The sequence below is a fragment of the Brachycentrus maculatus genome, unplaced genomic scaffold, assembly GCF_059751285.1.
Source record: "Brachycentrus maculatus isolate JH-2025_06_01 unplaced genomic scaffold, ASM5975128v1 h1tg000144l, whole genome shotgun sequence".
Classification (NCBI taxonomy): domain Eukaryota; kingdom Metazoa; phylum Arthropoda; class Insecta; order Trichoptera; family Brachycentridae; genus Brachycentrus; species Brachycentrus maculatus.
Window position 1 is genome coordinate 3,198,079 of NW_028280897.1, and position 144,179 is coordinate 3,342,257.

The following is a 144,179-nucleotide window of genomic DNA, read 5'->3' on the forward strand; positions in this document are numbered from 1 at the left end:
TATATATATATATATATATATATATATATATATATATATATATATATATATATATATATATATATATATATATATATATATATATATATATTATATATATATGTAGTCTTCCGAGGTATATCGTCACATTTTTATCTTCTTTTGTAATGATATTTAGTCATGTTTTTCGTCGTGAAGTCTTGCATATAATACAATATCTTACGTTTTACATCTTTTCTCAAATCGTTTTATTTGACATCAAATTCAAACATTTATATTGGGGCAGAACGGGGTGGGGTGGAATAGGAATATCCTGTTGTGCCTCAGAATTGTTTATAATTTCTGATCAAGATATATGAGACTTTATAACAATTTATTGTTTAAATTGTTTATAGATGTAATGCGGCGTTGCGTAAATTTTAGTACGTTTGGAATATTGCGACGTGGTGCAGTGCAGCACTGATTTTTACTAAACGTTATGAGTTGCGGCCGGCAAGTAAGTGATAAAATACAATTGTCTTGCACCACCCCACTGCAGATGAGAGCTTTTTCCCGTTCCGGGTTCCCCTATGTTAAATCGGATATTCCGAAAGCGGAACACCCATTTGCAGGGAGGCTAAATATGTTGTAATTTATAAACTTTGTTAACGTCAATCTGCAGGAAATGTGCTTTGAATCTGTGTCTTTGGTTACTTGAATTGAATATAATCTTTGCTTGAATTGCTTGAATTTAAAAATGTTTGATTTTCAATTGCCTCCGAGAGGTTAGTATGTAGTTGCTTGCTTTTTTTATGTCGTTTCAGCATTTGGCGCGTTCGCGTGTCACGGGTACTCTGTCAGCACTATTAATTTATTAATAACACGTCGAGTATGATTGAGGTAGTGAGTATTTTTGTGCAAACTTTCATCTGTTTTGCTCTGTGAATTATATTTCTCGAAAAACGGCGCGTTATTCTAACAAACATTTTTTACATGTCTTATATAAAAACTCGTCTTTTTGGTAACTGATCGTTTTGTTTATTAATAAAGTTGTTAGATACTCATTAAAGCTTTTTTTACGACGACAATAATTTATTATCGTTTGAATTTACACGTTACGAGATTACAATACACTGGAAATGGAAGAAATAAATGTGAGTTTCGAGTGACCCCTGTTGGATTGGACAAAAAATGGGGTTCCTTAAATTTATATTTTTGTCTTCTTGCAAATTTGTGGCGTGGCCGAGAAATCAAATAAAAACGAGGAATTTTTTAAAAAGTGTTACAAATCCTCTTCATATGAACTTTAAACAGCCTCTTTTTTTGTCCCATCCAATTGTTGTAGAATCCAATGTTTTAAACCTCGTTTTGAATGAAATTACTATGAAGTCAGGGCTTCCGATCGTCATTAGGTGGTTGAAATGATCACTTTATATACTGTGTAACGGTCACATTGACACTTTGTACCTAATACAGATATATATTCAACTTCATGCAAAAAGTCATAAACTAACATTTTTTATACATATACTTTGATGACACATGCACATGCATTATTATTATTATATATATATATATATATATATATATATATATATATATATATATATATATATATATATATATATATATATATATATATATATATATATAAATATTTTTTACTTGCCTAGAAAAAATCTCCCTGCATGCTATACACAAGGATTTATAACGTATTCTGTTAATATACCTTAAAATAAAGAATGTGTATAGCATAGTAAATAATAAGTGAATGAGGTAGATCCCTACAAACAATATAAGATACAATGGATTAAATATTTTGTATCAATCAGGGTTTGTCACATAGTTCATTTATTTGTTTTATTTATTTATTTAACTAAAAAGAAAAATATTTGTGTTTTTTTTAAATTTTGTCAACACAAATATTTCAATTTCATACTATTTCTGTGAGCCTAAGCGGCTCATTATAAGAAATAGGGATCAAATTGTGGTAGAGTGGGTTCGAACCGAGAAACTCAGACTTAAGAGTCTGCGACACTAACCACGGGACCACAACTTGAATTTTTTTTTAAATAAGACACCGCTTAACTTGATAGATCTTTATGCCCTATCGCCTCATCAATTTTTGTCAACTGCATACCTTCTTTCACACATTCAGTACCAATTGAAATCTTTCTTTAAAAAAGAAATGAAGATCATGTTAATTAATCCAGTTAGGATCTTGCATATTTCGCTCACTCCTTTCAAGAACGTCATAAATCAAAATACTTGATTTTTCAGGAGAACGTTTTTAAAGTTTAAAAATATAATACAATGTATTAAAAATAAACATCAAGCCACTTATTGAACTTTTTACTGTGCAACAGATCTTTTTAGGTAAAACCTGAAGGTTCTTATCCAATCTGAAAAATATTTATAATATTTAAAAAATAATTAAACAATACCTTTTCTTCAAACTGCAAAAACAACACTTTCTGCCCTGTAGCGGGTAAATATTAAGTTAAAAATATGCCACTTTTGCTGTAATATAGTACATTTTCTGGGCATTCCGAAAATATGCACAGCTGAAAATTGACGATTTTTGATTTATGACGTTCTTGAAAGGAGTGAGCGATATGTCAATAAAAGGGTCTGCTAAATAAAAGTTTTTTAAACCAACCATAATGGCTCCTGTGAACTTAAACATGAGATTTATGATACATGTACGAGTTCCAAAAGTTTGAGAAGGGTGGTTGTCAATCATGGGTGAATGTAACATGGTGTGACGTGATCACTAAACCAGCCTATGACAGGTCATAAGCCCTGTAAATACCCAAACTTCAATATTCTTCTTCATCTATGTCAAAATGTAAATATTAACTTTTCAAAATGACAAACAAGATGAAAATGCTTTATGTTACAGATGAGACATTTTTACCTCCCTGTTATTTTGCATATACTTATAACATTTTCGAAATACATAATTTCAATGATGTTTAATGCTGCCGCGTTCTGCCTACACATTCTGTGGATGCTCCGCATCCCTTGTTTTTGTATGTGCAATATATATCTAATTCAATTATTTGCCCTGCATGTTTACTTATATTTTTAGAATTACAGTAAAACCTCAATATAACGGGCCTCTATTTAACAAACTTCGGATATAGAGGACATAAAATCCGGTCAAATGTAAAAAAAGTCCTATTAATATTATACATGCTTAAATTCAAGTGTCGCCACATTTAAACAATTTTTAACGGCCACGAAAATCACGTCATACGTCTATCACTACAATTTGAGACATAATGCCGTCCTGTGGGTAGACTGCACCTAGCCAGACCAACAAAAATACTGCCAAAAACTAAGTTATCAGTGGTAAAATCACATCTCGACGATCTAACAACATTTATCGACTATTCGTCAAATAGTGAAGTTCAACTATATTATACACATTTTTATAATTTTAGAGAGTTGTTTGCAAAAACGTATCGCCCTTCAAGGAAACCCTGAAGGACGCAGACCCCCAGGCAGACCTCCAAAAAGGTGGAAAGACAGCTGGGAGTCAACATCCCAAGGCACAAACAGATCCTTGGAATCTAGAAAAATTAGAAGAAGAAGAAAAAGATTGCAAAAAAACAATAGCAAAGTTTAAAAGTGCAAACAAAACTTGATTAGTTTTTTAAAGCTGGATTTTTCAAAAACAAGCGCGTCGATACAAATAGCAATGTCACTTCACGATGAGTGTCCAAAGAAAGTAAATAAAATTTTGTTTGTGTTTTGTATTGGTTATTTTTATACAGTGTTCATATTTCAAAAAAAAAGTTTTTTGATTGAAATTAAACCTATTTTTATGTAACGAACTTTTGTTTTTAACGGACACCCCCTCCCCGCAATCAATCCGTTATATCGAGGTTTTACTCTATGAATATCTGAATAGGGGTAAAATAAAATGGTCGTGTCGGGTTGTGGTTCCGTGGTTAGTGTCGCAGACTTGTGAGCCAGAGTTTCTCAGTTCGAACCCACTCTACCACAATTTGAAACCTATTTCTAATAATGAGCCGCTTAAGCTCACAGAAATAGTATAAAATTGAAGTATTTTTGTAAATAATCAAAACACATATATTTCTCTTTTTTCATTTTTTTTTTTTTAATAAAAAATGGGCCTTTTCGGATTTGCCCGTACCTGGTACGGGCACCCTGACGAAAAAATAGCTCAAACTAATTTTCCCATACTATTTTATAAGGTACTTGAATGTATTCTCTCACAGGTTAGCTCTATGTGTATGGAGTGTAATGGACTCTATTGCCCAATGTCGGTATTATTTCCTATGTTTCCAACATATCTTTATATATATACAGTGAAACCTCTATCTATCGTTTTTAAAGGGACCTATTAAAATAAACTATGAATGCGGGAAAACAATGAATGCGGGATTAAGAGGTCAATACGCAAATAGATATGACCGAATTAAGATACCGTCCTCCCAATCTGCATAACCATTCGTAGGCTAAAATTCTAAGAAGAATACATGTTTCAGATGCAAATGTATTTATTAAAAAAAAAAATACAAACCAGAATAGAATTTTCAAAAATACTTTTGTTTTTTAACTGTTTTATTTTCGTAAGTCAATAGTATAAATTTGGCTTTGCAAATAGTATTTTTTTCAGCATCGGTTTTCGAATGTGCGTTGTAGAAAGTTTTCTTTCAAAGAGTGTGCACGCTTCTGGAAATGCGGGTACAGGCAGCGGGTCCTTTTCATCAATATCGACCTCTCCTGCTATCGGTAACATAAGCTTCGATAGTTTCTATCCCATACATTGCCGTTGTAAGAAAATTGGAAATAATGTAAAAAAACAGCCAAAATGTATCAAATATGCAGCTTAATTCGAACGATAAATGCGGTAAATGGAGATAGAGAAACGATTGATGTGGTTTAGTTTAGTATGAAATTAAGTCGGGATAGAAGAAATAAACGACACATCCGGGAAAACGATTATTCGAGGAACGATAGATAGAGGTTTCACTGTATTTGAAATAACAAACTGACCCTTTTCCCAAATAAAATCTCCATTAAAACTGAACGTTTTAAAAGTACAATTTTGCTATTTGCGGTATATGGAAAACATGTCGCGGGCCGCACAAATTGAAGTTGCCACCCGCGGGCCGTGCTTTGGACAGCCCTGCCTTAGCTTGCTAACCTCTCAGGTGGACTCTGTCGTTAGAATAGAATCCCATTTTCAACAAAAGCTACCTTACCTACAAAAATGGCTCTAATAAGTAAATAATAAAAATGAGTCCAAAACAAGTGAACATTGTAGCTTATCAACCACAAAGGATGACTAAATGTTTATCTTCATGGTCACTTGATACATTTTAAATATTAAGGTAGTCAATACTGCTGTTGAGTTTATAATATGTACTTTGTTTTCTACCATTGAAAACCTCTTAAATGAAACATGCTAAAAAAAAATACTAAGCATTTTTTTCTTAAAACAGTCACTGCATGCCCCTGGTGGTAGGTCCTCCATTTTCACTCTCATTGTTTTAATTAGTAATTAATTGAAAGTCAAAGATATAGATTTTAAAGATTGTGATATTGATCTTATATATGTACAATCAGCAAACGCTGATTATTTCTATTGTATAAATAATCAACACTTGAGATTTCAACCTACGTCCTTCAGACCGCCAATTGTAAACTGTATAATATATATTTTTTTATAATCAGTCTCGAGGAAGCAGTTACCTGCTACGAAACCTGTCAACATTATAATTAAATTATCATAACACATATCCTGATTTAAAACAGTTAAAAGTCATTTAAGTTTTAAAATGGACAGTCACAAAGTTAGTTCTACAGATATCCGATATATTTTTATTTAAGTACAGTAGAATTCCAACTATCCAAACTTTGACTGTCCGAATCGCTGATTATCCGAAGCAATTCCATAATTTCAGAAAAAAAAATTAGGGCGGAAACGTTTTGTGATTCCTAAAATCAAGCAAAAAAGTCAACGGTCAAACAGCTTACTTTAACCGAAGTGCTCAGTAAGCAATGACTTGTATTCACAGTGCGGTACATCCATACTGCACAGCACTTGTAACTACGCTTAACATGAAAAAGTGTTGCCTTATCATTTAATAAATTAAAAGCTCTTTTTCACCAAAAATAGTTTTTCTCCTGTTTTCAACACACATACGAGGTCTTAATTTTTATTGGCAAAACACTTTGAGGGTAGACCTTAGATGACCGTTTGTAGGTATACCTAGTGCTCTTGCTCAATTTTTTTCACGACCACAGCACCACTCAGCCGCTGCCACGCCGTTGAAGAGTGAGCGTGTGTACGCTATTGTCATTGGATTTTTAAAATGACAGAAAAAGTTAAACAACGTTACTGCATCAAATTTTGTTTAAAGTTTGGGAATTCTTAAGTGGAAACTATCCGTAAAATTCAAAAAAGTGTTTGGGGACGAAGCAAAGATCACCACACAGATAAAGGAGTGATATAACCGCTTCAAAGATGTCCGATCCCCAGTGGAGAGTGAAATACTATCCGTTAGGCCCTCAACATCCAAAAATGATGTCATTGATCAAGTAAAGGCCCCGGTCATGAAAAATCGTCGAATAACGATCAGAGAACTTGCTGATGAAGCGAGCATTGGTGTTGGATCCATTCATTCCATTTTGACTGAAGATTTGGCCCTCAGAAGGGTCTCAGCAAAATTTGTGCTAAAGTTGCTGACAATTGAACAGAAGCAACTTCGTGTGGAGATCGCACAGGAAATGCTGGAGACTGTGATCAATGATCCTAACTTTTTCGATACGCTCCCTGTGATTATTGCCTTTTCCCCTAGCTAAAAATGCATTTGAAAGGAACCAGATTTCAGACCATGGAAGACATCGTGAACATTGTTACGGACCACCTGCGCACCATACCAAACGAGTCTTTCCACCATTGCTTCCGGTAGTTGCAGAACCGTTGGGAGAAGTGTGTAGCAGATCAAGGGGACTACTTCGAAGGGGATAAGTGTCATTTAATTGCATCTTGATAAATTTTAACAGACCTCGTATATGTATTAATTAAAATAAACTCCTTTTTCGGAAAAAAATCCAACAGTCTGGATGAGGTTCGGTTTTAATTGATTTGGATAGTTGGAATTCTACTGTACTACAAATATGTAAAATAATTTTGAGTAGTTTACAATATCCCATTTAAAAAAAATTTGACATCTCATCAAAGATGAAGATGAATATGAAAGTCTGGGCATTTACGGGGCTGACAACCGTCATAGGCTGGTATAAGTGATCACTGTACACATGTGTAAAGTTCACCAATTGTACCCATTATTGACAACCATACTACTCAAATTCTTGGAAGTTCTGTATATAGTTAGGAAGTTCTGTATATAGGGTAGAATTGGTGAACGTTACACATGTAACTTCACTATCACATCTATTGGTGAGATGAAAACCAGCCTATGGTGGTCGTCAGTCCCGTAAATGCCCAGACTTCCATATTCTTCTTCATCTTTGATGAGATGAAAAAAATAATAAGTAGAACTTCAATTAAAATGGAGAAATATTACCACAAAGTGCGGATTCAATTAATGAAACAGTTTTTTAATGGTTGGAATAAATATATAAATGTATGCTAAAACTGCTGAAGACTTATTTGCAAAAATGGTACATTTTAATTTTAGCAGACATTTTAAGGGCGAAAACAATAGGTTTTCACAAAAAAAGTATTTCTCTTTTTCACTAAAATCCATTAAATTGATTTATTTTTAAATATTATTAACTAATGGGAACTCTAGAAATGTGAAAGCTGAGATACGACTTCCTAGCACTGTCACCATCGTCAGCATATCGACCAGCGCAATTTTGTCAAAGTATACCAGAGTCGATATATCGATTCTCAGTACTCTAACGGTTAATAGTTAAATAAGTAAAGGGGCTAAGGATGAATGTTGTATGGGAAAAGATGTGAAGAATTTTTATTACCAGACTAACTTTATTAAATGCTAAAATTTCAGACGAACCAGCCAATCAAGAAGCCATGGTTTTATTTAATAACTGTGGAGCCAGTGATGTTTTTTTACATGTTTGCTTTTATGACTACGTCAGTCGTTGAGCAAGCATTCTTTGTCAACAAGGCGTGTTTAGTAAATCATGGCCTGTCTGCAGATATCTGCAATAATCTTAATGCAACAAATAACACAGATTTCAACAACCAAGTGCAGGTATATCATTTATTCATTTTGTTTCTGTTATGAATGGTGGGCGTCCACAATCCAAATTAGGTCAAAATGTCAGACGGTTATGTTTACGCAAAAATACTTAATTAATATCTTCATTGCAAATATTCAAAAGACTCATATTACATTTTGGCATCTCAGCATAGATGAAGAGGAATATGGAAGTCTGGGTATTTACAGGGCTTACGACCCATCATAGGCTGGTTTAAGTGATCACTGCCGCGAACTCGCACATGAAGTGATGTGTTAATTGAATGATATCGCGGGTAGAATGGTGGATCTTACATGTGTATAAAGTGATCACTTAAAACCATCCTATGACGGGTCGTAAGATTTGTAAATACCCAGACTTTCATGTTCTTCTTCATCTATATGTTGAGATGTCAAATTGGTATCGTATAAATTTTGACTGTCAATAATCAGATTACGTAATTTGAGTTTCAAACCTGTTTCAGTTTTGCGATTCCACTATTTGTATTATGGATAATTTATTATAGAATTAAAGCGTGTTTATATCTTTAAAGCTGTAATTACATAATATTTTTCTGCAATATTAACCTTATTAACAAAGGTTATCTTATTTACGTTATTATATTGTTATCAATATAGAACTGATGGACTTGGAATCCTATTTTTACATACATCCAGTAACATTTGTTTGCATTTTTAATAATATATCACCCGAGTGCTATCTTGTTGTTATGACCAAGTAACAGTTTTGTGATAAACGCATTCAGTGTTTGAATTCTAGTTTATTTTAATTTTATATCATTATAACTATATTATAACTAATCATAGAAGGCAAATAGAGGGTCTACAAAGTGCGAGCAGAAGTCGGATCTCCTGGCTCCGGAATATACGTGATTGGACAGGGATTAGAATATTTGTGGTGCCGTTTAGAGCTGCCCGAGACATGGACACAAACTCTCAAATGATAGTCCATTAGGGAAGAACTGACAAGATACATAAAGAAAAAGATTCATATAAGATCAAATTAAATTGATAGTACACACACATTTGAATTTACGTAAAGTAGAATAAATTTCCGTAAATTCAAATGTGTGTGTACTACGTAGTATGTGTGTAATAAGTAGAACGTCCGCCTCCGTAGTGTAATGGTCAGCACGCTCGGCTACTGTTCTGGAGGTCCCGGGTTCGATTCCCAAGGGGGGTCAAAAAAATTTAAGTGATTTTTTCACTCTTATATTTATTTAATATTACCCTGGACTGGTACCTGAAGTGGAGGGCTGATCACCTTTCCGTCATGTGTTAAGATCAAGATAACACTCCGTTTATATGATGCAGTGCCCTATGCTCTATTGGGGTGTGGATAAGGGGTTTGAATGAATGAAAGTAGAACTTTGCACAGGTGAAACTAAGCTAAATACAATTTTTTTAATTTTACCTGGTAAATACCACTATTTCCTAAAACCTATTGTGATACCGTATTTTCAAATACCGTAACGTACAGTGTTTAAAAATTTTGCAAAATGCATGTGTCACAATAGAATTTTAAGAAATGGTGGCATTTGCCAAATAAACTTAAATTAAAAATTGATAGATTTTACCACAAAGTGACTGCCGAATTGATTAATAAAATTAAATACACCAACTTAGGTCTAAGTATTTACGAAGTTTTATTAGCATAAGTCTAAAATGTAAATTTTTACCTTAGGACAGTAAAGTATTAAGTTGACCATTAATTAATGTATTAATAGGTATTTTTACTTGAGTGTCAATTGATTTGCTGCATTTTTATGAAGTCATAAACATGTATTACTGTGAGCAACACTATGAGAGGTGATAAAACTAAATCCTAACCTTGTCGCATTTTTCTTGATTTAGAAAACGGTTTCTACATTTCACATGTGGAATGGAATTTCTGGGCATGTGGTTCCGATAGTACTGGCCTTTTTCCTCGGGTCATGGAGTGATAAACGGGGAAGAAAAGCCATATTATTGGCCGGGTTGATTGGAAAATTGATATATAGTTGCATGGTGATTCTTATTTCCGTACAAGGTAATTATTTTGATTATCTTTAATAATTTATATTATACTTGTGAAATTTCTCCATAAACGTTTGTTATCTTTAATATTTTAATTCGTGACAAGTTAATACTTGTATTCTGTGGTTTTAACCAGGGGGGGGGTCTTGATAAATATTTAATACGTACATGTAAAAATATTCCTTTTTAGGTAATTGAGTACTCAATGTTACTCAGTAAATCAGGCTATCATTAAACACCGCTGTAAATTCTTGTAAAACTGTATAATTCAAATAGTATAAGATATAACAATATCGATTCAATAAATTTTGTCGATTCTGTTTTTTTTTATAAGCTGTTTTATAAACTGCTATACAGCAGCATGTCTGATGCTGAATTGGGATCACCTGCTCGTTCCCACAACTCCTTAACACTTTAATTCTCGCACAGATTCATTCTAATATGCTTCAATATTGTTACGATGGCGTTCTCTGCAAATTGTTGATAACTCTAATTACTCTTTTTCAGACACGTGGCCCCTCCAATATGTAATATTCTTTGCGACCGTGCCTAGCGCACTTACTGGAGCGGATGTGGCCATATTTGCCGCTTGCTTTTCCTACATATCCGATGTTTCATCGTCACTCAACAGAACGATGCGAGTTGGGATATTGGATGTGTGCTACTTGAGTACTATGCCGACCGGCGTAGCGCTTGGTAAATCCAAAGTCTTCATTATTTGGTCACACCCATTGAAATGTCTGACTTCGAAGGTTGTAATAAAAATGTAACATTGTGATGAATAATATTTTATTTTTTCGAAATATGCACTATTCTTACTTTAAACGCTATCTAACGTTTAGTGTTACATTAGCTAAAAACTGCTAAAGTGACTGGCGTATATTTCAGTTGAATTAAATTATTGTTTATTCATTGATTCACCTTTGTGGTAATATCTCTTCATTTTTTAATGTTTTACTACAGTAGAGTCTCGATTATCCGACCTAAACCGGCCGCGGCAAGGTCGGATAAGCGAAAAGGTTGGATAACACATCATATTATTCATCTTGGGCAATCCACTCATTCACATCCTCTTTGTTGCGTCTGCCCAACCCGGCACTTGTTAACAAAGTGGTAGAAACAAAACAAGGAAACAATGCGCAAGACATTGACTCAGCAAAAGAGCTACGCAAGCACTGAGAACTGTCACCTGGCGCGCGAATATAATGCGTGCAGTCGGGTACAGGAAAGGGTCAAATAATTCGGAAGTTCGGATAACTAAGACCCTACTGTATTAGTAGTTTTACATATGTAATAGTATCTACCAAGTAAAACATTCATAAATAAAAAAATCTCTTGCAGTGTTCTGTTTTTATAATTTGAAGTAATACAAGCAAGTATGTACATACATATATTCAAGTGTTTGTAGTACATATCTTCAACTCTTTTGTTGCTATTTATATGAAACATTTGCTTATGTTTATATGTTGCGATTTTCTCACAGCGATAAAAAGTTTTAATGTTGCATAAATTATGGTAGCGAAACAACTTTCACTAATAATTTATACCGTATAAAAATAGTTTCCTGTAAATATACCAGTAGATACGATGCTCTTTTATGAAAAAGCAGTCTTGGTGGTAACCTCTGGGGATAAATCCAGTATTTATGGACAAAGTGTTATCAAAAACATACTTACACCATTTGAAATCTGTTGTTTCAGGCTCCTACCTCTTCGGTCAGGTTTTTGACAAGTCTTACACGATTCTGTTTAGCATCAACGCGTCAATGCTGGTGTTGGCCATATTGATAGCACTTTTCAATCTAAGATGGCAAACTTCCGAGAAGCAGCAGTCAATGGCTGAAGCTGGAGTTACAAACTTTTTCTGTGATTTTTTCGATAAAAAGCACGCGGTTGATTCCGTCAAGGTTCTTTTTAAGAAGAGACCCGGTCATAGGAGACTTTATTTATTGATTTTAATGATCAGTATGGCTCTATACACATTCCAAAGAGGTGAGTGCTTTAATTTCAACTTTTTACCCTTTGGGCTGATAAGTTTTAATGAAGAAAAGGACATTTATTTTTATTTATTTCAAATATCTATATGATATCAAGATATGTTGGAAACATAGAAAATCGATAAAATAGGAAAAGATATGTTGGAACACCGACTTTGGGCGATAGAGTCCTCTACAGTCCATACACAGAGCCATCCTGCGAGGATACATTAAAAAAAAGTATCGTGGTGTACGCGATTTTCCTCTATATTATCGCCCGAATGTAACAAGCCCAATTCCATACGTTCAGGTACAAAAAAGTACTCGCAACCACTGAAACACTCGTGATATCGCTCACTCCTTTTAGCAACGTCATATATCAAAAAACTTTTTAGGAAATCGTTTTTAAAGTTTAAGAATATAATCAAATGTATTAAAAATAAATATTAAACCACTTATTGAACTTTTTACTGTGCAGCAAATCTTTTTAGGTAAAACCTGAAATCAAATCGATAAATAAAATAGTGTTCTTGAATATTTTTTTTAAAAACTGAGTACACTAAAAAAAACTGTCAAATTAGTTGTAAAAACGCATATTGTCAAAAAATTGTGTTTGAAACGGGAAAGCTACATTGCATATTTTGATTATGTGTTTCAGATGAAAAGCCAATGCTGTATCTTTATACTATCAAAGTGTTTGGATGGGATACGGTCACATATTCCAATTTCAAGACATTCCAAAGTTCAGGATATGTAGTCATGATGCTGTTTGGCATCCCCTTGATGTCCAAGATCTGCAAATGGAGAGATACGGTAATACATGCTGTTATCATACACACTCATTTTTCATAGCTACAAAACTGTTTAATTCATTCCACAAAGACTACATGTTATACATTAACCGGATCCACGCGGCTCGCATAACCGTATGTGTTTTAACAAAACATGCCCCATACGCGGCTGACATAAGCGTTTGTGTTTTCACTTTGCTCCAAGTTTCGAACCTCAGTTCAACTAGGAGGGATTTTTTCATGGTGTGGAACTTTGGATAAAATAATACGTCAATCCTTGGCCTTATGACATCTGTTGAAATATCTGACTAATAATTTGTAACATCACAAGGATAAATAAAATAACAGATCCCTGATTTTTCTTGCGGTCGGTAATTAGTCCGCGCCATAATCATGCCCTATATCTGTCTCACTCTCGACGCTACGCATCGCCAGTGGGTAAGAGTGACACACGATGCGTGCTTTGATTTATTTATGTTATGATCTTATTTGTTTATATTACGATATATTTCAAGAATAATGTGACACACGTGTATTATAGAGTACCAAAAAGGCACAATGAATCCCATTGAACGTTTTTGTTTAGGAAAATAAATCGTTTCATAACTAAATACATGATGAAAGTAATCATGTAGAGAACAAAGTTAACGCGGTTAAAAGGTTAATTGATGAATGTTAGTAAATCCATAGTTATGGTTTTTGAAAGAGAAGAATGTAGAGTGTGAAATATTGGTAAACGGAGAAATTTCGGAACAGGCAGATGATTTTGTGTATTTGGGTAGTATGTTTTCTAGGGATGGAAAGATTGATAAAGACATAGAAAGGATAGTGAATGCTGGGAACAAAGTGAATGGTGCACTGAAATCAGTTATAGCAAATAAAAACCTATCAGCGGAAGCTAAACTGGCAGTGCACAACGGAGTCCTGGTTCCACCTCTAATGTATGGAAGTGAAATATGGAGTTGGCAAAAGAAGGATGAAAGTAGACTGAGTGCAGTCGAAATGCGATCTCTCAGAAGAATGTGCGACAAAACGATGTATGATAGATGTTCGAATAGTGAAATAAGGAAGGAATGCAAAGCTGAGGTAAGCATTATCGATAAAATTAAGAAAGGTGTGTTGAGATGGTTTGGACATGTAGAACGAATGAGTGAGGAAAGAACGGTAAAACAAATTTATGAGGCGAATGTAATTGGGAAAAGAAGCAGAGGAAGACCGAGAAAAACATGGCACGATCGGGTATGCCAAATACTTGAAAGTGGTCAGGTTAGGAGTCGTAACAATCGGCGGGTATGTATGAGGAGATGCACGAACGTGGAAGAGGCGAAGAATGTTTGCAAAGACAGAGTGGTGTGGCGTTCTATTCTCTCTGCCTACCCCTGCGGAGAAGCGGCGTGATGGTTAGTTAGTTAGTTTAAGACTACATGTTATACATTAATTACCTAAGTTTGTTTCGATTTAAAACTTCGACTTAAATTATTTATTAAAAAAACAGCTCTATTCTACTTTTAAACGTATAACTCATATGCATATATAGTACATATTTGCAATTTTTTTTCATTTTCATCTTTTAGATTTTCTGTTTTCTGTTCAAATCAAATATTTGTAGTTTACATTAGCACTTTTGATTATTTAATCGACTTGGAACCTCCGAGATGAAGACTCTCCGATCCATAACCGGAAACACATTGCGAGACCGAGTAAGAAATAGCGACATCCGGAGCATGCGTAAGACGGAGGATATCGTGAAGGGGGGACGATAACGAAGGCGATACTGGAATGTACATATAAACAGAATGTTAGAAGACAGACTTCCACGTATCCCCCTTCACGGTAACCCTGAAACACGCAGACTCACAGGCAGACATCCGAAAAGATGGAGAGACAGCTGGGAGTCAACATCCCAAGAGCGACATGCGGAGGCACAAACAGATCCCTAGGATCTACAAAAAGAAGAAGACTTTTAATCTTATTTTATTTCTGATAATATCTATTATATTCTTGCCAGTGCCCTTTATTATAACCTAAAATATAATTTATATTCACACACAGGCCATGCCTTTGTGGGATCTTTTTTTTGTATTAATATTTTATACTTTTTTGTAACAATGATTAAAGAAAACACTTCGTTTTTTACCACTTGAGTTTTATTATAGACTACATGTTTCAGAAGTTAAACTTCCATCATTCAGGTCTGTATAATAACTTATTATACAGACCTGAATGATGGAAGTTTAACTTCTGAAACATGCAGTCTATAATAAAACTCAAGTGGTAAAAAACGAAGTGTTTTCTTTAATCATTGTAACATGTCTTACCACAAAGTTAATGCCGAAACAATAAATAAAATATACATTTTTGTACTTGTAATTATAATATACATATTGTGAAATGTAAAAGAATTTAAAATAAAGAATAAAGAATAAAATAATCATAAATTTCTCCATGCGTACCACCATAACTGGACATATACCGGACTATCGAGCCATGTATCATACGACCTCTAGGTTGAGGATAAACTCCTCCGCATTCATTAAGGTTGTTGAATTGAAACACTAAAGATGGGTGTTTTTTACGCCTGCAGACCGCTTGCGATGGGATTTGATAATTATGTAATATAACTAAGACATAAATAGAGATTGGTACATAATATTCATATAAAAACATTAAATATGTAATTCCTTCTTTTCTGACTTTGAAATGAGGCCAGCGCAGAAGGTAAAAATACCCTTCTCGAACGGGTAGAAATAGTTTTCCCGCCCTTAGTGTATTAGTATTAAAGTATATTTAATTTTTTTATTTATTCAATTTAGAGTAATTGTGATATTTTTAATTAATTTATTCAATGTAACACATGGAAGCGAAGCGTGGAATCGGCAAAAGAAGGATGAAAGTAGACGAAAGAATGAATATGGAATTGTAATATTGTACACTTTGATCAAAACTGTATCAACTCAAAAATTATTTAGATAATCACTTATTCGGATTCTACAAACAAAGACGCATATAATATAAATTTATCTGATTTATCAATATCTTCAATATTCTTCAAAATATAGCACTATATGTTCCTTTTGGTGAATAAAAGAGCCTACCCCTTCGGAGAAGCGGCGTGATGGTTAGTTAGTTAGTTAGTATGAAATGTTTTAATGTAAATATTCTTTAATATGCAATGACCATTCATAAAAGAAAACAGGAGAGTTGTATTATATAAGGCGACATTACATCACTATACGTTTTCGTCTCTCCTGAAAAAACAGTTTTTTTGAGTTGATACTCTTTTGATCTTGGGGTGCGATATGTCGATATACATATATGCATACTTTCTTGAATTCAGTCCAAGACCGGAAATAATCAACATTTAGAAGTATGTATATATATATTCACTTCTTCACTTCAAACTCTTATACGCACCCTAATGGTGCATAGGGACTGCAGCATATAAACGCAGTGTTATCTTAATCGTTAACATATGAAGGAAAGGTGATTAGCCCTCCGCTTGAGGGTAATATTGAATAAATATAATAGTGAAAAAAGGACGTTCAGTATGGTAGCCGAGCGTGCTGACCATTACGCTACGGAAGCGGGGGTTAGATAATATAAGTACTAAATAATACACAGTATGTACATAGAAATGAGAACATAAAACTTAAATGTAATCATTTTATAAATATTTGCAAAAAAATCTCAATATTGTAATCAGCATTAAAAGTACAGCCAAACATGGATATAAGAGGAACCCCTATAAAGAGAGATGGCTTAAAGTTCCGTTATTTTCGTTATTTTATTTATATATATAAAAATATATATATATATCTATATCTATATATATATATATATATATATATATATATATATATATATAAATAATGATAAATTTAAATTTGCAGGTTATCGTGATGGTGGGTGCCTTATGTCACGCCCTCGGCCATGTATTCTTTGTGGCTGCCAAGGTGCCGTCGATATTCTACGTCGGAGCTGGCGTAGCCTGGCTGGGCCCGTGCGTAGCACCCTTGATCCGGTCCATCACTTCCAAAACTGTTCTCGTCCAAGAGAGAGGTAAGATAAGCTGAATTAATATATCCTAGTCATACATGAGAAAGTGACCAAGTGCATTTTTTACAAAAACGTGATCATTGACTATTTGATATCTTACTAGCTTAAAATTGCCATGAAAAAAATCCCAAAGGATTTTAAACTTGCAAGTATTATATATTGACTCCAAGAGAGAGGTAAGATAAGCTGAATTAATATATCCTAGTCATACAGAAGAAAGTGACCAAGTGCATTTTTTACAAAAACATGATCATTGACTATTTGATATCTTACTAGCTTAAAATTGCCCTGAAAAAAATCCCAAAGGATTTTAAACTTGGAAGTATTATATATTGACTCCAAGAGAGAGGTAAGATAAGCTGAATTAATATATCCTAGTCATACAGAAGAAAGTGACCAAGTGCATTTTTTACAAAAACGTGATCATTGACTATTTGATATCTTACTAGCTTAAAATTGCCCTGAAAAAATCCCAAAGGATTTTAAACTTGGAAGTATTATATATTGACTCCAAGAGAGAGGTAAGATAAGCTGAATTAATATATCATAGTCATACAGAAGAAAGTGACCAAGTGCATTTTTTACAAAAACGTGATCATCGACTATTTGATATCTTACTAGCTTAAAATTGCCCTGAAAAAAATCCCAAAGGATTTTAAACTTGGAAGTATAATATATTGACTTGTTTATTTTCTTGCCAAGCAAAAATGACTTAAATGACCCCCGTGAACATTTTACGTTTTGTTAGTTGGTTGGCTTTATCCTGTACGACTACAATATTTTTACATTATTTTTGACTTCTCAACATAGATGAAGACAAATATGGAAGTCTGGGCATTACTGGGCTTATGACCGTCATTAAGTGATCACTTTACACTCGTGTAACATTCACCAATTGATTGACAACCACACTACTCAAATTGTTGAAACTTCTAGATATATTGATCAAACTTAAAACAAATTCTTCTTTTTGGATTTTTAAGTATTTATTTGAATACAAGCTTATTCTAAGCTCTTAAAGAGACTTGTCAGTAAGAAGAAATGTTAGTACAAAACATAAATTTTAATTATTTTTGGTTTGTTTTTATAAAACCTCTTTTGGTAATGATGAAAAAAAAAATATATATATATATATATATAAATAAACATATTCCAGGTAAAGTGTTTGCCTTCTTGTCGGTGTGTGATAATGCAGTCACGTTGTTCTCGGCTACTCTCTACTCCCAACTGTACAACGCCACCGTGAACACTCACCACCCTACAGCCATCTTCTACCTGACCATGGTGACGCAGGTCACCGTCTTCTTTCTAGCTTTGTAAGTAAACAACTGGTTTCTTTTTATATCTTCAAATCTACTGCAATTGGTCCCTTAGTGTTTATAATTATTTGTGTTTTTGCGTACATAAGTCAATCTACAAGGTGGCGCAAAATCACCCTATTGGAAGATGTTATAATTTTTGCAAATGGCATTGTACGTCAATCATATTTGACATTTGTAAACTAGACAGCTGCAGTATACGAACAAATTGATAAAATGGGCACAAATGTGTATCAACACTGGCGGCAGCCACATGAGGGATATCATCTTTTCAACTTAACAGAAAAAAATTGTGTAGGTCCAAATAAAGATTTCCATCACACAAAATCCTTTTTTTTTATTCGGTAAAAAAGTTATTAAAAAACAAAATTGGATAATTAATTTAGCACCACTTTAAATTTTTTTGTATACTGCAGCAGTCTAGTGCTCAAATGTCAAATATGATAGACGTACGACGCCGTTTGCAAGAATTAAACATCTTTCAAAACGGTGATTAATTTTGCGCCACCTTGTATTATAGAAGTGTGGTTAGAATATTAAGTAAAAAACTGGGTGAATATTTTTTTGCCTCATTGGTATCTTCCTGTTGGGTGAATCAGCATTTTATACATCTCGCTCACTCCTTTCAAGAACGTCATAAATCAAAAATCGTCAATGTTTAGTTGGGCATGTTTTCGGAATGCCCAGAAAATGTACTATATCCCAGCAAAAGAGGCATATTTTTAACTTAATATTTACCCGCTACAGGTAGAAGATTTTGTTTTTGCATTTTGAAGAAAAGGTATTGTGTAATTATTTTTTAAATTAAACTTAATATTTCTCAAATGGAGAAAAAACCTTAAGGTTTTACCTTAAAAGATCTGTTGCAAAGTAAAAAGATCAATCAGTGGCTTGATATTTATTTTTAATACATTGTGTTATATTTTTAAACTTTAAAAACGTTCTCCTGAAAAATCAAGTTTCTTTATTTATGACGTTCTTGAAAGGAGTGAGCGATATGTATTAATAACATCCGGTTCAGAAATTTTGTCGTCTCTACTTATAATATTATAAAATATGATAATACTATAAAATATAGTATGGCACAAGATTTATCGAGAAGTTTTCAGTATTGTTATTCATGGATTTTGAATAACAATACCCAATAGTAAAGGTATAGGAATAATTTTTTACAAGTATATACATATATTGAAGTGAATAATTTTGAATACGTTTTGCTTCAAGCTTCTACATAAATTTAATTTGAATATTTTTACAATAACACTTTATTTACCAATGAATTTTTGAAAGACTTACCAAGCAAATTTGTACTATGTAATAGCAAAAAATACAAGCAATTAACAAATACATTCATAATTTCCGCAACAATCGTTTGATTATTATGATTTTTAGTATATTAACCACCAAAAGCCGACTACTGCTTTACATCCACGTGTGTCGGGCACTGTTGCTGCCCAATTGGCTCACGGACGCTTCTCGTCTCTGAGTGTCACTCACTGTTGTTGCCTAAGGGGCTCAGGGACTTATGCCAAGTCCTGTGATCAGGTTAAATAAAGTTTTACAAAATGATGTCCCTCTTGTTACAGGTGCATCCACATATCTCTCGGTGGTGAACCAATGCAACAAGAGGAAGAGGATGACGAGGAGAGAAAAATCTCCAGAATCGAGACTGATATCATCGAATGACATCATTACCTCAATTTTTTTTGTACAAAAGACTGTTTTTTACAATTGTTATTAAATTACTATAAAACATTTGTTTAAATCTTTTCTTACATTCACTCTACCTATGAAAGATAATTCAATAGCTTGTTAGGGCCCTTTACTTCTAGCAAACAAAAATAATAATGTATCACTTACTTACTTATAACCCTTATCCGCACCCAATGGTGCATAGGGTACTGCATCGAATTGACGCAGTGTTATCTTAATCATTATTTATAGAAGGCAAGTTGATCACTCTTGCGCTTCGGGAACCAGTCCAGGGTAATATTAAATAAATATTGCAATGTAAAATCACCAATATTTATTTCACCCCCCCTGGGAATTGAACCCGGGACCTCCAGCATGGTAGCTAAACACGCTGACCATTACAACACGGAGGCGGACGAATATTGACATGGTATACGGAATAATGTATACCATATCGATAATTTTAGTAAATTTGAAAAAAAAAATTTTTTAAACAAAATATTTATTTTATTTTATTAGATACTATTTAAATTTACGGAAATTCCGGAGCAAGTCGGTCCAAATTAAGACAAGAGATTTCGTAAGGTGTGGACGACAACGGAGGCGATACTGGAATGAGCACGTAAACAAAATGTCAGAAGACAGACTCCACGTATCGACCTTCGAGGAAACCCTGAAGGACATAGAGACCCCAGGTAGACTCCCGAAAAGGTGGAGAGATAGCTGGCAGTCGATATCCCATGAGCAACTAATGGCGGTCCAGATAGGTCTCCAATATCTATAGAAAGATAAGAGAGGAAAAAGGAAATTACGAAACACAATTTTCAACTTCAAATTTCATTTGTTATTGAACAGTTTTATTGCGCTTTTTTCGTGATGATTTCTTTTTCTTTTTTAACGCTTATCTGCACCCAATAGGGCATAGGATACTGCATCGCATATGAGTAGTGTTATCTTGATTGCTAAATACATGAAGGAAAGGTGAACAGCCCTGCGCTTCAGGTCCAGGATAATATTAAATGATAATAATTATCATTTAATGATAATATTAAATGCATTTTGATTCGAACCCGGAACCTTTCAGTACGGTAGCCGATGCGCTGACCACTACACTATGGAGGGGGAGGGGACAAAATTGTGCAAAATTTCTCCTTTTAAAACCCATATTTTAGTAATAATGCGTCATAACGCATAACTTCTGATCGGAGTGTTTGAAAAATAGATTGAGGGCTACCCAGTTAAGTGGAGTATGTAGTACATGGACTTCAAGTTCCAAATTAACTTCTAATAATTAGGATATTAATGCAAATAAAATGTAATGAGATTAATAATAATTCTTATTTTGGATAACTTTTATAGCGCTTTTTCGTGAAATACTACCTCAGTTCAAGTTTATCTTTACATCTCCCTCATTTTTTTAGAGACTTCAATAAGAATAGTACAATTTTTTGGTAATATTCTACATTATTATCAATGAATTATGTCAATCTACACGTTCAGTTAGATTGATCTGATATGCTTTTTTTAAGATAAAAATTGCATACGGTAATCATTTTGTTTATTTTCTCATCTGATAAAAAAAATCACTCAGAAAATCTTGATAGCATCGTAATTATAAATGATATCTGATTGCATGTGAAACTAAGATTAGAATCTTTCTTACTGTCCTCACAAGGAGTGTAGCACCAAAAAATATGTATATCGGAATTTTCTATTATTTATATGCGAATAACAATGCAGTATGTATCAATTAGCATTCGAACATAGAAATTCTATTCTATGTATACACACATATATATATATATATATACATATATATATGTGTGTGTATGTGTGTAAATGTAATATAACAGATGGCTTATGCTGGTGAAATGCCCTCCCCATGCGAAATACGAAAATCATTATATGTATGACAGAATTAAAAACGAAGATATAAGAAAGGAATGTAAGGCTGACCAAGGGATAATTGAAAAGATTAGGAAGAGTTCTTTAAGGTGGTATGGACATGTGGTCGAATGGATAATGAGAGAATGACTATGAAAATATATGTGGCGAACGCGAGCGGGAGAACAGCACGAGGACAGGTGGTGTCAAAAATCTGGTTAATGGGAGGATATGTATGACTAGATGTATGGATGTGAAGGAGGTGAGGAGTGTATGTCAGGACAGAAGAGTGTGGCGTTCCATCCCCTCTGCCTACCCCTGCAGAGAAACAAAGTGATGGTAGTAGTAGTAGTAGCGCACTCCATAACTTTAAATATGTATCATTTATGTTTTGCACCTTTGTAAGTTTGTCGATGGATGGACCTGGTTTCTTGGTGAAAAATCTGTGTTAGAATATTATGCAGAACATGCCATTCCCCCACAGTCGGTACTTGGTTAGGCAGTGCGGTCCCAAAATTCAAACCTCAATTTGGTCTGTCTGTTATTGTTATCATTTTCTGCTTAAAACACTTGGCTAGTTATTTGTAGTACTGAAATTTGTGAAAATATTTTCAATAATATCGTTTTCATTTATATTACTACTTATTGGGAAACACTGCTCTAGGGCCTTCATCACCAGGATAATTATCATGGTGGACAGTGAATCATCTTGTTTCCTCCTTATTCAGTTTGTACACTGTTAGCTCATTCTGGATATTCACAAATAATTATTTCAAAATCATAAAATAATGATTTGAAATACGTGATAATTTGGAAAGGTTAATTATTTTACCACTTCCTCGAGACCTGCATTCTGCCACCTTTTAAGGTTTTGGCGATTCATCTCTCCAATCCGTCAATTTTAACAATATTATCTGCCTATCCCTCTGGTTCATGGTGTTCATCCCATTGTTCCGTTTACGTAACAAAAATTGAATTAATATTTGCCTCCTTATAAGTACGAAGTCACTTACGTAGGTACTTCGGGCATTTAGTCACTCTAGCGGAAATAAACAATGAACCGATCGTTGTATGGCAACACATGTTAAATTAATGACTCATTATCATTTTCTGCTCATGACAATATTAAGGAGCGCTTCCACTCGATATTTAATTTTATACATGCCTCATGTGCAGTATGTAACTAACCTAAAAATATGACGTATGCCAACACAATAAAAAAATATCGACGTGTAACCACGAAATCATTATTAGTGGTACTTATTTTGAAAGAAACATTAATGAGGTTTGTATTTTAGGCGTGCGGTGGTTTAACTTTGTGAGGAAATACAGAAAACCCATGGTCACAACTGTCGCTTAAAAAAGGCGATTCAGTTGGCTCAGCTAGGCTAGGCTAGGTTTGGCTTTCAAGAGCTTGCCTCTTTTACACGGCATCAGGTTCCTGTGAACCAGGACGTCCACTGCACAATTCGTGGCCAGTTTTTTTGGCCAGAGATTTTGGTGGAAGCGTTTTTCAAGATTGCCATGACGTATGTCAATATCACTCGTAATCGTAGTTTCAGATTGCATTTCTGTTAACTTCGTTAGGACAAAATGAATGCTGCAATATTAGCAAAAAGTACTAATATCTAAAGTTATTAAAAAAAACATTTATTACCCATAATCTGTAATGTACAAATTAACATACAAATTAAAAGCTTTAATATGCAAATTAGAACGGACGAAAACCCAGCGAACGAGGATTTTTCTCAAAAATATACCAAATTAATATATTTTCAAATTAAATTAGAAAACAGACCATTTTCGTATCAAATTTAGTGGTCATATTTTGTATGATACAAAATATGATAATATTTTGTATTAAAAAAATATTTTCCTTTTTCTACAAAGATATCGATAAACGGTAAAAAAAAACATACGTTTCAGTTTTACGAGTAAAATTGTCATCCAATTTTAAACCACCAGAAGTGGTTATAAATTTTAACGGTTGAAAATAAAGAAAAACGATTTTATACCACGTAGTGGAAAATAACTTAAACCGGATTTGGAACTACACTAACTACATACGGCATAATAATCGAAAAAACGCACTTAGTATTTGAAAGATTGTAAAAATCCAACAATTTGAAAGGCGATACTAGGAAGTCGTTTTCTGACGTTCGTAAAAATTAGCCTAATATTTTGAAAAATAATCGTTCTTTTGACTACCTATTTCATAACAATGTCAGTCTAAGCGTACTTTATGCACAATTTATTGCGCTTGGCAAGTGCTTTTGAAAAACACTCACATATGCTATTTAAACGATCGATCATTTAGTTGGGAAGAGAAAACGGGCGATGGAAAAAGAATACAATCTTTTACATTTGAGCGATTTTGTAAAATAGAATTATCATATTTTTTTCCGATTTGATCATTTTCATTAGGAAGGTTGAGGGTTAAAAATCTTTTTCAGAGGCATGTCTGCAGGTAGGACGGAAAAACCACAAAAAATAAATCACGTATGGACTTAAAAAACATATTTTTTTCTTGAATTTATTTTTCAATTGGTAATAATCGAGCTCGCCATTTATCCTACTACGTCTCTTTTAATTTAAGTTTGATTTTATTTTTACAGCCGATATATATTTTTTCCATGATCTTTATTTTAGTAGGTGGCATTGCACAAAAATATTAAAAATATTTCATTTATTCGCCAATCGAATAATCGAGAGACCGCGATAATCATGAGTCCACTCGTGACGGGGCGTAGTGTGTTAGCGCCTTTATTTTTGCATTTCAAATTCTGTTGAGCTCCGCCGTAAGTCTAAACTGATGTTAAGTTTGTTTTGTGTTTTCGTTCGGTGAAGACCTCTTTTTCCAAGCGAGCTTCTACAACTTTACTGTGGTATAATAAACTCACTTCTCGAAGACACATTTGTGTAAGTGTTAATAAAGTTATATAAACAATGTTGGTGAATAATCAATCATAATATTTCAAAACACAAACTCTTCGCATTTGTGAACTTAAAAAAACACAATTTTTTTATTGCACATTATTATGTTGATGTTTTTTTAAATTTGTTTGTAATCTACCAGTCGCATTTAAATCTAATCTGTATGCTGACAAGCGCGTTTTTATTATGGATATGAACAATTAAATTACTTTCACAATGGAAAAAAGCAATGTCCCCAAACCGCTTCCCCGCAAGAGTTTAGCAGCGGGGAATGCGGGAAATTCAGAAGCCAACAAGAAACCAGAGCCCTTACCTCGATCTACCCACGCACGCACTCCGCCGGGAGCGGTTGCCTCGCATCACGTAGTAGAAGAGGTTCGCGAAGGAGAGACCGAAGGTGAGGCCGATAACGCGGGTGCACTGCATCGCAGGAGAAAATGTCCCGACCTCCGCCCGTGTCCTGAGAACTGCCTTCCTTCTCTGCGCACGTACGACCGTCGCCGCCTGAGTCCCAGCGAGACTCACCCCATGTACCCCTTCGATGTAGAGAAAGCGGCCACCGGGGAATATCCGTACGTCAGTGCGCCCACGGATCGGAGTCCGTGTACGAATGACTACGAAATAATGAACGATTTTCGAAGGGTCGACTCTCCAGTTTTAGAAGCTCCTAATCGAAGTTCGTCGAACCGGCCCTCTACCGCAAATTCGATTTTGATCGGGGGTCGAGACAGCCCGAGCGCAGACGATAGCGATTACGTATTGCTCATTCCCGAAGTTGATATGCGGAACCGCAACTTGTACACCAACTGGGATTCCCGGAGGGACGGGGCTGGTGAAAATTCGGGCGCTGCCAGACCTAGTCAGAGCGTCATGTTGCAGTTTGATCCCCTGACGGGCAACACTGTGAGACTCAGCAGCCCCGCCAGGATCACGAGGCTGAGCCCTCACCCGGAGGAGCATTATTCGGACGGGTCCGAGTGCGAGTATTGGGGCAACGGCGTGTTGTACTTGGCTCCGCCCACTCCGCCGGAGAGAGTGGATTCGTTGCCGGAAGAGTATCCCGCAACGCCGAGAGTTCCTCAGTCTGGCGGATCGAAGCGTAGATCCGAGTGGTACCTGGAACCGACTACCAAAGCGCCCGCCGATCGACCGAGTGCGCAGAGCTCACCCAAGAGTATGTCCTTTATGGCCAGATTTTCCAACCTTTGGAAAATGGTCCCCGATTCGGCATCATACTTGAGGAAGAAGATGGATCCCAGTGTTATTCCGAGTAAGCTGACCTTGCCCGCGAGAATGGTTCACCATCGTGGCTTCATGGTGCGCATCTTGGCAGGAGGCATCGGAGAGTTGTTCAAAAAGTTTCCGTTGCGACCGTGCTTTCTTTCCGAGCATAAGCTCACCTTCTACCAGGATAACTCATCTTCTAAGGAAATCTACAATTTTAAAAACTTTCTCTCGATTCAAGTTATTCTGTCTCACAATTTCAGGTAAGTGAAGTGCTCTTGTTTATTACCTCTTTTCCTTCACCTAAATAATTTGTCACGCCTGGTACACATGTACCTGTGCGTGATCTGCAGTGGCCGCATATTTCTATGTAGTCATTTGAAGTTTTGTTATTATTTGTGTTCTGGCTTGATGTCCCAGTGTCAGTACAGATATTTGTTTAGGATTCTGTTGTTACAGGATTTTGTTTTCACTGGGAATCAATAATAAACCAAATGGCCCGCCATCAATTGAGAATACCCAAATGGATCGTTTAATCAATATTTTCACATAATCATTTTTAGATTTATACTAGTTTTCATATTTGAGAAGCCAATCTCAAAAATAGTTGATTCTGATGTTGATGTTAGCTTCTAATACACTGTTTTGTGGACTACAAAAAGGCGTTTGATAGTCCGCACAGGCCTACACTCTGGAAAGTACTGGTAGCTTATGGGGTGCCTGCGAAATAAGTGTAACTAATTAAGTCCCTTCACCTTAATAGTATTCCGTATGAGAGTTGACGATGTTGTCACGGATTGGTTTGGGGTCTCTACCGGAGTCAGACAAGGCTGCGTCCTTGCGCCGTTTCTCTTTATCTGACCGAGTGTAATCATGTCATTACCATCTGACCGAGGTATAACCATCTCCCTCTCCCGGAAACTCTGCGACCTAGAGTACGCTGATGATGCTGTTGTAATTGATGACTGCTGACAATTTGTCGACAGTTCTCGTCTGAACTTCAGGACGCGGACCTGACTTAGGAGGATGCAAGAGAAGTGGTAGCCGACAGAAAAGCCTGGAGACAGTGTGTGAACTCCATATGCTGAACATAGGGAGCATTATGGTTTAACTAACTAATAGATTTATATTATCCACTGACACTTCGTGATGGAATTGCATTTTTAATATATGTTATTAGATTAAAACCAATATTTTTAGCTTTTCCACTTTTTTTATTTGACCAGCGACCGGGTTTCGTCGTTACCGACATCATCAGACTGATCCAGTCTGATGATGTCGGTAACGACGAAACCCGGTCGCTGGTCAAATAAAAAAAGTGGAAAAGCTAAAAATATTGGTTTAAATCTAATAATATATTATTAACTAATACACTATTTCCTAATACGTCTTTCTCCTTTACCCAGTGGTGCATAAGGCACTAAACTATCAGATATGCAGTGATATCATGTAATTTCCATGACAAAAAGGTGATATTCTTATTCGTGTTTTTACCTTTATCCGCACCTAATGGTGCACAAGGCACTGCGTTGTGTGAAATAAGGAAAGAATGCAAAGCTGAGATAAGTATTATCCATCAAATTAAGAAAATTGTGATGAGATGGTTCAGACATGGTGGAATGAATGAGGGAGGAACTAATGGTAAGACAAATTTTTGAGGCAAATGCTGTTGGAAAAAGAATCAGAGGAATACTGAGAAAAAATTGGCATGATCAGGTATTCAAATACTTGAAAGCATTTAGGTCAGAAGTAGAAATAATCCGCTGGCATGTATGAGGAGATGCGAGGAGACTAAGAATGTTTGCAAACAGAGCTCTCTTTGCCCACCCCTGCGGAGAACCGATGCGATGGTTAGTTAGTTAGATTTATATTAGCTGATATGACATCGCAGCCATGTCCATCGGCAAGTCACAAACCTTAAATTAGGCCACGCTGTTCAATGTTTGAAAACTGATAGAATCTAGGTGTTAAATTAATTGGGAGTGTGTTTTGCAACATACAAACTTTTAAGTGTGTCATGAACGCGAAACTTATGGTAGTTATCATTAATATTTTATGGCTAATGAATCAATAACAAAAATAAGGACTCTACCCTTCGCACATCTGCTTATCTGGGTTAAATATACAAAGCATTGGTCACCGATTGATCTCAAGAGATAAGAGTATGAACTACGTTGCTAGAACTGAAATAACATTGTGGCTCTTCTCACAAAGTGTTGCTCAGACTGAGCTATATGCTTAGCGACTTTCAAAGCATGTAATAAAACAACATAAACATAACTAACTAACTAACTAACCATCACGCCGCTTCTCCGCAGGGGTAGGCAGAGAGAATAGAACACCACACCACTCTGTCTTTGCAAACATTCTTCGTCTCTTCCACGTTCATGCATCTCCTCATACATACCCGCCGATTGTTACGACTCCTAACCTGACCACTTTCAAGTATTTGGCATACCCGATCGTGCCATGTTTTTCTCGGTCTTCCTCTGCTCCTTTTTCCACTTACATTCGCCTCATGAATTTGTTTTACCGTTCTTTCTTCACTCATTCGTTCTACATGTCCAAACCATCTCAAAACACCTTTCTTAATTTTTATCGATAATTCTTATCTCAGCTTTGCATTTTTTCCTTATTACACTATTCGCACATCTATCATACATCGTTTTGTCGCACATTCTTCTGAGAGATCGCATTTCGACTGCATTCAGTCTACTCTCATCCTTCTTTTGCCAACTCTATGTAACGACGAAACCCAGTCACTGGTTAAATAAAACAAAAGTGGAATAAATTATACAGTTTTAAATTAATAGAATAAATTATACAGCACAAAACTTAAATCTAATTTTAGCAAACGATTGAATTAACATCGCATCAATTTGATGCAATGCCCTATGTACAACTGTTTGCGGATAGTCAGTAGTAGTATGTGTGTGTATATTTAAAAAATACCCACAATTTAGATGTTTTTGCTTCATCTACAAGTTCTATCGAGTATCTATTCAATAGGATATTTGAATTATGAAATTGTTAAAATTTTAATTTGAAAAATGTCATTCACTATTATACTATTTGTGAATAAAAAACCAAAACCAGTTTTTCCACAATTCAAGCGTTGTGGATGTGTCAGCGTTTGATATGTAAGGACACATGTATTGTTTATCGAGTTAATATTTAAATCTACCGAGTGCCGCCAGATATCCATCTCAAATATATGTAAAAAAGTAATGTACCCAATAAAAATATGTAAAGCATGTTGGCAATTCGTCGCCCAAGCCACGAACAATGATATATCAATGTCAACTCACTTGAATCTAAATCTGATCAATTCTCGAATAAGGTAACATTATTCATGAATTTTTGAATTTCAATTGACAGTTTGTTTTGTACGAAATTGGTCATTTTGAATTTCGGTCGTTTGCTACATGTATTTATGTACCCGGGATGCAGACTGAATAATCTGAATAATTTGGGCACGGGTGACGCCATACGTATCCACAATTCTGATTATTATTTAAGGCATGTTCTTGGCAGTGGGCTATTAATATACGTATACAAAGGACCCTACCCTAACAAGGCCCCTTTTTGAGGCATTTCAAGCCGTCTTTTGAGGTTTTATTCAATACCTATTTGTATTGGACATGTCGCTCACTCAACGTCATATACTCGTATAAAAAAGCTTGATTTTTCAGGAGATCGTTTTTATAGTTTAAAGATATGATAAAATTTATTAAAAATAAATATCAAGCCACTGATCTTTTTAGGTAAAACCTGAATGTTTTTTCTCCATTTGAAAAATATTTAGAATATTTAAAAAATAATTAAATAAAACATTTTCTTCAAAATGCAAAAACAACACTTTCTGCCCTGTAGCGGGTAAATATTAAGTTAAAAATATGCCGCTTTTGCTGGGATTTAGTACATTTTCTGGACATTCCGAAAACATGCACAACTGAAAATTGACGATTTATGATATATGACGTTGTTGAAAGGAATGAGCTATGTGACATTCTCAGACATTTTTTTTTTTTAGTTTTCTCTTCGAATAAGTAGCATCTTATTTACACTAGCTAGAATGCCCTAGTCACATTGATGCATGATGCATAGAGCACCGCATCACATCAACGCAGTGTTGTCTTGCGTGTCAATTACACAAGGACGAGGTGGTCAGCCTTGAACAAGAATTACATATAATTAATCTTACGGGTAAAAACTCATAAACGCCCATGACGGTGCTTCTCCGCGGGGGTACACAGAGAGAATAGAACGCCACACCAATGTGTTTTTAGAAACACTCTTCGCCTCTCCACCATTCATGCATCTCCTCGTTATATACCCGCTGATTATTCTTCTGACCTGACCACGCACAAGTATTTGAAATACTTAATCCTGCCAAGTTTTTCTCGGTGAATATAATGTATTGTTGTAAGGCTATGCCGGACTGATGTAGTATTAGCAGTATCAGGGCATTGTATGTTTCAGCTTTACATAAAGTGTTTATTTATGAAAATATGGCGTTCCATATCTTTGTTAGTAATACTTCATTTCAAATTCACGATACATGTTTCTTTAAATAACTGTTAAATATATATATATTCTTCTTCTTCTAACCCTTATCCGCACCCAATGGTGAATAAGGCACTGCATCGTATTGACGCATTGTTATCTTGATTGTTACTTACACGAAGGCAAGGTGATCACTCCTGCGCTTCGGGGACCAGTCCAGGCTTATATTAAATAAATGTAAGAATGTAAATTTATCAATATTTATTTTCACCCCCCCCCTGGGAATCGAACCCAAGACCTCCAGCACGGTAGCTAAACGCGCCAACCATTACACTACAAAGGCGGACAAAAAAATTAAAAATAAAAATATTCTCTTAAGTGGTCAGGTTAGGAGTCGTAATAATCGGCGGGTATGTATGAGGAGATGCATGTACGTGGAAGAGGCGAAGAATGTTTGCAAAGACAGAGTGGTGTGGTGATCTATTCTCTCTGCCTACCCCTGCGGGGAAGCGACGTGATGGTTAGTTAGTTTTTTTTTATTTATATCTCTTATTTTTTATCCTCTCTTTTTTATAATTAAACAACAACTGTTTAATATTTCCACTTTTATTTTATTTAACCAGTGACCGGGTTTCGTCGTTACAGATGTCATCAGACTGGTGGTCCAAACAAAAAATAACAACTATATAATTTTTTCCAATTTTATTTCATTTGACCAGTGACTAGGTTTTGATGATATGGACATCATCAGACTGGTGGCAACGAACAATCTGATGATGTCAGTAACATGTAAGCAATATATTTATATTAATTGACTTATAGAAAGTCTTAAACAATATCTTATATTAACATATAAAGTCCTTATTTCATCTTTTCTATCAATATAAAATATAAAATCTAATTATAACACGCACAGGTAGTATTGTTCCAATGTCGACCTGACTGTCGTCCGACCGAGTCCCGGTACTCGGAATATTTTATAAACTTTGACGCTATCACCTATACCGTATACTGCAGCTGTCTAGTTCACAAATCGCTCACTCCTTTCAACAACGTCATAAATCAAAAATCGTCAATTTTCAGTTGTGCATGTTTTCGGAATGCCCAGAAAATGTACTATATCCCAGCAAAAGCGGCATATTTTTAACTTAATATTTACCCGCTACAGGGCAGAAAGTGTTGTTTTTGCATTTTGAAGAAAATGTATTGTTAATTTTTTATTATTTTTAAATACTAAATATTTTTCAAATGGAAAAAAAACGTTTTTACCTAAAAAGATCTGTTGCACAGTAAAAGTTCAATAAGTGGCTTGATATTTACTTTTAATTAATTTTATTATATTTTTAAACTTTCGAAACGATCTCGTGAAAAATCAAGTTTTACAAAAACGTGATCATTGACTATTTGATATCTTACTAGCTTAATATTGCCCTGAAAAAATCCCAAAGGATTGGGAAAACTTGGAAGTATAATATATTGACTTGGTTAAAATGACTAGCTGCATTGGTGTTTATTTTGTTGCCAAGCAAAAATGACTTAAATGGCCCTCCCGAACATTTTACGTTTTGTTAGTTGGTCACTTTCTCCTGTACGACTACGACATGACGTTGAAAGGAGTGAGCGAAATGTGAAATATTATTGACGCACGACGCCATTTGTACATGAGTAACTCAACTACACCCGAAATGTCCATATTTCTTTCTTATTATTTTAATTTTTAGATGAACATCGTATGAGTAAGTTTTCGCGACATTATCGTGTTGCATATCAGAGTGCCATGTACCGCCACAATCCTGACCACAATTTATTGGATCGCATGACACTTAAAGTCATCACGCAGATTATGGACAAAACAAATGACTCAGATTATTTTAATTACGCTTTTATTCATTTGAGAGTTCAATTTATTTAAATTAATTTTAAAACTTATGTGCATATAAAGTTGTTGGCCATGATCGGATTCGAAATAAATTAATCTATTATTCTAAATCAGGGATGGCGAACCTATGACACGCGAGAAGATGAACAAAATAAAAGTGATTATCCAAAAAAAAAAAAAAAATCTATTTTTTATTACAATTTACAATTTTTGACATTTTACAATTTTTTCGTCAACTATTATTTTCTTCACAACATTTTGAGTGTGTTCAAATACTTGTTCACAAAATTTGGATTTTCATCTCACCAATAGAGATGTCTCTGGTGAAGTTCTAGTGATTCAAGAACAATGTTTCAAAATTGGTTAGTATATATATATGGAACTTCCAAGAATTTGTGTAGTGTTGTTGTCAATAATGGGTAGAATTGGTGAATGTTACACGTGTGTAAAGTGATCACTTAAACCAGCCTATGACGGTTGTCAGCCGGTAAATGACCAGACTTACATATTCTTCTTCATCTTTGATGAGATGTCAAAAAATTATATTATATTCTTCAATGAACTTTATTAAATCAGACATAAGAAGTAGACTTACAGACGAAAATAGTTTATTTTTCTTCAAACCTTCATCTGCACCAGATGGTGCATAGGGCACTGCATCATATAAACGCAGTGTTATCTTGATCGTAAACACACGAAGGAAAGGTGAGCAGCCCTCCGCTTCAGGTACCAGTCCAGGGGATAGTCGAATAAATGTTAGAGTGAAAAATCACTGATATTTATTTGATCCTCCTGGGAATCGAACCTGGGACTCCGGTACGGTAGACGAGCGTGTTGACCATTACACTACGGAGGCAGACAAACGTAAAAACTACTATGTACTTGTATTCTATTAAAAGCTACCAGCTGTGAACCCGAAATAAAAAATGGCGTCTAGCATCCAACAACAAAAACCTCACTAATAATGAAGTTTTAAAGGTTCATAGGGTTTTTTGATTCAGTTTTTTTGTTGCTATTAAATAAGTACTTAGTTATTTTTTCGATGTATCAATGCTTTGTTTATATTTAAAATCTGAAGTTACACAAGCATTTGATGCATTTTTATTTTCACGTGTGGCACGCGACATATTATTATATTGAAAAAATATTTTTTTGGTTCAAAAGGTTCACCATCCCTGTTCGATCTTGTAGAATTTCAGCTTATGTTTGGCATGTATTTAACCGGGCATTGCCATTTAGTTTTTCTTCTTCTCCTTCCCTTTTTGCTTATTTTCGAAATAACACGGTGAACAAAAAATAAAAGCCCACACTAAGTTTTTATCTCATCCGGACCAAAATGACGCATATGGCACCTCATATGATGCGCTCTAGATTATCAATTCTTCTTCTTCATCCAACGACTATCCGCGCATAGGACACTGCATCGTATTGACGCAGTGTTTTTTTCATTAGACTAAGGTATGCACTGTTTATGTGCCTATATGAAATGCACGCCACTGCTTGATCGTTACTTGCATGAAGGTAAGGGGATCACTCGTGCGCTTTGGGGACCAGACCAGGGTAATATTAAATACATATTATAGTGTAAAATCACCAATATTTATTTTCACCCCTCTCCCCCTTGGGAATCGAACACGGGATCACTAGCTAAATACATTAACCATTACACCACGGAGGCGCACTATAAGAGTAGAATATACTGAAGGAGTATATATATATAGACGTTCCAAGAATTTGAGTAGTTTGGTTGTCAATCATGGGTAGAATTAGTGAACGTTACACATGTGTAAAGTGATCACTTATACCAGCCTATGACGGCAGTAACCCCTGTAAATGCCCAGACTTCCACATTCTTCTTCATCTATGTTGAGATGTCAAAAAATAATATGATAAATAAGTCCTTTAATTGGAGATAATCCAGATTTGTGAACGAATATTCGGACACAATATACTTAAATGTTTTAATTTTTTTTTTTAAAAAAACTTGAGGAAAAAATGATAGTCCTTGAACTTAAAACAACAACAAAAAAACCACAGGCTTATTTATGGAGCGTAATTAAACTGCCCCGATCCGTTGGAATGTCCTAACGCCGAGCCGGCGAGTTAGCGTAAAAAAAATACATAAATTATTGAATTCCAAATGTTGATTCTCTGGGTTTGCACTCAGCTACAAGGCTAACATTTTTTAGGCGCCGGCATGTATCAACATGTCCGCCTCCGCGGCGTAATGGTCAGCACGCTCGGCTACCGTGCTGGAGGTCCCGGGTTCGATTCCCAGCGGGGGTCAAATAAATATCAGCGATTTTTCACTGTAACATTTATTCGATTATCCCCTGGACTGGTACCTGAAGCGGAGGGCTGCTCACCTTTCCTTCGTGTGTTGACGATCAAGATAACACTGCGTTTATATGATGCAGTGCCCTATGCACCATCTGGTGCAGATGAAGGTTTGAAGAAAAATAAACTATCTTCGTCTGTAAGTCTTTTGTTTTTCGTTGTTTTGAATATTGAAAGCATTAACTTTGTGGATCATATTGATATATTATTTCGAGAAATAAAAATACTTTGTGTTCTGATCCACTCACATTTTTATTAACCAACTAGTTTCGTCAACCCTCTTGGTGCCGAAACTAATTGGTTAATTTATGAGTCATAAATTAAACCCTGAAGAGGGCAACACGTTGTTGCCGAAACTAGTTGGTTAATAAAAATGTGAGTGGAATAAAACACAAAGTATTTTTATTTCTCGAAATAATATAAGAGGGATTTATTCACTCTTATAAAGATTTGATATCACCCTGGACTGGTGCCTGAAGCGGAGGGCTGATCACCTTTCCTTCATGTGTTTAAGATCAAGATAACACTGCGTTTATGTGATGCAGTGCCCTGTGCACCATCTGGTGCGGATGAGGGTTCGAAGAAGATGTATTAACACATTTCGGACGGGTATTTTTACGCCCGCCGACTGCTGGCGATGGGATTTGATAAATATGTAACTAAATAGTTATTTTTTTTTATCTATGGAATCCATCGTCACATGTAAAAAATTAATGAACTAAATACGTTTTATTATTAAAATACGTAAATTAAGGAAAGTTTTTAAAATTTGTCAAATTTTAGTGTTGCCGTTTAACGTTCTTAACAAAGAGATTGATTAAGCATCGATCAATCGAACGGGTTGTAATTAAGTACTTAGTGTGTTAACGTCAAATTTCTACATAATTTGTCCTTGACTTGAGCTTTGATTTTTCCCCTTTTCCTCCCTCCCGTCCCTCTTCCAGGTATTTATGTTTTTTTTTAATTGCCTAACGTCCAAGTGACTCTAATATCTAGCTATGGCTTATGCAACACCGCTTATCGTGACCCTACTTAGGCTTCAACTTTTTAAGTTTTATGGTCTAAGCCTACTCTTGAGTGGATGTACTCTTTATGTTAAAAGTTAGGTACTAAAATTTCACGAGTGAAAATTTTGTCAAAAACACTCGCTATCTCGCTAGAGGCATGAAAAATTACATAATGTTACAAATATCTGTTTTTTGTTACTCATAAATGTAAAGGTATTTATGTAACTGTTCTGTAAATTAATTAAACCATGGAGTCCACAAACTGTCTTCAGGCTTTTCTGTCGGCTGCCAGCTCCTTTTCATCCTCTCAAGTCAGATCCGCGTCCCAAAGTTCTGACGAGAACTGCCGACGAATCGCCAGCAGTGGTCGTCCTGGGCGGCGTGAACCTGATGCCTTGTAAAAGAGGCATGCGTGCAGTATATGGCCAAGCCAACTGAACTGCCTTTTCTTGGCGACAGTTGTGTCGTACGCCTTATCTCTTCATTCCTCACAAAGTCGAACCACCGCACGCCTAAAATTCTCCGCAGACACCTATTTTCAAAGCTCAGAACACGGCTGCTCTGGGCCCTTGTAAGGTGCCATGTTTCACGGCCGTATAAGAGAACAGGAGCAATGCACGGCTGTCCAAACTCAAAACACAGTAAGGGAAATTTTTGTGTAGTCCGTTTTTTTTTTCATTTTTGGACTAAGTACATTCTACTTAGTCCAAAAGTGCAAAAATATGTACTACAAAAAAATGTCCCTTACTGTGTTTTACACACTATCTGCGGGCGGATTCGCGTTCATAATAGAGATAAACATCTCTGTAAAGAAGTGATAACATTTAACCATACTGTATACATCGATATGAGATCAAAAGATGCCGCAAAAGTAACGCAATTTACGCAATTAGTCGAGTGAAAAGGTAAAATTACCCTTCCCGCTGAACAGCACCAGTCGAGTGAAGTGGTAAAATTACCCTTCCGGCAGATAGTGTGTTTTAAGTTTGGACAGCCGTGCGGCATTGTACAGGCGTCATTTGGTCTTCACCGAGTATAAATAAAATAAATAAAAACACACAGCCGACAATTGGAGGCTCCATCTGCCGACTGCTTTCAGCTTCGACGGCGAGCTGTACTGCTTCCAAACCAATCTGTGGAGCTCGGGCGCCCTGGGAGCGAACCGCGGCTCCGTGGTGTTCGGCTGCACCAGCGAGGAGGAGCGCGACCTGTGGATGAAGCGCATCGTCGAGATGTTCTCGGACGTCTTCCCCACGCGCTGCATCGCGGAGATCAACAGATTCGGCTGGTGCTACCTGAAGGTCATATCTCTCTCTCTCTCTCTTTATTTCAACCAATAATAGGTACGCATGCAAATGAATTCCTGTTTAATATGCACGCAATGTTTTTAAACTTTAATGTATCTATCTATATATAAGTAAATATATACCAACACAGTGAGTGTACGCGCCTGTTTGTTCTTGCGTGTGTGTGGGCCAGTGTATGCGTGCGAGTGTGTGCGCGAGTGTGTGCGCGTGTGTGCGCATGTTTGTTCTAGCGCGAGTGTGCGCATGTTAGTTCTAGCGCGAGAGTGTGCGCATGTTTGTTTTAGAGCGCGTGTGTGCGCGGGTGTATGTGCGTTTGTGTGCGCGAGTGTATGTGCGAGTGAGTGCGCGAATGTAATCGCTAAATTGTGCGCGATTGTGTGCGTGTGTGTATGCGCGTATGTGTTCGCGTGTGAATGCATGCATGCTGATGTGTGTGGGTACTAGCGGGCGTGCGTACGAAAAATATTAATTCTACTGGTATTTATTCTATATATTTATTCTATATGGATTTTATTAATTAAAGAAAAAAACATTGTTTTTTTTTATAAATTACATCACTTTGGTCTTTTTATTATTTAAAATTCTAATAATAAAAAAATAAACAATTGAATTTATTTTAGGAGGGAATCACTGCACCTTGGGATGCTGCTTGGCTCCTGGTCAAAGGAAGATCGCTCCTTTATTACAACTCCCAGGATACGAACATTCGAGTCATGGACCTGAGGAAGGCTCGATGTGTTGGTATGTCTCTTACAAAAATATTCCATCATCACTATTTGTGTTGTATGTTTACACACACACACACACACACACACACACGTCGCAAGCAGCGTCAAAATGTATAACTCTCTTTCTCTCTACGTTATATCTTCCTTCTGTCTTATGTAACTAAATGTGCCTAATAAACGTGACGCTTCCTTCAAATTTCACTCTTAATTCTTGTCTTAATTATAGATGATTATCGATTCGCTGCCTAAGAAGCTTCACAATCCTTCATTTCTGTTAAGATAAGAATAAATAAATACTTTGATGTATTTCTGCCGCATATAAAATAAGTACTTTGGAACAATTTATTTCAAATGGTCATTAGAAGCAGCGATAATTTTTGCCACTGCTTAATATAGAGACAACGTATATTGTATATTGATTTTCAATACAATTAAAGGGATCTTAGGTAGATTCTACATGCATAAAATGCTTATGAAATGGGAGCATTTGCAAGATCACCTTTTGTTATCTGTTACACTGCAATAATGAGTAATGATTTTTCTTCAAATGCAATTGAAATGAGTTAAATGTATCACAAGATAATCTAGACGGACATTTCGCTCACTCCTTTCAAGAACGTCATAAATCAAAAATCGTCAATTTTCAGTTGTGCATATTTTCGGAATACCCAGAAAATGTACTATATCCCAGAAAAAGAGGCATATTTTTAGCTTAATATTTACCCGCTACAGGACAGAAAGTGTTGTTTTTGCATTTTGAAGAAAAGGTATTGTTTAATTATTTTTTTAAATAAACTAAATATTTCTCAAATGGAGAAAAAACCTTCAGGTTTTACTTTAAAAGATCTGTTGCACAGTAAAAAGTTCAATATGTGGCTTGATATTTATTTTGAATACATTGTATTAAATTTTTAAACTTTAAAAACGTTCTCCTGACAAATCAAGTTTTTTGATTTATGACGTTCTTGAAAGGAGTAAACGATTTGTTATTATTAAATACTACTTAGTGGAACAAGTGAAAAAGTTCAAATATCTGGGTATGGACCTGTGTGTTCAAATGGATCTACCATGTGAAGTGATGGGGCAAGTAAACAAGGCTGTGGTCATCTCAGGATGTCTGAAAAAATCTATATGGAAAAATCCTGACGTTAAATTGGCAGGAAAATTAAAATATATAAAACTTTTGTGCGACCCATCGTGACATACGTGAACACAACAATAACAAACGCGCTAAGAGTGTCAGAAATGAAGACTCCAAGTAGCGTATCTAGCAAGAGTCATAAAATAAGGAACACCAGGATACGAGAAATATGCGAGATCGAAAATATCGTTAGGTGGGGAAAGCAGCGAAGAACACAATGGTATGCGCATACGAGGAACCATCCAAACTCCCCCGCATCACATTGCGCACGGCCAACAACAAACACGGTAGACAACTCCCAGGCAAACCACCAAAGAGATGGATTGACAGCTGGAAATCGACATCGCAGAATGCTAATCCCTCTTAAAAACAAGCCACAAGGCCTACACCAAGAGGAAGAAGAAATATGCATTGTTGGAAAAAGATGAAAAGAGAGCACACTTTTCTAAATTGTTTAATTTCACAATGCTTGTGGGTATACACTATTTTAGCAGCTGTTAAGAAACATGCTGACCCCCATGAGAAATTTTTAGTATGTATCACTGTTGCGTTCAATAAATGGCGCTGCCATTTCCCTCAAAAAACAGTTTTTTATTATTACAAAAAACGTGATATTTTTCTTGCCACAGGTAAAAACATCTGCTGTAGGAGATTTAAGATTTTGAACTAACAAATAGATTAAAAAAAAAAATTCATGTATAAAAACACGCACATATTCCAATAAACGCCGTGTCAAAATTTCAAAGCGTAAAGTGAATACTTTTAAAAGATTAAATTGACATCAACATTTTTACTAATGTAGATATTTTTATTATTTTAAATATACTTAAAGACGCATAGTATTTCTTTTCGTGCAGCAACAGTACTTATCAATAAAAATATATTAACTTAATTCTTGGCTACATTCTTGGCCAAATTCAATATGGAAGGCATCAATATATGTATTTCTCTCAATGCTATTTGTGATAAACGTAAAAAGTCACAAAAATGTCAACCTTTAGTCGCTTATCAGCTCTTACGTGCACTGTTCTCTGTGTTATTTGAAGATGGTCCACACTACTAAATAATTAATTGATTAATAAAATAATACTGTAAATTTAATAAAAAACTCCTTTTTTAGGTACATACATTTTTAGGTAGATAAAGGAATATATCCGAAGGTATTAAAAAACATTTATTACAATTATGTAAAATTGTATACAATGAAACCTCAATCTATCGTTCATCAAATAATCCTTTTCAAGATGTCCCTTCACTCCTTTCAAGAACGTCATAAATCAAAAATTGTCAATTTTCAGTTGTGTATGATTCGGAATCCCCAGAAAATGTAGTACATCCCAGCAAAAGCGGCATATTTTTAACTTAATATTTACCCGCTACAGGGCAGAAGGTGTTGTTTTTGCTTTTCGAAGTAAAGGTATTGTTTAATTATTTTTTTTTAATATCCTTAATATTTTTTAAATGAAGAAAGAACCTTTAGGTTTTAACTAAAAAGATCTGTTGCACAGTAAAAAGTTCAATAAGTGGCTTGATATTTGTTTTTAATACATTGTATTATATTTTTAAACTTTAAAAACGTTTTCCTGAAAAATCAAGTTTTTTGATTTATGACGTTCTTGAAAGGAGTGAGCGATGTGTCGTTTATTTTTTCTACTACCCTGAATTCATTTCATAGAAAAACAAATCGCATGGATGGTTTCTGTATGACCACGTTACCGCATTCATGGTTTGAATTATGCTGCATATTTGAAATAGTTTTCTGTGTTTTTTACATTCTACTCAATTTTGTTACATTCGACGACAATATTCCATCGTGTGGGATGGAAACTATGGAAAGCTTGTGTGACGCAAAGTTGACGGATACAGCAGAAGAGGTGGATATTGATGAAGAGAAGCCGCTGCCTGTACCTTCATTTTCATAAGCATGCAAACTCCTCGAAAGATTGAAAACTTTCTACTGTATTATATTATTTGCTGGCTGAAACTATACTGTTAACTTTAATATTTTCTGGTTCTGTTCAGTTTTGTATTTTTAAAAAAAATAAATACATCTAATTACATCTAAAACATGTATTCTTAGAATTTACCTAGCAATAGTTATGCAGATTAGCCTTGGATTGGCTTGTGTATTGACCTCTTAATCCCGCATTCATAGTTTATTTCAATAGGTCCCTTTAAATACGATAGATAGAGGTTTCACTGTATATTATTATATATTTGTATATATATATATATATATATATATATATATATATATATATATATATATATATATATATATATATATATATATATATATATATATATATATATATATATATATATATATATATATATATATATATATATATATATATATATATATATATATATATATATATATATATATATATATATATATATATTTGTTTATTTATTTCATCATATACATAATCACAAATTACAATTTACAATAATGTGCCCGTGCCAAGGGCACATTTTACAATATTTATTTATAAAATTATAATGAAATAATTTTTTCATGCAATCAAATACGATCTACCCACTTCCATTATCCATCTCTTTTATGTTTACTTTAAAAAATGAATGACTATGTTCGTAGATTTTAGAATTTATTTTGATTTATTTAGGACGTCTTATGTTTTTTTTTTTATACAGAAGCTTAATATTTGGATGCGACGGCGTGAATGAATGATCAATTTTAAAAAAAAATCATTTATGCCCGTAAAGCAGCATTTTATAAAATAGTAGCTGTTAGTTTTTCAAATTTATTATCGTTTGAAACTATTATTATCAATCTCATTCTTTTTCTTCTTCTTGGTGTACGCCTTGTGGCCTGTTTTTGAGAGGGATTAGCCTCCTGCGATGTCGAATCTAAAACTATTATTTATAGTAAAAAAACATGCAAAATGTTTACCTATTTAGATTTTCCATTAATTATTCTACCAAGTATTTACATTTTTTTGTAATAATGAAATTTAAAAAAAAATTGACCATTCATTCATTCCCTACAATTTTTCACATAACATTTTACCGTTATTTTTATGTATAAGTTTTGTTAATGGCGTTGTGTTTTTGCGATATAAAATTCGTGTAACAGCGAGTATTTAGTGTAGGTCCAGTTGAATTCTTTAAATAGTATGGCTACAAAATACCTACCATAATTTATTTCTGCGATGTTTTTTTTTATGAAACTAGTTAAATTCTGTTTTTTTTTGGTTCGTCACGATGCGTAGAAACATAGTACTTTCGGGGGTCGGGGGATGTTTTTCCCGCATAAATACATCATGTATTATTATTTCAGTCCTCCAGAAAGTTGAGGGAAAAAAATCGGGTAGTAGCGAGTCACTGAATTTGCTCATGGACTTCCACGATGCAACCCTTTACTTGCGAGCGGCAGTGTCCAAAGAGACAAGGGTGAGTTCCTCTTGGTTTCCTCCTGTATGTTTGGTGTTTGGTGGGTAATTTTCTCTTCCAATAGTCTTGGAAAGATTTGAAGCCACACTAAATTCAATAATCAACAATGAAGACTGATAAATAATCCCTTCTATGATAATGTGTTTTCTTGTGTTTCAGCTATGGTACATGATTCTGAAAGGTGTCGCTTGCAACAATGGAACTTCGTTGCACCACCAGCAGTTGACCAAGGATAATATCCCCACCATTGTGGATAAATGCATCAATTTCATTTTTTCCCAAGGTAAAACATTATTCAAAATAACTAAATAATATCACTCGAATCACCAGATCTTATTAGCACGGTCATTTGTGTAATATTATGTATGGAAGTGAAGTGTGGAGTTGGCAGGTAGGATGAAAATAGGTTGAATGCAGTCGTAATGCTATCTTTCAGTGCGGCAAAGCAATGTATGATAGATGTTCCAATGATGCAATAAGGAAAGAATGCAAAGCTGAAATAAGTGTGATGGTTTGGACATGTACAAAGAATGAGTAAAGAAAGAATGGTAAAACAAATTTATGGGGCCATTTTAGCAGAGCAAAGGAAGACCAAGAAAAACTTGCCACAATCAGGTATGTCAAATAATACTCGAAAGTGTTCAGGTCAGAAGTAGAAATAATCGGCGGGTATGTATGAGGAAATGCATGGATGTGCAAGAGACTAAGAATGTTTGCAAAGACAGAGTAGTGAGGTGTTCTATTCTCTCTGTCTACCTGTTCGGGGACGCGGTGTGATGGTTATTTAGTTATGTAGTTAGTGTAGTGATTTTTGTTGATACCATTTCCTGGTGTTGCAGGGAGTCTTACTCAAGGAATATACCGCAGGGCCGGGAGCAACTCGGAGATCGCCAATCTGATGAATGCGTTCTGTGCCGACGCCTGGGCTGTGCATCTGTCGGTGCGCACGCACTCCGAGCACGATGTGGCCAACGTCCTCAAGCGGTTTTTCCGGCGACTGCCGGAGTCTCTTCTGCCTCCCAGCATGCATTCCGCTTTCTGCTCCGTAACAGGTAATTCTAATTCATTCTTCCTCTGTGTGCTTCTGCTCGAGCCTACTCTTCAACAGTTCCTCAACTCGCGGCTTTAGGATTTTTGTCTCATAATGTCTGTAACAGCTCCTGACTTCCAATCCCAGCCCAACCATACATATTCTTGATCCGAGACAATTATTACTCTATATCTAGAGAAATAACTTACCTCCTGGCTACTTTTCCCTACGAAATCTGCGACTGAAATATTTACCATTTAAACTTCTTGTACAGAATAAATGTACATTAGCGAACTTATTGCTAAGAAAAATTTCGTCCAACCAACCAAATACAGACTAGTGATACTTTTCAAAAGTTTGAGCCTTCTACAGCCGTTTGTAATAAGAGGCTGAAGAGGGTTTCGCAATAAGGTGTCATTTGTTGCTGCAGACCAATCCAGAGAATTGAGACAAATGAAGTAGAAGTAATTAGAGGGCAGATAGTGCTTGTAAAAGGATCATGTAAGAGTTCGAGGAGAGCTAGGAAGAATGATGTGATGGACAGTTAAAGTTCCAATGAAAGATAAGTAATGTTGCATACGTTTCCATCAGCATTTTACTTCATATTAAATGCAGAAGTTTAAAAATTAAAAACACTTGTAAACTCGTTGACAATGATTGAAAAAGACAAATATAAAATTTATTTTCTTATCTCGGTTCTTATTTGGACTTTAAAGTTCCGGCACAATGTATTCACTCAACTATTTCGACTTTTAAATCCCAGGACAATGTATTCTCCCGGCGTATCCTGTTGACGACGCAAGCAGTCTATTTAGCCTTTTAAATTTGACATCCGTGAAAAACAAATGCTAATCTTTTATTATTTCTCCATCGTATTTTGCCTTTTAAATTTGATTCCGTGAAAAGCAAATGCTATTGCAATCTGATTTTATCATGGCATTTTGCATCATCTCCCTTTTAAATTCAGGTACTTGGCCATAAAGTCGCATCCGCCAGAGTTCAATATATTCATCTTGGTACAACGCATTTGTCAAAATCGTTTGTCACTTAGCAGTTCTAGGAAAATACGTTACCCAACCGATACGTAAATACATAAATGCATGTGTTTGAAATATAAAATATAAATTACCATACATCAGTCTTTCTCTACGAAAAGCAAGATTATTTAGATGGTAGTAATGGCGGTAGTAGTAGTAGTAAAAAAATTCAAATCTATCCATCGACTTCTTTTATAAATTTTTTTTTCTACATCATAATTGTCAAATTTTTCTCTGATTGCACCAAAAACTTTGCAAGTGATTGATACAATTTAACAGCTGTGTCCATATAAATTGTTTCACTTTGCAAAGCGGAAGTGACTTTGTGAATATCAGCAGAAACACAGTTTCTTCCATGTTGCCGAGAAGGCTAGATGCTTCCCTTTCTGTATCTCCATTTGCATCTGAAGCTTCCATAACGTCATTGGAGAAAAATTACGGCTACCAGTTTTTTGACCTACAGCTTATTTAGCTTGTACATAAATCCAGTACTGGTTACGTAGCTTGAAGGAAATTAAAGATTATTTTGCTCGCGATCACCTTGCGCTCTTGACCTTTGATATAAAATATTCATAATATGAAGCAACTCTGAACGTATTATCTTAAATAATAAAAATGGGGATAATTAAAAATTGACTGCTGATTGCATTCTATCACATTTACACGGTTAACCTTTCCCATACTGGTCATCCAAGAATTACTCGTGATTCGAATCGGGGTACCAAAAGACCCCAGTCATCATATTTGTGTGGAAATCATGGTACGCAGCTGGCAGCAAGTATCAACCCGCCAGCTGAGACATAGATGGCACGTCTTTTTGAACTCGCAGTCAAGCGCCGACCGATATCGTCATTCGATAACAACAAGCCGGAATTCGGATCAAACAAAAGAGGAGTAGTCTAACTGTCTCACTCTCTCCTTAGGTTAATACCACATTTATAAGAGACAAAGAAATAGTCTGCCTCCATAACGTAGTGGTTATTAAAGATATAGAAGAATCCCGCTTCGGAAAAAGGAGTTATGTAGAGTTCTCAGCATGCGGGTATTTTCCAAAACCCCAAAAATCGTCAAATGTTGTCACCATTAAGAAAAGCTTTAGGTCATCCGCAAATAACAGAAACCGTGAGTTTAAAATTACATTCCTTATATTATTAATGAAAATATAAAACAATAATGGACCCAGGTTAGAGCCTTGCGGAAGACCCGAGAAAGTATTGAAGCACTCTGACGCAAACAGACAGTAGAAGACGTATTGGTTTCTGTTTTGAAGGTAGCTCGCCATTAATTTTAGTATACCATCCAAGAAACCGATCTCATACAGCCTCTTCAATAAGACATCATGGTGTACTGTATCAAAGGCGCGTTAGGCTATCATGCTGGAGGTCCCAGGTTCGATTTCCAAGAGGGTCAGTTGATATTAGTGATATATCAGTATTATATTTATTTAATATTACCCTGAACTGGTACCTTAGGCGCAGGCCGATCACCTTTCTTTTGTGTATTTTAACAATCAAAATAACATTGCTTCTTTACAATGCAGTGCCCTATGCACCATTGGGTGCAGATAAGGGTTGGAAGAAGATGAAGACGAAAGAAATAACATGTCGCTAGCAGATAAAACTTAACGTGCTGATATATAAGAATGTAGATCTTGCGGTACGGACTGATTGTGCTTTTTAACTAAAATAAGATTTTGAAACATTTATAAAATTTAGAAAAGGGAAAAAAATTCTCTAATATTATTAAGTTCCAAGAATTGGAGTAGTGTGGTTGTCAATCATGGGTAGAATTGGTGAATGTTACACGTTTGTAACACTTAAACCAACCCATGACGGTCGTAAACCCCGTAAATGCTCAGACTTTCATATTCTTCTTCATCTATGTTGAGATGTCATAAAATACTACTAAAGTTAATAATAATAAAACCCTTATCCGCACCCCAATGGTGCATAGGGCACTGTGTCATATTAACGCAGTGTTATCTTGATCATTTACACATGAAGGAAAGGTGATCAGCCCTCCGCTTCAGGTACCAGTCCATGGTAATATTAAATAAATATTAGAGTGAAAAAATCACTTAAATTTATTTTACCCCCCTTGGGAATCGAACCCGGGACCTCCAGAACGGTAGCCGAGCGTGCTGACCATTACACTACGGAGGCGGACGTCTCACTAAAGTTAAGGAAACAAAATTCATATATGGGGGATATTAATCCCCCTGTTAGAGCTGGCTAAGTTAATTTTTGTTTGCGGGCCCTCTGCGTGTCCTTAAGACGTAACGGACTGAAAAATTATTTTTAGAATTAATATTTGATATTAAAACAATAATTAAACATTACTATGTCATCTGGACTTTGTTGTTCAACCTTTATATGTTTCATCTGAACCAAGATAGTAAGAGAATAGCAAATATATATTTAATAAAAAAACAACCATTTAATTTTATCCACTTTTATTTATTTGACCAATGACCGAGTTTCGTTATTATCATTATCATGCACCAGTCTGTCAGTCAGATGATGTCAGTCAAATGATGTCAGTAATGACAAAACCTGGTCGCTGGTCAAATAAAGTAAAAACGCAGAAAAAAAACAATATATTTGTTGATATTATTATTTTTTTTATATCTCATCAAAATATTTAAACAAGATTAAGTGATCACTTTACGCACATGTAACATTCACCAATTCTACCCATTATTGACAACCATACTTCTCAAATTCTTGGAAGTTCTATATATATATGAACCAATTTAGAAACCATGTTCTTGAATCACTAGAACTTCACTAGAAACATCTATTGGTGAGATGAAAAGAAGCTTTTTATCGAGCAGAAACTCTTATATTAGTATGTGAAGTCCGAATTCTGGATTATAATGAGAAACGCCAGAAAAAAATAATATTAAGAATAATTCCTATAATTGGAGATAATCCAGATTTGTGAACAAGTATTTAGACACACTCAAAATGTTGTAAATATACTTGTAGTTTTATTCATTATCAAATGGAGTTGCACCGGGAAATGTCAGTACAAAACTTCCGATCTGATTTACGACAAATATTATTTATACAACAAATTCATAAATAACACTCACTAACTAACCACCACGCCACTTCATCCGCAAGGGTAGGCAGAGAGAATAGATCTCCTCTCACCAATCTGTCTCTCCAAACAATCTTCACCTCTACCACATTCATGCATCTCCTCGTATATACCTGCCACTTTTTCAAGCATTTGAAATACTTCTTCTTCCTCTTTATTTAGGACTATGTCCTGTCGTTCTCCGGTCCGCTCCTGGGAGGTGGAAGACCAGCTATCTCTCCAACGTTTAGGCGGTCTTCCTGGGGGTCTGATCCCACTTATGCTACTGTCCGCTGCTATCCTCACCACTCGATCCGAACTCGCTCTTCCCACATGATTTCTCCAGAAACGTCTTCTTTCTCTTCCCCATCGCACAACATCTTCAACATTGCAGATTTTTCTTATTTCAGAGTTTCTTACTCTGTCGCGAAGTGTTAGGCCTGCAATTGGTCATAGAGTTTTCATTTCGGATGTCCTAAGAAGGCTTTTTGTTATTACGCAGGTCTTATAAATTCTCACCTTCAGCATGTGTTTGTTTCTCCATACAAATTTTTTTAAGCATCCAGCTACAGCAGAGCCCTTGTTTGCTTGCTCTCTTACTTCATTGTACAGGTTATTGCTGCTGGACACTTGGACACCCAAATACTTGAATGGCATAACTGGCTCTATGATTTTATTATTGCAAGTTTGCATCGTACTGGATGTCTCCAAGCGACCATGCCCTTTATTTTGTCTATGTATGTTTGTTGAAATACTTGATCATGTTAAGTTTTCCTCTGTCTTTCCGTGCTCTACCAACTACATTCGCCTGATTAATTTGTTTGACCATTCTTCACTCGTTCGATTCACATGCTGAAACCATCTCAACTTTCATGATTCCACAACAGCCATCTTATTAATTGATTAACAATGAGCCGCTTATAACAATGTATCTTATGAATTACCTGTATATCTGCATTCAAGATTCGATATATATATAAATATATTTATACATATATTATATGTATGTGTATATGTATATATATATATATATATATATATATATATATATATATATATATATATATATATATATATATATATATATATATATATATATATATATATATATATATATATATATATATATATATATATATATATATATATATATATATATATATATATATATATATATATATATATATATATATATATATATATATATATATATATATATATATATATATATATATATATTTGGTCCGCCTCCGTGGAGCAATGGTCAGCGTGTTTAGCTACCGTACTGGAGGTCCCGGGTTCGATTCCCAGGGGGGTGAAAATAAATATTAGTGATTTTTACGTTGCAATATTTATTTAATATTACCCTGGACTGGTTCCTGAAGCGCAAGAGTGATCACCTTGCCTTCATGTAAGTAATGATCATGATAACACTGCGTCAATTTGATGCAGTGCCCTATGCACCATTGGGTGCGGATATGGGTTATAAGTAATATATATATATATATTTTAATTGTGACACAAAAAAAGGTTTTATTTTACCATTAAATGGCGAAAAAAGTGTTCATAAGGTTTATCCTGATATGTAGGAATATTACATATTAATTTTATTGATAATGCTTATCTCAGCCTTGGATTCTATCCATTCTTTAAAGAAATACATGTAACAAATATTCTTATCCTTCTGAATGTTCCAGATCTTCCACGGAGGCAGAAAGTTCCCGTCTACAAAGACTTGATCGCGACTTTGAAGCCGATCAGTCAAAACACTTTGAAGCTATTGATCACTCATCTGCATTTCATCTCTTCGCTCGCTCAAGACAACTGCATGAACGCCATGAATTTGGCAACAGTTTGGGGACCAACGCTCATGATCGCTCTGGTAAGTAGACAATGTTGTACTGATATATTTTGTGTGTCCAAATATATGTTTTTCCACTTACGAGTCGCCTGAAAACATTACATTTAATTTCAATGTATGCGAGAAGAATAAAAAGACACAGTTCATTGACTTTATTTGTTTACAGTATTGTCCCCACCACATGTAACTGCTTTAAAATCGTATATTAGTGGAGGACAAATTTTTGTGTGCTCAGATTAGATATACCGTTAAACTTAATATGTCGCGCTTGCTCTTTGTCTATTGGCGTCGCTTTGTTCTTCTCGCTCTTATAACTTTTGTAATTTTCAAAAAATAAATAATATATTAATCAGTGTTCCAGTACCTTTAGACGTTACACTTCTCCTTTTCCGAATTCAACTGACAGTTGAAGGGAAAGAGTGGAAGAATCATTTCTACTCTCTTCCTTACATACGTCACAGACAGTTTATGCGCATGCGCCATTTCTTTTTTTAGAGTATGAATTAATGGAAATTGATATACAAAAGAAATGTTTTGTATGATAAAGAGAAATTTTCTTCAGTTGAATTCCACATAATCAAATTCTTATCTTGAAATAATAAAATGGTCAGCAAATGCAGAGAGAACAATGCATAAAATCAACTGTTTCTAGAACCTAAAAACTCGAGTCTCATATATTTTTTGTTATTTTGCTAGTTTTATTTTATTTTACAGTACCGTATGGTTGTAGACAAAATATGGCTGACTGAGTATTGCACTCGCTGCTTACTCAAACTATAGTAAAAATTTATAAAATTAATCAACTTTGTTTTAACCACTTTTTTTATTAATACAATTTAACCTACCGGTTTCGACAAGAACCTTGTCATCATCAGGGTTTTAAAAACATTAAAATTCTCTCTAATAGGTTAAATTGTACATTTATTGATTTGGCGTTTAATTTGTAGAACTCCATTTTAATTTATGTATTTATTTTAAATCAAACACAGATTTTTTGAGTCTACTTAGTTGTATTTTATTAACAAAAACACATAAAAAATTATATTGTGACAATTGTTTCGCCTTGTTGGGGCATTATCAAACGATAAGTTTAAAATACTTTGTGGCACATTTTATAAACGAAAGTTTATAAAATGTGCCACAAAGTATTTGCGGAAAACATTCAAGAAATATAATATAAATCATTATTATAGATGATGAAATCCTAATATTTAGATTTGTGCTATATATGCGTTCTTTTTTACAGGAACACCCGGGAACCAATTGGTTGAAAAAGATAAATTTGGTGGTTTTTGATTTGATTGATCTTTACCTGGAAATCTATGAACCGAGTCAGGCCAACATTGAAAGGGAATCGCAGATGCTCAGAGTGCTGGTCCGATGTCAAGAAACATCCAATCCGATGCAGAAACGCTCTGGAGATCTTCACGTCTGGATTTACTTGAATAACAAACAAGACGGAAACTGTGTCAACGTTGTGGTAATATATGTTTATTTTTATATTATATGCTTAAATTGCTGTTATCAAGAAGGCTGAAAAAATGGTCCTTTTTTTGGATGTGTACGAAATGAACAAATTTTCTCAAATATTGACTGATTTCAGTATATATTTTTTTCTGGTATAAAAGAAGATCATATAAAACTGTTTAATAAAACAACATTTTCTAGTAAACATACTTTTATATATTTAAAAATAAATGCTTTTTAAAATAGAAAAAAAAATTAAAAATTGAGTTGTCCTTGGAGTTTTCACTGTCGATACGCATTCTACAATTGGCAAACATTCTAATTTCATTTTTACCATCACCACTTTGGATATAACAAATATATTTGTGGGCTTTTTACATATTTAAGGAATCTGACATTGTAAGGGCGAAAAAAATAAGTTTACAATTTTTTTTACAAAAAATCTATTTCTATTTTTCACAAAAAATTGATAAAATTGTGAATATTACTGACGAACCAAAACATTAGAAGTTTAATCACTTTCGCATTAGCTTTCTTGTCTGGCAGGCGTGTCATTACGTGCATTTATAAATTTGATTGGACACAAAGTAATTTCTGAAGATTATTCATAAACGATGTTTAAATTATGTGCAGCTCACTCCCAGCCGCAACAGCGGAGACGTTTGCATAGAACTAGCCTCTAGAGTAGGGAAAGAGGCACACTTGCTGATGATAGAAGAAGTAATCTGCAATGAAACTATGTCTCGTCCCGTTCATCATACCGAGTCACTCTTTGATGTTGTCTTGAGGTAAGATTAAAATTTATTATAATAATCGTAATTATTTATATAGTGCCATTTTCGTAAAATATTGTACTATCTCAAGGGCGTTTGTAAAGACGTGTAAAGTAATGATACGATCAGTCTCGGAGCGTCGAGTAGGCGGAGTCTGGGAAGGAAAAAGGGGAGTTAACATATTATTGGTCCTCCTCGGGTTGGTGCTCGGGTGGGATGTCGGGCTGGACACCTCTCTGGGCGACAGTCACGCCGAAGAACAGCTGGTTGAGCTCCACATCGCAGCGAATAGCCGATTCCACATGGCTGGCAGTGATCCTGGTCATTTTACTGCTCCTGGCGGCAGTGCTGGCCAACTCCAACATCTCGGCAGCGAGGTACTCCATGATGGCGGCGAGGTACACGAGAGCTCCGGCTCCAACGCCCTCGGCATCGCTGCCCTTCTCGAGCAGCTCGCGGATACGGGCGACGGAGAAATGCAGATAGTCAAGGTTGTTATCGGCATTTGATTTTCTCTTCGCTTTCCCGGCCTTTCCACGACCTGACATGGTTGTGTGCCTGCGAAGTTTGCGAAGAAGCTCTTCTCTCGGATAACGGCTTACCGTTAGAAATCCTGTACTTTCCACTATTCCAACTTGACACTAATCACAATAAATGTGTATATGCGAGAAGTTACCGGCTTAAGACGCAAATGTAAAGTATTTAAATTACGGAGAAGGGTCGATCGGCAGCTGATTGAGTACTGGCTAGTGCTGTTTTACGTGGCATATTCTGTAGCTCTGTTAAAACCACGTCCAATCAAATTATTTATTAAACAAAACATAACCAGAATATTGTGTCATTTTAGTAAAATCATCAATTTAGAGCAAGGGTGGCCAACCCGCGGCCTTAGGTGCGGCCCGTGGTCATGTGTGACGAATATTTTTTTAATATTGGGTCCTTCAAAATGTATCTTAAATAATATTTATGTTATAAAACCAATCAAGTTTCTGTAATTACATGAAATGCATATATTCTGGTGAAAAGAAACTCAAATCTCGCACTGAGTGGCCATTGAAAATTTGGTTTTATTTGAAATAAAATTGGTTTGATTTATGTGTCTTAATAAATAATTTTGATTGTTAAACTTGATAATAATGTTTATAACTACACAGGTACATTTTTTGTTGGTTCAATGTGTGTTTTCCTCTCACATTTGGTCGTAGTAATTTTTCTTGTTTCTTTTTCACAATTACCCTGATTGTACTTTCTGATTACCTCTGCATTCAAATTATTTAAAATACTATAAAAAAATCAATAAGTATGATAAAAATTGTAATTATTTTTAAATTACTATTGTCTGTATGCGGCTCTTAGGAAAATTTAAGGTCACAATGCGGCGCAGGGTGCAATTTGGGTTGGCCAGGCCTGATTTAGAACATTGCATATTTGTGGGATAAGCGATTTTTAAGTACGTCGTGCTGAACAGGCGAGGGATTTGCAGAATTTTTGCAAAACAACAGTTCTAGTCGCTTAACTTGCACATTGTTTGACAGTCGTTTGAGTGAGTTGCCGTGAGCGTTCTTTTAAAAATGGAAAAAATTGTATCGAGTAGTCATCAAATATTTATTTTTGAAATGCAACACGCCTGAGCAAATTAAAGACGAGTTGGACGCTGTATACGGGGACTCTGCTCCATCATCTTCTACTATAAAATTTTGGGCAGCTGAATTTAAACATGGACGTACCAGCTTGAATGACGATGAACATTTGGGAAGGCCAAAAATTGCCACCACTAATGATAACATCGCTCAAGTGCATCAAATGGAAGTTGAACAACCGTCGGATTAAGGTTAAAGAGATAGCAGAGTCTATGAAGATGTCGAAAAAACGTGTTTGTTGCATACTGAATTGAGATTTAATTGAGAGGTGCCGCGTTTGCTCACTCCGGACCAAAAACGTTTTTGAATGAATATCTGCACCGCTCTGTTGGCGCAGTTTAGCCGCAATGAGTCAGACTTTTGGCGCCAATTAATAACTGTGTATGAAACTTGGATACACCATGCTACTACAGAAACAAAAATACATTCCAAACAGTGGACTGCGAAGGGGGAATCGGCCACAAAAAAGGAAAAAAACGTTCCTTCGGCTGGGAAAGTGATGGCGACTGTTTTCTGGGATAGTCACAGAGTTATTTTCATAGATTACATAGAAGAAGGAAAAACTATTACAGGAACATACTACGCATCATTACTCGATAAGTTGAATACAGAAGTTACGGAAAAACGGCCACATTTGCAGAAGAAAAAAATTATTTTTCATCAAGACAATGCGCCTCTAGTTGCTTTTGGCAAAAATTCTTAAATTACAATTTAAACTACTTGACCACCCTCCTTACTCACCAGATCTAGCCCCGAGCGACTTTTTTGTTGTTCCCTAAGCTGAAAATTGTGCTTGGAGGACAGAGATTTTTATCAAATGAGGAGGCCATCACCTTCGTAAATGACTATTTTGCAGGAAAAGACGCCAACAACTATTTGGACGGGTTGAAGAGATGAGAGTATCGCTGGAAGAAGTGTATATATCGCTCACTCCTTTTAACAACGTCATATATCAAAAAACTTGATTTTTCAGGAGATCATTTTTAAAGTTTAAAAATATAATAAAATGTATTAAAAATAAATATCAAGCCACTTATTGAACTTTCTACTGTGCAACAGATTTTTAGGTAAAACCTGAATGTTTTTTTCTCCATTTTATAAATATTTAGTATATATATTAAAAAAAAAAAATTAAACAATACCTTTTCTTCGAAATGCAAAAACAACACTTTCTGCCCTGTAGCGGATAAATATTAAGTTAAAAATATACTGCTTTTGCTGGGATATAGCACATTTTCTGGGCATTTCGAAAACGTGCACTACTGAAAATTGAGGAATTTTTGATATATGACGTTGTTGAAAGGAGTGAGCAATATGTAAAAGGAGATTATGTAGAAAAATAAAAATAAATTTGAAAAAAAAGACTTGTATTATTGTTGGGTCGGAAACTTTGCAGAAAACCCTCGGATATATTCATACATTCTGAGTGTGTTTTTTGTGCCAACGGTGTCCGCTCTACTTTCGATCCCATTGATTGATTTTGCTGCCGATCTTCATGTCAGGGTTTTTCCATATATAATTTTTCAGACATCCTGAGATGGCTGCAGCCTTGTTTACTTGCCCCATCACTCCACATCCTAGATCCGTTTGACCACACAGGTTCACACCTATTTGATAATTTCCACCTGTTCTACTAAGACGCCATCCACAGTCACGCTACATCCCAATGGGATCCGAGAGAAAACCATGCTCTTAGTCTTTGAAGCTGATATAGTCATGCTGTATTTTTGACTAACAAGATTAAATGCGTGCAAGAGTAGTTGTAAACACATTAAAGTAAATGCTTTTAATATTGATCATATATGTTTTTATAAAATGGTTCCAGATGGGGTTACTGGGACGAAAATGACAGAAAGGACAACTATTTGGTGGTGAAAGACAACAGCTTGTTGATTGATGTTGCGTCCTTCAGCCAAGTCGTGCAGCTATACAAACAGGATATCAAGTTCGCAAACGAATATCACAAGTCGTTTACCTCTAGCAAGCTTGAATTTAAGGAAAAAAATTTAACTATATTCAAAAACAAACCCGTAAGTTTTTTTTCAGGGTTACTTGTTTCTCCCCTGAAGTGATTCATAATATTGATTTGACTTATTTGGAGTAATTACTCCGCTTAGGAATTACAGTGTAACCTCTTATAACGAGCATAATTTGTTCCACCTTACTGGTTAGGTGAAAAAAAAATTTATTTGACTAGCGCGGAAGTCCCGGCTGACAAGTGAATTTCGTGAAAAGGGGCTTGCCCTTTTTCTGTAATCGTTATGTGAAATGTCGCTTGTAAAGGGAGCAACTTTTTCATATTTTTTATTCATTATGAGAGATGCTGGTTATGAGAGGTTCCACTGTTTTATTAGATATTACATAGATGGAAAAGTCCATTAAGATGGGAAAATGAAAATCTTTCGTTTACAGGGCTTATGATCGGTTACAGCCATTCATGTTCCCATCTCAATAGACTTCAAATATAAAAATAAAACACTTGTGTAAAACACTTTGAAAAAATATATTATTGTAAACCGGACTAGTTTTGAGGGCTACATTTGTTCTCATCAACAGGTGAGTTTGTATTTTCACCTGTTGGTAATAACATCTGTAGTTCTCGAAACTAGTCTTGTTCACATTATTAAAAAGTGGTCTTAAGCAAGGGTTTTATTTTTATACTTAAATCATGTTATTCCACAAAGCTAATTATGTAATATAAATTCAATAAATTCACTTAATAAGATAAAAAATAAAGATATCAATAAAAACCTTCAATAATATTTTCAATGTTTTGATGAATCTTGCTCGTGAATTTGGACACAACACAAATATTTGGATTTAGCTTCACATACGTTGGATGATGAATGCGTCACAATAGATATTAAGAATAAGTGGTTATAGACTGAGTGAAATTTAAATAAAAATTAAATGAATTTTCTTTAATTTTTCTTGTTTATGAACTGATTTCATTTTGCGTAACGTTTACTACCCAAATGCCATAATTCATTACTATGACTGGTATAATTAGCTGGAATTTTAAAGTGTATCGTTGAAATTTCAAATCATATTGAAACATTGGCAAGAAGTGCTAATGGCGCACACCCTACTTGCCTAGAATGATGAGTTTCCTGACTAATGTTCTGATAAATCACTTAATTTTCACTTTCAGCGTACTATGCTTGGAACATGGAATATTGAAGATCTCCGTTGGTACATTGGCCATGAAAAGAAAAGGAACCCGCACAGCAAGTGGACTGTGACTTTTGTCAAAAAGTACAACAAAGCCCTTCGGTAAATATTCATTAATACCTATTTTTTAAAGAAATAACTCATAAAGCTTCAACTTTTAAAGGTTTAGGATTTCAAAGCTCTCTTTAATTTACGTTTAAAGTGGTAAAAACAAATTCTGTTTCAATTCTAAGTTGCAAAGATATTCTCAATAGATGTCACTATGTGTTCAATATATTTGTACATTTTAAATAATTGATTTTCTTTAGTAAAAGCCCATTTAAAACGGCGCGTCTTAAGATGTAATTTTTGTATGAGCGGCGCTCCGTTTACAGAAAACTATGCATCTTAAGACACTTTTGGCAGTTAACCTGTTAAAATCGCGATGAAAAAAAAACCCTGGATTCAGAATGTTTGTTATGTATATTTTCGGCTGTGGATCTCCAAAACTAAAGAAATACCAGTTTTGATAGAAGAGGTATTTCCTCATTTCAGATAGATAAATAAAATCCCAGGATTGCTAATTTTACATATTACGGGCCCCAACACGACACATGGCGCAAACCATCAGTTGAGGTTGCGGGTTAGTTTGATAATTCACCTGTCAAAAATTTTCACCCACAAAAGTTACAAATTGTTTCAAGTTTAAAAAGATCAATTAAAAACCAACCAATTGACAGTCAATACAAAATTTCAGGAGCGATATTTGTCAAACTTTGGGGAAAATCACTGAATAGCTGTTCCTAATACATTGTAATCTTCTTTTTTAGTGGCAAAGATAATCCTTGGTTTGGGTGCACAATTGCCGGGACCTCGGTGGAGAACCGCAATCAACTGCTTAGTGCTTTTCTGCTGGCCGAGTTTTCCACCGACATTCTACCGACACCGCAGCTCATCTCTATGTAATTCTCAAGATTCCAACACTTCATTCCGTGATTCCACTACAAATATTCCCTTATTCAAATCTTTATATATCGTCCCATTCAGGCAAAAGTCCGTAATGCATAAGGCAATCCATTAAGCGACTAGCAGAATCAGCCATCGGCTTCATATACTCTTGCAGCATTCTAACTGAGCAAGTAGCTCTCCCTATCAATCGCGAGCCACACTGTAACATAAATGTGTCATCTTAGCCAATTAGCTAGACAGTCCATTGACATCTGCCATCTATCTCCATATATTATGATATTAATAAATTACTAAGTACAATTTGCAAAGCTTGACAGCTATACGTAATACTATTTTACAAGCATTTACTGATGCTATTTACCTGAGTTATTATGCCACACGCTTCTTGCCGAGATTTCAGACCGCATACACTTTATAACCAAACATTATCGCTTAAAATATGATAATTAATTCTGGAAGTAAAACTAAGGTTAACCTGAAAAAGGAAACTTTGGCAGCATTTGTTAGTAACTTTTGCCTGAATGGGACCATTTATATATCATGCCAATCATTCTTTATTAAGAAATAACATCTCCAATCTTTCAAGAATCGAATTGGCCATATTCTATAACATATATCCCGAGTGCAATATCTACAACGTAAAGTACACATATAGGCCTGTCGATAGATCTGTGGGGGCAGCAATATCAATGTCAGCTTTGGAATATCAACTTTACAGCTTCTCCATATATTTTTTTTCTTTATTTCTCTTAATTTTTAATTTTTCCTTTTTTGGAGATGTTTTTCTTACTAAGGCCAAAATTATCGTTATTCATAGGCCCGGATTTTTGCTAGTGTTAATCAAATGAGAATATTAACACATAAACACGATCAGATAAATCCGAACCTAGAATTGTAAAATACTACAACATAAAAAAATGTGGGTATGTGATCAGTCTATGAAGAGAAACCATCAAAAAATTGAATAGGTTCACAAAATTCCAAATTCTTCGGGCAAGAAAAACCATTGTGAAAAACTTACTGGGTTAATTCTTCTTATGTTCATTTTGCAGTCACATTAGTTTTTTTTAATGAAAGTCATAATCACAGCATTGTGCACAAAACTACCGATATGCCGGTGACACTATTTAATATCATGACAAAATCCTCAAAATTTTGCGAGATTTTTTAAACTTAAAGATTTTCTTGATCTCCCGACCTGGAAATACCAGCAACGATAAGCCAAATAACCCAACCAGTTCTAACAGTGCCAAACAAAAGAATCCTGATTGGACTGCCCTTTTGCACCATTGGGTGCTGATGAGGGTTAGAAAATAAAGAAAACTATATATTTTATATTTTTTCATCAATATATATTTTCTTAATGTCGGGAATTCCTTTTTTATTTACAATGTTAAGTATTTAAGATATAACATTTATGAAAGTTATAAAAAAAAATCTTTAACACTACACCAGTTATTAAGGAGATAAAAATTTCCAATGGAAACGGTTCGGTTTTGTTCAAAGTTACCCAGATCAATAGAATTTTCTTCTATGTTCTGACGAATTCTCGTCATAGGTTATTTCCGCACCCAGATTTTCATGAGAAGTTAACATGATTTACTTTAAGATTGCCATGTTTCCTTCTAGCACTGTTAAATATATTTTTATTGTATCCTTATCACATATAGGGTATTCGGGGAAAAGTGAATCATGTCCACACAAGTTAAGAACATTAAAGTATAAACAGATGATTAATACAGTGATATCAACACATAATGTACGCTGCACTCAATCAATGGTTCTGATTAATGATGTCAATGAATCTAATTTTGGCATTTTACCCCATAAATATGAAATGACAATTTTTGCTAGGCCTATTTTGGCTATCTTGACGTAGTTTGCGCAGGCGCCGTGGTGTAGCTGGGTATACGCTCCATTGCGCTTCTCTGGGTATACGCGCAGTTGCGAAGGATCCCTATCCTTACTATCCTACATGACAAATGAGTCTAGGGAATTTTGAACTGTTGAGTTTATTACAGTTCTCTTTCTGCCCATTATATCCCTTATCAGATTTTTACTTTGAATAACTTAATTAAATTATTCTCATCATATAATATGGACTTGAACACTCCTCTACTAAACACCCTATATGTTAAAATGTCCATTTTGCCATATTTGTAATAATCAACATTCAGTAAAGTTGTCAATATTTACGTCACTCATGATCGGTCATCAATGAGAGGTCATAAGTGGAAATTGCTAATGAGCATCAGTGACGTTAAAATTTACACTAATACATCACACATTAATTTTTTTATTTTGTATTTACTGACCTAAAAAACAAAAACATTTAAATTGGAATAAAACAACAACTAATCGCTTTATTAATGTTCTTATCTCACACAATTTATGTACAAGAAAAAAAATTCAACCATGGTTCTCTATTATGATAGTACGTACATCACACAAGCTGTTTAGTCATTGTTTTATTCTTAAATGAAATGCATTCCATCAAAATATGTCAGTAATTAAAAAACAAAAAAAATACACGTGAGCAACACGTGACAAAAGTGAAACTTCTTAAAAAATAAAGAATACGAGAGGTTAAGGGTGAGAGACAGGGAGAGAGAAATAAATAAACAAAAGATCATGTAAAGCAGGTATGTCAAACTCGCTGTAGGAAAATATCGGGAATTCAATATTTTCGAGATAACGTGAAAGAATCGCATCTATTCTAGTTGTTGATTTGGGTTTGTTGAAACATAATGATAAATATTACTTACATAACACATGGTACCTCAGCTGTTCATATATAGCGTCTAACATGTTCATCTACAAGGCAACAACACCACCAACATCAACACCATCTTATTCTATCACTTTGTACCGTTGCGTATATGTCGCTCTTTATTTGCGCATCTCTCGTGGCGTCAGAATGTATCGCTCTCTTTCTCCTTCTCTCTATGTTATATATTCCTTCTCCCTAACAAAATGTTACGCGTCCTTGAAATTTCACTTTCAATTGCCGTTGAATTATCAATTCGCCTCCTAAGAAGTTTCACTTTAAAAAAAAACTAATAAAAATAAAAACAACAAAAAAATAAAAAATCCTTTTGGCTTTAAATTAATCTTAAAATTTAAATTCGTAATTTAAGTAAGACTGCATATTGTCTTGATGGAGCCTAAAGGCATGCATATGCTTTGTAAAAGAATTATATAATTGTACTTTTTCAGTATTTCAGACACAGTGATTTCATATATCGCTCACTCCTTTCAAGAACGTCATAAATCAAAAAACTTGATTTTTCAGGAGAACCTTTTTAAAGTTTATAAATATAATACAAAAATTTATATCAAGCCACTTATTGAACTTTTTACTGTGCAACATATCTTTTTAGGTAAAATCTGAAGGTTTTTTCTCCATTTGAAAAATATTTAGTTTATTTCAAAAATAATTCAACAATACCTTTTCTTCAAAATGCAAAAACAACACTTTCTGCCCTGTAGCGGGTAAATATTAAGTTAAAAATATGTCTCTTTTGCTAGGATATAGTACATTTTCTGGGCATTCCGAAAACATGCACAACTAAAAATTTACGATTTTTTATTTATGACGTTCTTGAAAGGAGTGAGCGATATCATCACAAAACCAAGCATTTTTCCCATATGCTCGCTAACGACTTATTATTGTATTGAATCCTGTCTATGAATTGATGTCTTGCATAACATACCTAATTCGTACAAGTACTAAATGCAAAAAGTTTGTTAAATGAAATGCGTTTTCCCATAACAAAGTGCATTTTCACAATCTCTCTGTTGCTTAAAATATTGTACAGTAACATAAAAAAAAGATACTATTTATATATTTTTTTTTAAAATTTTTTAGTTAGACTTCAATTTAGGAATGTCTACCGAGGCTTGCAGGGTCAAATTTTCTTGTTCCATCATGGCTTTTTGAAAAACATATCCAAGGTTGTCTATTTCTCCCTCTTGTTCAACACCTGCCGGAAATATGTAACGGGCAAGGGTGTCATTGTAGAGATTGTTGATCCTGTTGGCCTCGGCTGAGTTTAGATAGTGAGTAAACTCCTGAATCACACCCCATCTGACCAGGATGTGCTTGATGGCAGCAGTTGAGATTGTTCCTCCTTGTTGTCAGATAAAACTTCCCTTTGAGACTAAAAGTGCTTGGATCTCTTGAGTTGTACAGTCCGTTGTGTGAGTCACGTAATGGACAAATGGAAAATTCATTGTGTGCAGCGTTCATAATGCTGCACATTCGTTATGCGAGGCATCACTGTAATGGACATTGAACATAATATTCCAAAATGTTAACTGCTATTAGTTTTACGAATAACCGGAATTTTCATTTTTGTCTTTGGCATACCTTGAGATGATATTATCTACCATTTGGTGCTATTCTGTATCTGATCCATAATGTTCAAAGTATAAATACAGAGACCATCTTACACTAACTACATATTTAATAGTATGTCATCACCCGAATGCATAACTATTCTATGTCATATACAAGTCAATTTCCTTTTTATTTATGTACTAGTTGTACCCGTCAAGCATTGCTGTGACTCAGTCTGGTTAAATAGAAAATAAAAAATATATACAAAGCACACATGTATAATTTCACAATGTCTGTAAAGCAATGAAAATATTTTTAAAAATCTATGAAATAACAACGCAATCAAAAACATTGAAAGTGCCAAAGCATGCTGCCCGCCATGAGCGATGTTTGGTATTACGTATATTGCTGTATATTCAACAGATGGCGCTGCTATTGCGTTAAAACAAAAAAAAAATTGTATCATATGTTACATTTTCATTTATATAGAATGTGTTCTTTATGCTAATGATATTGCTGTGTAGAAAGTTCTTAACTCAGATAAAAAGCTATTCAAACATAATCAATCTAAAAATTGAAAAACAAATATACTAAGACCTCACTTTGTGTCGTAGATACGCTCCAAAATATCACAACGCAAATTGAAACAACGCAAAGTGAATTGCTATTTTCCATTGGAAATCATATTATAAACATCAAAGATAGGTTACCGTATTTTTCATTCAGCCCTTAAATGTTAAAAAGGATATTTACATAATAAAACAAAAGTAAAACTTTATTAATTTATTTTAAAACAAAAACAAAACATAGAAATTCAATCAAAAATTAAAAATATATATAAAAAATAAATAAATTATAAAATTATGTACAGATTCTGAAGCTTCAGGCCATTGAAATATCTTTTTTTTTTTATTTGTCCAAAGTTTGCTGAACAGCTTGTTTTTTTTTTGTTGAGGTAAAGTTCCTTGTAACAATTAATATCATTTGCTACCGCACAAAAAACTTCTGCACTTCTTTAGCTATCAGGATTGATTTTTGAAAAAATCTCCATTGCTTCGTCAATTAGATTGATTGCTTTAGAAATTTGCCGTGAAGTTAAATTTTGACGCTTACTTATATCTAGCGAGCTGTCTTCTTCGTTAGCGATTTTCAAATCCAGTTGCATCAATTCCTCGTTAGACATATCTTGGCTATGAGAAGCTAACAATTCATTTATGTCAATTTCCCCTTTGTCGATTCCCCGAAATCCAAACAAAATATAAATTTACAAAACGGGAAATTACCGTTTAGAAAATTGAAAAATGATTCTCTCAATAATAATAAAAAACAACGCAATTCGAAAAAATAACGACGCACAGCGAAAATGAGCCTTAATTCAGTAACGACGCAACTTGGAAAAAACGCTAAGTGAAACGACGCAAAGCGAGGTCTGAGTGTATGTACTACTTAATCATTGAGAATGGTAACTTTCAAAGTCAGATATACTTTCCTATAAAATTTATTTGTATGCAGTTAGAATAGTTCCGCATTCGGGTGACAATGTGTTTTACACTGTGTTTCATTTGATAGGGAAAGATTCTCTATAAGATAGTCTGGTGAGTCCCTTTATATACATACTTTTATTATACATTTGACATTCACGGATCTCTACATTATAATATATATATTACAAGAACAAAAAATAGTCGTATTTTATTAAAATCAGATGACAAGAGGGCAATAAAGTCAGATATTGTGGGGTAATTACTACAGCTAGGTAATTCTTAACACATCCTACTCATCGAACACTCTCCCATATCCATAATAATATTACAGCCATGCGTTGAACATGTTCATATCATCTTCCATGCATTGAATTGAATATATTACAGTGCTAAAAGTTGAGGAAAGTTATTAGTGTAACTATATACGCTTCAGCTTATGTCAGTTTTTATGAAATACCCGTATAATGGGTTGTTGATATACAAATATAATTCGGAGGGTGAACGATTCTTTTATTTTGAATAACATTTATTGAGTGTTTTAAAAACACGAAGGAATACACTTCTAATTATGTTTAAACAGAAAATAGAATTTGATTTTTGACAAAGTCATGGGTTTTCAAAACTTCATAAATTTCCAATTCCTCTGTATGGCATTTAGTGTTTTACCCGCAATGAATGTGTTAAGGTTTGTCGTCAAATTAAAATATAAGTAGTGAACAGTATAATAAATAAGTTCATATATTTTTATAATATTATATAAAAATAAAATAAAATAAATTATTGATGATTTCAATGTAAGTATTTGACATGTGCTGCTCAGATAATAAAGAAATATCCTGTGTGGCTAACTTGAAAACATTGAATTTCAAAATTCCTTAGTAATCACCCCACAATATAATATATTCTAGTGATAAATTTGATCAAATCTAATAATCATTATTTACAAATAAAAATGTTTTATCTTATCCACAGGAACATATATATATACCTGCAATTGTATAACTACGAGTATATTTGTCGAGTTGTAAGAACAGTACCTCAGAAATGATGATTTAACTTTATATCTCTTCTTTTTCTATTAATGACAACTTTTTTTGTATAAAAGATGGTAGGTTTTTTATGAATTATTCTACCTGACTGGATTATTCACACTATAGTTAGTGTAAAAACGATAGATGCTCCACCTCTACCTGAAACATCTATAATACAATAAACTGTGGAGGTTTAACGGATAACTGTCGGATTCGTCAGTATCCGCTGGTTGACTGTAACATGAGACATGCTTTCTTTTGTATTTAGTTTATCCCCTATTACAATTACGTATTATGAAATCTCAAAAATATATTTAATATAATTAATAAAATAAAGTTTCTCAAATAGTCAGTTTCATGTAATGTATCAGAGATGGAACTATTACTTTTTATTTATCCCATTGGAGTGGTATTCATTACCCTTTTTCAGTTTATTACCAATTCTTTTAAAGAATTTGTCATTCTATTTGATCACTTATGTCTATTGTGTTATTTTTATTTCTCATATTCCTATATTTTCATACATCTAACCATAAGTACATATTCCCACATCTATATTGTCCTTATAAGGAGAAGTGCAGTATCTACAAATAAATCCATTTTTTTTTTGGAATCTTTCAAACATTCAAATTAGGACTTCTTCACAATCTTCAATATATTATGGCTCATTCATTCAACACTAAAGATAAAATATCAATTTACTTCATATTTACATATAGTGGTTTATAATTGCTTCCATTTCAACCATTATCTCAGAACTACCCGGTTCGTAGATGCCTCTCTCCTTAGTTGTGTTTTACTATACTTGACAAAATACAAATAAAGCCTTCTGGGGTATCATTTCTTTACACTCGACACACATATATTATATAAATAATGTGTTGGTATAATATTGAAATATAGTAGAAGCTGGTTATAACGCGTCGTTCAGATATACCGCGGGTCATATTTTGCCATTTTTATTTTAAGGCGACCAGCGTAAAAACACATACAAGCACTCCAAGGTAAATTAAAATAGATAAATTTTTGAAACTGTTAAATTTAAAAGATTTAGCACATTAAGTTGGCCTTGCTTTTGATTATTATTCATATTTTATAAAAATGTATAAAAATAATAAGGAATTTTTAAAAATGATTTGTTCAATGTAGAAAATTCATATTTTTTTTAGAAAAAGAAAAATATTTGTGTTTTTATTATTTACAAAAATATTTCAATTTCATACTATTTCTGTGAGCCTAAGCGGCTCATTATTAGAAATAGGTATCAAATTGTGGTAGAGTGGGTTCGAACCGAGAAACTCTGACTTAAGAGTCCGCGACACTAACCACGGAACCACAACCCGACACACATTCATAATTTTGGACAATTTGTTTAACATATAAGGCGGGTCAGATACACCTCCCGCAAACCCGCGTTATAACCCATTTCTACTGTATGTAATTGTTATTCTTAATGTGTGGTTTTGTACTATTTAGTTTATTAAGACAAAGATTTATTGTTTGCCAGTTTTGTTATCCATATTTGTTGGTAATAAATATTTTGTATACAATTTTTGAAAATAAAAAATAAAAAACGTTAATTAGCCTTTTTTGCATTCTGATCCCTATAAGAAATCATCCCCATCAGATTTAACAATTCTTCTTCTTCTTCTTTCCATGTTCGCTCCCTAGGTGGAGCATATGGCCAACACGAGTCGTCTCCAAGTCACTCTGTCACGCGCCATCTCCTTGGCTTCCTCCCAGGTCAGTCCGGCGTCTCGAAGTTCCGCTGAGTATAGTTGGTGAATGGTCGTCAGCGGCCTTCCGGGGCGCCGGAATCCTTGGGGTTGGAAGAAGAGACATGAGGGGTTGATGCCCTCAGGTGGCATTCTAAGGACATGTCCCAACCATGTCTACCTTTTTCTCTTCAGGACTTCCAGTATGAGGGGCTGTTGAGTTCTTCTCCTCACATCGTAATTCCTGACGAAGTCATACCACTTTATACCCAGTATTCGCCTCGGGCATCTATTTTCAAAACTTGCTAGTTTTTTGCTTTGAGCTTTCCGTACACATCCGTACAGCAACACTGTTAGGATGCAGGCGTTAAAGAGATGACAATGGTGTCATTTAACTTTTTGGGTTTGTAGAAATGAGAAACTTAAAAAAAATCTGAAGCCCACATCTGCCTGCATATTAGTAGTGTAAATTGTTTCCATGATACAAAATGATCCAAAACCAAATATTTTTCCTATTTTAATTATGTGCAGTTGCAAATTACCCTATTATTGCATGTCTCGATTAACGTTTTGAATGCGATTGGACCACCAAAGTTGCTCTAGTATATCAAGTTTTGTCATGGTTCTATGTGCCTAGTACTGAGCTTGTCTTACACAATACAACTGTCCTACAGGAATGTTTTGGATTTATATGGCTGACTCTCGCAAACTTCAGACCAAACAATTGTACAGTTCTAACTTTGTGTGAACACTATGATTGTAAGGTATTTTCAAGTGAAATAGTGTATGAAGATATGGAATGTAACGTCACATTGTAGCGCTACACACTGCCAACCCATCACTGGTTACAAAATACAATGTTTCCCAAACTAACATTAGAATCAACTGTATTCATTAAGTAATTAACACATTGTTAGCGGGAAACGCTTATAAGCGTGTTTCGCATACTGTTGGTAAAGAGCGGGAGATGCTTATAAGGGTTCTATTTGCTTACTTTTGATAGAGCGCAAGAGACGCCAGAAAACATTGTACAGATCAGAATTGGGTTTGCAGTAACTTGTGATTAGAATATGACCCTAATTAGGCTCAGCGTTGATGAAAAAACTGCCCGACAACAATGTGTTAGTAAACAGATTTCTCATAATGTTTTATTTCTCTGACTAACTGTGACCCCTTATATCTCATGACGACACTCGGGTTAAGAAATGGTGATCAGACGAAACAAAATGAAAATCCTAGGTAAGTTTAATTAAAATTTAAGGTTTTTAATGGAAAGTGAGAGAGGTATGAAACTTAACTTGTAGGAATGGGAGAGAATGGAAAGCATGGCTAAATCGTAAATTCATATCTTGCTGCGTCAAAAGACAATATAGCCTTACAGCATGTATAACTAGATGTGTGCAGGTAACATGAGGATACTGGCAGTGCATGTCTGGGCAGACTTGTCATTTAATTACAACTGCCTATCCCTGTAGCGAAATGACGTGATGGTAGTTGGAGAAGACAACTTGGATTTAAAAGTTTTTACAAACATTCTACTAAATATTGGATTTTCACAATAGGGAAGATGTATCAAGATAAATATTAAATATTATTTCGAGAAATAAAAATACTTTGTGTTCTGATCCACTCACATTTTTATTAACCAACTAGTTTCGGCAACAACCTGTTGCCCTCTTCAAGGTTTAATTTATGAGTCATATAAATTAAACCCTGAAAAGGACAACAGGTTGTTGCCAAAACTAGTTGGTTAATAAAAATGTGAGTGGATCAGAACACAAAGTATTTTTATTTCTCGAAATAATATATCAATATGATCCACAAAGTTAATGCTGTCAATATTCAAAACATAAATATTAAATTTTTATTCAAAAAGACATTTCTCACTGCTAAGTTAGATACAAATGTGTTTGGTCAACATTGCATAATTACAACTATGTAAAATTAATTCAATATATTGTAGATTCACAATAATGGGCAGAACGGTAAATGTTATAATCACTTAAGCCAGTCAAGGCTATGATGAAACATTGGGATGTTCAGACTTCCATATTCCCTTCCTACAAACAAATTGAAGTTTCGTTTCTATCGAGATACCTATAATACAAACATTGATTTAACGCTTAATAACTAAACATTAGTCTGGCGGACTACGCAATTAAAAACCTGAAACTTAGTCAAAAATATTTATTAAAAATAGGAATCGGTTACATGGCACTTAAGTTTGGTTTGTTGGGAATGAATGTGAGACATTTAACAATAAATCACTATTCAGCACAGCTACTACATATCGCTCACTCCTTTCAAGAACGTCATAAATCAAAAAACTTGATTTTTCAGGAGAACGTTTTTAAAGTTTAAAAATATAATACAATGTATTAAAAATAAATATCAAGCCACTTATTGAACTTTTTGCTGCGCAACTGATCTTTTTAGGTAAAACCTGAAAGTTTTTTCTCCATTTGAAAAATATTTAGTATTTTTAAAAAAATAATTAAACAATACCTTTTATTCAAAATGCAAAAACAGCACTTTCTGCCCTATAGCGGGTAAATATTAAGTTAAAAATATGCCGCTTTTGCTGGGATATAGTACATTTTATGGGCATTCTGAAAACATGCACAACTGAAAATTTACGATTTTTTATATATGACGTTGTTGAAAGGAGTGAGCGATATGTCACTATTGTGCCATCCACAAATCGCTCACTCCTTTCAAGAACGTCATAAATCGAAAATTGTCAATTTTCAGTTGTGCATGTTTTCAGAATGCCCAAAAAATGTACTATATCCCAGCAAAAGAGGCATATTTTTAACTTAATATTTACCCGCTACAGGGCAAAAAATGTTGTTTTAGCATTTTGAATAAAAGGTATTGTTTAATTATTTTTTTAAATATACTAAATATTTTTCAAATGGAGAAAAAACCTTCTGGTTTTACCTAAAAAGATCTGTTGCACAGTAAAAACTTCAATAAGTGGCTTGATATCTATTTTTAATACATTGTGTTATATTTTTAAACTTTAAAAACGTTCTCCTGAAAAATCAAGTTTTTTGATTTATGACGTTCTTGAAAGGAGTGAGCGAAATGGCATTGTATCTACAAATATAGTTATCTAGAGTTAACTTAATGTTGCACACTATGCTCCATTGGAGTGTTATAAGGTATTAAAAGGTGGTAAATAAAGAGTGATGTTATTGGTAACAAAAACACCATAAATTTGTTGTGTACGAAATATATGAATGGTTTGACATAAGGATCAAAACAGATCAACATCTATGGCATAGACACATTTGACTTCGCCAGTGCGTGCGTAGATACAATAAGTTAGTCTGTGGTGCGTCGTCTGTGGTGCGTCGTCTGTGGTCAGTTCTTCACTCTTTCTGTGACGGCCACCATTATTCTTTGGTGATTCTTTGTTGTCGCTTTGGTTTTCGTTCGCTCCTGAATACATCGGAAATATTTCGATTTAGATATCTTTTTCACGCGATTTCGAAGAACTTTTAAACTAAAATGCCTGCTAGACGCGCTTCTCACGCCGGCAGTTGGTATTCTGATGATGGTAAGATCAGCTGTTTCATATTCATATTTCATATTTACCTTTAGCAGTTGATTTGACTGAAATACTTTAAATACGGATCGGGATTGAATTATTACACTACCGAGCCGAAAAAATCTTGAAAACGTGTATTCTGTCTTCTCTTGAAAACGTGTATTGTTCTTCTCGCCTAACCACATAGTCAAGTAATGAAGTCATTAATATGAGACATACTAATAAATATTTATTTTCATTATAAGAATGAATAAACTCAACAGATTAAAAAAATATATGATAACTCAGCTATAACATCAATTTAATAACAAAACTGGCTCTCAATTTAACGTATGAGAGGTTTGACGATACAATGTTTTTTTTTTATCTATTCCAAATATATTCTTCTACTAGTTCCTTATCCGCACCCAGTGGTGCATAGGGCACTGCTTCATATAGACGCAGTTTCATCTTGATTGTTTTATTGTTAAATGTTACCTTTCTAACCTATTCATGCACTTCGATGTGACAAAATTTTGATCCTACCCTATCAATCAATACCATATGTTACCTTACTGACCTATTTAGTACTTTGATGTGACAAAATTTTCTCCTACCTGATCAATCAATACCATATGTTACCTTACTAACCTATTAAGGGATTTCGATGTGACAAAACTTTGCAAGAAATGATAGTTTATATTATCATATTCAGAATGAGTTATTTCAATAACTCATTAACATTGTGTACCTTTAGGCATTTTCTATCTTTTTCAAGATAAAATGTCACATTAGTAATGTCGCATAAAGTTGTAATATGGTACCTACCCACTTAAATAAATAAAAAAACTACTATCTAACTAACCATCATGCCGCTTACTGATGGGGTGGGCAGAGAGAATAGAATGCCACACCACTCTTTATTTCCAAACAATCTTCGCTTATCCCACATTCATGCATCTCTTCATACATACCTGCCGATTATTCGGACTCGTGACTTGACTGCTTTCAAGTACTGACAAACTTGATCATGCCAAGTTTTCCTCAGTCTTTGTCTGCTCCTATTTCCAATTAATTTTGCATCCTGAATTTCTTTTACCGTTCTTTCCGCACTCATTCTTTATGCATGCCCGAGACATTTCAACACAACTTTCTTTGATCAGCTTATCTCAGCCTTGCATTCATTCCTATTTCACCATTGAAACATCTAACATTTTGACTGCATTTAGTCTACTGTCATTTTTTTTGCCAACTCAATGCTTCTTCCACAAATTGAGGTTGGTACAAGGATTCCATTATGTACTGCTAGTTTATTTAAATAATACTGTGGGTTTCTTTTACAAATGTGATCATTTATAAAATTTATTAAATTATAATTTTCTTGCAACAGATTTTATCACAGACACTTAAAAATAAACATACCCACAGTTAAAAATTTAATTTAATTTTTAATTTTTTTATTTTTTATTTCTTCATACAAATTAACAGTCAGTCGTAAGTTTAAGTTGTCAAAATGATCAATGTTTTAGATATTTTCGTATGAAAAGTTTATTTAAATAATACTGTAGGTTTCTTTCACAAATCTGATCATTTGTAAAATTTATTGAATTATAATTTTTTCAACAGATTTTATAATAGACTGTTAAAAAAAACATACCCACAGTTAAAAAGTTAATTATTATTTTATTTGATTTATTCATACAAATTAACAGTCAGTCGTAAGTTTAAGCTGTCAAAGTGATCAATGTATTAGATATATTCGCACGAAAAGTCAGTTCATGGCGTTTAACCAAAAAAATATATAAATCATTAACCACATTTTTCTTAAGGTAGCGAGCAATCTAAAATATACAGAAATACTGATTTTCTACTGATATACTAATATAGCACCATTTTTATAAAATATGTACTACTTAAATGAATATTTTTACAGGGCTTACGGCCTGTAATAGGCCGGTTTAGTGATTACTTTACACACGTGTAACATTCACCATTCTTGCTATGGTTGACAACCACACTACTCAAATTTTGGAGTCACGGATATATGATCCAGACATTCATATTCTTCTTCATCTATGTTGAGATGTTATGTATTTGGACACACTCGAAATTTTGGAAATGTAAATTAATTTTTCTGCCTGTCTTTTGTAAACCTATTTTTTTTAAATATATTTTTTATAGATAATGTCAGATATCTTAACTTTTTTTATAATATGGGTCAGTCAAGTTCGACATTGACTCTTAATAATCAATAATAGTTATAAAAAAAATCATTATTTCGTTTCGTAAATCAATCAAAAGTGAGTATTTTACATTCTGAATATTTCTAGATTATAATTTCAATTTTGCGCTTTATTTTCCGTTACTTGCGAACATATTGCGTTATATACTTGCACCATGTTAAATTGTTTTTTTTTCTGTTTAAAATTCACTGTAAATTATATCTTTTACGATTCAGATATTTTTTGACACATACACACAAATATACACATATGAGTAAAACAAGTGATGTAATTAAATAAATTACTAACCACACTTATAACACATTGTTGTCGGGGTTTTTTTTCATCAACCTCGACTGATCACAAGTAACCGCAAACCTAAGTTCGATCTGTATAATGTCTTTTGGCGTCTCGCGCTATGCTAAAAGTAAGCAAATAGAACGCTTATAAGCATCTCCCGCTCTCTACTAACAGTTTGGTAAAGACGCTTTGATGCTAAAGAAGCGTTTCCTGCTAACAATGTGTTAAGATCAGAAAACAGTTTTGAACCTTAGATTACATGTAGAATCTTATAGTTGAACATTTTTTTAATGTTTACAAAACAGTTTTCAAACATTTTAATGCACTTATTTTAAAATTACATAGACTGACTTTTGACATGACACGTGTCACAATAGATATAAAGAAATAGTGGTATTTACCTAGTAAAACTTAGATATAAAAAAAATGTATATGTCTGATGTCATTGAATAATTTTTTTCTTGTTCATTGCTCCCTGTAAACCTCAAACTGCATGGAAGCCCGTGCCTTGATTCCTCAGTTAATAAGAAAAAAAACCTCACCAACTTAACCTGTGCTTTTCTTTACAAGAGAAAAAATAATTGTACTCTTACACATACAAAAATTAGTAAATAATTAGAATTGGTATTGGTTTGATTGTTAAATTATTGAAGTGTAGCTCGGATGGATTTGGTAATTTTCCAGATAAAGCTAAGGAATCTCTGATTAAAAATATGAAAATATTTTTAGTATCTTATTTAAATTGTGAAATTCTTTGAATACTAGCAAATAATCACACCATGTACATGTTGAGTCAAATTATACTTTTCTTTAAATTTCAGATATAATTATCTGCACTTTTCATTTAATCTCTGACCTTTTCTTTGTTTTTTCGCAATACGACACATAGAAATGTTATTAATTATTTAGAAAGTGCCTGTCATGATAACCTGTACAATCTTCATGCTTAATGGCCGATATTTTAACACATTGTTGTTGGGCGGATCTGCCTGCTAATTTGCGCCAGGAGTGGACATTTTTATGTATTTTGAAAAATTATAAATTGGTATGTCCTCATCATCGCTCCTAGATTCATTTTCCAATAACACTTCACCATCATTGTCGCAAGAACAATTTGATAAACTGTCTGCAAACATTTTATTGTCATTCATTATTTTCACGAGACATTTCTATTATACAATTACAAGTATGACAAATAGCACCAGCAGTGTAAAACAATAATCTAACACTCAAGATGGCCGACATCAGACTTAAATAACCTAGAAAGCAATTTAGCTTGAAATGTTTATGAAATGACTACCCCCATTGAGCTCTGATTACATGGCACACCTGGCCCTGCATAGAGTATAGTGTTTCCATGGGAAATTATCACTCGAATCATTTGTGATGGGGTATTTTGTACCTACACTCAAACCGGTATATATACCTGACCCACAACTAACAAGATGATTTTAAAAATATATATATTTATATGTGTCCCGCTTCCTACGCACAATTAAGAAAAACGGTTTTATAATGACCCGACAACAATGTGTATACAAGTGATGAAAATTTTAATTTTGAACTCGAGATACAGATTGATTGATGTACGGGTGAGCAAAATGCAAAATAAGAACTCAAAATGTCTGCCCATCCCTATTTTCCTATTTCCCATATATTCCTCTTTTTGCGGTATTGGCGACTTCATTGGCGTCAGGATCAACTTTCTGCCTATCGTTTTAGCACACTGCTTCATATGTGATATATTGTTACCTAAAAAATATGTGATTATTACCGTATTTTAGAAACTATAAGATGGACATTTTTCTTTAAAAAATTGCCTCTAATATTCAGGTACTTCTTATACTCGAAATTAATATAAAATGTCCAGTGTTTGATTTCAAATCCTCGCCAGTTTTAAAAATGACCATAATCGATGCCGCGGGAGACATCTCTATCTGGTGACATTGTAGTGATGGAAATTGGAAAAAAAAATGTAGGCTTTCTCACAACACCTCACATGCATGTGTAGTACACAAAAACACACTATAATTGTGTACTGCAATGTTTTCTGCAGCGAACACCCCCTATACTCTGACAAGAATTCCACAAGAGGCTAAAAATTCTGTGGTAACAACATTTTAGCGCCGTTTAAACACAAAATTCAACAAATTGATGAAAGATTACTCTGAATCCCTCATCAAATTCATGCACATTTATTAAAAACAGTATATTTAATGTTTGGGTAAAACGGAGCATATTCAACAAATATTGTGTAATCAAAATGTAACTTTGTTTTAAAATCACTTTAAATATTTTATAATCACTGAATTATAATATCAACCGGTTTCGAAGCTAACCGCTTCTTTATCAAGACTGATTAACACTAAAACACTATCTTCTACTAAACAATATTCAAAATATTTTGACGGTTAGGGAACGAAGCTTAGGTAGATCTCAAGTGGCTTTATTTTTTTTTGTTGATTGGCAGTCACAATATTGTGTACTGCGCGTCTGGAAAAAATGTGAATATTAAAAAAATTGCTCAAAAATTAAGGTGCGTCTTATAGTCTGTAAAATAGGTATTTATTATTATTATAATCCAGATAATACTGCATGTATCCATAGTCCTATGCGTCATTGGTTGCTAATAAATGGATTAATGCATCTAAAAATGAAATAAAAATGTCCTTGTGCGTTCAATGTGCTATTGGGTGAGGGCTGATCTGCTAATCTAGATTAATTTTTAGGTAAGCAATTGTCGGCACAGATGGGCAACTGGTTGCTCAAAGCTGATCTAGTTCACGGACCTGCAAGGGCCATCATAGCACCGTAAGTACTCTCCAAGATCTTTAATTTTCTGACTGTAACCTTTCAAAATTAATGTGTTTAAACATTAGGCTTAATTTTTGTTTTATAAGCCATGGTAACAGGTTTTTGACACTCCAAAATCTTTCATTTTTTTACTGTAACCTTTCAAAATTAATGTATTTGAACATTCTGCTTAATTTTTGTTTTCTAAGCCATGTTAACATGCTTTTGACACTCTCAATATTGGAACATGCAAAGACATCTCTCGGGATAATTATGATACAATAAGATATCATACAGATACATATTTTGAGATAATCAGAACAGTTGAGGCACTGTTTAGAGCTGCTCTAGACAGGGACACATACTCTCAAGTAGCTAGGAAGAATAATGACATGTAAGGACGTCTCGGGAGATAGTTGTGACATACTTAACTGTGATATGCAGAGACGTCTCTTATAATTATAATTGTGACAATTACAATAATGATTTTAGCTAATTTATGGATCGCTATTTTCGTAAAATAGTACCTCAAATAAACAGTCTCAGGCGTGACACCTAAAGGCAAATCTTGGTGTGATTCTCACTGAGGCATTATGGGTAAATTGTGGTGTGCTGGGTACCACCATGTTATTACCTACCTACAGTGAATAGAAAAATTATTCCCAAATTCGCAAATAATTAATCTGCAAAAGAATACCCCTGGCAAATATCCAAACAAATTTGAGGTGTGAATTATCTCTAACATTTTAGCGTCGAGTACAAATTACATTTAAATTACTACTATGCAAGAAAATCTGCAAAAAATTGCATTGTTTTTGAAAAATGCCTATAAATTTTAATCTAGTAGGAATTTGAATACAAAAATTTCAGACATTTCTTTATAAATTGAGGTATTTACAAATGTTTTTCGGAGGTTCTCAATCTGTGTTCCCCGCATATTCAAAGTGAATGATATCCTTCTAGTGGCGTCTGTAGCCAAAATCTTAAAGTAATATTTCTCTGAATGGCCTTTTTTATGTTCAAAGTATGACGTATGCAAGGACTCGTGTACAAGTCACCCGTGGCGAATGCATTGATATGTCTCGGCACACAGTCTTTATCTGTTTATTAACTCCAATATTATTTTTTACTTAAAATTAGCGTGGATACTTAAAAAGATAATGGGGATATGTGGTCTTATCTGACATTGTCGATTCAAGCATTCGCTATTCAATTAAATTCAATGTGATTTATGCGATTCAGTTTTCAATATTATCATTGCACCTTTTCAGGCATGCTGGCTATTCCTACTGCGGGGCGTGCTCTGCATTCGCATACCGCCAAGTCAGTCCTGCCGTTGTGTAAGTATCACATTGATCTTCTCATCTTACGTTCCCAACCGGATTGAAAGGTTTAACCCTTTGCCCGATTTGCTCGTACCACATAAGGAGACATTTTGAAACAATGGAAATCCATAAAAAATAAATCCATAATTAACAATATGGCAATGACTAAACCCTTATTCTAAGGACTCAACTTAAATTTATGCTAGTACATACGGTATTGAATGTCTATATCGAAACACATGTCGCTCACTCCTTTCAAGAACGTCATAAATAAAAAAACTTGGTTTTTCAGGAGAACATTTTTAAAGTTTTAAAATTTAATACAATGTATTCAAAATAAATATCAAGCCACTTATTGAACTTTTTACTGTGCAACAGATCTTTTTTAGTTTATTTAAAAAATAATTAAAGAATACCTTTTCTTCAAAATGCAAAAACAACACTTTTTGCGTGTAGCTGGTAAATATTAAGTTAAAAATATGCCTCTTTTTACATTTTCTGGGCATTCCGAAAACATGCGCAACTGAAAATTGACAATTTTGATTTATGACGTTCTTGAAAGGAGTGAGCGATGTGTCACAATAGATTTTAATCACAACCAGGTGTACAAGTATGAAATACGTTTTTTTTTTCAAGAATAAGCTTTAAATTTGGAAGAACGAGAAAAAGTGGTTTATTCAAAATATGTTTAATGCTAGTTACATTTCTTTTGGGCAATTTGTGGATACCATGCCAGTAAAAATATTCCTCTTTTGCCGCGAACGATTCATCCATCCAATTTTTCACATGCTGGTATGAACCACAGCGCTGCTCAGTAAGTGCATGACCCGTCCATTCAAACAAGTAATACTCGGGAGGAGCCAAGTCTGGTGAGTAAGCCGCGCAGGGTAGCATTTCTGATGCAAAACGACTTATCTTTTGTATTGCTGGAGCAAAGTTTCACATGTGGTTTTGTGCCTTTCCTTGCCTCTTCTCTTGTTCAGCTCATGCAGTATCCATCTGCCAGCCTTCTGAATCTTTCCCATCTCTCGTAGGCGATTGGAATCAGCTTGTTGACTAACATTCAATTGCTCTTAGAGTTGTTTGTATCTTCGTATTTCTTTCTTACCTTTGTACTTTTTTGGCGGTTTTCTGTGTTGTCTGCAACATGGAAACACCCACTTTTAAAATGCCGAAACTATTGCCACACGTATTTTGCAATGTGGAGTATGTTCACCATAAGCATTTCCAAGTATCGGTATGATGATGCAAAAAATTAATGCCGTCCACGGATGCTCTTTATTCGGCACAAATATTGATATATTGGGATCACTAAAATAATACTAACACTTTTTCGACTTAAAACTTGTGGATATAGAGTATGGTTGATCACAGAACAAAATGGCGTATAAGTCAAATTTATTCCTCCACACTGCATCGGCATGCCATCTGTTGTTTGATATCCGCACTTTATACTTGTATACCTAATAGTGATATTTACCAAGTTGTAAAAGTAAAATTGATATTACATTGAACTTCCACCGAGAAGAATTCGGAGTTGTGTGTGTTAGCTATGAGTAACTATTTTTATTGAATCTTTATATGTATTATGAGTTTATATGTATTGTAAATGAGTTTTTTTATTTAGGAAACGTGTCTTCATTCTGGGGCCGAGTCATCACGTCCGCCTTACCGAGTGTGCTCTGTCCGTAGCCGACCTCTACAGGACCCCCTTATACAACCTGAACATTGACAAGAAGAGTGAGTGAACCATGTTTCATTTGTGCACCTATTATTCTTCTTAGTTTTACATTGTCTGCAACCGCTCGAGATATTGACTTAGTGCTGCCGTAGAACGGTTCTCGTCTTCTTTACTTCTTCCTATGCTATTAGTAAAAATGGTGAAAAAATAGGCTTTATTTATATTTATGTGTATATTGAGTAGATGTAGTGTGTGATGAAAGAGTGGTGAAAGAAGTCTGATGAAAACATGCCAGATTACGGCGTAACATAACATCAAATTTTTGACAATATACATAATCAGGAATCAGGATAATCAGCCTGTATGTGTGTGTGTGTTTGTATGAGAAGATGCATATTGGAAATTATTGGTTTGGCAAAGTATTCTGTCTGCCTGCAGCCTTATGGTTAGTTTAGGTATGCAACCCCAAGTACCCTAATTAGCGCTGTTATCATCCCTTTGCTACGTATTTTTCCTTTGTCTAATCTAAAATGCAGGACTGGTCACCTTGTTTTTGTATAATTGGTGACTGAGTTCACATCGTGTGTGGGGAATAATAATAAGAGAGACGCATTGTTTGATTTCAGTTTACGCTGAGTTGGCTGGCACCGGAGACTTCCAGTGGATGGACATGAAAACTGATGAAGACGAACACTCTATTGAGTTGCAACTTCCGTACATTGCCAAAGTCATGGAGGAGTAAGATATTTGTATTTTTGAAGAGAACCGCTTCTCTTTCTCCGTAATACCGTGTTAATACTTAGCATAGGGAACCAGTAGACGCTTGCATATAATACCGCATGTAAGCTGAATACGTTTTTATATTTATTAGTTAACAATTTACATTTTGTGATAAATGAAATGGAAAATAAGACAAGCGCTAAAAAAGTGTGGGCCTTTAGAGAACAAAAAAAAAACAAATAATCTCCAAAAACTACTTTTATAAAGAAATAGAGAGTTTCAAGTAGAGAGGACCACATAAAATCCACTGTTCTAGAACCTAAAATGTTTCACCTTTAACGCACGAAAGACTCACGCATATTTTTTAAAAATTCATATTGATAGTCACAAATATTTATGAACTATATGCATATGTTGTGACATCAAAATGCGGATGTTACTCCTGAAATGATTGAACATATGTGGCAAAAATCCACTGCAGACTAGATATCTACAGAGTGGCAAACGGTGCACACATCAAAATAAATTTTTTTTGCACTTTTTAAGATCAAAATCATTAAATTACCTCTCAAAGTTTTTCTTTGTAACAGTTTTTTTAAATGTTGGTATTGTTTTTCGATGACTGTACTTAATAAAAACAATATTTTACTAAAGAGTGATAAGAGTGGGATAGTCCTAAGTCGTACTCTTATAATAAAGCTTTAACGAAAATTCAAAACATGTCACTATAAACCTTAAATATTGAAGTACAATAAGCAAAAACGGTTTCATGCTACAACAATGAAAAATTTGGTAATTGTGATTAGTCTCCCGCAAATGGCGATTGGCCAACTAAGAACTGTAAAACTTGCCTCCCGCATAATATGTGTTAACCTTTAGCCGCCCTGTGGTCCTTACGGGACCGCGAATATGCGTCGTTCAATGCATTTGGCGGACCATAATAAAACAAAGCTGCTTTACTGCGGTCCTAAAAAAGTAGTGAACAATAATTGAGCGGCGTTAAGTTGTTAGTCGGTGTATTAGAATTTTGTATGTTGCATAATTTAGTTAACTATTATCAGATATTTTTGTTGTGCGGAAGATGTTTGAAACATGTCAAAAAGTGTTCAAAAATTACGTTACATATTTTTCTTTTTAATTATATTTTTGGTTAAATAGCGGTCTTTCCGGGATAGTAGGCCGAAAAGTCCTGGTAGCCAAAGGGATATATATGTTGACCTTAAGATGTGCTAGTATATTAATATGTATGTTTAACTTATTTTCAGATACAAGGGTGGCTTCACTATCGTGCCCATCCTGGTTGGTTCACTCACTCCGGAAAAGGAAGCCTTGTGAGAAATTTACATATTAATATAATATATTTTCCTGGTTATTTTGGTATGGAAGTGAAGCGTGGAGTTGGGAAAAGAAGGATGAAAGTAGTCTGTATGCAGTCCAAATGCGATCTCTCAGTGTGGCAAACCCTTCTCTGATAGATTTGCAAGATGATAAATGCAAGGCTGCTAAGGATGATAAGCATTATGGATAAAATTAAGAAAGGTGATCGAATACAAATTTATGAGGCCAATTTGGTTGGTAATAGAAGCAGAGGAAAACTTGGCATGACCGAGTATTTCAAATACTTGAAAGTGGTTAAGTCAGGAATCGGAATAATCGATGGGTATATATGAGGAGATGCATGAATGTGGAAAAGACTAAGATTGTTTGCTATGACAGATAGGTAATGTGTTCTATTCTCTCTGCCTATCCCTACAGAAAGAGGCGTGATGGTTACTTAAGATAGTTTTATTTGTTTTGTTTTGTTGAAATGAATAATAATAATAAATTTGGATAATTTATATAGCGCCATTTTCGTAAAATACTACCTCAAGGGCGCTTCACTCTAAATGAATTGGGGAAAATATTATGGTGGAAATAATTTAGCAAACAAATGTGTTTTTAGTTTTTTTTCTAAAGATCGTCTTACTCTCACTATTTCTAACCATTGGTAGATGGCGTAGGTACCATATTATAACATTTTGCAACAATTTGCAAAATTTTGTCAAATCAAAGTATGTACATTAATAGGTTAGGTTAAGTACAAATGGTATTGATCAATCGGGGAAGTGAGGGAAAATGAAATTAAATTAATAATTAATATATATGTGTTCTATTCTCTCTGCTTACCCCTGCGTTGTATCGACGTGATGGTTATGTAGTTAGTTATATATTTAAGTCGATGATCCAGCCTTTTCAGGCAGACTTACAGGAGTTGGGAAAGCCTCAACACCGGTTGTCCTTAGGTTTGACTCAAGTTGAATCGATTAGCGTTACGGTATCTCACAATGAACTGGTCTGCCTCCAGGTACGGGAATCTGCTGGCTCCGTACCTGTCGGACCCTCAGAACCTGTTTGTGATCTCCTCGGACTTCTGCCACTGGGGGTCTCGGTTCCGATACACCTACTACCAGAAGCAGTTTGGCCACATTTACGAGAGCATCGAGAATCTGGACAAACAGGTAAGCTGTTATTTATTGATAACCCCGGTTAACCGAAATGAAGGGAGAGAGGGGACAGCCATTTCGGATACCGAATCTTTCGGTTAACCCAGGGGCTCCCAATCTTTTTCAGCCTGCGGCGCACTTACAAGTTTAATATTTTGTCATGGCGCCCTACTTTTGTAAGCTATTTGGAAAAGACAATGTGACTATATATGCATATACATATCATAGTCGTACAGGAGAAAGTGACCAACTAACAAAACGTAAAATGTTCATGAGGGACATTTAAGTCACTTTTGCTTGGCAAGAAAATAAACTTCAATGCAGTTAGTCATTTTTAACAAGTCAATATATTATACTTCCAAGTTTAAAATCCTTTGGGATTTTTCCAGGGCAATATTAAGGTAGTAAGATATCAAATAGTCAATGATCATGTTTTTGTAAACAAATGCAGTTGGTTACTTTCTCCTGTATGACTACGATATATAATAGTCGAAAGAAATAGGTAGATACCTACAATAATAGAAGTAGGGTAAAAAGATGCTAGCTCTCAAAAAAGAAATTGTCGCTTTAAAGGTACCCGAGAATATTTGTGGTTTTGGATAATGATAGAGGATCGATTCACGGTGCCCCTCTTTACTTTCTAGGGCGCACCAGGGCGCCGCGGCGCACACTCTGGGAACCCCTGGGTTAACCAATTAATGTCTAAAACCAATTAATGTTGAGGTGTCAAAATGTAAAATGAACTCCTTAGGTGGAGAAACCCAGATTTGGGAACAAGTAATTTGGACACCCTCAAAATGTGCGAAACTTTGGGATGATGTACTGATCTGAGAGAATGCTAAGCAAATGACGCATGACAGGGTAGACATGTGCTCCGCATATAGAAGAAGAATATATATATGTACAGTGGAACCTCTATCTATCTTTCCTCGAATAATCGTTTTCCCCGATGTGTCGTTTATTTCTTCTATCCCGACTTAATTTCATACTAAACTAAACCGCATCAATCGTTTCTCTATCACCATTTACCGCATTTATCGTTCGAATTAAGCTGCTTTTTTGATACATTTTTTCTGTTTTTTTTTTACATTATTTCCAATTTTCTTACATTCAACGGCAACGTATGGGATAGAAACTATCGAAAGCTTGTGTGACCAATACAAGAAGCCGAAAATATACTATTGACTTACGAAAATAAAACAGTTAAAAAACAAAAGTATTTTTTTAAAATTCTACTCAGGTTTGAATTTTTTTTTGAATAAATACATTTGCATCTGAAACATGTATTCTTCTTAGAATTTTAGCCTACGAATGGTTATGCTGATTAGGAGGACGGTATCTTTACTTGGTCATATCTATTTGCGTATTGACCTCTTAATCCCGCATTCAATGTTTTCTCGCATTCATAGTTTATTTTAATAGGTCCCTTTAAAAACGATAGATAGAGGTTTCACTGGATATACTTATCACTGCATTCTTATTAGAAGGGTAGTATACTTGTTTTAAGGTTATAATTTTTTTTATTTACTGTGTTTTTTTACAAAATGCCGATTACTCAATGCGTTTTTTTTACAGGGAATGGATATCATAGAAAACCTGAAACCTCAACCCTTCCATGAATACCTGAACCAAACCGGGAATACCATCTGTGGCCGACATCCCATCGCCATCCTACTTCATGTAATTATACTATTAATACTTCACACAACTGGTCTCCTGTTTTCGTAAACAAGTCTGTTAGGCTTATCTGGAAAGAGTAATGAATTGGAATATTTTTATTTAAAAAAATTTTTGTTCCCACTTAAGCAATGCAGAGTGGCTCCACATTCCTGGGGGTAACGTGGTGGGTAGCGGAATTTCGCATATTAGGGTTCTCTTAAGCGAGCACCCTTCTATAAAAATTTACCCGGGATGAACAGATTTTGTTAAAGATTTTCACCTGTTTATTAAAATCTAAAGTATCAATTCATTATTTTTACATAATTGCATAATTCGCTTATTGCAAAAAGTATTTCAGTTAATTATTGTGTGTTTTTTGCTTCTTTTAAAGGAATAAGCCTCTACTTGGCTTGTCTGTAGGTAGGGTATTAAGGATAGGGAAGGTAACCCATTGCATTGTTAAATCAAACACAGATTTTTTGAGTCTACCAAGTTGTATTTTATTAACAAAAACACATAAAAAATTAATATACAAATGTCAAACTTTCGTTTGATAATGCCCTAACAAGGCGAAACAATTGTCACAATATTAATTTTTGTATGTGTTTTTGTTTATAAAATACAACTTAGTAGATTCAAAAAATCTGTTTTTGATTTAAAATTAATATCGGAGTTTTACCTACCATTAAAACTCTTATTATGTTTCTATTGATTTCTGGAGTCCATCATGAGAGAAGCGTTCATTTTCTTTTCCGTTATCGCGGTTTCTACTGTCTATTCCTGGGTCAGTGTCCTACTCTATGGTCGCTTTGTCCGTTTCCGCTGATTTGGTATCCGGTCATCCATGGATTTGGGTTGTTCATAAAGCTCATGATGCACCAGGTAGGTCTTACCTGGACTCCAGAAATCAATAGAAACATAATAAGAGTTTTAATGGTAGGTAAAACTCCGATATTATGTGTTCTGAATTGATTTCTGGAGTCCATCATGAGAGATCTGTCTGTTATCTCCTGGTGACCGGGTGATGCCTTTATTTGATGTTAACTGGTTGAAACAGGCTTGCTAGAGAGGAGTCTTTTGAGACGGTGTGATTAAGCAACTCTCTTTGGTAATATTTCCTGAAGGTATTTTCACTTTTCCAATTTCCTCTCTCTAAGATATTATCAATTGGGTAGTTTTCTAACCAATTGAGGGATGCGACCGCTGAGCGTGTACTGCCGGGGGTAGCTTCCACTCCTGCCATTTTCAGCGTGCTCTTTACCCATCCTCCTATTATGGTTCTTGTAGCCGCTTTTACGGGGCCCCTCGTACTTATAAATAGGTTATTAAGGTTATCCACTTCCGACCTTCGATCCTTGGACAATTCTACTAGTTTTCTTGTCCAAAAGACTGGGTTTATATTAAGCTCCGGTGATTCTAAAAGTTTCCAGCTGGATTGCTGGTGTAACCGGGTGTCAGTCTTTGATCCAAAAGACGGATGTAATATAATAGAAGTGCCTTCATCCTGCAGGTTTCCATCCGAGATGTTTAGTAACGTCAGGTCGTGTACTCTTCGTCCTGACGAGAGCAGCAATAGTGTTGCCACTCTACACGATATCTCGTATAAGGAGTTTAGTTTAGGGCTATTTTTACAGAGCCAATCTTTAACAATCTGTGGATTCCAGATTGGAGATTTTGGAAGAGTAGGCTTTGCCATGGCTATTGCTTTAAGGGTATGTTTTACCAAAAAATTAGAGCTGAGACTTTCCTCAGCTGTTGGGTTACAGAATGTTGCTATCGCTGACTTATGTACTAGTATAGTATTGTATGACAATTTCTCTTCGATAAACAACTGCGCCAGGTATCTGGCCACCTGGTTTGCAGACGGTTTGTTAGGATGGAAATTGTTATTTGATGCCCAGCGGCACCATCTATCCCAAGCTGGCTTGTAGGTATTTAGCGTCGAAGCTCGCCACCCTGATAAAAGCAAATTCTTTTCCTCAGGATTCCATCTACTCAAAACGCCGTCCCACCCCCAATTTTCCAAACTTCTATTTCCAGTTCTTGGATTTTGGGCGGAGGTTTGCCGGTGGATGTGTCGATTAGTACCGATTCCAGGTTTGCTATTTTGAGTGGTGGCGCTAATGATCGGCGTATTAGGTCTGGTCGCCAGAACGCCCTCGGCCACCTTGGGACTGCGAGAAGGTATGTTCCGGTCGCCTTGTTCAGGTGTGCTAGGATTCTTGGTATTAAATTTGGCGGAGGAAATATCCAGGCCAGATTGAAGTCCCAACATTGACTGAAAGCGTTTTGAAAGATTGCGCACGAGTCCGTGCAATCTCTTGACACGTATGTCGAAGTCACGTGTGCCGTTACGGAAGCAAATAGGTCTATATCGGGTTGCCCGAAGAGATTGAAAATCGGTTGGGTTGCTGCCGGTAAAAGGTGCCACTCCGGAGGTGTTTTTTCCCCGAGATAGGTGATCCGCGTCTCCGTTGTATTTTCCGGGAAGAAACTGAGCTGTCAACGAGATATCCCACTTGTCTGCAAGGATCAGGAGGTCTTGGGTCAGATTTAAAAGTGTTAAGGATCTGGTGCCCCCTTCCTTGGAGATATACGCAACCACTGATTTGTTGTCCGATTGCACTAAGACTTCTGAACCGGAGAGGTTGTGAGCTGAGTGTTGAAGGGTTGCAAGCACTGCGAACAACTCTTTTCGGTTTGAATGCCACTTTTTCTGTTGGACGGTCCACTGACCTGATAAGGTTAAATCGTCTAAAGTTGCTCCCCAAGCCAGGTCTGAGGCATCTGTTGTCAGGAAATGACTGAACATTTCCTTGTGAATGGTGCTTGACGAGTTCAAGTTCTCTAACCACCATTCCACCTCCTGCAAGCACTCCTCGGTCATTGGAACTAATCTTCTGGGTGGAAGTTGCTTCAGCGGTTTGCTCGCTATCTGCAATTGTCGGCAGTGCAGCCGTCCTCTTCTCACCACGAAGTTGGCAAAGTTTAACCTTCCCAGGAGACTTTCCGCTTGCTTTCGTGACCATCGGCGAGAAGACAGTATCGCTCGAAGTGATTGGTGGAATGCCGCACACTTCCGTTCTGACAGGGACTTGCGATTGTTGCGCATGTCCCATACGACCCCCAGGTATTCGCACTTTTGTGTTGGGGAGAGCACTGACTTTTGGAAATTTACATTCCATCCCAGATATTGTAGAGTGTTTACTGCTAGCCGCGTTTGTCGGCCTAGATCTTCCTTGGATTGGCTCGCAAGGAGGAAGTCGTCGAGATACACGATTGTCCGTATACCTTTCTGACGCAGTAACTCGGCTACCCAATTTGTAAGGGTCGCGAACATTCTGGGAGCAGATGAAAGGCCAAAGGGCAGACTTGTCATCTGAAGCAAGTTTCCTCGGTAGACCAAGCGCAAGAATCTCCGATGCTTTGATGCGATCGGGAGATGGTAGTATGCTTGTGAGAGGTCTATCTTTGTCAACCAATCGTTTGGTTGCAAAAATTCCGGAACCTTGCAGTGGCTTATGAGTTTGAATGGAGCAGGGTTTAAAAACAGGTTTAGGGACTTCAAGTTGAAGATTACCCGTGAGGAGCCGTCCGATTTCGGTGTTAGGAACATTTTTGATAAGAAGCTGGGAGTGAGATCCGCGGCTTCCAGAACACCGCTCTCGGTGAGTTCCTTTATTTGGGAGTCCATCTCGGCAGAAGGGGGTGTGCTGAAGTGATTTAAAGTATTCTTGTGTGGCATTATCAAAGGAGGTTTTGACACAAATGGTATTCGTGTCCCCCTTATCATTTTTAGCATAAATGCTGGTGCTCCCAGTGTCGCCCATGCTGCCTGGAATAACTTTAAGCATCCCCCGCGAAATGGATTCCTTCTGGCGTCAATTTCGAGTGTGCCTTCCTCTAAACTTTCCTTTTGAACTACCAGAAGTAGACTTGCCTCCCCCTTTTTTCTTGGTGGAAAATTTGCTGGGGCCAGCTTCTCCTCTGGGAGGACCGTTATTTTTGTTAGCGAGAGGCCTTCGCTGTTCACGAAAAAACTGGTTATCTGGCTTTTTTCTGGTAGGAACCTGGGGTCTTGATAAAGGATGGGTTGTTGCAGGTTTTATCGTAAGCTTGTCAGAGGTACCTACCCTAGAGAGGAAGGCCGTCAGATTCCCCTTTTCAAAGAGATATTCTGAGCAAGGAGGGATTTTGCAAAGTCCCTCTCTGACATGCTCGTCTCTGACTTCCCCGAGGATGGATTTTCTGCGGAATTGTACCGCCTCTGTGCGCCTGCCACATACCATCTGAAGAATATCTTCGGAAACCTTCTGGTATGCGGAGTCAGGAGCAAACAAAACTTTTACTTTATCGAATACGTTTCTTTTATTAAGAATTGTGTTCTTATCAGCGGCCCAATTGACCAGTTCTTGGAGCCCTGATTGAAACTCCTCTTTTTGTATGAGGAGGGCATGAGATAGAGCGGCGAAAGACCTTTCCAGCGAAGCCTGGGCAGGGGAGCTGACATCGCAGCGTCTGAGCTCGTCGTTGACTTTCAATTCAACAAACGATGGCTCTGCCAGAAATTTCTTCTGGACATCAGCATATCGCACGCCTGCCCAGTTTTCACTACCAAAGTGTTGCAGCTTTTCTAAGGCTCGAATCCTGATGGGATTTGCTGTTGGATGGATAGGTTCCTTGACTACTGTGCTGGGTTCCTGGAAATCCAGCTGCAGCTCTTCTTGGATATCCTGAGGATCCTCGTGTTCCTCTAGTCCAGGAGGCTGCTGTAAAAAACCGTCGTCGTCTTCTTGCGATCCCGAGTCTACGGGAGAAGTGTCGCCTGGCGCCGCGACCTTAGCCCCGGTTTGACTTTGGAACACGGCGTCAGTCAAAAGTCCTATCTGCTGAACTAGATAGTCTATCCGTGGGTCCATTAACACTTTAAGGCGCTTTTGCTGACGCGGTTCAGGAGACTCTGAATCTGACGATAAAACGGATGGATCGCGGGATCTTTTTCGAGATTCACTGCGCTGAGAAGGCCCAGCTACCGGCGATAATGGCGAAACATTTTCTGTATCACTCATTTTCTATAAAGATCGGTGTTTTCGGACAGATGTGAAAATTTATATGAAATTTAGGCACAAAGCATAAAGTTCTATAAAAATTTAATTAACTATCCGTCGCCCTTGAAAATCTTGACTCGCACGATGTTTGTAAACAACAAACACGTGTTTCAAGATGGCGTCGTTTTGTTTATAAAATATTCGAAATGAAAAGTTTTTTTTTTTTTTTTTTTTTTTCGGTAAATGCGCGACAATGCCGTTTGGATTGAAGCGAAAGTTTATAATACGAGCACTTCTTTAGTTTTGTTTTTATAGAAGACGAGACACTTAATAATAATAAGATTCACACACTTCTCACGGTGTTTGTAAACAATTACCGCGCACTCAAAATGGCGGCGGCGTCTCGCAATCAAAATAAACACGATAATTATCCGTTATACACAAGAACTTGACGTTTTAATGACGTAAATTAAAAGAACTAAATATGTTTTCAAAGTTTATAACACTATCTACGATATACTGCCCAGGAATGAATACGATTTTTTCGAATTGATCGGACAAAATCAACGAACGTCGTTACACGATGGGAAAATGACGCTTTATGAACAACCCAAATCCATGGATGACCGGATACCAAATCAGCGGAAACGGACAAAGCGACCATAGAGTAGGACACTGACCCAGGAATAGACAGTAGAAACCGCGATAACGGAAAAGAAAATGAACGCTTCTCTCATGATGGACTCCAGAAATCAATTCAGAACACATAATACATAAATTATGTCATTATTAGTGGTGCAATAGGTTAAATGTGAAAAATACATTACAAGCACTCTGACCAATTTAAAATAAACCTTTCTTGAATTTATTTTGCGAAATGTAACTTTTATGTTCCCTTTACCAATTAATTCAAAGTATAGTTCATTAATTTAAACGCAGAAGTTACGTAAATATCACAATTGTTGCAATAATTTATCTAGGCGCAATATTTCTTGTCTCGGGATAGAAAATGATTGGTTTCCATCATACTCTTGAACATTTTTAACATCTGGATATTTATGTTGGCAGGCTTGCGGACCGCTATCTGCCCTGAAGTCCTGTTCGCTCAAGTTTCTGAAGTATGCGCAGTCGTCGCAGTGCCGCGTCAACACCGATTCCTCTGTGAGCTACGCCAGCGCCAGCTTGCTCATCGATTAGAAACGCACCCTAACTCGGTCACTCTAAATCATTTATTGTTCTAACAAGAAAATAAAAATTAAATGTGCGTATTTCTATGTTCATGTGCATCAATCTACATATAATTTTTATTAGTTCATAGGCTGTTTTTTTTAAATAATTTTTCCCAAAACTGAATCAACAAAATAGTTTTTATTTATTGGCTTGGCGTTTAATTTGTAGAACTCCATTTTAATTTATGTATTAATTTTAAATCAAACACAGATTTTTTGAGTCTACTAAGTACAAAAACTTAGTAGACTCAAAAAATCTGTGTTTGATTTAAAATTAATACATAAAATTGTTTTTACTCAATGGTTAACACTTATTTTTAATAATATGAATATCTCAACTGCTTTAGAGGCGAATCCTAATTTATCACCTTATATATCCTTGACTATCTCATATCGTTGTGATTTTTTATTAGATTTTAAAAAGTTTCTCTGCCAATCTGTCACTTTTGTTACAATTTTAGTTTGACAACTGGTCAGCCGTTACCCGAAACTGCGCAACGCATTGGTACTTATGGGGTGGTAGAGAGCTCTTTATCGCCCAGTTAACTAATAAGTGTCGGTTAGTTGAATGAAGCTTAAAATGACAGATTTTAATTAACTATTAATTTAACTCACTTTGACTGATATATATACTGAAGCTGAATTATTAACTCCCTATGACTGATATCTCCTATGCCAAAATGCTTGAAAAGCTTTTTAAGTTTTTTTTTTTACTATTATTTTTTTTATTTCAATCAATCATTTACAATACAGTATGTTCACAAAATAATTTTATATTTAAAAAAAAACACATATTAATTATTTAATAGCTTTTGATTGAGCTACCGGGTGGTATCGTGAAAAGCTTGTGCTTTATTCACATCACACCCTCGTTTGCAAAAATATACAATTGTACAGGAATTGTGTAAAATCTTGGTTCACTTCATCTGAACATATCCATTTTATTCAGAATTAAATTTATTTGTTAAAAAAATATATATATGTATATTTATAAATAAATATACATTTTTTATATGTGGAGATCATCCAGCCACCTTATGTGTCTTGTTGGAGGAGTTCTTTTAACATGCTGTTTTTATTTTTATATATTTTTTTCAACTAAAAATAATAAAAATATATTTTATTCCTACTTATGAAATTTACTTGTTAAATGGTCTAAATTTACATAGAATTATCCAAAAAGGCCTACTTTCCTACTTGCTATGAAGCAGCCAGGGCTAGAAACATTTTCACTGACTGCAGGTCAGTTTGGATTGTCCGTTTTAGAAACTTGAAAATATCTGTTCATTGTGTTTTGTCACTCTCGCTAAATTTATGACTTCTGTTATTCCAACCGGCTCGAGGTTGCATACCGAGCACTTTTTTAATTAACTGCTGATCAGGTTTTGTCATGGCCAACATCGCCAGTCTGGTCTTTGCTTTTCTATGCACTGCCAAATACGTAAATCATTGTTGTTTTTGTGGAATTTCACAATTATATGTTTAGAGTGTAGGCAACTAGATTTAAGGATATCTTGCGATTTTGTGTGTATCCACGTGCTTAAGTTGTAACAATAACTGTGTTTCTTAGATCACCTGTTTCCGATATTAAACAGAATGCAATCTGTGGTTTCCATAGATATGTATGTGCACACAGAATCGTAGTTCAGCTGTTTATCTTTAATTAAATACTTTACCATTTATATACGCAAAAGAAAGTTTCCAATGTATTCTGATGAATTTGAATGTGAATAAAAATAAATCTAAATAGACTAAGTTACATTTTATAAATATTGATCTTTTTTTATATAAATAAAAATTATTAAATCATTTTTAGTCCTATTTATTTATTTTATCTCCTGGGATGTCATCAAGCATTCGAAATGTGATTGCATCGAAGGATGCTACGCATTTCATGGACTGATATGGTCAGCAATACAAAAGAGTAGAAAGACAGTTGCTGACAAATCGCTCACTATTTTCAAGAACATCAAAAATCATCAATTTTCAGTTGTGCATGTTTTCGAAATGCCCAGAAAATGTACTATATCCCAGCAAAAGAGGCATATTTTTAACTTAATATTTACCTGCAACAGGGCAGAAAGTGTTGTTTTTGCATTTTGAAGAAAAGGTATTGTTTAAGTATTTTTTTAAATATACTAAGTATTTTTGAAATGGAGAAAAAACCTTCAGGTTTTACCTAAAAAGATCTGTTGCACACTAAAAAGTTCAATGAGTGGCTTCATATTTATTTTTAATACATTGTACATATTATATTTTTAAACTTTAAAAACATTATCCTGAAAAATCAAGTTTTTTGATTTATGACGTTCTTGAAAGGATAAGCGAAATATCAAAGTCCAATCTGGAGCATGTGCTTAGAGAAGTACGAGCTATTGCACCTGTAGAGCTGCGACTGGATGACAGATCTCCTGACTCCGGAATATGTGAGATTGTACAGGGATCAGAACAGTTAGGGCACCATTTAAAGCGCTATGGTTGACTAGGGGGGACCTGACATGACACAGAAACAAAAAGAGTATGTCATTAACTAATTCCAGCTGTATCTTCTGACCCTTATCCGCATACTACGGTGCATAGGGCACCTCATTGGATCGAAGTAGTGTTCATTGTTGAATATATGAAGGCTTGGATCTAGGAGTGGAATATATTTTATAGAATATAGATGACATAAGCGAAGGAGTCATCTGCATGTCATCAACGTATTCCGCACCTACATTTAGAACCAGTGCAAGACTAATCATGCCATCTGAATATAATCAACTATCAAGTTAACACTGCGTCAATCTAATATATATTTATCTTTATTAATGGAAATGTTCGTCTGATCAAAATCTTCAAACTGTCATTATTTATTATAACTAAGTTATTCAGATTGCTTTGAAGTTTTGACGCCACCGTACATTTGAACTTCTATATAAATAAAAATGTAACAGACGACAGTAAAAAAAATATATCTCAATAGCAGCGCCTTCTGTTGAACATGATAGCAATACAACAATAGCAACACACCAAAGATTGCTCGTGCTTTTTGGCAGCTGCTGTCACCTGGCATTTTCAATGTTTTTGATTGCATTATTTCATGGATTATGCATTGCTTCATGAGCTTTGGAATTAAACATATTACAAATGTGTTCTATTTCCTTTATTTTTCCTTATAACCAGAATGAGCCACAGCAACGCGTGGCCGGGTACAGCTAGTAACAGCGTTGCCAATGCCAGTTTTCATAATTCCCCAAAAATCTAGGTTAATTTCCCCAAATCGGGGAAATACAAAGTCCCGATTCTCCAGATATTTATCCCATCGAAATAAACAAGTTTTCATAAATAATTCAGTTTTTAAATTTAATTAAATTTTTATTTTTTTAAATCTTTAATATTAACGCCCTAATTGGGCTTTTACAAAAAATATTTGATATGTAAGAAAGTACAGCCTAAAAAACCAGCTAACAAATCGCTCACTCCTTTCAACAACGTCATATATCAAAAAACTTGATTTTTCAGATCGTTCTTAAAGTTTAAGTTTGAATAACATTTTTTTTTAAATGTATATTTGACACTCGTATTCGTTTTATTGATTTTTTAATCATTGCATTTGACTGCTCAATTGTTGCCGTAAATCAAAATAATGCTACATAAAAAAATAGTAGGTCTCGAAATTATGGTTCTGTCATGTCATTTCAGCAAATGGTAGAAAGAGATAGTAAGCAAATAAGTCTATGTATTGTACAAATAATCGATGGAATGTTTTTGAACATATTCAAACATGAGTTTTGCCGTCGCGGGCTCGATACCCGGCAATCGCAAAATGAATTCGAAAAAAATATTTTCAATTAGTCGGAAGTTTAAATTGTATAAAAAACTGCCAAGTGTGTACTTTTTAAAATCGCGCGCAATCTTTTTAAAATTCATGCAAAATTGTATGGACACCCTACCATAGACAATAATGTATTTCACTTTTTTGTGTTGGCTGTTCTTTCATCCGTCGCTTTTTCGGTAGGTCCAGTAACTATATTTTAGTCTATGAAGACGGCTTTCCGGTGTGATTTTCCCATATAAAAAAACGACAATTTTCATCAGTCAGTTTGACTTCGACGAGCGCGATTGTTCTCAAGTTAGTGGCTGCCCTAAAATATTAACTCCTGACCAGACCTGATAGAATAAAGGTAGGATTTTCATTATTTTTATCCACTTAAAAAATGTTTGGCAATATAAAATAATAATTTGTTATTTTAAACATGTTTTCAGTTATTTTGATTTCTATTAAAAATAATTTTGAATATTGACTATTTTTTAAACGAGTAAACTGTTCTCGATAATAGTGGACCCTCCGGAAGTCAAAATGAATATTAGTGATTTTTACGCATTTTTATTCCATTCCCGCACTGGTTTCGGAATTGGCGATTAAGATAAAACTGAAAATATGACGCAGTGCTCTGTACACCATTGGATACGAATAAAGAAATAAAACAAGGATCTAATTGGATTCGATGGAGAGAAAAAAAAGTAAAATCATGTCTATATTAATACATTTAAATACCTACGAAAAATTGTTGGCCAAGAGTTCTTCTTTGTATTATGATATTAATGATTACCTTTGTGTAACAATTTTCTATATTTGGACACATGGTTGTATTATTTTCCCGATAACGCTTATTTTATAATGACAGAGTTAAAAATTATTAAAGTTTTGATATTTACAGAATAAAAACAAATGTTCCTCAAGCGCAGGATGCATATTCCTTTCATCGAATTAAAATTCTAGATAATACTGCATCAATATGATGTAGCACTCTGCGCGTCAATGGGTGCAGCTAAATGTTGAGGAAGAATTTATTTTAGTTAGATCGGCATAAATAAACAGTGTTTTGTAAAATCAATATGTTAAAATACGAAAAATTTTAACAAAAATTTAAAAAAAATTTAAACAAAATTTAAAATTTTTTTGCAGTTAGGCAGCAGGGGGTACCCTGTAATTATTTTTTACATTTATATTATATTAACAGATATTCCTTTCGTCCAGTTAACGTGAAGATCTGCGTCGATGTGCTTTAAGCGTCCTGGGTGCGGCTAAGTTTGAAGGAAGAGTCTGTTAAAATTGGACGTGGGAAAATATTTTAAAATATGTTAAATACTCTAAAAAAAGTATAACTTAGTCTTGATAAAGAGTTTTGGCGTAGGGGACAGTAGCCAAATACATTATCTTCAAGAGTACCGATATGATAGTTCGGAATCGAACGCAAATTGACGCCATTTAAAATTTAAAACAACGTTTAACGCCGATATAAAAAAAATATAAAAAAATGACCCATGTAAACCAATCCGTCCTCACAATACCAACTATTGGCGAATCCAGAATGTATTTTAGTTTTTTTAAGCTTCCTTGATATTGGGCGAAATGTGAATAAGTGATTTTCAGTATAAGATTCATTTTATTACTCCAGACCTTGCCATCGCGTACTTAATGATTAATATAAATTTGTTAGAAAAAGTAAAATAAGTCAATTATAGTTATGAATGTATTTTCGTGTAGTACAATTGACGTCATGGGGTGCTAAAAGGGGTCGCGAAAATAATGAGCAAAAAAAACAGCTAAGAAAGTTATGCTCTAAATTCTGGATCGTTATCGCGTTACTACGTTCTAAACATTGCTTAAATTTTATTTCTAAAGACTTTCGTTTTTTTATCGAATAGAAGTGATGTTTAATTTGCCTACACTTACATTCTGAAAATACGGATACCAGAATACCAACCAGAAAAGTTAAATTTCTCTATACTGCGCAGACAAATCGATAACCTTTCACTGTGAATCCAGCCCTGAGTTTAATACAATTTAATATTTCTTTTTACCTACTTAATACATTTGAATATTTCTTTATACTTACTTAATACAGTTTAATAAATTTTATTATTTAAGTAGGTATTTGAAAGATTGTCCACTTTTTGTGGATTTCGAAAATCTCGCAATACACGTTTACAATACGCAGTACTTACGTTTAAAAAATATAGAGCAAGAAAGAGGAGAACTTGGCATGATCAAGTATTTCAATTACTGGACGTGATCGGTCGTAGTCAGATCATATTGATAGGTACATAAATGTGGAAGAGGCGAAGTTGAAGAAAATTGAATTATGTAAAATCAACTAAAAACGCGTCAATATCTAAATAACTCGATATTCAACAAAGTTGGTTTTTGAGAGATCAGACGTCGTATCGCCATCGCCAAAAGTGCCATGTCTAGGCCAAACAACATCTGGAAAGACCGGGTGTGAGTAACAACGCCAAGATAAAGCTTGCTGAAACATGGACCATAAAAGCAGCAGAAAGGAGATAAAATGACGCTTTCGAAATGTGGTGTTGGACAGCTAGACGCACCGACGAGTCCATTCACCAGGAACTGCGCTTGGATGGCTTGAATCAGCCAATGTCTTCTTCTGAATCTTCCCAATGAATTCTTCAGTTCTTTGGACATTTGGCGCGTGGCAATGAGGATAGCCTTAAACGACTGGTTTTGATCGGTAGCCGGGAGAGGAAGAGGAAGATTCCCCACACGATTGATCGATGGTTGGAGCGCTACGTGCAGCGCAGTCGAGGGATAACTGGAGAAGAGTCATTGCTTCCACAAAGGTCACAACCCTCCGTAATGAGAAAATAAGACGGAGAAGTAATCTGTCACTTGATTCTGGATCAATACTTTTACAATCTCTCTGGATCAATACTTTATACTTCGAAAGATTTGATTTTGCCACTCGCATATTTTTTTGTTGTTGAATTTGTGGGGGTTGACAACAGCATCGAATACCACCCTTTACCCTGTACCGTCATTGCGGGAATTATGACGCAGGTCTTCGGTCTGCGGTATTACCAACCGTTTCATAAACACAATAAAATTTGTTTTTTTAAAAAGATTTTAATTACTTTTTCAAATTGAGATGCAATACTTCTTTAATATTTTTTCTAAATGGACTTTAAAATATTAAAGAAAGGGCGAATAAACACGGCAGACTGATGACGACACAGATGACAAAGAATATCAAGTCTGGGTATTTACCGCGCTCTTGGTTTAAGGGATCACTTTATACAAGTCGCTCACTCCTTTCAAGAACGTCATAAATCAAAAAACTTGATTTTTCAGGAAAACGTTTTTAAAGTTTAAAAATATAACACAATATATTAAAAATAAATATCAAGCCACTTATTGCACTTTTTACTGTGCTACAGATCTTTTTAGGTAAAACCTGAAGGTTTTTTTCTCCATTTGAAAAATATTAAGTATATTTTAAAAAAATAATCAAACAATACTTTTATGTTTAAAGAGAAAAAATATATAACTAATCACTAATACAAATATCTTTTCATAAAGTATTTTTTCAGTGGATTCATTTTGGATGCCTGACTGGGTTCTATGTATTTTATACATCGCTCACTCCTTTTAACAACGTCATTTATCAAAAATCGTCAATTTGTTGTGGTTGTGTATGTTTTCGGAATGCCTAGAAAATGTAGGTACTTTAATCCCAGCAAAAGCGGCATATTTTTAACTTAATATTTACCCGCTACAGGGCAGAAAGTGTTGTTTTTGCATTTTGAAGAAAAGGTATTGTTTAATTTTTTTTTTTTAATATACTAAACATTTTTCAAATGGAAAAAAACATTCAGATTTAACCTAAAAAGATCTGTTACGCAGTAAAACTTTCAATAGGTGGCTTGATATTTATTTTTAATACATTTTATTATATTTTTAAACTTTAAAAACGTTCTCCTGAAAAATCAAGTTTTTTTTATACATATGTCGTTGTTGAAAGGAGTGGGCGATATGTCAGGCAGCTGGTTGATTTGAGTAGGCAATATATTATTAAATATATAAAATCACTTATTGTTCGCGTTCACCAACAGAGATTCTCATATTGTTGACACGTGGTGTCTTGGACATACAGTAAACCCCCCTATAACGTTGAGATAGGTACCGTGTTATCGGAAAAAAACTTCATATGGGGTTATAAAAAATTAATTCTATTTAAATTTTAGATTATTTAATCTAGAAACTCATTTTAGTCTCTTCCGCTGGTTAAATGTAAAAATTCAATTAAAAACATTAAGCCCATATAAAGTTTCCTCCGATAACGCGGTAGTTATCTCAACGTTAAAAAGGGGTTTATTGTATTTGGCGTATATTCACAAAATTATATTTAATAATGGTAATTGTGATATTTGCCCTAGCAACAAAAGCTCCAAAGGATGAGGAAAGATACATATTTGGCCGTCCCTTGCCTCCTCTAGGCTACGCACGTCCAATTCAATTCTCTCGTTCACAACATTATTGGGTGCGTTCATATCCTCGTTACAATCCTGGGTTTGTCTACACTTAGAACTTATATATCGTAGTCATACAGGAGAAAGTGACCAAGTGCATTTTTTACAAAAACGTAATTATTAACTATTTTATATATTACTCGCTTAATATTGCCCTGAAAAAAATCCTAAAGCGATTTTCAACTAGGAAGTATTATATATAATAATAAAAATAAAACCCTTATCCGCACCCCAATGGTGCATAGGACACTGTCATATAAACGCAGAGTTATCTTGATCGTTTACACATGAAGGAAGGGTGATCAGCCCTCCGCTTCAGGTACCAGTCCATGGTAATATTGAATATTACAGTGAAAAAATCACTTATATTTATTTTACCCCCCTTGGGAATCGAACCCGGGACCTCCAGAACGGTAGCCGAGCGTGCTGAACATAACACTACGGAGGCGGACATAATATATTGACTTGTTAAAAATTACTAACTGCATTGATGTTATTTTCTTGCCAAGCAAAAGTTACTTAAATGACCCTCCTGAACATTTTACGTTTTGTTAGTTGGTCACTTTTACCTGTACGACTACGATATATGTAATATATTAATATTGCGGAATGCATCGAAACACGTGTCACAATTGATTTTTAGAAATAATTGTATAAACCGAGTTAAACTTTAATTAAATTGGAATTTGGATGTCTGGGTATTTATATGGCTCATTGGCTAGTTTATCCACACGTTCTGTGTGTCCATACAAGTGTTGCAGCCACACGTTGGGCACGGGAGTCGTGTTGAATAAAGTTAAGGATTCGTAACCGGTGTACATTTTGACATCTTAGAGTAGACGAAGAAGAATAAGAAAGTCTGTGTATTTACAGGGCTTACTATCTGTCATCTACCCATGTTCTACCCACGATTCCTCCACGATACCTCGAATAATATTAAAATATGTCACGATTTAAAAAAAATATGGTTACTAAATTGGCACTTTTTTGGTATATCATCTCTTAAAAGTGTTGCTTTATAATTTGGACTGAAAAGCTATCAAGAAATCACAACAACAACAAAAATATTATGTAAAAAAGCTGATAACTTCTGACTGGAAAGATTTGACTGCTCGCTACTGTATATCCTACTGGGTGAATTTTAAGGTAACACATTGTACCTCACTTTTTTTACTCAGCTTGAACGTTTCTTCCACAGATATTGGATTTATCGTGCTGTAGAGAAAGTATTGCTGCAAGAGAGTGCAGCATACGGCAATATGGGGACCAGATTTATAATTTTCCATGATCACCCCGAGTTGAACGAACAACCCCTTGTTTACGACACGGTCATTTACGAATGTATGAACATTCTGGAACACGGAGAACAGTAAGATATTTCCATAATAAATATGAATTATAACGTTAGTGAAACCGACAAAATGCAACGGACTTAATGACAATTTCTTGAAGGCATCCAGAAATACGTATTGCACAGAGATATTTCGAACAGTTCATGGAAGTTCATTGTAGAGTTTTATTTATTGTTTTTAATTTAAGTTTTATTCAGTTTAATTAAAGTGTCATTCTGCAACATTTTCAAACACATATCGCTCACTCCTTTCAAGAACGTCATAAATCAAAAAACTTGATTTTTCAGGAGAATGTTTTTAAAGTTTAAAAATATAATACAATGTATTAAAAATAAATATCAAGACACTTATTGAACTTTTTACTGTGCAACAGATCTTTTTAGGTAAAACCTTAAGGTTTTTTCTACATTTAAAAAATATTTAGTCTATTTAAAAAAATTATCAAACAATACCTTTTCTTGAAAATGCAAAAAAAAACACTTTCTGCCCTGTAGCGGGTAAATATTAAGTTAAAAATATGCCTCTTTTGCTGGGATATAGTACATTTTCTGGGCATTCCGAAAACATGCACAACTGAAAATTTACGATTTTTGATTTATGACGTTCTTGAAAGGAGTGAGCGATATGGTGTTTACAAATGCTGCTTAATGCATCAAAACACGTGAACAATACTTGTAAAGAAATAGTGGAATTTACTAAATAAAACTTAAATTAAAAAGGGACAGATTTTACCACAAAGTGACTGCCAAATCAATTCACGATTTTTTTATTATTATTTGTTGATTTGGCGAACACTTTGTTTGAAAAATATCGATTTACATAAATATAAGAATAAAACACTTTTGTTATGTTGATAGTTAACACATGAAGGGAAGGTGATCAACCCTCCTAAGGCCAGTTTCACTTTCCCCTTCTCTCTACGCTATATCTTTCTTCTCTCTCATGTAACGAAATGTGCCTGATAACCGCGACGCGTTCTTGAAATTTCACTCTCGATTATCGTCCAAGAACACTTCACAAACGTTTACCAAACTATGATTTGCAGGAACCGGTATTTAGGAAGCCTGGATTCCGCCATGATGACCGTAAACTCGTTGTCTTCGACCCCTGAAGGTTACGTTGGAATTGTGAAGTCGCTGCTGCGGAGGGTCCCCATGGAAAGTACCTTCTGCTCGATTTGCATTCACCTGGTGATGAACTCCTGCGCTATCCCCTCTAGGAGCACTTTCTCATGCGTAAGCGCAAATCCGCAATCACCCGTCGAATTGGGGAACGTTCAAACTCTTCGCTAATGTCGTTTTCTCCTCCCTATAGGTGATCAGACTATTCAACTGCGTGCTGTGCAATTCCGCCAATAACGAGGTGTCCGCAACCGTCGTCAGAAACTCTTTCCTCATTCTGTTACATCTTGTGGAGACGTTCGACTACCCCATCGGCTCCATCTTGTTTTCGGGAGGAGAAGCGAGTTTCGCATCCATACTGGTAATTTTCATTTCGCATATTACTTAGGGCGTTTGTGCACTACACGGAATTTTACCGTCCGGCAAGTCAGTATATAAAACGGATGATTGGCTCGGATTAGCTTGTGCTTTTGTCCATCTTTCTTCGGATCGGTGCGCGTAAATTCGATCACGCTAAACTGTCGTAGTCGCTTTTATTTCTAAAAACCGGATTACCGGATGGTAAAATTCCGTGTAGTGCACAAATGCTCTTAGGGTTTGTCCTTCCCGCTAAATGTCCAGCACCTCCTATCGCTAAACTCTCCACAAATCAACAATGCAACATAAATGTTGAAACTTGAAACAATATAACAATTTTTTTTTAGTAAGTATTAGTTATCATTAAAAATAGTCTTAATTTACAGCGAAATAAAAATATTAGTTGTGGAGGTCCTCACAAAAGTTACATTTCCAATATTGCACAAAAAATCATTTTAATGCAAATCTCTTATTTTTACTGTATTGTAACCAATCCTGTAACCAATCCTGTGTTAAACTAATATGAAATCATGAAATCGGACCAAAACGTAACAATTTTACAAGCTAGAATTCCTGATTACTTAAAATCATTTATAATGCAAATGTAACGTTTTTGTGAGGACCTCCACAGTTGTTTGTGACATGTATCACTCAATTTCGGGTGCTTTGCCAAAAAAAATAATTACTTAAAGTACTTACTTTCGTAACGATATATCAACTATACAAAAGTACGACCTGTGGGTATTTTACTAGGTCTATTAGTATATTATACATATCGTCGTCATACAGGAGATAGTGACCAAGTGCATTTCTTACAAAACCGTAATCATTGACTATTTAATATCTTACTAGCTTAATATTGCCCTGAAAAACATCCCAAAGGATTTTAAACTTGGAAGTATAATATATTGATTTGTTAAAAATGACTAACTGCATTGATGTTTATTTTCTTGCCAAGCAAAAGTGACTTAAATGGAACTCCTGAACATTTTACGTTTTGGTAGTTGATCACTTTCTCCTGTACGACTACGATATGTGAAATATATTAATATTGCGGAATGCATCGAAACACGTGTCACAATTGATTTTTAGAAATAATTGTATAAACCGAGTTAAACTTTAATTTAATTGGAATTTGGAAGGCTGGGTATTTATTTATATGGCTCATTGGCTAGTTTATCAACACGTTCTGCGTGTCCATACAAGTGTACTCCGGTACGACTACGATATATCGAATTTCTTCTTCTTTTCATTATACATACGTTGTATCTTCTTTTAGAAATTAAACTTGCATCCGTGGTTGATGCTATCGGTTCTACTGGTGATGGAGAGGTGTGCATGGAAGCGCCATCTATATGTGGTGGTCAAGGACCAATTGGACGCCGAGGTCATAAACCCATTGGGCGTACTGGAGGCTAAGTCCTCAACGGAAACTTCGTACCTTTGGAAGCAGGTCAAGTTCTGCGCCACGTGGCTTCTGGACCATGTTTGTAAGTGTATTCTTTTAAACCAGCATCTTATTTAAACCCATGTAAATTACCCCAAATGGGGTAAAAAAAATTGTGGTAGTAAAGAGATTTTTCTAGTTATTATTTTTTGACATCTCATCAAAGATGAAGAAGAATATGGAAGTCTGGGCATTTACGGGGCTGACGACCGTCATAGGCTGGTTGAAGTGATCACTTTACACACGTGCAACATTCACCAATTCTACCCATTATTGACAACCACACTACTCAAATTCTTGGAAGTTCTATATATATGAACCAATTTTGAAACATTATTCTTGAATCACTAGAACTTCACTAGAGACATCTATTGGTGAGATGAAATGAAGCTTTTTATTAAGCAGAATTTATTAGCACTCTTTTATTAGCATGTGAGGTCCAAATCCTGGATTATAATCACACACATGAGAAACGCCAGAAAATATCATTTTTATTTTTATTATCTAAGCTTATAATTTTACCAGATAATTTGTTTACAAGATTTTGAGTGTGTCCAAATACTTGTTCACAAAATCTGGATTATCTCCAATTACAGGAGTTATTTTCATATAATTTTTTGACATCTCATCAAAGATGAAGAAGAATATGGAAGTCTGGGCATTTACGGGGCTGACGACCGTCATCGGCTGGTTTAAGTGATCACTTTACACACGTGTAACATTCACCAATTCTACCCATTATTGACAACCACACTACTCAAATTCTTGGAAGTTCTATATATATGAACCAATTTAGAAACTTTGTTCTTGAATCACTAGAACTTCACTAGAGACATCTATTGGTGAGATGAAAAGAAGCTTTTTATCAAGCAGATACTCTTTTATTAGTATGTGAGGTCCAAATCTTGGATTATAATCACACACATGAGAAACGCCAGAAAATGTCATTTTCATTTTTATTATCTAAGCTTATAATTTGACCAGATAATTTATTTACAACATTTTGAGTGTGTCCAAATACTTGTTCACAAAATCTGGATTATCTCCAATTACAGGAGTTATTTTCATATTTCCATATTCTTCTTCATCTCTGATGAGATGTCAAAAACAATATGAAAATAACTCCTGTAATTGGAGATAATCCAGATTTTGTGAACAAGTATTTGGACACACTCAAAATGTTGTATTTTTCTATTTTTGCTATTTCATAATCGTGTTAGTATTTTTACAAACTTAGACAATTCAGGTGTATGCGTGAGAACTTTCTTCTTTCAACAAAGCACGCACACAGACGCGCGTTGTATGTGTGCGTGCTTTGTTGTGTATCAAAAACTCCCAATGTTGAAGTAAGTGTACCTATCAAACATGAAGCAACATCGTATCTCCAAAAACTGAAAAGGAAACCTGAAAACCTGAATTTTTATCCGATCCAATTTGAGAATTTTATTACGTTTGTCTATTACTATTTTCATGTATTTATTTATCCGCGTAAATTAATTCAATAACTAATGTTTATTTAAAATCAACATTGATCGTCTTCTTTTCAAAATAGGGGGAGGGGGTAATATTTTGGGGTAATGGTTAAAAAAGTTCCCCGACCGCTGGCGCGGAAATCTAACTTAACATACTCAACCTGTAAAGGATTGTGTAAGACTCGTTTTGTGTTTATAACACCCGATATAATTAATATCTTTCATTCATCATTTTCATTTGCAAAATTCACCTTCGTAAAACCGTTGTTTTCGTATGTTGGTAACGAATGACGACACACAAACGAATCCACACTACTACTATTACAGCTCTATAAAGGGAATACATAAAGGGATATGCCCCATGACACACCCGATGACGTAAAATTTTATGACGTATAGCGGTGTCCGTTTTTCGTTTTATTAAAATAAACTTTTTATTTCATTTTTTATTTTTTTATTATTTGTATACATTTATTTAAATCATAATTTATACATATTTAGAATTTTTTTTGCAGAGACCCACCAAGCCACCTCGTGTATCTTGTCGGTGAAGTTCTTTTTTTTATTCCTTTTTTTATTGTTTTAAACGATTTTAACCTAATATACACACATTTTACAATTTTCATAATATCAACTCTTGATCATTTATCCATTCCTTTATTTTGCCTTTGTTCCATATTTTATTTTGACCTCTAACATCCGTCGGCAACAAATTAAAAATGTTCGGAACGATATATTGCAGTATTGGACTCCCATATTTACTGTTAATTCTTGGGACTATCAAACCTTCGTTGTGTGTAAATCGTGTATCATGGTTGTATACTAGAAGATGTGGATATTTTTGTCTAGTTTGTTGTTCAACGATGATACTCATCCGCAATATTCCACGTACCGGCAGTATCTAAAGTTTAAACCTTCGTATCTCCCTTAGTTCCCTACAGATTTGAATAAGAATGTTACCTTTAGTCTTGTGATTTTTCCTATAAATTTATTAGCCAATAAGGCATCATAAGAAAGATCCATTGTCGATGAGTGAATCGCCTAAGAAGCATCACGGCTGTCCAAACTTAAAACACAGTAAGGGACATTTTTTTGTAGTACGATTTTTTTGCATTTTTGGACTAAGTAGATTCTACTTAGTCCAAAAATGCAAAAAAACGTACTACAAAAAAAATGTTCCTTACTGTGTTTTGAGTTTGGACAGCCGATCACTTGACAGAACTGATTGTGTCGGATGCAGACCCCCTGCGCCTGCGACTCGTCCAGCGCCAGGTGGGCGCGTTCTCCCGGGTCACCCTGAGCCAGCACGACGCCAGCCAGCGCGTCAAGCTGGGCCCGGACCTGCTGGAGGTGCGCTCCGACTCGCCCAGCCTGGAGACCGTGCGCTGCACGCACGCCGTGTCGGAGGGCTGCTACTACTTCGAGGTGCTGCTCATCACCGACGGAGTCATTCAGGTTGGCTTTGTTACGGAAACCGTCGCTCTGAGGAACACTGTAAGTATGCGTTCAAATACGCCATTCGGAAGTCTGCGTTGTCCGTCTCCGTTACACTAACATTGTCAGTTACCGTACTGGAGGTCCTGGGTTCGATTCCCAGGGGGGTCAAATAAATATAAGTGATTTTCCATTCACGTCCGCCTCCGTAGTGTAATGGTCAGCACGCTCGGCTACCGTTCTGGAGGTCCCGGATTCGATTCCCAGGGGGGTCAAATAAATATTTGTGATTTTTTCACTCTAATATTTATTAAATATTACCCTGGACTGGTATCTGAAGCGGAGGGCTGATCACCTTTCCTTCATGAGTTAACGATCAAGATAACACTGCATTTATATGATACAGTGCCCTATGCACCATTGGGGTGCGGACAAGGGGTTTGAAGTGAAGTGATTTTCCATTCTAATATTACCCGGACTGGTACCTGAAGCGGAGGGCTGGTCACCTTTCCTTCGTGCGTTAATGTTTAAGATAACGCTGCGTTTACACGATGCAGTGCCCTATGCACCACACATGCGCATTATTAGCACAAAAGCATACTTTATTGACCGCATTCCGAAATCTGATACAGAAGTATTTAGGCTTCCTGACAGACCTTCTCTTGCAAAGCAATGTTTTTGTTGTTTTATGAACTAAGCTGGGAAATTTATAGAAAATATGAAACAAAATTTATTGAGCAATTGCTACTTTGTAGCATGTATTTATGGCAATAAGCATGCTCAAAAATCGACAGTCGGATTTTCGAGCAGGCCTTCTGCAACGCGGGCGGGCGGCGCTCAGGCGCGACTGAACAAGTTTGCTTGTGAGCATGCTACTATCGAGAAAACGTATACATAATAGCAAGAGGGCAAGCTCGTCTTAAGCATGTGTCTTTAAATATATTATTAGCTGCATAAAATAATAAAACTTTTCTGCGTTATGTGAGTCGAGTAGTGGACGAACAGAAAATTCATTGCGCGCAGCGTTCGGTATGCGAGGCATCACTAGCATTTTTTAAAACCTTATTATGAATGTTAATTTTTGTTTTATTTTATTTCAATTAAGGGCGAATTATTGCGGATATTTCCTTTTGCGACAGCGAATGTGTGGAGTCCTCTTTAACTTCCCACCATCCCACAACTTGATTCATATTTTCTAACTAGTTTGGACGGATTTGGTTAAAGATGACGAAAGTATTTGGGAATTAGATTCCCATTTGTTATTTCCCTAACGAATAAAAATTAGTTGAAATCTATTTATTTAATTTGTTATTCGGTCTGAATTGTAAAGATCAAAATGAGGGTAAATAATTTGCCGCGCAACTAAAACTTGATATTTCCCGATTAACGAGAATGCGTCATTGGAATTGTCATTTTATGTTAATTTTTTAAGCTTTCTCGAAAAAATTTAATTAAACAAATTTGAGGTAATTAATTTTTCGCCCGCATAACAGTTTCTTTAATTATTTTTCGGTATGACGTAGAATAACGAGTAACCCTTGACATTAGCAACCAACACGAGTGGTGTTAAAACGAATAGCGATTTGGTCGGACTGTTTTCGACGACACCTTTTGGGATTACTTTAATAAAGTGTCGACAGAAAATCGCGAATATTGTTGGAAAGTTAGTTCCAACCCTTAATGGTTAGCCAGGGGTTCCCAAAGTGTGCGCCGTAGAAAGTAAAGAGGGGCGCCGTGAGTCGATCCTCTATCATTATCCGAAACCACAAATATTCTCTTTTTTGTGGTTCTCTGTTTCAATTCTGAATTCTTTTAAATATAATAAAACTCAATTTCATATTGTGGATGTTTTAATTTTTGTGCCTATCTACCCAACTACTATTATTGTAGGTAGGTACCTATTTCTTTCGACTATAATACCTTTATACAGGATCTTTTATTAAATGCTTTCTATCTTTAAATTTTAATAAAACAAAAATAAAATAAAAGTATAAGTCACTATGTCTATTCCAAATAGCTTACTAATGTAGGGAGCCGTGACAAAATACTAAGCTTATAAGTGCGCCGCGGGCTGAAAAAGATTGGGAACCCCTGGTCTAAGCGAAATAATATCGAAACACTGCAATGTTTCGACAATGTAACTTATATTCAACTCATATTTATACTGTTTCATGTCGTTCATTCGTCGTAATTTATCTTCAGTTAAATTTGAATAAACTTTTTTTTTCCATAACCTTAATTTGTCTGATTTTCATTCTGACATCTCAACATAGTTGAAGAAGATTATGGGTGTTTGGGTGTATGCAAAAGCAATTGAGCATTTATTACTCAGTAGAATGTGTGTACGTAATTTGTTGAAAGAGCATGCTCATTTTGAGCACGCTTATTTCTTATTAAGAAATCGACAATCGTTGGATTTTTGAGCATGCTACCTGCAGCGAGGGCGGGAGGGGTTTCTCTGAGCGCTTCTGAACAGGTTTGCTTATGAGCATGCTAGTATTTCTGTATGTAAACGTATACAGGCTAGAGGGCGTGTATTAGTAGCGTGTGCATTTGCACCTCATCGCATGTCTCGCTGATTATAAGGCCCCGGTGTTTCAGTCGATGATGTACGGCATTGGCGACGACGTCCGCTCCGTGGCTTACGACGGCTGTCGCCAAGTCGTCTGGTTCGACTTCGTGCCCACGCACCAGGAAGGCGTCGGCCGCTGGCAGCGCGGAGACATTCTCGGCTGCCTCATCGACATCTCGCGGAAGGAGATAGTCTTCTCCATAAACGGAGTCCGTCTGGCCCCTCACACGGCGATATTCGGCTTCCCGGGAAAGTGAGTCGCCCGGATGTATTGTGGAGCACCACCGCATTTATTGTGGTCGGTCCTAGCTAAAGGCTGTCGTTTGTTGTTCTAGCGCCCTGTTCTACCCCGCGCTATCCTTGACGCCTAATCAGCACGTCCGCTTAAACTTCGGAGCCATTTCCTTCCGCCATCGGCCGGAGGACCGCCCCTGGCGCCCGTTCAACGACCTGCCCCACCAGCTGCCGGCAGAGGGGGCGCACCCGCCCGCGCCGCCCGCGCAGGAGATGCCTCACCTGACGCCCGCGCCGTGTCTGGCGGACCTGTCACCCTCGCAGTTCCTGCCGGAGTTGTCGCCCTCGCAGCTGCTGGCGGACTTGTCACCCGCGCCGTCCCTGGCGGACTTGTCACTCGCGCCGTCCCTGGTGGACTTGTCACCCGCGCCGTCCCTGGCGGACTTGTCACTCGTGCCGTCCCTGGTGGACTTGTCACCCGCGCCGTCCCTGCCGGACTTGTCGCCGTTCGTGCCGGACTCGACACCGCTGTCGGCGCGGTCTACCCTGCCGGCCCCCGCGCCCGAGCAGGCCCCGGAGCCCGCGCCCCCCTCGCCACCGCTTCGCGAGGGCATCTGCCCCGAGTGCATCCGGCACGTGAACCCCAGACGGAAGTGAGTAGACACCCTTCTGCCTTCTTCCCGCCCTTTAATGCCGAATAACATTATGATACCGAGACGTACAAGTACTTTATTAATTGTTTCGGCATTTACTTTGTGGTAAGACGTGTTAAAAATTTTATACACGGGTTCAATAACTAAAAATATTTCGAAAATCTTACCCTCCCATATCCAACCTGCATGTTATACTAATAATAATTTACATAAAATTCTCGATAACTCAAAATCAAAAATAGATATATTACAAAAAAACTGGTATTTATGAAATTTCGTGTGGAGATTGCGATAAAATATATATGGGCCAAACCGCGAGAAATTTAAAGATTAGAAGAACATCGTAGCGGTCTTAAGTAGTTATTTTTCGGAATTTGCAAATCACATAATAGATACAAATCACTCATTCCACTCTCATAAATTAAAATTATTACATCTTGTACCACATAAAGGCCAAATTATGAATTATTTAGAAAATTGTGAAATCCAAATAAACCTGAATTCTAATAATAATTTAATTAATAATATTTTGTTTCAAAATTATTCACCTTTGCTTTTAATTTTTCCTTTATTTTCAAACTCCGCCCCCTTGACTAACCCCCTCCCCCTAACTTACCCCTCTCCATATTTACAGGACAATTTTATATTTTAGTTATTATTATTCACCGACAAGACACACAAGGTGGCTTGGTGGGTCTCTGCAAAAAAAGAATGTTCTAAATATGTAAAAATTGTGATTTAAATAAATTTATACAAATAAAAAATACATAAAAAAATGCAGACCTGAAGATGGAAGCTTAGCTTCCGAAACTAGTAGTCGATTTGGCACTAAACAAGCATCCAGCCAGATTTTGGATCGTTATTACAGCAGAACTCCAATTTTCAGAATTAATCATGACCATACCCCATTAAAAAAAAAAATTACATTTTCCCAAAAAATGGGGTCATCTATTTTAATGAAAATGGACGAAAAAATATTTTTAAAGAAAAAGTTTGTAATTGTAACCCTTATGTATGGAAGCGAAGCATGGAGTCGGCAAAAGAAGGATGAAAGCAGACTGAATGCAGTGGAAATGCGATACCTCAGATAAATGTGTGGCAAAACGATGTTTGATAGATGTTCGAATGATGAAATAAGGAAAGAATGCAAGGCTGAGATAACCATTATCGATAAAATTAAGAAAGGTGTGTTGAGATGGTTTGGACATGTGGAACGTTTGAGCGAGGAAAGAACGGTTAAACAAATTTATGAAGGGAATGTAGTTGGAAAAAGAAGCAGAGGAAGACCGAGGAAAACTTGACACAATCAGGTATGCCAAATACTTGAAAGTGGTCAGGTTAGGAGTCGCAATAATTGGCGGGTATGTATGAGGAGATGCATGAACGTGGAAGAGGCAAAGAATGTTTGAAAAAACAGAGTGGTGTGGCGTTCTATTCTCTCTGCCTACCCCTTCGGTGAAGCGGCGTGATGGTTAGTTAGTTAATTAGGTTTTAATTAATTAATCCTATGTGGTACAAGGAGAATAGCTTCCCACCATATCTATATGGAGCCACTTGTCTCTGGGAAACAATTACCCGGAAAATTCAAATTACGTACCATACTTATGACGCCACCTCTGGATGTCATCAAAACTTATTTACTGACCGAAAAAATCATACAAATTGAACTATATACATTAGACTTCGGTCACTTAAAGGGTCAAATGAAATGGGATCACTTTTACATGTTAAGAGTAGTCGAAAGCAGTTTGTAAGTAATCGCTTGTTGAACATCTCAGCCAAAGTAAGCTGTTTGATTGTCATCGTCTATTTTCAAGCAACAAAGTCATTATTTTGAGAATCGTAATACTTTTTTTTCTCATTTTATTATTATGTTCTGAAAGCAAATCAGATAATCAGTGACACAAATAATTGGAGTTCTCCGGTATTAATTTATTTCAGTCCAACAGAGAACTGTGGAAGTCCAAGAGGAAGGCCTTCAGTCATCAATACTGAGCGCAAGTTATTCCAGTCTGTAAGTACTCTGCCGGATGGAAGACCTCGACTTGATACACCTCCTTCAGTCAGTCTTGGCAGTATAGTAATCATAGTGAGCATGTTTACATAGTCCAATACTGATTAAAGAAGCAAACCTATCATCGCGTAGATTGTAATCCACGCAGAAGACTGATTAATTCATTTTGGCAGGTTTGCTGTGCGGAGAAGTCTCAGGAAGATTTATCTCAAGCGGAGCGGCCCTAACACCAACAGAGGGACACCGTACCTTATCAACTATGTCAGTCCCGCTTACTCCGGGCCATCCGCTACCCGCCACAGGAGACCCTCCATGCCCCCGACTAGCCGCACTCAACCTGATGACCCTAACGCTTCTAGGGGAACAAGTGAGTACCGTCCATAATGCATGGTACATAACATTTTTAAAGTAAGTTAAAAAAAAAAAATTATGAAAAGGTTTTAATTTGTTGATTTTTCAAAACAATTCTTCTTCCTGTGCCGTATTAGGTCCCCCCGATGTTGGCTATCACTCTGGCGAAGGCTTCTCTATCTTTCAATTCAATTCAATTTATTTATTTATGGTTAATATACACATTACAAACTTAAATTTAAATCGTATACATTAACAAAAACAGAAAATAAGCAAGAATACTATTACTAAAGGTGTAGAAGAATCCCACTTCGGAAAACTCCTTCAGACACATGGAACAGATCAATATCCAATAAGATATTGTTCAACATAGCGGTGGCTCTTCCTACAGGCATACCATCGGCAGCTTAGTCCTGTGTATAGGAATGTGAAACAATCTATGTCAATCCTGTCTTAGGTAACTATCTTGCACAACCCGGAACAGTTCCCCCACATGTCTCATCCCGGTCCAATCTCTTACTCCGCCAGGACCACGCTGCCCCTCAGTTTATCTTTTCCTCAATATTTTTTTACAATTATTAAAATGAATTGAAGTCACATATGCTACGATACAACCTCTAAGGTCGACCTGTACAAAAACACCTTCTGCAATTTTTAAGTAGGATTACAAAGTCAAAAATTTGACTCATTACACTATAACGGTTTGCCTTAACCTAAAAAAAAATATTACATGTGAATCGTCCCATTTGCACTCCAAAAACACTGAATTTTATTACGTCGCTTTTGTGTAAAATTGTATTTAGACTGATATAATGCAATTAATCATTTTCAAATTAATCAACTGATTTCGTAGTACTCGCATATTGTAACTACTTCCATTAATCTTTTTAACATTCAGAACCGAGACACGCTATAGTTCAGATTTTGTTGATGTTGATTTCAGCGAGGAATGTCACTCGGAAAACATCCTGCCAGAGGGCTGCCCGTCAAAGAGTCGCCAATCTGCAAGTAGCCCTTCCGCATGCTGCCCGTTCGCAAACTACCGTTGTGCGATCTGCCCGTCAGCAAGCCATCCGCCTCCAGGCCGCTCGACGTGCCCATCACCGGGCTATGGTGCTGTTCACCCGCCGCAGGACCCAGGCTGCTGAGGCACCGGAAGCCCCATTATAAATGAACATTTGATTGTAGCAGTGTAGTGTTACATTTCTTAGAATGTTTACGTATGAAATGTTACTCACATACGTACTTCAGCCTTCTTATCGGGTCCAGTATTGAACAAAGGCCTCCCTCTTGGGAACCGTGGAAGTCCAAGAGGGAGGCCTTTATGAAATGTTAATCTTTAAGAATATATCTATCCCATTAATATCAACAGTCAAATAAATAAATGTACAATACCAAGAAATGTTCTTTTATTTTACATCTGTATCCTTCTTCTTCTTTTTCTAGATCCTAAGGATCCGTATCCATTTTTTTATATTTTCTGCAGGCACTCTACACAGCGGAACCACTCTCAAGTTGTTAAGCCAGGATTTATTATATTTTTAAAACTTGAATTACAATTTCACTTTCACAACTTCACTGTGCTGTAATTAACATTCAGTTGGTTTATCCAGTAAGGCTTAAAGTTTAATTGCGTTTCTGTCACACAAATAAGTTTGACCGTAGGATAATACGTTTGGGAGAGTGATTGGTGCGTTAAAAGCCAACGTAATAAGCTAATGCCTCGTCACTGTTTAACTGCCTGCCACCACAATTAACATCACCAGATTTCCTTTTCTCTGCAGATCCTGACATTTCATTTCCATTTTTAATTAAAGTTTTACTTATTTAGTAAATACCACTATTTCTTAAAATCTATTGTGACACATGTTTCAATGCATGCCACATCATTTCAAATACCGTATGTGAAGCCAATTCTAAATTTTGGGTCCTGGGGACGTCGAAGGTTGAAGTGAAGAGGGGGTAGGAGCTGCTTCTTATTTTTATTTATTATATTTAGAATGAAAGATTTACTTTTCTAAGTGATCTACGAAAATGTAAAAACCAAGAGGAAAAGAATCGTTTACATAAATAAAACATAACATAAAATAACCAAAGAATTCCCTGATAGTCACAATACATTTTTAAAAATAGTGGTATTTACTAAGTGAAACTTAAATTAAAATGGATAGATTTTACCCCAAACTGACTGCCTAATCAATTAATGAAATTTTATTTCCACTTCATTGTTTTTGTTGCTGCTTTTAATCTTTTTATGTGTTGTTATATTAATGTATGTCAATGCCATATGAACCTTGAAGTCCTTATATGAAAGTTAGTGTTAGATGTCCCGACATTCTGAACTCCGACGCCAACCCTGCACTAAGATAAGGAGCTAGCCTCTGCAATAGCAGTCTCTTCTGCCTGGAACCGTTTGCCTTCTCCTTTCAGCATGCTCCAGAATCCAGTTGACTCAAATCCCCATCATTTCAATTTAAAATAAGAGAGAATTAAATTATAAATTCAAAGACTTTGTATTTTAAGTAAATACATAAGTAGTGATAAAAATAGTGATAGTTCGAGTGATAATGACACTTCAAGCGATGAATCTAATTTTATTGGACACAAAAAACACTTCTCGTCATCTAGTAGTTCTAGTATTTCAAGTACCGATGTTTCTCAGGATGATGAATGGGTGGATATTTCCAACACTATCCTCCAAACGAAATAAAATTTGATATTGGATCTCAAGATGTTGGGCCAATTGTTTCTTCAACAATTAATGAATTGATTGATTTATTACAACAATTTTTCACCGAAGAATTGATTAACGAAATCATTAAAGAAACCGACTCATATGCAAAAGCCAACCTTCAAACAAAGTTTTTGTAGGCAAAATCTATATGGCACAGTTGGCGTGATGTGCACAATGATGAGTTCTGGGCATTTTTTTATTGGAGTTATATTGAAAATGGGGACAATGCCGGTTGCCAGTATACAAGAATATTGGTCAACTAAACATAATTCTAGAACTCCATTATTTTCGGATATTTTTACGAGACCGATTCAATAAAATATTTTGGATGTTGCATCTGAAGACACAAGAACTCGGTCCCAGTAATTTAATAAGAAACCATTGAGACCTAAAGTTTGTGAAAACTTAGTAGATCAGTTGGTAGGGGACTTTCGGCAGATTCCAAGTAGGCCGTCTACTTCTTCATCTGAGGTCCGCCTGGATGGCAAACTACATGTTTTGGGTAAAGGATCGAAAAGGGACTGTGTGGTTTGCTCACGGAGGGACTTATGAGTTTTGTGGCACTTGTCCCGGGCAGCCTAGGATGCATTTGGCCGATTGTTTTATCAGATACCATACATTGAAAGACTATTAAATAGAAACCAATTGTCTTTTTGACAATTTGCATGATACCCATTTCCAGGTTTTTTTGTATTTCTACTATTTCTGTGCAAATGTGCAAAAAGTAGACTCGAGTTACTGGTATGTCATACAACAAAAAAATCTTGAGTGCAAAGGGTTAAATCAATATACAAACCTTAGATACACTTCATTCCTGTAAGGGAGTTTATTCAGACACAAAAGTTGCTATTGTACGCAATTTGTATTTGATATATTTCGTAATAATAATAATTTCAAATAATTTATATAGCACCAATATACTACCATGAGGGCACTTCACAGTGTTCAGATATTGTGGAAATAATTTAAGAGTTTTTTTTTTAATTTTAAAGATCATTTTACATCATTTTTTTTGTTTTCATTTTTTTATAGATATTTGTAAATGGTTGGAAAAAAGTGTCAGATATGGAATAAAAGTACAGTAGAACCCTGGAAATCTGAACAAGGTTTTGAATAAAAGCATTTTTAGGAAAAGTTAATAAACGCAGTACTGTACCTGTATTGCAACTTGAGTACTGTAATATTAGATTGAAATGTAAAAAGTTGCAAATAATGTACATATACCTTAAAAGTAATAGGGCGGCGCGTACAACGTAACTACTGTAGTAGTCAGTACTATGTTACAAATTTTCCAAATCCCAACAGGCCACAGCCCCGATCGGTTTCTACTGTATAAACAATCAACATGCATAGGCTTACCATAATTATGAAGCTCTAAACCAGGACAGGAGGGACAGGTAGGGGAAAAAACAAATACATCTTACTCGTTAAGCGAAACGTTTTTCCCCTAAAAATCAATGTAAAATACGATAATGCGTTCTATGTGGAAAGAATATTCAATTTTTTTATTTCCCTTAATACAAATAAAATTACTTATAAATTGTTAAGCAGTGTTAAGCAGTGGAATACAATTAAGATTTTTTTTTAAATCTAAATAAAAAAGTAATTCGCGACAAATAATAAATTCTTTTTAACTAGAAAACTGTCTAAAGACATTTATTTTTCCTGACGCTTCAAAATTTGGCGTAAATTTGTTAGAGCATAATCATTAAATAAATTTGTAGCGCGAATAGCCACCTCCTTATTAGGGTGATGCTTCTGAATGTACGATGCGACAGTTTCCCACGCTTTCAGTATTTCTCTTATTGCGCTAGAAGATTGTTGCTCCGCTACTTCCACCTTCTCCATTAACAATCTCTCCTACATAATCTCTCGCTGCGAATCACGATGCAACTCCATAAACTCTTCGGTGGTCAGCTTGACTATCCCCTTTCAAATGCCAAAAGTTATTTATTTAAAGTTAAGAAATTAGGTATTGTGCCGAGTGTACTTTTTGCTGGAGTGAATTGTTTTTAATAATCTGTAATTTTTTTTCTCATAAAAGTCACTTGTAATGCCAAAATTGAATTTACAGTATAGTAACACTCGTACAGTAGGCGCCAGCATGCAGCCGCAGTCATCTGACCGAATGTGATTCATTATTGAGAAAACACGCTCCAAAGGTGCTGAAATCCCGGGTAGGCACAAAATATATTGTATTAAAATCAGATTAGGTGCATCAATGTGTTGCTTGTCAAAATGTATTAATAATTGGACCCATTTTTCTTTGTGTTCAGTTTGTCGTCGATGAACTACATTCTTTAATTTTTTATGCAAAAAGTTATTTTAGAGCGACAACTCTAAAAAAAAGACTATCAATATAATTTTGCTGTTATTATCTGATTGGTGTAGTTCGTTTATAGTTTCTGATCTGCGGATCTTTCTATTTCTTCCCATTTTAGATACGCTATAGCCAATCCATGTTAAAATTATGGCACCACTAAAAATGCTTCTCCATTAATTCTATGTAAGAAATGCACCGTGCTCGCGCAAACCGGGACAAAATCTAAACCGACCGGGACTCCGGGACCTGTGTCTGAAACTGGTAAAATTCCGGTCAAACCGGGACGTATGGTGAGCATGCATAATGAAAACAAATTTTGTTTTTAATAAATTTTATTACACGTAAATAGAGATAGAAAAGTGATTTACATCCTCGTGACTTGTGGATTCGTCATTAACATTGCGGAATGACAATACAATATCCTCAATGAAAGACACAAAGATATTCGGCAGTTGGCTTACAACAAAACATTAGTTAAATTTGCTTTGCACATTCACACCATCAGCGATCATACGGTCATCTGAATGCGGAACCACCTTCACGCAGCTGCGTACGAGGAAATCGACAGAGGAGTTCTCTCAATCGTTCGGTACTATTTTGTGTATTCATAACCTTGAGAACGAAATACATTAATAAATAAGTGACTTGTTGGCAACATAGGATAGTTCCGCATTTAGGTGACGACATTTTGTCAACTCACTAGATTATTATAAATATATACATGTCGTTACAACAGAATAATTGGGTCACAAAGTCTGTAAAACTGTTATTTTTATATCGATATATCAACGAAAAATCTGTCGGACTGACAACCCGTCATTCTGCCGGTATATGCGATCACTATATACTCTTTTATGTAACCTTTACCATTCCACCCGAGATTGAAAACCAAAATACTCAAAATAAATTGTACTTAAGCATCAATTAAAAAGATCAACCGCGTATCATTTCGTCAGCAACATCTGAAGTTGTTTTTTTTTGTTGACAGCAGGACCTTCGGGAAATAATTGCAGTTTCAATGTTGACGAGTATACGGCCGTACTCCCAGACAGGTTTGATTTGGTGATTTGACATTATTTTGCATCAATTCTCCGTACATTTAAACATGAACTTCTCGCGTGGCATGGTAAGATTTTGAGATATTGTGGGTCCAGAAAGTTCTGACACTTTTCACATTAAGATCCACAAAAGTTCACAAAAATTAATATGAGTGAACTGATGGATAAGGTGCTTAGCCATTCAAGAAATGGATAATCAAATGCTATTAACCCTTAGAGTGCGAACCGTCGATACATGGACTCTATTAATGCGTATAAAGTGCGGAGCGTCGGAATACCGACTATTGCGCAGTTTGATTTAGGTATCGACCTGTACGGACGTGTCTTAGCGTGCGCATGTATAACGCTTTTAATTAGTTAATAACACATTTATAAATAATCACTTAAAATTATTTTGCTGTGAATTAAACATTGATTTTTGTTTTTTTTTTAAGTAAAAGTTTTTTATTTCTACCTACAAAATGTCAAATTCGTCAAGTGGTGATGATGAAAACACTTGTGAATCTTTGAGTGAAAATGATGAAAATAGTGACAGTGACGATGAAATTAGAATATTTACAAATCGAAGAATGCGTATTTGTAGCGAAGGTGGTCAATCTTCCGAAGATGAGTCTACTGTTTTGGACGACCTTGATACTGATACTGATACAGCTTCCTTCCGACATAAATTTTTCCGACGAAACAAATAATACTTTTTTCGAAATTCCCGGACCAAAACATTTACTCGCCGATATTGAAAAGCTTATTGGATATTTTGAATTTTTTTTTTTACTTCTCTGCTCATCAAAACTATAGTACAAGAAACTAATTGATACGCCCGACAATTTCTATACTCTGGAAAATAAATTAAACCGAAATCACGAGTTAAGTCATGAATGCCAGTTACAGAATTAGAAATAAAGGCATTTATTGCAGTTTTATTAGAGATGGGTATTACCAGAAGACCAACCATATATTCTTATTGGTCCAAAAACTCAAGAAGTATACAGTGGTTCAAAAAAATGTTTTCTCGGGACCGTTTTCAGTTGATCCTAAATTTTTTCACATGGTGGATAGCAAAAAAAATAGCTCCTCCAGGTCATCCTGACTATGATCCGTCTGCCAGATTTTCCCCACTTTTTGACCACGCCAATCAAGTCTTCAGACACTATTACCTACCTCACCGAGAATTGTCAATTGACGAGTCATTAGTTGGTACCAAATGCAACTCGGTTATGAAGCAGTACCTACCGAATAAGAAGCATCCCCAGTGGGGAGTTAAATTTTAGATGCTGTGCGATTCCATCACAAATTATTGCTTAGGTTTCTGTTAAAAAGGGGCAAAGGCAGCGGGTGAACAAAACGAAATAAATGAGCATGGTCTGGGATATACTGTGGTACAAAAAATACTTAGTATTGGGGATTATCTAAACAACGGGTATCATTTATTCACCGACTTCTTCACGAGCTTGAAGCTTGCTAGATAAATGTAGCTATATCACAGGCACGATAAGAAGGAATAGAAAAAAATACCCAAGGAAGCAAAAACAGCCAATGTTGGAATAACAAAGTATTTAAAACATAAAGATGTTCTTTTATATTCATTCAGGGAAAAAAAATCCGAAAAGCTCCCGGTTTTACTTGTTTCAACACATGCAAATACAAGTAACGTAACCACAAAAAAGAAAAAAGGAACATTTGAAGTAGAAAAAACAAAACCAAGTATCATACACAATTATAATAAGTTTATGGGTGGAATAGACGAGTCAGATAAAATCTTGGAAAAAAGTAACATTTAACATCTTCGGGAGAATGGTTCTAAATTCCTACATTTTGTATTCGCATAATACAAAATAAAAAAATATATCTCGACCCCAATTTGCTGGCCACATAATAGAAAGTATTAAGAAAGAGTGGCTGGAGATAAAAACATCCCAGATCCAAACAAAATTTAGGTTTAGAGAAGTTACCAGGGACGAAGCTTCGCCGTTGTATGGTGTGTAAAGGGGGAAAAGGAGTGACTCGATCTTCGCTAGTTTGTGTGCGCTGTAAAAAGGGAGTCCATGGGGTTTGTGTGGGGAAATATTTTTGTCAATGATTTTTTTAAATATTCTTATTTGTTTTCTTTGTATGAATTAAATAAATACAGTTATGGTAAAAAATATGTTTCATTTGAGTAGTTTGATATGTCCCTTACACGTAACAGAAAGAATTACAAAAATTCATCTACCTTTGAGGAAAATAATTAAGATTCTGTGCACACTTCATTAATAAGATGGTTTTTTTCAAAAATCCTTAAGCAATTTATGCAATATGTGAAAAAAGCTCAGCATTATAAGGGTTAAGAAAAGGCCATTCACAAAAGTTTTGAAAAAAGGATATGAATGAACTGATGGGTAAAGTGCTTAAGTGAAAACGCAATTTGAGAAAACGGGTAATCAAATGCTATTAAGAAAGGCCATTCACAAAAGTCCTCAAAATGAATATGAATGAACCGATGGGTAAGGTGTAATCGGTCAAGTACTAAGTAACGCAAAGGCGCTCCTCACGGGCAATACTTCCTTCATTCCTGCATTCCAAGATATGGTAACTTGAATAAAAAAATGTAATCTGAATCTAAGCGCGGCACACGCTGTATTCTGTGAGGCGATGTCACAAAGCCGCGTTCCCCTCGATCAAAACAAAGTAAAATTATAATTGCCGCACCAATGTGAACACGAGACAGATCTAACCCACAACTCACCCGTTCACTCTGAAACTTATAGCATCCTTAAGATTCACAAAAGTTTACCAAAATTAATATGAGTGAACTGATGGATAAGGTGCTTAACCATTCGAGAAACCGGTAATCAAATGCTATTAAGAAAACGCCATTATAAATATGGATAATCAAATTCTATTAAGAAAAGGCCATCATTCCTCAAGAAAGGATTAAAATGAACCGATGGATAAGGTGTAATCAGTCAAGTACTAGTAAAGCAAAGGCGCTCCTCTCGGGCAAAATATCCTTCATTCCTGCATTCTAAGAGTAAATTGTACTGATTAAAGCATGCAATCACAAAAGTTTTCCAAAATGAAAATGAATGAACCGCATGATGAATAATGTCACCATCTGGACAACACTACTAACCAATGCAGACAGAAGGCAAATGTCACGGTCCTTACAATGAAGTATAAAACGTTACAAGGAAGAGAGAATAGGTGTGAGAAATGCTCGCATTGCGAAAAGTTGCTGTTCACTCTGCAGAAGCACAATACGCTGATGCAAAGCGCCGTGCTAAGAAATATGATTCTAAGCGCGGCACACGCTGTATTCTGTGAGGCGATGTCACAAAGCCGCGTTCCCCTCGATCAAAACAAAGTTAAATTCTAATTGCTGCGCCAATGTGAACACGAGCCAGAGTTTACGCACGACTCACCCGTTTACTCTGAAAATTAGAGACATCCTTTATTTCCACAAAAGTTCACCAAAATTAATATGAGTAAACTGATGGATAAGGTGCTTAACCATTCGAGAAACGGGTAATCAAATGCTATTAAGAAAGGGCCATTCAAAAAATGGATACTCAAATTCTATTAAGAAAAGGCCATTCACAAAAATCCTCAAAAAAGGATATGAATGAACTGATAGGTAAGGCGTAATCGGTCAAGTACTAAGTAACGCAAAGGTGCTCCTCACGGACAATATTTCCTTCATTCCCGAGGTCGAAGAGCATGCTATCTTGATTAAAAAATTCAATCACAAAAGTTTTCCAAAATGAAAATGAATGCACCCGCATGATGAATGAATGTATCACTCTGGAAAAACACTTCCAACCGGTGCAGACAGAAGGCAAATGTCGGTATAAGACGGTACAAGGAAGAGAGAATAGGTGTGACAAATGCTCGCATTGCGAAAAGTTACTATTCACTCTGCAGAAGCACAACACGCTGATGCAAAGCGCCTTGCTAAGAAATATGATTCTTAGCGCGGCACACGCTGTATTCTGTGAGGCGATGTCACAAAGCCGCGTTCCCCTCGATCAAAACAAAGTTAAATTCTAATTGCTGCACCAATGTGAACACGAGACAGAGATTACGCACGACTCACCCGTTTACTCTGAAACTTAGAGGCATCCTTTATTTCCACAAAAGTTCACCAAAAATTAATATGAGTAAACTGATGGATAAGGTGCTTAACAATTCGAAAAACAGGTAATCAAATGTCATTAAGAAAAGGCAATTTGAGAAAACGGGCAATCAAATGCTATTAAGAAAACACCATTCGAGAAACGGGTAATCAAATGCTATTAAGAAAACACCATTCAAGAAATGGATGATCAAATTCTATTGAGAAAAGGCCATTCACAAAAGTCCTCAAGAAAGGATATGAATGAACTGATGGGTAAGGCGTAATCGGTCAAGTACTAAGTAACGCAAAGGTGCTCCTCACGGGCAATATTTCCTTCATTCCCGAGGTCGAAAAGCATGCTATCTTGATTAAAAAATGCAATCACAAAAGTTTTCCAAAATGAAAATGAATGCACCCGCATGATGAATGAATGTATCACTCTGGAAAAACACTTCCAACCGGTGCAGACAGAAGGCAAATGTCGGTATAAGACGGTACAAGGAAGAGAGAATAGGTGTGACAAATGCTCGCATTGCGAAAAGTTGCTGTTCACTCTGCAGAAGCACAATACGCTGATGCAAAGCGCCGTGCTAAGAAATATGATTCTAAGCGCGGCACACGCTGTATTCTGTGAGGCGATGTCACAAAGCCGCGTTCCCCTCGATCAAAACAAAGTTAAATTCTAATTGCTGCACCAATGTGAACACGAGACAGAGATTACGCACGACTCACCCGTTTACTCTGAAACTTAGAGGCATCCTTTATTTCCACAAAAGTTCACCAAAATTAATATGAGTAAACTGATGGATAAGGTGCTTAACCATTCGAGAAACGGGTAATCAAATGCTATTAAGAAAGGGCCATTCAAAAAATGGGTGATCAAATTCTATTGAGAAAAGGCCATTCACAAAAGTCCTCAAGAAAGGATATGAATGAACTGATGGGTAAGGCGTAATCGGTCAAGTACTAAGTAACGCAAAGGTGCTCCTCACGGGCAATATTTCCTTCATTCCCGAGGTCGAAAAGCATGCTATCTTGATTAAAAAATGCAATCACAAAAGTTTTCCAAAATGAAAATGAATGCACCCGCATGATGAATGAATGTATCACTCTGGAAAAACACTTCCAACCGGTGCAGACAGAAGGCAAATGTCGGTATAAGACGGTACAAGGAAGAGAGAATAGGTGTGACAAATGCTCGCATTGCGAAAAGTTACTATTCACTCTGCAGAAGCACAACACGCTGATGCAAAGCGCCTTGCTTAGAAATATGATTCTTAGCGCGGCACACGCTGTATTCTGTGAGGCGATGTCACAAAGCCGCGTTCCCCTCGATCAAAACAAAGTTAAATTCTAATTGCTGCACCAATGTGAACACGAGACAGAGATTACGCACGACTCACCCGTTTACTCTGAAACTTATAGACATCCTTTATATCCACAAAAGTTCACCAAAATTAATATGAGTGAACTGATGGATCAGGTGCTTAACAATTCGAAAAACAGGTAATCAAATGTCATTAAGAAAATGCCATTTGAGAAAACGGGCAATCAAATGCTATTAAGAAAACACCATTCGAGAAACGGGTAATCAAATGCTATTAAGAAAACACCATTCAAGAAATGGATAATCAAATTCTATTAAGAAAAGGCCATTCACAAAAGTCCTCAAAAAAGGATATGAATGAACTGATGGGTAAGGCGTAATCGGTCAAGTACTAAGTAACGCAAAGGTGCTCCTCACGGACAATATTTCCTTCATTCCCGAGGTCGAAGAGCATGCTATCTTGATTAAAAAATGCAATCACAAAAGTTTTCCAAAATGAAAATGAATGCACCCGCATGATGAATGAATGTATCACTCTGGAAAAACACTTCCAACCGGTGCAGACAGAAGGCAAATGTCGGTATAAGACGGTACAAGGAAGAGAGAATAGGTGTGACAAATGCTCGCATTGCGAAAAGTTGCTGTTCACTCTGCAGAAGCACAATACGCTGATGCAAAGCGCCGTGCTAAGAAATATGATTCTAAGCGCGGCACACGCTGTATTCTGTGAGGCGATGTCACAAAGCCGCGTTCCCCTCGATCAAAACAAAGTTAAATTCTAATTGCTGCACCAATGTGAACACGAGACAGAGATTACGCACGACTCACCCGTTTACTCTGAAACTTAGAGGCATCCTTTATTTCCACAAAAGTTCACCAAAATTAATATGAGTAAACTGATGGATAAGGTGCTTAACCATTCGAGAAACGGGTAATCAAATGCTATTAAGAAAGGGCCATTCAAAAAATGGGTGATCAAATTCTATTGAGAAAAGGCCATTCACAAAAGTCCTCAAGAAAGGATATGAATGAACTGATGGGTAAGGCGTAATCGGTCAAGTACTAAGTAACGCAAAGGTGCTCCTCACGGGCAATATTTCCTTCATTCCCGAGGTCGAAAAGCATGCTATCTTGATTAAAAAATGCAATCACAAAAGTTTTCCAAAATGAAAATGAATGCACCCGCATGATGAATGAATGTATCACTCTGGAAAAACACTTCCAACCGGTGCAGACAGAAGGCAAATGTCGGTATAAGACGGTACAAGGAAGAGAGAATAGGTGTGACAAATGCTCGCATTGCGAAAAGTTACTATTCACTCTGCAGAAGCACAACACGCTGATGCAAAGCGCCTTGCTTAGAAATATGATTCTTAGCGCGGCACACGCTGTATTCTGTGAGGCGATGTCACAAAGCCGCGTTCCCCTCGATCAAAACAAAGTTAAATTCTAATTGCTGCACCAATGTGAACACGAGACAGAGATTACGCACGACTCACCCGTTTACTCTGAAACTTATAGACATCCTTTATATCCACAAAAGTTCACCAAAATTAATATGAGTGAACTGATGGATCAGGTGCTTAACAATTCGAAAAACAGGTAATCAAATGTCATTAAGAAAATGCCATTTGAGAAAACGGGCAATCAAATGCTATTAAGAAAACACCATTCGAGAAACGGGTAATCAAATGCTATTAAGAAAACACCATTCAAGAAATGGATAATCAAATTCTATTAAGAAAAGGCCATTCACAAAAGTCCTCAAAAAAGGATATGAATGAACTGATGGGTAAGGCGTAATCGGTCAAGTACTAAGTAACGCAAAGGTGCTCCTCACGGACAATATTTCCTTCATTCCCGAGGTCGAAGAGCATGCTATCTTGATTAAAAAATGCAATCACAAAAGTTTTCCAAAATGAAAATGAATGCACCCGCATGATGAATGAATGTATCACTCTGGAAAAACACTTCCAACCGGTGCAGACAGAAGGCAAATGTCGGTATAAGACGGTACAAGGAAGAGAGAATAGGTGTGACAAATGCTCGCATTGCGAAAAGTTGCTGTTCACTCTGCAGAAGCACAATACGCTGATGCAAAGCGCCGTGCTAAGAAATATGATTCTAAGCGCGGCACACGCTGTATTCTGTGAGGCGATGTCACAAAGCCGCGTTCCCCTCGATCAAAACAAAGTTAAATTCTAATTGCTGCACCAATGTGAACACGAGACAGAGATTACGCACGACTCACCCGTTTACTCTGAAACTTAGAGGCATCCTTTATTTCCACAAAAGTTCACCAAAATTAATATGAGTAAACTGATGGATAAGGTGCTTAACCATTCGAGAAACGGGTAATCTCAAATGCTATTAAGAAAGGGCCATTCAAAAAATGGATACTCAAAATCTATTGAGAAAAGGCCATTCACAAAAGTCCTCAAGAAAGGATATGAATGAACTGATGGGTAAGGCGTAATCGGTCAAGTTCTAAGTAACGCAAAGGTGCTCCTCACGGGCAATATTTCCTTCATTCCCGAGGTCGAAAAGCATGCTATCTTGATTAAAAAATGCAATCACAAAAGTTTTCCAAAATGAAAATGAATGCACCCGCATGATGAATGAATGTATCACTCTGGAAAAACACTTCCAACCGGTGCAGACAGAAGGCAAATGTCGGTATAAGACGGTACAAGGAAGAGAGAATAGGTGTGACAAATGCTCGCATTGCGAAAAGTTACTATTCACTCTGCAGAAGCACAACACGCTGATGCAAAGCGCCTTGCTAAGAAATATGATTCTTAGCGCGGCACACGCTGTATTCTGTGAGGCGATGTCACAAAGCCGCGTTCCCCTCGATCAAACAAAAGTTAAATTCTAATTGCTGCACCAATGTGAACACGAGACAGAGATTACGCACGACTCACCCGTTTACTCTGAAACTTATAGACATCCTTTATATCCACAAAAGTTCACCAAAATTAATATGAGTGAACTGATGGATTAGGTGCTTAACAATTCGAAAAACAGGTAATCAAATGTCATTAAGAAAAGGCAATTTGAGAAAACGGGCAATCAAATGCTATTAAGAAAACACCATTCGAGAAACGGGTAATCAAATGCTATTAAGAAAACACCATTCAAGAAATGGATGATCAAATTCTATTGAGAAAAGGCCATTCACAAAAGTCCTCAAGAAAGGATATGAATGAACTGATGGGTAAGGCGTAATCGGTCAAGTACTAAGTAACGCAAAGGTGCTCCTCACGGGCAATATTTCCTTCATTCCCGAGGTCGAAAAGCATGCTATCTTGATTAAAAAATGCAATCACAAAAGTTTTCCAAAATGAAAATGAATGCACCCGCATGATGAATGAATGTATCACTCTGGAAAAACACTTCCAACCGGTGCAGACAGAAGGCAAATGTCGGTATAAGACGGTACAAGGAAGAGAGAATAGGTGTGACAAATGCTCGCATTGCGAAAAGTTGCTGTTCACTCTGCAGAAGCACAATACGCTGATGCAAAGCGCCGTGCTAAGAAATATGATTCTAAGCGCGGCACACGCTGTATTCTGTGAGGCGATGTCACAAAGCCGCGTTCCCCTCGATCAAAACAAAGTTAAATTCTAATTGCTGCACCAATGTGAACACGAGACAGAGATTACGCACGACTCACCCGTTTACTCTGAAACTTAGAGGCATCCTTTATTTCCACAAAAGTTCACCAAAATTAATATGAGTAAACTGATGGATAAGGTGCTTAACCATTCGAGAAACGGGTAATCTCAAATGCTATTAAGAAAGGGCCATTCAAAAAATGGATACTCAAAATCTATTGAGAAAAGGCCATTCACAAAAGTCCTCAAGAAAGGATATGAATGAACTGATGGGTAAGGCGTAATCGGTCAAGTTCTAAGTAACGCAAAGGTGCTCCTCACGGGCAATATTTCCTTCATTCCCGAGGTCGAAAAGCATGCTATCTTGATTAAAAAATGCAATCACAAAAGTTTTCCAAAATTAAAATGAATGCACCCGCATGATGAATGAATGTATCACTCTGGAAAAACACTTCCAACCGGTGCAGACAGAAGGCAAATGTCGGTATAAGACGGTACAAGGAAGAGAGAATAGGTGTGACAAATGCTCGCATTGCGAAAAGTTACTATTCACTCTGCAGAAGCACAACACGCTGATGCAAAGCGCCTTGCTTAGATGATTAATATGATTCTTAGCGCGGCACACGCTGTATTCTGTGAGGCGATGTCACAAAGCCGCGTTCCCCTCGATCAAAACAAAGTTAAATTCTAATTGCTGCACCAATGTGAACACGAGACAGAGATTACGCACGACTCACCCGTTTACTCTGAAACTTATAGACATCCTTTATATCCACAAAAGTTCACCAAAATTAATATGAGTGAACTGATGGATCAGGTGCTTAACAATTCGAAAAACAGGTAATCAAATGTCATTAAGAAAATGCCATTTGAGAAAACGGGCAATCAAATGCTATTAAGAAAACACCATTCGAGAAACGGGTAATCAAATGCTATTAAGAAAACACCATTCAAGAAATGGATAATCAAATTCTATTAAGAAAAGGCCATTCACAAAAGTCCTCAAAAAAGGATATGAATGAACTGATGGGTAAGGCGTAATCGGTCAAGTACTAAGTAACGCAAAGGTGCTCCTCACGGACAATATTTCCTTCATTCCCGAGGTCGAAGAGCATGCTATCTTGATTAAAAAATGCAATCACAAAAGTTTTCCAAAATGAAAATGAATGCACCCGCATGATGAATGAATGTATCACTCTGGAAAAACACTTCCAACCGGTGCAGACAGAAGGCAAATGTCGGTATAAGACGGTACAAGGAAGAGAGAATAGGTGAAAACAAAGTTAAATTCTAATTGCTGCACCAATGTGAACACGAGACAGAGATTACGCACGACTCACCCGTTTACTCTGAAACTTAGAGGCATCCTTTATTTCCACAAAAGTTCACCAAAAATTAATATGAGTAAACTGATGGATAAGGTGCTTAACAATTCGAAAAACAGGTAATCAAATGTCATTAAGAAAAGGCAATTTGAGAAAACGGGCAATCAAATGCTATTAAGAAAACACCATTCGAGAAACGGGTAATCAAATGCTATTAAGAAAACACCATTCAAGAAATGGATAATCAAATTCTATTAAGAAAAGGCCATTCACAAAAGTCCTCAAAAAAGGATATGAATGAACTGATGGGTAAGGCGTAATCGGTCAAGTACTAAGTAACGCAAAGGTGCTCCTCACGGACAATATTTCCTTCATTCCCGAGGTCGAAGAGCATGCTATCTTGATTAAAAAATGCAATCACAAAAGTTTTCCAAAATGAAAATGAATGCACCCGCATGATGAATGAATGTATCACTCTGGAAAAACACTTCCAACCGGTGCAGACAGAAGGCAAATGTCGGTATAAGACGGTACAAGGAAGAGAGAATAGGTGAAAACAAAGTTAAATTCTAATTGCTGCACCAATGTGAACACGAGACAGAGATTACGCACGACTCACCCGTTTACTCTGAAACTTAGAGGCATCCTTTATTTCCACAAAAGTTCACCAAAAATTAATATGAGTAAACTGATGGATAAGGTGCTTAACAATTCGAAAAACAGGTAATCAAATGTCATTAAGAAAAGGCAATTTGAGAAAACGGGCAATCAAATGCTATTAAGAAAACACCATTCGAGAAACGGGTAATCAAATGCTATTAAGAAAACACCATTCAAGAAATGGATAATCAAATTCTATTAAGAAAAGGCCATTCACAAAAGTCCTCAAAAAAGGATATGAATGAACTGATGGGTAAGGCGTAATCGGTCAAGTACTAAGTAACGCAAAGGTGCTCCTCACGGACAATATTTCCTTCATTCCCGAGGTCGAAGAGCATGCTATCTTGATTAAAAAATGCAATCACAAAAGTTTTCCAAAATGAAAATGAATGCACCCGCATGATGAATGAATGTATCACTCTGGAAAAACACTTCCAACCGGTGCAGACAGAAGGCAAATGTCGGTATAAGACGGTACAAGGAAGAGAGAATAGGTGTGACAAATGCTCGCATTGCGAAAAGTTACTATTCACTCTGCAGAAGCACAACACGCTGATGCAAAGCGCCTTGCTAAGAAATATGATTCTTAGCGCGGCACACGCTGTATTCTGTGAGGCGATGTCACAAAGCCGCGTTCCCCTCGATCAAACAAAAGTTAAATTCTAATTGCTGCACCAATGTGAACACGAGACAGAGATTACGCACGACTCACCCGTTTACTCTGAAACTTATAGACATCCTTTATATCCACAAAAGTTCACCAAAATTAATATGAGTGAACTGATGGATTAGGTGCTTAACAATTCGAAAAACAGGTAATCAAATGTCATTAAGAAAAGGCAATTTGAGAAAACGGGCAATCAAATGCTATTAAGAAAACACCATTCGAGAAACGGGTAATCAAATGCTATTAAGAAAACACCATTCAAGAAATGGATGATCAAATGCTATTGAGAAAAGGCCATTCACAAAAGTCCTCAAGAAAGGATATGAATGAACTGATGGGTAAGGCGTAATCGGTCAAGTACTAAGTAACGCAAAGGTGCTCCTCACGGGCAATATTTCCTTCATTCCCGAGGTCGAAAAGCATGCTATCTTGATTAAAAAATGCAATCACAAAAGTTTTCCACTCTGCAGAAGCACAACACGCTGATGCAAAGCGCCTTGCTAAGAAATATGATTCTTAGCGCGGCACACGCTGTATTCTGTGAGGCGATGTCACAAAGCCGCGTTCCCCTCGATCAAACAAAAGTTAAATTCTAATTGCTGCACCAATGTGAACACGAGACAGAGATTACGCACGACTCACCCGTTTACTCTGAAACTTATAGACATCCTTTATATCCACAAAAGTTCACCAAAATTAATATGAGTGAACTGATGGATTAGGTGCTTAACAATTCGAAAAACAGGTAATCAAATGTCATTAAGAAAAGGCAATTTGAGAAAACGGGCAATCAAATGCTATTAAGAAAACACCATTCGAGAAACGGGTAATCAAATGCTATTAAGAAAACACCATTCAAGAAATGGATGATCAAATTCTATTGAGAAAAGGCCATTCACAAAAGTCCTCAAGAAAGGATATGAATGAACTGATGGGTAAGGCGTAATCGGTCAAGTACTAAGTAACGCAAAGGTGCTCCTCACGGACAATATTTCCTTCATTCCCGAGGTCGAAGAGCATGCTATCTTGATTAAAAAATGCAATCACAAAAGTTTTCCAAAATGAAAATGAATGCACCCGCATGATGAATGAATGTATCACTCTGGAAAAACACTTCCAACCGGTGCAGACAGAAGGCAAATGTCGGTATAAGACGGTACAAGGAAGAGAGAATAGGTGTGACAAATGCTCGCATTGCGAAAAGTTACTATTCACTCTGCAGAAGCACAACACGCTGATGCAAAGCGCCTTGCTTAGAAATATGATTCTTAGCGCGGCACACGCTGTATTCTGTGAGGCGATGTCACAAAGCCGCGTTCCCCTCGATCAAAACAAAGTTAAATTCTAATTGCTGCACCAATGTGAACACGAGACAGAGATTACGCACGACTCACCCGTTTACTCTGAAACTTATAGACATCCTTTATATCCACAAAAGTTCACCAAAATTAATATGAGTGAACTGATGGATCAGGTGCTTAACAATTCGAAAAACAGGTAATCAAATGTCATTAAGAAAATGCCATTTGAGAAAACGGGCAATCAAATGCTATTAAGAAAACACCATTCGAGAAACGGGTAATCAAATGCTATTAAGAAAACACCATTCAAGAAATGGATGATCAAATTCTATTGAGAAAAGGCCATTCACAAAAGTCCTCAAGAAAGGATATGAATGAACTGATGGGTAAGGCGTAATCGGTCAAGTACTAAGTAACGCAAAGGTGCTCCTCACGGGCAATATTTCCTTCATTCCCGAGGTCGAAAAGCATGCTATCTTGATTAAAAAATGCAATCACAAAAGTTTTCCACTCTGCAGAAGCACAACACGCTGATGCAAAGCGCCTTGCTAAGAAATATGATTCTTAGCGCGGCACACGCTGTATTCTGTGAGGCGATGTCACAAAGCCGCGTTCCCCTCGATCAAAACAAAGTTAAATTCTAATTGCTGCACCAATGTGAACACGAGACAGAGATTACGCACGACTCACCCGTTTACTCTGAAACTTATAGACATCCTTTATATCCACAAAAGTTCACCAAAATTAATATGAGTGAACTGATGGATCAGGTGCTTAACAATTCGAAAAACAGGTAATCAAATGTCATTAAGAAAATGCCATTTGAGAAAACGGCCAATCAAATGCTATTAAGAAAACACCATTCGAGAAACGGGTAATCAAATGCTATTAAGAAAACACCATTCAAGAAATGGATAATCAAATTCTATTGAGAAAAGGCCATTCACAAAAGTCCTCAAGAAAGGATATGAATGAACTGATGGGTAAGGCGTAATCGGTCAAGTACTAAGTAACGCAAAGGTGCTCCTCACGGGCAATATTTCCTTCATTCCCGAGGTCGAAAAGCATGCTATCTTGATTAAAAAATGCAATCACAAAAGTTTTCCACTCTGCAGAAGCACAACACGCTGATGCAAAGCGCCTTGCTAAGAAATATGATTCTTAGCGCGGCACACGCTGTATTCTGTGAGGCGATGTCACAAAGCCGCGTTCCCCTCGATCAAACAAAAGTTAAATTCTAATTGCTGCACCAATGTGAACACGAGACAGAGATTACGCACGACTCACCCGTTTACTCTGAAACTTAGAGGCATCCTTTATTTCCACAAAAGTTCACCAAAATTAATATGAGTAAACTGATGGATAAGGTGCTTAACCATTCGAGAAACGGGTAATCTCAAATGCTATTAAGAAAGGGCCATTCAAAAAATGGATACTCAAATTCTATTGAGAAAAGGCCATTCACAAAAGTCCTCAAGAAAGGATATGAATGAACTGATGGGTAAGGCGTAATCGGTCAAGTACTAAGTAACGCAAAGGTGCTCCTCACGGGCAATATTTCCTTCATTCCCGAGGTCGAAAAGCATGCTATCTTGATTAAAAAATGCAATCACAAAAGTTTTCCAAAATGAAAATGAATGCACCCGCATGATGAATGAATGTATCACTCTGGAAAAACACTTCCAACCGGTGCAGACAGAAGGCAAATGTCGGTATAAGACGGTACAAGGAAGAGAGAATAGGTGTGACAAATGCTCGCATTGCGAAAAGTTACTATTCACTCTGCAGAAGCACAACACGCTGATGCAAAGCGCCTTGCTAAGAAATATGATTCTTAGCGCGGCACACGCTGTATTCTGTGAGGCGATGTCACAAAGCCGCGTTCCCCTCGATCAAAACAAAGTTAAATTCTAATTGCTGCACCAATGTGAACACGAGACAGAGATTACGCACGACTCACCCGTTTACTCTGAAACTTATAGACATCCTTTATATCCACAAAAGTTCACCAAAATTAATATGAGTGAACTGATGGATTAGGTGCTTAACAATTCGAAAAACAGGTAATCAAATGTCATTAAGAAAAGGCAATTTGAGAAAACGGGCAATCAAATGCTATTAAGAAAACACCATTCGAGAAACGGGTAATCAAATGCTATTAAGAAAACACCATTCAAGAAATGGATAATCAAATTCTATTAAGAAAAGGCCATTCACAAAAGTCCTCAAGAAAGGATATGAATGAACTGATGAGTCATTTAGCCATTTTGAACAAATAGTTTAGTAAAGTGTTTATATATACTTTTTTAATCACTTAATATTGTATTAGTCAAAGTTTATTTGTTAAATAATACTATTTAAACCATTTTTATTTTATTTTAGACGAACAACTATGCCGAGAACATACATTAGAACGTCTTCAAGGGCCTTATGGACGGAAAATGACCTTAAACATGCTTTTCAAGATATAAAAAGTAAAGCGGGAAGTATGAATGACATATCAAAACGTCATAACATTCCACTAAGGACACTTATACGCCGTTTTAAGAGTAACAACCTTAAAAAGGGGAGTTTAGGGCCGTGTGGTACTCTGGGGACTGAAAATGAAGAAAAATTAGTTGCCTATATACAATCCCTTGAAAAACACGGGTTTGCTCCTACAATTGGTGAAATTAGAAAACTCGCATACTCATTAGCAGAAAAGAATAGTATTTCTCGCCGTTTCAATTCTCAGAAGAAAACTGCTGGGTACGACTGGTTCCAACTATTTATGAAAAGGCATCCTAATCTTCGAATGCGTGTATCGCAAGCTCGTTCGATAGCACGATCCACTGGAATGTGTCGCGAGGAAGTAAATTCATACTTTGACATTTTGCTCGACGTAATGACAAAAAATGACTTACTGAGACAGCCAAGAAGAATTTATAACATGGATGAGTCGGGTTTACAACTTATAAATAAACCAGGAAAGGTAATCGCCACTAAAGGTGCAAGAGATGTAAATTCTCTAACCAGCAACGAAAAGGGAGAGCCTATTAGCATTATTGCTTGTAATGCTGAAGGCAGTTTTATTCCTCCTTATGTTGTTTATAAAGGAAAAAACAAAAAACCGGAGTTCGAAGACGGATTACCACCTGGTTCTGTCGTCAAAATGAGTCCTGAATCAGCGTATGTGAATGCTGAAATTTTCTCATTGTGGATAAAAGATCATTTTATCCCACGAAAAGAATCGGGACAAGTACTACTTATTTTAGAAGGTCACTCGTCTCATATTAGTGACGTTAGTTTGTTAGACTTCATTGCCGATAATGACATAATTATGCTGTGTTTGCCAAGTCATACAACACAGTGGTTGCAGCCACTTGATCGGTCCTTTTTCAAGCCCTTAAAATCCTATTGGAATAAAGCGTGTATTTCTTGGATTCGTGATCATCCTGGTCGTAAAATAACTAGATACCAGTTTCCATCTTTACTAAATGAAGCTTGGAGTCAAGCAGCTTCTGTAAATAATGGTGCAGTAGGATTTAAAGCCTGTGGAATATTTCCCTGTGATCCAATGGCAATACCTGATTACGCTTTTGCAATTGCAGATAGTCGTTCATTAATTGATTCACCTCAAGATTCAACGAATTCAGACATTCACATGATTCATCCTTCAACTTCTACTACATCTTTTGAAGACATTTCACCAATTCCTATCATATCCAAACCAATGACAACAACTTCTAGAAAACAGCATGCACCGGTTATTACATCACCGGAAATACGCCAAATAAAGAGAGAAAAATATGAGGAAAAGAAAAACAAAGCTAACAAGACAATACTAAAGAAAGGTATATCGAAGGAAAACAAATTGAAAGGAAAACATGTTATCAAAAAACCACCAAAGAAACGAACATCAATCAGTACGGATTCTGATTCTCAAATATCGGAAATTATTAGTCTTTCTGACGATGATGTGAGTGAAGAAGAAACAGATAACGTTTGTGCTGTTTGCGAAGGGAACTATTTTGACAAAAATGGTCTCAAAGTTGATTGGATATCTTGTGTGCGATGTAAAAAGTGGCTCCATGAAACATGCACATCCAATCCGGATATTTGTGACACTTGCTTCAAGTCATAGTATGTTTTTCTTTGTGGCATCTTACCCCGACGAAATGGGGAAAGATGGCATTTTAAGTTTTTTTATTTAATGTTTTTTTTATTGTTGTTCCACTACTATTTTTAATATTATTTTTCCCTATTCTGTTAATAAAGTATTTTTTTTTTAATGTTATTTTTTATTTTAGGTTAGGGTCATTAGTAGATCTCCAGTCACTAAGAAAAGTAAAAATTAGGCATCTTCCCCTGACTTACCTAGTATATTTTTTTTTAAAGAATTTTTTTCTTTAAAATTGTGATTTTTAAAGAAATTTTACCCGCTTTTCAAATGAATTTTTTTTTACTCAGTGTCTCGAGAGGTTGCCGACCACTGATCTATCATAATAGTACTTCACACAGAGACATACTTGAACATGTGTATTCTCTCACTAGGACTCATAGTTTACTAAATAATTTAATCTGAATTGAGATAGTTCAATTGTTCCTCCAGAGGGTAATATTTTAAGGGTAAGTTTTACTCCAAGATATCATTTTGAATTCAAGGTTAATAGCATGTTTACAAAGGAAAAAATAAAAGGTACTAAACTTATAAAATATGTCCAGGTGTACGCCTCGAGGTGGATGAGGTCGCGGGAGGAGAAAAGCTGATCTTCACATAGTCCAGCAATCCCATAATCCTGCGTTGGTGTCACCTGACAATGTCCGGGTGTGTGCCTCGGGGTGGAAGAGGTCGCGGGAGAAAAGCTGATCTTCACATAGTCCAGCATTCCCATAATCCTGCGTTGGTGGGACCTGACAATGTCCGGGTGAGTGCCTCGGGGTGGAAGAGGTCGCGGGAGAAAAGCTGATCTTCACATAGTCCAGCATTCCCATAATCCTGCGTTGGTGGGACCTGACAATGTCCGGGTGAGTGCCTCGGGGTGGAAGAGGTCGCGGGAGAAAAGCTGATCTTCACATAGTCCAGCATTCCCATAATTCTGCGTTGGCGGCTGACAATGTCCGGGTGTGTGCCTCGGGGTGGAAGAGGTCGCGGGAGAAAAGCTGATCTTCACTTAGTCCAGCATTCCCATAATGCTGCGTTGGCGGCTGACAATGTCCAGGTGTGTGCCTCGGGTGGATGAGGTCGCGGGAGAAAAGGTGACCTTCACATAGTCCAGCATTCTCATAACACCCCTAGGATGTCTAAAAGCTGCAAATACAAAAATTAACCTTTAACATATGGCATGAGAAATCTCCCCCTTTGAACCCACACTTGATTCTAATTGTAAGGTCTTTATAATTAGATAGAGTCATTATGTCAGTAACGGTCTAGGAAGTCATGATACTCTGCTTGTATTAGTGAGATGTATTAACACATTGTTGTGGAGCGGTTTTTCACTAACCCCGACCCCAATTATATCAGACAGCGTGCCATCCGACCCTCAGTATACTATGTAATGAGACAGACTATGTGCATATGCAACTTGAAGATAACCTAAAATGTCTCCATTATATTCGCAACAGTTATCGGGACATTAATCAGTGTAAAATAAAGTGTAAAATAAAATGTAAAATACAACGTGGGTTACATCATCATACGAGGCGAATTAATCGCTATGCGGAGGTGATAAGTCATCAAATAAAAACAAGCATTTAGATAAAAAATATTTTAAATTTAATAATACACTGGAAATTGTTTATTCGCCATTAATGCAATCTAACAGTTTCAAATTAATGAGGTAGTTTTTTTAAATAAAATTCATTCAAGGTTATTCTTTTTATTTGAACCCTTATCTGGACCCGATGGTGCATATGGCACTGCATCGAACCAAAGCGGAGTTATCTTGATTATTTATTTGTCAAAGGCGAGGTGATCAGTCCTGCGCTTAGTATCAATCCAAGCAAGGTGGGGTTTTTCATACATAAAGGTTTTATTTACAACATTTTGAGTGTGTCCAATTTGAACAATTTGAGTAGTGTGATTGTCAATAATGGGTAGAATTAGTGAATGTTACACGTGTGTAAAGTGATCACTTAAACCAGCCTATGACGGTCGTAAGCCCCGTAAATGCCCAGATTTCCATATTCTTCTTCATATTTGATGAGATGTCAAAAAATAAGGTTTTATTTAATACGTATATATAGTTCTAAAATAAATGTTTTAAGACAGAAAAGGAGAGAAGTTAGACATGACGAAGAAAAAAAAGAGTTAAAATAATTTGTTCATTTTACGAGGAAAAAGTAATACAAAGTAATACATGCGACATTACAAGGCAAAATGAAAGGCAAACGCAGGATAGGAAGGTGTATCTTGGCTCAGAGAGTGGTTCCACTGTAGGACTGGCACGGTTTAGGGTGGCTGTGGACAAATCGCCATGATGAATGCCAACATTAGCGCAGCAAGAATGTAAAAAAAATCATTGTCTCTTACTCCATCTTCAGTATTGGATGCTAGTGCATACTTTTAGACTATACCTACTTGTGAGTGGATTTACTCTTTATGTTTAAAGTAACCATAATTTCATATGATTCATGGGTAACATTCTAGGCAAAACAGTCGCTACCTCCTAAAGTATGATATGCGCGTACACTACCAATACGAACAATTGGGACGCTCGGGAGAGCGGCCATTTCACGAGTGGAGAAACATGAGGTAATACGCATATTAAAAGGGAATGTAATTATAATAATAATCCCTTACCGCACCCCAATGGTGCATAGGGCATTGCTTCATATAAACGCGGTGTTATCTCGATCGATTACACACGAAGGAAAGGTGATCAGCCCTCCACTTCAGGTACCAGTCCAGTGAAAAAATCACTTATATTTATTAAACCCCCCTGGGAATCGAACCCGGGACCTCCAGAACGGTAGGCGAGCATGCTGACCATTACACTACGGAGGCGGACAAAAGGGAATGTAGCGGAGGAAAAATATGTCCTGGCTTCAAAACAAGACAAATGGATCTTTTACGGCACTGAATTCCCGTAAGCGTCCGATGCGGATACAGCAAAGATTAGCAACATGATTGCCGACCACGCGGCCCAAGATGGAAGCCCATTATACCGTATCAAAGTGTCGGAATGGAATTCCTGCGATGAAAATGTTATTTTCAGATGAATCCAATAGGTATTGTTCGTTAAAAATGAACCTTCATTACTATCGAATTTTCAGATTTAAAATCTACAAAACAGGTAACGATAATATTACTTACATTGATCTTTGAGAGTATTTTGGGTGCCACAAAATGGTTTCACCATAAATCTTCATAAACTCCAACGCCGTGCCGGTGTCGAACTTAAAAGCGCCATAATTGTCGTAATTGTCCACGAGGTAATGTAGTAATCTAGACTAAATTAACAGCTGAATGGCGGAATCCAACCCAACAATCCAAAGATTATTGCAACAATCATAGACTAATTTATCAACAGTGTTGCCAAAGTGTTGCCATATGCCAAACCAAAAAATCTGAATCAGTCTAGAAATCTGTATTGAATCAATAACCCAAAATCTGTAAAAAAATATTTTAGAACCAATAATTTACGGTAGTACCAACACAGTTCCTAATTATTTCAAACAAAACAATTAAAATCGCGCCTCATTTACAAAACGCCTTACAGTATGCATATTCTTCACCCTTGTTTTTAACCAAGTTAACAACCCGCTAATTAATTAGGATTTCTAATTCGACATAGAGAAAGGGTTTGATCGATAATTTCAGAGGGAAATTATCCTGATAGATGCGTTCCGGAGATAATGGCAGAATCGCCATGGATTAACTCGGTTATTCGCGGGAAGGGAGCCTCGTGTACCGTAGCACGCCGTATTACCCCGATATTATATATCGCGCTTGTTAAGATCTAATCTAAATGAATTTAATATATACGAATTTGAGCCCCGAGACAAGTATGCATTCGAATCAGCTTACAATTAAGATAAGGTAATTATTGGGAAGGATATTGCCTCAAAGTGACTGTCAAATTACCTAACTAACTAACTAACCATCACGCCGCTTCACCGCAGGGGTAGGCAGAGAGAATAGAACACCACACCACTCTGTCTTTGCAAACATTCTTCGCCTCTTCCACGTTCATGCATCTCCTCATACATACCCACCGATTATTACGACTCCTAACCTGACCACTTTCAAGTATTTGGCATACCTGATCGTGCCATGTTTTTCTAGGCCTTCCTCTGCTCCTTTTTTCAATTACATTCGCCTCATAAATTTGTTTTACCGTTCTTTCCTCATTCATTCGTTCTACATGTCCAAACCATCTCAACACACCTTTCTTAATTTTATCGATAATGCTTATCTCAGCTTTGCATTCCTTCATTATTTCACAATTCAAACATCTATCATACATCGTTTTGTTGCACATTCTTCTAAGAGATCGCATTTCGACTGCATTCAGTCTACTTTCATCCTTCTTTTGCCAACTCCATGTTTCACTTCCATACATTAGAGTTCGAACCAGGACTCCGTGTGCACTGCCAGTTTAGCTTCCGCTGATAGGTTTTTATTTGCTATAACTGATTTCAGTGCATCATTCACTTTGTTCCCAGCATTCACTCTCCTTTCTATGTCTTTATCAATCTTTTCATCCCTAGAAAACATACTACCCAAATACACAAAATCATCTACCTGTTCCAAAATCTCTCCGTTTACCAATATTTCACACTCAGATCTACATTCTTCTTTTTCAAAAGCCATAATTTTGGATTTGCTAACATTCATCAATAGATCACTTTCCTTGCACACATTATATACTTTTGTCACCAACGCCTGCAGGTCTTCTCTGCTATCGGCAAGAAGAACAGCATCGTCAGCATACAAAAGGCAACAGACAGTCAAACTATTTATTCTAGCTCCAACATTTAAATCTTTCAGTTCTTTCATGCAATTATCCATGTATAGGTTAAACAGCCACGGTGACATTACACATCCCTGTTTAACACCTTGAGAGATGCTAAGCCAGGGTGACAATGAACCACTTACCCTAATGCATGCAGAGCTATCCTCGTACAAGGATGCTATGTCTTAGATAAGTTTACTGCTTACCCCATACTCAGATAACACCTTCCATAGCTTCGTTCTATCAACTCGGTCATACGCTTTCTGCAAATCCACAAAAGCTTTTGGCCCAAAAACTTTTCCGTAATGTTGCGCAAGGCAAAAATTTGATCAGGACGTCCTCTCCCATTCATAAATCCACTCTGGACATCCCACACTTTGTCCTTTGTTATGGCTCTCACTCTTTCAATAAGGATAAGTCAAATTAATTAATGAAATCTTTATTTTGTCTCTAAGGGACAACCCAGCTGATTAATTATAATTAATAATAATAATACAAATAATTATGTGTCATAAATTCATATTTCTAAGAACGTTTTTTTTTAAATCTAAATTAGTAGTTAGAAGTTTTTACACTCCTTAACAATTTAGTAATTTTATTTGTATGTTTAAAAAAATATTACAATGATTAAAGAAAACACTTCGTTTTTTACCACTTGAGTTTCATTATGGACTACATGTTTCAGAAGTTAAACTTCCATCATTCAGGTCTGTATAATAACTAAAATATAAAATATAAAATTGTTCTATAAATAAGGAGAGGGGAAAGTAAGGAGAAGGGGTTAGTCAAGGAACGGAGTTTGAAAACAAAGGAAAAATTGAAAGCAATGGCATCATTGAAAGCATTTATCTTGAAAATTTAGAAATACAAAAAAACCGTTCCTTGACTAACCCCTTCTTCTTACTTTCCCCTCTCCTTATTTATAGAACAATTTTATATTTTAGTTATTATACAGACCTGAATGATGGAAGTTTATCTTCTGAAACATGTTGTCTATAATAAAACTCAAGTGGTAAAAAACGAAGTGTTTTCTTTAATCATTGTAACATGTCTTACCACAAAGTTAATGCCGAAACAATAAATAAAAAATATTACACAAAATTGAGTTTTCTTCCGGCCTGGAACGCATTATCGTATTTTACATTGATTTCTATAGGAAAAAATGTTTCGCTTAACGTGTAAGATGCTGGAACTAATTAAACTCGGTATGAGAGGTTCCACTGTATTCTTGTAAAGTATGCAGGACCGAGGGTTCTAGACATTGTTGGTATTATTTTTCCGAGTACCTACTATTCCTCCTCCATTTTTTACACGGAAGTAACACCTATCACCCTGAGCTTCTTCACACATGTCATCTGTATCATATCAAATATATTCCACTCTTAGTTAGATCTTAGAATCTGCAGCATCAGACTAGACAACGTAAGTCTTATAATTTATATTCTCTTCACACTGGAACCTCTATCTATCGTTCCTCGAATAATCATTTTCCCGGATGTGTCGTTTATTTCTTCTACCCCCAATTAATTTCATACAAAAATAGGTCGCATCAATTGTTTATCTATCACCATTTTACTGTATTCATCGTTTGAATTACATTACATATTTGATATATTTTGTCTACTTATTTTTACATTCTTCTCAATTTTCTTACGTTCAATGACAATATTCCAACGTGTGGGATAGAAACTATCCAAAGCTTATGTGTCTTAAGGTGGACGGATACAACAGAAGATGTGGATATTGATGAACAGGAGCCGGTGCCTATACCTTCATTTTCAGAAGCATGCACTCTTTGAAAGATTGAAAACTTTCTACTACGCACATTCAATAATTGATGTCGAAAATATACTGCCGACTCACGGAAATAAAACAGTAAAAAAACAAACGTCGATGACAGATTATTTACAATGCAATAAATTATAATGTTTTCAGCTGCTGTTCAGATTTGTAAAAAAAAATACATTAATTTACATCTAAAAGTTGTATTTTTCTTAGAATTGTAATCTAGCAATGGTTATGCAGATTGGGAGAACGGTATCGTAGGAGATGGTGTATTGATGGTCCTTGTGTATTGACTTCTTAATCCAGCATTCATTGTTTTCCCGCATTCACAGGTCCCTTTAAAATGGATAGAGGTTTCACTGTATGTAGTTATCATCGGGTTAACCCGTCAAGCCAAAGTGGTTCTTTATCCCTGTGGGTGTGGATAGAAGGCGGAGTAATAACAATAAATAAAACAGACTACTTTTTTAAATACATATATAAATGTTACTTTATTGGAAATTATTTATTTTACATTACAACATTAACACAGGAATGTATGTTACTTACGTTATTTTGAAATACAATAAAATTAAAATAAATTCTACGCTTTATCACAAAAGCGTAATATTGTAGCCACATCCAATAAATATAGTCTGATCTGAAAAATTTATGAAGAAAAACTTTGTAAGATTGAATATCGTCAATTGTTAAAGAAAATGAAACATTTTGAAACCAGAATGCGTTGCGAGGAAAACTTTTTAGATGTTTGAGTGACATTGTTATGGTCTACATTAAGATATTAACACCTCCTCTGCGATGGTGGGTCTGGTCAGACCCACCATCGCGGAAAATTATTGATTACGTAATAGGTAATTTGTTTACGTCGTTTTCCTTGAGTGTAATCGTTCTTCAAAAAATTACCTACAAATTGAGATACAAACGAAAATTATTGGACCAGATTCAAATGAGTTATTTAAAAAAAAAGAACAAATAAAATATCAAAAATCATATTGAGTAAGGTCAGTTGTTCGCTATCAATGTGTTAGTGTGCCGTCTGCCGTGATTTTGAAATCCCAAAAACAAAAGCATACATTGTCAATCTTTGGCGATTGTTTCCGTTTATGGTTTTTTTTTATATTTGTTTTTAACTGATTTATTTGTTTACTTGTATGACGGATTAAATATCATATATATAGACTATAAGGTAAATCTACATTTAAAAAATATTAATATTACAAAACACAGACCTTCACAATAAACTGTTTTATATTTGAACGATTTATAGTTTTATTTTTTTTAAATCTTTTCGACACTTTACAACAATGGCAGGAAAAAAATAATTATCTCATGACGAGATTGAACGACTTTTGGACAGTTCTAAAAGTGAAAGAAAAGTGAGAGAATAGTGCAGATGACAGTGATTTAGAATTCAAAAACCTTAGATTCAGAATTTGAAAGTGCAACGGAAAACGTGGTTTTATAAGAAATGTCAGTAAGTGATAAAAACATCGATTTCAACAAGAAAAGTACCGATTGTCCTCTTATTTTTTGGTAATAATTTATTGGTCAATAATAAAATTAAATATCATACCTATTATGTCTAACGAACTTGTATATAAAATTTTTATAATAATTAGTTTTATTTGGTTTCGTACAAAATTGTATTCATAATTTCTAAAACCCGCAAAATGTTTATATAAGAAATGGCGAACTTTAAATGAATATTTACACCATTTTGGGCAATTCCGTATATATTTTTCAATGAAAATTTAAATATTTTCACTGTATTTAAAATGAATTTTAATTGCATTATGGACAAAAATTTATCTTGAAACATTAACTCAAAATCCTAGAATCATTTTGTGGTTTTTGGAGCTAACTGCCACGTTTTATATTTGAAGATAATTACTTAGTTGCATTTTGTTAATAATTCTATCTGTTATGATGTTGACTTAAAATATAGTTATCAAATTAAAAACACAAATTATTTGAATTCAGTAAAAATAAAAATGTTTACAATCACTGCTTTATTGCCAACCATGCTACATGCGCGTGTGACATGCTCCGCGGTAGTAGCGAGTATATAAATTAGTTAGTCTGTGGTAGTGAGCCGCAGCGCGCTGTCGCGTTTGGATGTAAAATAATGCGCTTGGATAATTTAATTTCAAAACTATCAAAAACTTGAAAATTCTCATACAAAACTTATGACACATTATCCTTTTGCTATGTAGGCTATTTTGAATAATATATAAAATATAAAAACCCGACGAAAAACGCCTAAAAGGCGATTTCTGTACTGGGTCAGATCAGACCCACCACCGCTGGGCGCGTTTTGTTTGAGGCCATCGCGCTTTAGGTGTTAATATAATCACATACAAAATAAAATATTATAGCTATCCCTCGGCAACGGTGGGTTTCATTCCTACGTATAAAAGATTCGAACTCCGCCAATGCCGGTCCCAAGCCCAGATGCAAAAGGAGGAGGGTTCCTGGATGAGGTTAGCAGCCTACCAAGGGTAAAAAAAGCAGCAAAACTGACCAATGCAAGGAAAAGGATAAAACGATTTCAGAAACGGAATGGAACAAGATTGGCGTGCTGGAATATAATGTCATGGAACAAGAAAAAGCAGGAAAGAATTGGAGAACTGAATCATCATAATGGTGGACATTTGCGGAATATCGGAAACAAAAAAGAAGGGTAAAGGAAGTTCAAAATTGAAGTCTTTATATTTCTGGTGATCCGAATCAGGTGGGATGTATACACACCCTATAATTATTTTGATGGCTAGGTTCTTGAATTCTATGAATAGATATCATCCCATAATTTTTTTAAATTTTCTCTCTGCATATCCGTGAGATAATTTTTTAACCTTATGCCATTTGGTAGTATATTTCTATTAATGAACAATAATTGAGTTATCTTGAATGGCCTGTTTTATTTATATTATAACGAAGACGACGAAGGAGCCTGCCTTTGCAAACAGTGGCGGATCGCACAGAGATCCGCAGATATGTTCTGGCGCCGCTGGCTGTGGGAGTACCTTCCAACGTTGGCTCAATGCAAGAAATGGCGCGATCCCGCGCCTTAGATCCAGAAGGATGACCTGGTCGTGATCGTTGACCCCAACCTGCCGAGGAATTGTTGGCCGCGCGATATAGTGACCTGGGCCAACCCAGCTGCTGATAGACAAGTACGCGTAGTAGAGGTCAATACTCCCAGGGGGGTTTACACCTGACGGGCCACGAAGATCGCCGTAATAAGAAGAGTAGGCGCGTGACCCGTCCCGGAGACTTCGGGTGCAGACCAGCTGCACACGGGGAGTGTTACGACCAGATTGCACACCCCGTGCTGCTGGAAGTCCTGAAGAAGAGAAGGTGGACTTGGTTGGGACATGTCCTTATAATGCCACCTGAGAGCATCAACCCCTCGTGTCTCTTCTAGCCCCGAGGATTCCGACGAGTCTGGAGTCTGGATGTTTCACAAGCGTGTAGATACAATTGGAAATAATCACCTTTGTATATTTCTCGTCTATTATTTTGTATACATTCTACAACAGAGCCAGGAATTTAACAGTTCTCTGGTGATGTGTTTTGTAGACTATGAGAAAGCGTTTGATAGTCCGCACAGGCCCGCACTCTGGAAATTACTGGAAGCTTATGGGGTGCCTGCGAAATTAGTGGAGCTAATTAAGTCCCTTCACCTCAATAGTGAATGCCATATGAGAGTTGACGATGTTGTCATGGATTGGTTTGGGGTCTCTACCGGAGTCAGACAAGGCTGCGTCCTCGCACCGTTTCTCTTCATCATCCTCATGGATTTCATTCTTCGAAAGTCATTACCATCAGACCGAGGTATAACCATTTCCCCCTCCCGGAAACTCTGCGACCTGGATTACACAGATGATGCGTTATAATAGATGACTCCGTCGAGGGTCTTAAATTAATAGTCGACAGGGTAAATAGGTACTCTACGCACATGGGGCTTACAATAAATGTTGCAAAAACCAAGAGATAAGGCGTAGGACGCAGCAAATCTTGGTCACAACTGTCGTCAAGAAAAGGCTATTCAGTTGGCTTGTCCATGTA

At 35.8% G+C, this 144,179-nt stretch overlaps 6 protein-coding genes and 1 long non-coding RNA gene across 10 annotated transcripts in view; 5 read left to right on the forward strand and 2 right to left on the reverse strand.

Moving 5' to 3' along the window:
- Nucleotides 1-649: 649 nt before the first annotated feature.
- Nucleotides 650-20,100, forward strand: LOC148308927 (lysosomal proton-coupled steroid conjugate and bile acid symporter SLC46A3). 4 transcript variants are annotated; one of them, XM_088260909.1, is made up of 9 exons: nucleotides 650-743; nucleotides 7,974-8,180; nucleotides 10,041-10,215; nucleotides 10,710-10,898; nucleotides 11,903-12,193; nucleotides 12,836-12,990; nucleotides 16,859-17,027; nucleotides 18,181-18,340; nucleotides 19,930-20,100. In XM_088260909.1, the coding sequence occupies exons 2-9, from the start codon at nucleotides 8,028-8,030 to the stop codon at nucleotides 20,027-20,029; spliced, it is 1,392 nt and encodes a 463-aa protein (XP_088117035.1). In that variant the 5' UTR covers nucleotides 650-743; nucleotides 7,974-8,027; the 3' UTR covers nucleotides 20,030-20,100. The 4 variants fall into 4 exon arrangements, with proteins under 4 accessions (XP_088117035.1, XP_088117034.1, XP_088117033.1 ...); XM_088260908.1 differs by lacking the exon at nucleotides 650-743 and adding an exon at nucleotides 744-858; XM_088260907.1 differs by lacking the exon at nucleotides 650-743 and adding an exon at nucleotides 748-861.
- Nucleotides 20,101-24,681: 4,581 nt separating this feature from the next.
- RhoGAP15B (RhoGAP_ARAP and RA_ARAPs domain-containing protein RhoGAP15B) lies at nucleotides 24,682-65,841 on the forward strand. Its single transcript, XM_088260871.1, has 12 exons — nucleotides 24,682-26,340; nucleotides 36,906-37,107; nucleotides 37,734-37,854; nucleotides 42,287-42,399; nucleotides 42,559-42,682; nucleotides 43,239-43,451; nucleotides 49,245-49,429; nucleotides 50,655-50,888; nucleotides 51,509-51,663; nucleotides 55,114-55,318; nucleotides 56,440-56,561; nucleotides 57,269-65,841. The coding sequence occupies exons 1-12, from the start codon at nucleotides 25,070-25,072 to the stop codon at nucleotides 57,402-57,404; spliced, it is 3,081 nt and encodes a 1,026-aa protein (XP_088116997.1). The 5' UTR covers nucleotides 24,682-25,069; the 3' UTR covers nucleotides 57,405-65,841.
- Nucleotides 65,842-69,324: 3,483 nt separating this feature from the next.
- LOC148308929 (protein MEMO1) lies at nucleotides 69,325-90,779 on the forward strand. The gene is made up of 9 exons (XM_088260877.1): nucleotides 69,325-69,538; nucleotides 74,760-74,841; nucleotides 76,095-76,163; nucleotides 77,776-77,888; nucleotides 78,456-78,567; nucleotides 79,815-79,880; nucleotides 80,894-81,047; nucleotides 82,608-82,712; nucleotides 88,808-90,779. Exons 1-9 carry the CDS (start codon nucleotides 69,490-69,492, stop codon nucleotides 88,934-88,936), a joined length of 879 nt encoding a protein of 292 aa, XP_088117003.1. The 5' UTR covers nucleotides 69,325-69,489; the 3' UTR covers nucleotides 88,937-90,779.
- A 7,761-nt stretch (nucleotides 90,780-98,540) lies between these two features.
- LOC148308930 (RING finger and SPRY domain-containing protein 1-like) lies at nucleotides 98,541-111,458 on the forward strand. Its single transcript, XM_088260957.1, has 9 exons — nucleotides 98,541-98,650; nucleotides 99,679-99,868; nucleotides 99,948-100,115; nucleotides 101,391-101,601; nucleotides 104,235-104,524; nucleotides 107,066-107,289; nucleotides 107,372-107,923; nucleotides 110,111-110,304; nucleotides 111,232-111,458. The coding sequence occupies exons 1-9, from the start codon at nucleotides 98,541-98,543 to the stop codon at nucleotides 111,456-111,458; spliced, it is 2,166 nt and encodes a 721-aa protein (XP_088117083.1).
- Nucleotides 111,459-132,041: 20,583 nt separating this feature from the next.
- Nucleotides 132,042-133,523, forward strand: LOC148308931 (uncharacterized). Its single transcript, XM_088260876.1, has one exon. The coding sequence runs from the start codon at nucleotides 132,161-132,163 to the stop codon at nucleotides 133,511-133,513; it is 1,353 nt and encodes a 450-aa protein (XP_088117002.1). The 5' UTR covers nucleotides 132,042-132,160; the 3' UTR covers nucleotides 133,514-133,523.
- Nucleotides 133,524-133,570: 47 nt separating this feature from the next.
- On the reverse strand, nucleotides 133,571-136,899 carry LOC148308932 (uncharacterized). The gene is made up of 2 exons (XR_015837612.1): nucleotides 136,685-136,899; nucleotides 133,571-134,680 (listed from the first exon to the last, which is right to left on the reverse strand). It is a non-coding gene; the product is annotated as an uncharacterized LOC148308932 (long non-coding RNA).
- A 3,675-nt stretch (nucleotides 136,900-140,574) lies between these two features.
- LOC148308933 (protein disulfide-isomerase A5) overlaps nucleotides 140,575-144,179 on the reverse strand; it is a 26,082-nt gene continuing 22,477 nt past the window's right edge. Inside the window, exon 12 of the mRNA XM_088260872.1 lies at nucleotides 140,575-144,179. This exon is cut by the window's right edge and continues 5,681 nt beyond it. The gene's annotated coding sequence lies outside the window, so the exon portion shown is untranslated.

What these genes read in the sequence shown, in the direction of transcription:
- LOC148308927 (XM_088260906.1), top strand. An exon ending in GCCGACCGGCGTAGCGCTTG is followed by an intron (nt 10,899 to 11,902) that starts GTAAATCCAAAG and finishes CTGTTGTTTCAG; the next exon opens with GCTCCTACCTCTTCGGTCAG. An exon ending in TCTATACACATTCCAAAGAG is followed by an intron (nt 12,194 to 12,835) that starts GTGAGTGCTTTA and finishes TATGTGTTTCAG; the next exon opens with ATGAAAAGCCAATGCTGTAT.
- RhoGAP15B (XM_088260871.1), top strand. Translation starts at nt 25,070, where the DNA reads ATGGAAAAAAGCAATGTCCCCAAACCGCTTCCCCGCAAGAGTTTAGCA. An exon ending in CAGTGTCCAAAGAGACAAGG is followed by an intron (nt 42,400 to 42,558) that starts GTGAGTTCCTCT and finishes CTTGTGTTTCAG; the next exon opens with CTATGGTACATGATTCTGAA. An exon ending in CAACGCTCATGATCGCTCTG is followed by an intron (nt 49,430 to 50,654) that starts GTAAGTAGACAA and finishes TCTTTTTTACAG; the next exon opens with GAACACCCGGGAACCAATTG.
- LOC148308929 (XM_088260877.1), top strand. Translation starts at nt 69,490, where the DNA reads ATGCCTGCTAGACGCGCTTCTCACGCCGGCAGTTGGTATTCTGATGAT. An exon ending in CCTGAACATTGACAAGAAGA is followed by an intron (nt 77,889 to 78,455) that starts GTGAGTGAACCA and finishes GTTTGATTTCAG; the next exon opens with TTTACGCTGAGTTGGCTGGC. An exon ending in ATTGCCAAAGTCATGGAGGA is followed by an intron (nt 78,568 to 79,814) that starts GTAAGATATTTG and finishes ACTTATTTTCAG; the next exon opens with ATACAAGGGTGGCTTCACTA.
- LOC148308930 (XM_088260957.1), top strand. Translation starts at nt 98,541, where the DNA reads ATGGGGACCAGATTTATAATTTTCCATGATCACCCCGAGTTGAACGAA. An exon ending in ATATTCGGCTTCCCGGGAAA is followed by an intron (nt 107,290 to 107,371) that starts GTGAGTCGCCCG and finishes TTGTTGTTCTAG; the next exon opens with CGCCCTGTTCTACCCCGCGC. An exon ending in CACGTGAACCCCAGACGGAA is followed by an intron (nt 107,924 to 110,110) that starts GTGAGTAGACAC and finishes TCATTTTGGCAG; the next exon opens with GTTTGCTGTGCGGAGAAGTC.
- LOC148308931 (XM_088260876.1), top strand. Translation starts at nt 132,161, where the DNA reads ATGAAAAGGCATCCTAATCTTCGAATGCGTGTATCGCAAGCTCGTTCG.